Source organism: Megascapheus bottae, chromosome 6, assembly GCF_031878675.1.
Source record: "Megascapheus bottae isolate mThoBot1 chromosome 6, mThoBot2.hap1, whole genome shotgun sequence".
Taxonomy (NCBI): Eukaryota; Metazoa; Chordata; class Mammalia; order Rodentia; family Geomyidae; genus Megascapheus; species Megascapheus bottae.
In genome coordinates, this window is record NC_143514.1 from 6,070,522 (window position 1) to 6,214,700 (window position 144,179).

At 38.1% G+C, this 144,179-nt stretch overlaps 2 protein-coding genes across 3 annotated transcripts in view; one reads left to right on the forward strand and one right to left on the reverse strand.

The window, feature by feature from the left end:
• Positions 1–22,662: 22,662 nt before the first annotated feature.
• On the reverse strand, positions 22,663–103,795 carry Hfm1 (helicase for meiosis 1). Its single transcript, XM_090334176.1, has 38 exons — positions 103,763–103,795; positions 98,806–98,918; positions 96,112–96,421; positions 94,851–95,101; positions 94,335–94,382; positions 91,015–91,085; positions 90,347–90,479; positions 89,125–89,276; positions 82,754–82,831; positions 82,395–82,553; positions 81,576–81,776; positions 81,405–81,493; positions 69,258–69,301; positions 68,931–69,032; positions 68,430–68,575; positions 67,039–67,133; positions 66,045–66,178; positions 62,364–62,411; positions 59,909–59,989; positions 59,481–59,572; positions 57,586–57,692; positions 57,450–57,497; positions 54,996–55,093; positions 54,775–54,906; positions 51,318–51,403; positions 50,266–50,349; positions 49,990–50,147; positions 49,365–49,468; positions 48,414–48,560; positions 39,095–39,175; positions 38,763–38,878; positions 36,694–36,773; positions 33,164–33,267; positions 29,603–29,848; positions 27,988–28,078; positions 23,976–24,087; positions 23,740–23,888; positions 22,663–22,768 (listed from the first exon to the last, which is right to left on the reverse strand). Exons 1-38 carry the CDS (start codon positions 103,783–103,785, stop codon positions 22,699–22,701), a joined length of 4,383 nt encoding a protein of 1,460 aa, XP_090190302.1. The 5' UTR covers positions 103,786–103,795; the 3' UTR covers positions 22,663–22,698.
• Positions 103,796–131,264: 27,469 nt separating this feature from the next.
• The window catches only part of Cdc7 (cell division cycle 7), a 19,382-nt gene continuing 6,467 nt past the window's right edge, over positions 131,265–144,179 (forward strand). Inside the window, exons 1-9 of one of the 2 annotated variants that reach the window (XM_090334177.1) lie at positions 131,265–131,447; positions 134,163–134,246; positions 135,656–135,791; positions 137,798–137,891; positions 137,983–138,125; positions 139,064–139,304; positions 140,922–141,017; positions 141,778–141,956; positions 142,875–142,957. In XM_090334177.1, coding sequence (XP_090190303.1) covers positions 131,333–131,447; positions 134,163–134,246; positions 135,656–135,791; positions 137,798–137,891; positions 137,983–138,125; positions 139,064–139,304; positions 140,922–141,017; positions 141,778–141,956; positions 142,875–142,957 — 1,171 coding nt within the window. In that variant the 5' untranslated portion in view covers positions 131,265–131,332. The remainder of the gene's footprint in view (positions 131,448–134,162; positions 134,247–135,655; positions 135,792–137,797; positions 137,892–137,982; positions 138,126–139,063; positions 139,305–140,921; positions 141,018–141,777; positions 141,957–142,874; positions 142,958–144,179) is intronic. The other variant, XM_090334178.1, reaches the window with a different exon arrangement.

A 144,179-nucleotide genomic window follows, 5' to 3' on the forward strand; every position in this document is an offset into this window, starting at 1 on the left:
CCAAGGCTAGCAGTGGACGAAGCCCAGGTGTCTAGCTGGCCTGCCATCCCCCACTATGTCCAGCACCATTTTTCCAGAGGTTAATTGGAGATGAGAGTCTCAGGTCCTTAGTGGGGCATAGTGGCTCACATCTGTAATCTGAGGATCAAGGTTCAAAGCCAGTGTTGGCACAAAAGGACCTGAGACTCTTATCTCTAATTAACCTCTAGAAAATGGGAAGTGGGGCTTGGCTCAAGGGTAGGGTGCTAGTCTTGAGCTGAAGAGCTCAGGGACAATGCCCAGGCAGAGTTGAAGCCCTGGGAGCCACACATACAAAAAAAAACAAAAAACTATCGCTAGAAAACATTTAGTAATTATTCATAGAAGACTATAAAACATTACTAATTAAAGTTTAATTAATTATGGCAGAAAGTGGATCAATAGAAAAAAAAGGGTTGTTCCTCCCCTAATTCCACAATTAGCTTAATAATTTAGCGGGGCGCAGTGGCTCCCATCTCTAATCCTAGCTACTCAGGAGGCTGAGATCTGAGGATCATGGTTCAAAGCCAGACCAGGCACAAAAATCCTCGAGGAGATTCTTACCTCCAATTAACCACCAGAAAACCGGAAGTTTCCTGTGACTCCAAGGGAGCAGATAAAATTATAATAATAATAATAATAATTCAGGGAAGTAGCTTTGTTTTTTTTGCTGCCAGTTGGGGGACAGGGATTCTGCTCAACCCTTTCTGCACCTGAGTGTAAGCCTCTTGGTGACCCTACCCTAGAGCTGGCAATGAGGCTGGTTTTAGCGCCACCTGCTGGCAGGCTGCTGCTGCTGCTGGTACTCATGAGTCCTGGTCCGGCAGCCCCAGGAGGGAATTTGAAGCTGCATTTGGAATGGATTTCTTACTGTATCAGTTTGGGGTGAATCATGCATTAATTAGATCCTAAAGTCCAGAGGAAGAACTATACAGAAATTTCAAAGTAGCATAAAGAGCCAGGAAAAACTATTTATTTATTTGTTTGTTTGTTTGTTTATTGTCAGTCATGGGGCTTGAACTCTGGGCCACGGCGCTGTCCCTGAGCTCTTCAGCTCAAGGCTACGCCCTACCCCTGGAGCCACAACACCACTTCCAGAGCAAACCATTATTAAAACCTTTAACTAATAGGTACAGGCAAGGGAGGTTTTCAGGGGGACTTTTAAGGGGTTATTAAATCCCACTCCTCAGGGGTGTTGAGAGGGGTTTGTAGCTTAGGATGCACCTCAACATAGAACAGTGGAGCTGTCTGTTCAGGAATAGAGTGACACTAGACAAGGTCTGATTTCTGCCTACATTTAAAAGGGAAGATAAGGCTGGTTGGCTGTGTGTGTGTGTGTGTGTGTGTGTGTGATCGTGGATCTTGACCTCTGGACATGGACCACTGTCCCTGAGCTTCTTTGGTCAAGGCTAATACTCAACCACGTTGAGACACAGCTCCACTTGCAGTTTTCTGGTGGTTAATTGGAGATAAGACTCTCACAGACTGGCTTTGGACCTGGATCCTCAGATTTTAGCCTCCTGAGAGCTAGGATTACAGGCACGAGCCACACACCCAGTGCACACTGGATTAGTCTCTGCATTTTCCCTCTTCATTTATCTGCCCCCTTCCCATTGACCCCTTCACCCTTTTGAATACCTGTTTTCACATGTTTTATTTTGCTGGACTTTGATTTTGGCTTTTTAAGGAATTGTATTTTTTGAGCTTTCCCTTGAACCCACTGTATTTCACTCAATACTTTTTTTTTTTTTTTTGGTCAGAGAAAAGAGAGGAACCAACTGCCGACATTTGTACTTTCGTGTCGATGGAAAAACTTTCAAGATCTGACTGTTCCAAGTTTGTGGGTGAAGGTGTGTGTGTGTGTGTGTGTGTGTGTGTGTGTGTGTGTGTGTGTGTGTGTGTTTCAGCCAGCATGCAGTTCAGTTAGGCTCGCTCTCAGATCCAAGTGAGAGACACAATTCTAGAGAATATAGAGTTTAGCTGGCGCTGGGGCCTGACCCAAGTCTGCATAGAAGATGCGTCAGGCCTGATAGCGGTTTCCTCTTCCTACCCAAGATGCGATGCTTCGCCTGTTAGGTGACTGGACCTCAGGAGAATTAAGTTCCGTCCCTCCTGTGTGCACCAGGGGTTCTTCACCCCCATTCCAGTGCCACCCACACAGGAAGTACTTACTAGATGTGTGTGGGTTATTGGTGAGTGTCTTAGTCCCCATGTGTGACTCTTACAAAATACCACAGACTTGGTCATTTATAGACAATAGATCTTTGTTTCTCGTGATTCTGAAGACTGGTAAGACCAACATCAAGGCACCGGCAAGTTTCACATTTTCTTCCAAGATAGCACCTGGCTACACATCCTCCACAGGAGAGGGCGCTGTGTCTTCCAGTGGCAAAGGGCCAGAAGGCATCGCTCCGCTCCTTCAGCCTTGAGCCCACGTACAAAGGCATCAATCCCATTCTGGAATGCTCTGGCATGGAGACGGCCTGTGCTCTTCCTCCCTAATAGCGCTGCACTCGGGAGTTGTTTTGGGGAAACCCAGCCATGGCAACAGCAGGCAGAGGAAAATGTCACCTGATAGATGCCTCTTAGGGCAGCCTGGTGCCCAGAGGCTAGTACTTCAAATCCAAGCTATTCAGGAGGATCCAAGGTCAATGTTAGGCCATAAAGACATCTGAGTGTCTCTTATCTCCAGGTAACCAGCAAAAAGCCAGAAAGGAGCCTGGCACCAGTGGCTCACATCTGTAACCTTAGCTACTCGGAGGCTGCGATCTGAGGATCATGATTCAAAGCCAGTCCTGGAAGGAAAATCCCCATGAGACTTCTCTCTCCAGACCACTAGAAAACCAGAAGTGGAGTTGGAGCTCAAAGGGCTAGAGCACTAGCCTTGAGCAAAAATGCTCAGGGACAGTGCCCAGGCCCTAAGTTCAAGCCCCACGATAGACTGACAAAAAAAGAAAAAAGCTTACATGCATTAGACACTGATGGTTTTCTCTAGCACCCATTCCCCAAATGGCCTCCCTCACTGTGTTTCCACACCCACTATCCCTCCACGTGATGTGTGAGAACAAACCTGGGCCTTTTTCTCTCAGCCCCTCCATACCCTGCTAGCACAGAGAACTGAGCACAGCAGGCTCATCCTAAAGGGAGGGATCACCCGCTGTCCCTAAGGGTCCTTTGTCTTCTTCCTCTTTCCCAGGATATCCCTCATTGTCTTCAAACGTCATCTTCAACCTTTCCTTCTTGGGTCTAGAAAAGTTTTCTGGGATGCCATAACTTATAAGGCCAGCCACACCGCGTCTCAATTAACTACCAGTGATTGGCTATGGAAGGCACGGCGGGGGTGGGGGGAGGGAAAGGGAGGGTAATCTCAATTAGGTAAGTAGGTAATTAGGTAGGTAGAAATAGTGATGCAATTGCTTCCTTCTCAAGCCAGCAGTGGAAAATGGAGAACAATTTAATCAGTCTCACAACTCAAAAGCAAATAAGCCTCACTCCAGTTCCACACCTGCCTTCTCGGGCAGACAGAGTAAAGAAATGAGGAGAAGACAGGAAGGAGAAAGAAGCTACTGTTGTTATTTGTGCTTGCTAGGCAATGGGAGGTGGGAAAGAATTAGAGGTGCAAGAAAGTCTGTCTCTTATTTTACCTTGGTTAAGAATGAAGTGGGAGGGCCAGGAACATGGCCTAGTGGTAGAGTGCTCACTTTGCATGCATGAAGCCCTGGGTTCAATTCCTTGGTACCATGTACACAGAAAAAGCCAGACGTGGTGCTGTGGCTCAAGAGGCAGAGCGCTAGCCTTGAGCAAAAAGTGTCCAAGGGCAGTGCCCAGGCTCTGAGTTCAAGTCCCAGGACTGGCAAAAAAGAAAGAAGGAAAGAAAGGAAGGAAGGAGAAATGAAAAAATAAATTAGAAGAATGATGTAGGAGATCATTACTTGACTCTAGCAGGCGGCTTTGCTCTGGTATGATTCCCTGGGCTCCTGCTCCTGAGTACTCACGAGACCCAGGGCGAGCAGTACCTGGGGATGGTGAGATGTGTGGATTCTCCAGCCTACCCCATGCTGGGGGAACCAGAACCTCTGGGAGCAGGGCCTTGGAATCTGTGCTTGAACAAGCCCTCTATCTGATGATGCGTGTTTGAGGATCATGGGACTATGAATCCCCAGGTTTTCTTGAAGCTTACAGTGGTGAAGCTGTATAGCTTATATGCCTGTAAATATGGTAGAATATGTTCACTTGTCATCTCAGGATGGACATGCAGACAGAGTCAGCCCAACAATGTCCAGCAAAGGAAACAGTCAGCTGATATGTCAGCAGGGCCCCAAGAGGCTGTGGACTACACAGTGGTGGCGCACAGAAGTAAAGATGGACAAAGGGGAGGGACATGGCCCATGGAAGTCTCTGTGCCTGATTCTGTGAGTTCTGGCTTCATGTCACCAAGCTGTAGGGAGGCATTTCTTCTGCATCTTGTGAGTCAGGCCAGGAGGTGGTAAATGGCAGAGATGAAATGCATCCTCGGTGGTAACTCCTAAGCTCGTTCTTCCTCTCTGTGCTGGGAGGATTTTCAGAGACTCACAGGTGGGTGTGCAGCTGACCCACAGGGCGGGAGGAAGACATGGACACCTGAGTCCACAGCCAGGAGCCGCAGGCATCTGCACGGCCTGTGCATGTATATGTGTACATTCACATCTACACACAAACCAGAAAGGGGCATCAAGGGCAACCTCGGTTCATCTGCACTCACACACACGCACACACACACGTGCACATGCACACACACGTGCACACGTACATGCACACAAACACACACCCATGTACACGCATACACACAGGAAACCAGAAAGGGGTGTCAAGGGCAACCCTGGTTCATCTGGACTCACATACATGTGCACACGTATACACACACAGACACATGCACAAAACACATACAAACACACACACGTGCACATGCATACACGGAGGAAACAAAAAAGGGGTGTCAAGGACAACCCCGGTTCATCTGCACTCACACACGCACACACACACGTGCACATGCATACATACATACACGCAAACACACATATACACATATCCATACACACATACGCACAAATACAACACACCTTACACATACAAACACACACATATACATGCACAAACATATACACACACTCACACATATACACATGTGTACACAAACATATTTACACAGATACACACACGCACACAGACATGCACATATACAAATACACACAAGCACATATACATACACACATGTACACACAAACACCTACACACATGCGCACATGCATACACACAAACACATATAGACATGAACATACTGCATACATATAGACACAAACACACAGAATACACAAATACACATGTACATCCACATGTACACATACGCACAAATATGCACATGCATATATATACAAACACATGCACATAATACACAAAAACAAATACATGCATGCACACAATACATATATACACATACATACACACCAACACATATATGCACATGCATATGCATATGCACATATACACACAAACACAAATATTCAAAGCTTCCTCAGCCTCAAAAGGCATGGAAGGACACAATTGTAACAGAAAGGCGAACACAGTGATTACAGAGGTTTAAAATAAAAATACTGTTTAGTTCCCTAATGGTTTTATATGTATGTGTGTGTGTGTGTGTGTAATATACATACATTATCTATAATTGTTATGTGATTTTTGATGGTGTTAGAGAAACAGTGCCCTACCCCTAAGCGCACAGTGACTTTGGCGTTTAGTTCTGGTCAGGCAGATAGCAGAGCCTTTCTTTGCATTTCTGCCCAGGAGAAACACCACATATTCCTCTCGCCATGTGGGACTGTGGTGCCCTCTAGGAGCTTAATCAAAGCCAAGCACATGCCAGCATCTTTTTCTTGGTGCCAGTGTTGCTTTAAGGAGCACCTTTAGTACCAAGGCCAAAGTTACCCTCTAGCAAATAAATAAAAATAAACAATCCAATGCTTCTTCCTCAGAAACAGGAAACAGCCTACACTACTGTAGAGAAGGTAAGGCGGTGGTAGGCAGCAAGCCGAGTGTTAGTATTAAGTGGTATTATCACTAAGAATTTGGGCTTCCTGCCTGTGTTTTGAGCCAGTCTGTTAGTCCTACCGGCAGAGTGGGGTGGTGGGATTCCATCAGAAACACCAGAATCACCGGGTGCCGTGACTCACGCCTGTAATCTTAGCTAGTCAGGAGCTGAGATCTGAGGACTGCATTTCGAAGCCAGCCTGGGCAGGAACGTCTGTGAGATTCTTACCTCCAATTAACCACTAAAAAGCCAGAAGCAGAGCTGTAGCTCAAGTGGTAGAGTGCTAGCTTTGAGCGAAAAAACTCAGGGACAGCACCCAGGCCTTGAGTTCAAGTCTCAGGACTGGGACCAAAAATCAAACAAAAAAGTACCACCAGCTAAGGGAGCAGCATGGCTGCTCTCAAAAGAAAGGCAACCGAGTCATTCTTCCTTTGAAGTCTACTGTGTAACGTGGAGGATTATTTTCTTCCCTCTTTCCTTCCCCAAACAGAACAGGAGAATTATTTCCTAATAAAACCTCTACTGGGCAAGCCAGTATTGATGGAGCATCATTTTTAATATGCAGCGGCCTGCAGTCTGACAGATATGGGCAAGTGGGTGCCCGTGTTTTAAAAAGCTGAATGTGGCTGACAATAATATCACTATCTCCTGATGTCTATTACAGTTGGCGCAAGGTTAGACAAATACACTCCCGCGAGCACAACGCGGCAACTTTCCAAAATGTATGTCAGCAGTGTATTTACAGCCAAATCCAGAAGGAGCCTGCACTTCTTACGGCGTTCCCATTAATGAGACAAATGCCAGCATCCACGAGCTATTTTTTCTTTTCCTGCTTATCAAATCTTTCAAAAATTGATAACTAGTCTTTATAGATTGTGTATTACTTTAGGGGACCCCCTTGGGATAAACTTATCACCCGGAAACCATTTTACATGGACGATTTGACTTTCATGTGGAGTGTCATAATGCACCCTAGATGGAAATCTAAAATAAAGTATCTGGACTCCAACCTTCCTCTTGGTGGAATTTATGATTCCCTCAGTACAATAATTTTGAAAATTGTATCCCTTAAGCTGCAAGACTTGATATATTATTAACTGCTTGAATTGAAGAAGCTTTCCAATAAGCTATGCGCTGTCTAGAGGCATGGATTAATTTCTCTGGAACTACAAGCTTATCTCAAACTGTTTCTCAGAAATCTAAACTGCCAGCTTCATCTTCCCGCTCGGACAGAGCCCAGTGCCTATGTCATCTGGCGCTCTGGCATGTGCAGCTGTTAGCAAAGCTCTTTCAGGGGCCGCTGGTGATGGACCCACTGGAGAAATGGTTGTGTGTCTCAGGCACACCCCAGAGACAGGCACCCTATTAACTACCAAAAACATGGAAATGGTAAAGTGCCAGCCTGGAGCACAAAAGCTCGAGGCCAAGGCCCAGGCCCTCAGTGGAAGCTCCAGGACTGGTTATCTGACTAACCCAAGGCAGAAAGTCCTAGAAATCCTGCAGCAGGACTCAGCCTCACACAGGCTTTCCTTCTTACCATGGCAAGGCGGAGCTAGAAACACAAGAATCTACACTTGTCTTTGGAATGGCATCCTGCTTACAACTTAGGCGTTGGCAGCCATCTTGATACAGGGCTGGTTTCCAGAAACGCAGCAGGCCCAATGTGGTAATGCTTGAGCCCCCTGGAGACTGTGACTCACTGCAGGAGATTTGACAAAGTGCAGATTGTACCGATGGAAAAGCCTGGTTTTGTGGCTGTCTGACCTGTCACTAAGACACAGGATTAAGCAGACCTTCAATAGTAATCTGTCAAATGACAGGACGAAACCATGTATGTACTTTTCTCAGAGTTTCCGGTATCCTAGGTATGTTACCAAAACACTTTACCTTTGTGCTTCCTGATGTTTGATTACCTCCTAGGGGAATTTGACCTTTTGTTCATTTACCCATATTCCCTTAAGATAGCCTCAGGCCTATGTGAATTTATAAATTTGGAAAATAGAGGAGACATCTTGGACTTAAGGATGTTAGACTTGTGCCTGGAGCTGTGGGTGAGATAAGGGCCATAGGCATTTCTTCACCTGGTACCCTGGAATATGCTGATCAGAACCCAGCAGGCCAAGGGCTTCTCTGCAATGGAAAGCAATATCTTCTCCAGCCCCAGGCAGGAGAAGGAAGAGGCACTAATTATGATTAGTCTCCACACAGAGCATAGGAAAAGTCCCAGCGCATACAGGACAGAAATTTTGCCAACTGTGAGAAGACTTTACGTGAAACTACCCATCCCCAATTATAAAGACAAAAATCAGTTTTTCTAAATGACTAAAGCCAAAAGCCAAATTTTATCAACCATATTAGAAGGCAGAGAAGAAGGGCTGGACAATTACAGTGGAAAACATGGAGTGGGGTCTGCCGGCTGGTTAACCCACACAAGTATGTGAGGTTTGTGTGTTTTTTTTTTTTTGGTTATTGTTTTTGCTTTTTGGTTTTTTTTTTTTTTTTGGTGGGTCATGGGGCTTGAACTCAGCCTGAATGCTGTCCCTGAGCTCTTCAGCTCAAGGCTACCTCCCTACCCTTGAGCCAAGCCCCACTTCCCATTTCCTAGGGGATAATTGGAGATAAGAGTCTCAGGTTCTTTTGTGCCCAGACTGGCTTTGAACCTTGATCCTCAGATCTCAACCTCCTGGGTAGCTAGGATTACAGGTGTAAGCCACTGTGCCCGGTGAGCTTTGTGGTTTTTATGAAGTTTACAATTGGCTATGATTCTTTTCTTGGTGCCAGTCTTGGCACAAAACGTTTGAACTCAGGGCTTGAGCACTGAGCTTTTTTGCTCAAGGCTAGCATTTTATTGCTTGAACTAGAGATCCATTTCTGGCTTTTTGGTAGTTAATTGGAGATAAGATTCTCGTGAACTTTCCTACTCAAGCTGGCTTAAAACTTTGATCTTCAGATCTCTGTCTCCTGAGTAGCTAGGATCACAGGTGTCAGTCATCAACATCTAGCTGTTGTGATTTTTTTTTAATTTACAAAATTGGTTGTGATTTTTTGCTCAGCTTAAATATTCACTTTTGAATAAATTATATATATATATTATGCATGTGTGTGTGTAGCACAGAGCTTCTCCCCAAATTTTTGGATTTTAGGCCTTTCAAAACACTTGTTTCACTCTTTTAAATAGGCATTTCTCTGTATATAATTTGATCAGTTATAGAGCCAAATTTATTTTGGAGTTGGAGTGTAAATAGCTCCATTAAACTTAAGTCACCCCATGTCTCTCTATGAATCACCTACACAGACTATCAGATTCCTCAGCAAATGAGCACAGAGTTCATCTTTCCAAGCTGGCATAGAGTTCTCTAAACTTACCTATGAAACATAAATTAAGTTTCTAAGTATTTTCCTTGCCAGCTATTTAATTCTCAGATGTCTTTAACTCCCCCACCTCTGACTTTTGCCTGCCCTGGAGCCTGAACTCAGGCCTAGACACTGTCCCTGAGCCTCTCTGTGCTTAAGGCTAGCGCTCTACCATTTGAGCCACAGAGCCATTTCCAGCATTTTCTGAGTAGTTAACATTGGAGATAAGAGTCTTCCCCCTAGGCTACCTTTGATCCATGATCCTTGGATCTCAGCCTTCTGAGTAGCCAGGATTATAAGCGTGAGCTACGAGTGTTGTGCTAATTATCAAGGACTTTTTATCTAGTAAATGTTAGAGCATAGGATTTAAAAATCATGCTGGGAATGAGTTACTTGATTTACTAACTAATTCAATAAACAGGTCCCAACATGGTGCCATATGCCTGTAATCCTACTTACTTATAAAGTGGAGGACTGAGGTTCTGAGGCTAGCCTGGGCAAAGTTGGTTCGCAAAAACAAACTAAAAGCTAGAGTAGGGACAGGAGTGTGGCCTAATGGTAGAGTGCTTGCACAAAGCCCTGGGCTCAATTCCTCAGTACCAGAGAAAGGCGGAAGTGGTACTGTGGCTCAAGTGGTAGAGCACTAACCTTGAGAAAGCCTGAGGACAGTGCCCAGGCCCTGAGTTCAAGCCCCAGGACTGGCTAAATAAATAAAAGCTAAAGTACTGGGGGGTGGTTGGTTCAAGTAGTAGCATGCTTGCCTTGCAAGCATGAAGTCCTGTGGTCAGTCCTCAGCATTAAAAATAATTTAATCATCAAATGTTCAATCAATATCAATGGAGTCTACCTGCCAGAGGAAGGCAAGATGGTGATTTTCTAGGAGATAATGTGAAGTTATCATGGAAGTAATCAGTTACAGAAATGTCTGAGGGAGCTCCCCCTCTGCTTCTCCTAAGCAGCATAGAAGACTGAGCCTGAATCAACATGGATTCCAGGAGCTGCCTTTCACCAGCCAGAATCCTTGAGTCTGGAGCCACGTAGTCCAGAACCAGTTGGACAGGTCAGATTTGTGGCCATTTCTGGATAACAATATTTCCTTCTAATTTTTGAGCTAGGCCCTAGGCCACTGTATAGCTTCTTTGTGTGTGTATGTGTGCACCAGTGTCAGTATTGGAGCTTGGACACTGGGTACATAAAACTTGAGGACTTCACCTTGATGGGCTGGTGGTCCACATTCACATGACATTAAAGCCACTCGGGCAGTTTTCCAAGCAGAGGGGTTGTTTACCACCCCAAGGCCAAGCCTCATCCAGGGCAAATTCCTCTCTTGCTGGTAGTTCATCCACATCCTTTCCCATCAATTAGACACAGATGGAGCTCTAGCGCCCACCCTTGGCCTCCCATCAGCCATCAGGACAGCTTGAAATCTTTAGCTATCTGCTTCTGCTTCCCCTTCAATCATAGCACCAAATTTTAATTACAGTTAATGAGTACTTTTTGCACACTTCCTAATCATTACCATGAGGTAACTCACCAATAAATATTGGTTGAAATATAAGCTCTAGATACTGGAGATAAAGCCACATGGGTATCCTTGCCCCCATGTCCCTCTTTTTTTTTTTTTTTTTTTGGTCAGTCCTGGGGCTTGAACTCATGGTCTGAGCACTGTCCTTGGGCTTTCTCAAGGCTAAAACTCTACCACTTAAGCCACAGCACATCTTCTGGCTTTTTCTACTTATGCGGTACTGAGGAATCAAACCTGGGTCTTTGAACATGCTAAGCAAGCACTCTACCACTAGGCCAAACTCCTGGCAGCTCTTGTCCCATGCAACAGTTGAGGAACATAAGATTTAGAGGCACTAGGTGGTGAGTCCAAGTGGGTCTGGGGACAGGCAAAGCCCATAGTTTGAAGGGCATCACAGCTTGATTCGCCTCATCCTGCCGCTGCTGCAGGTGGGTGCACCAGAACTGTCAGGTTCAGTGGGGATGTCTGAAAACCAGTTCAGTTCTTTAGGACATAAGATTACCAACTAACAAAATCAGAATTATCATGGAAAATAAATCTAAAAGCTCATTTAGAATAAGACAGAAATAAAAACTCACAATAACTCAGAATATACTTTCCACTATTAGCCATTGTGGTGGGGCTTAAACTCCCAGCAGGAGTCTCTTTGTGCTTAAGGCTAGCACTCTACCACTTCAGCCACAGCACTAATTCCAGTTTTTGAGTAGTTAATTGGAGCTAAGTCTCATGGGGACTCTTCTGCCCCGGCTGGCATCCAATCAGCTTGGAATTGCAGTGCTCAGAGCTCAGCTTCATGAGTAGGTAGGCATGAGCCACAGGTGCCTGGCTGTCAATTTTTTAAAGGTCAGGAGTCCTATACACACACAAAATGCAGTGGCAAAATACTGAGGCTTTGTTGAGTGAACTCATATAAGTAGAACGGGAGTCCATCCAAGCCCAGTCCTTTTCCTTCTCCTCAGTCTCTGAAGCTCAGATCAAATGAAGGTGATGTTAAATGGTCTGTTGCACCTGACTTATTAGTGTGTCTAACCCCTCCCATATTCCTGAACAGAAAGGACTGTAGAAACAAACTAATTGCTTAGAGCCAGTCACCTGGACGGCCTAGAATAAGGAAGTATAATTTTATGATTACTGGGTTGATTACAAACATTTAAGGTTTTAAAATGTGGGGAATAAGTAAAACACAACATGACACAAATCCGGAAAACAATTTGACTATTTGTTTCAAAAATGTAAATGTGGTCCAGTGGTACTACATGACACCTGTAATCCTAGCTATTCAGCTGACATCTGGAGTAACCAGGTTCAAGGTCAGCCCAGGCAGAAACGTTTGCTAAACTCCATCTCCAAAATGAACCAGAAAAAAAGCAGGACTGAAGGTGTGTCTCAAGTGGGAGAGCAGTCTATCAAGCATGAAGCCCAGAGTTCAAACTCCAGTCATGCCATTAAAAATGCTTATCATAATACTGATTACTTGACATGGGTCTTGTGAACAAAATGTCTGGCTGGCATAAAACTGGAAATTAAGTTTACATGAATGTACCACACGAAAAGTGATTATACATATAGATACATTAATATATTATTAGTAAAGACTAAAAGCAGGTTACAATCCTACTTTAAAGTGTGTGTGTGTGTGTGTCTGGATGATACATGCTGAAATATGTTAAACCTAGTTATTATCAAGTCATGGGAAGTAGGATGATTTTAAGTTTTTCATGTAGTTCTGAAAGTTCTTCTTTTATTCTTATTTCCCAGTTAAACCACTCAAACTTTCCTGCCAGCATCCCCCAAATGCATACACATTTATAATCACTCTAACAGATCTTATAAATACCTTTTCATTTGTATATCCTTCTACTATGATGGTTAATTTTAGATGTCATTTTTTCCTCCCTTGAGAACCCTCATATACCTACAATTTATTATGTTTTGTTTTGTTATGTTTTGTCGGATGTGAAGCTTGAACTCTGGGCCTGGGCCCTGTCCCTGAGCTCTTAAGCTCAAGGTTAGTGCTGTACAACTTGAACCACAATTCCACTTCTGGTTTTCTGGTGTTTAATTGGAGATAAGAGTCTCATGGACTTTCATGCCCAGGCTGGCTTTGAACTGTGATCCTCAGACCTCAGTCTCCTGAGTAGATAGGATTACAGGTGTGAGCCACTGGCAACTGGCTTCTACAATGTATTTTTGTTCCTTATACAGGTGTTTCAAAATTAATATCACATTCTGTTCATATATAGATTATATACATATAGATTACCTGGTATGATTTTTATATGGCTATGGTACTAGGTGTATATCTAGTTTGTATAGATCTATTGTCTTTTAAAATTATTTTTGTTCTCTTATTCAAGATTAGTGATCTACCATTCAAGCCACAGCTCCACTTCTGGTTTTTGAGTAGTTTATTGGAAATAAGAGTCTCATGAACTTTCCTGCTTAGCCTTGCTTCAAGCTGCAATCCTCAAATCTCAGCCTCCTGAATAGCTACAAGAACAGGCATGGGCTATCAGCAACTGGCTTGAAGTTTTAATATCATAAACACTGCATACTATGTAAGCATGTGCTGCTTTTGTCATCAGAAAATTCAATAAAGGTGAATCTATTATGTAGAAACAAGAGAAAAATACCTTGTGCAAATAAGAGCATACATAAAGTTGTAAATTATTGTACATAATTGTCATAGAAATTATCTAAATATTACTTTATTATTTTTGTTATACTGCAGATGCTATTTTACTAAGAATCTAGAATTAATAAGGTGTTTTTTTGCATGGGACTATTTTTTAAATTTATAATTGCTACGATTTGAATCTAAAGTCTGGAAGGTGTGATTGCCATAAGATAGGCTTCTGGATTCTGACCAAATCAATGAATTGACTATCATGTGATAGCATTATTGGGAGGTGGTAGAAGACAGAGGTAGAGCTGAGTGAGAGGAACTAAGTCACCAGGTATGTACATGGCTTTGAGGTCTGTGTCATATCTTTCTGCCTCCAGTCTGCCACGAGGTGAATCTCCGTGTATTTTCCAGTTCTTTTGTTTCTAGTCTAGATCTGAGCTTTTGAAACTTAAAAAAAGAAAATCAACACAATGAAACTTCCGTACTTTATTTTGTATTTCTGATCTGCGTGTGCATCCCTTAAGATTATCTTTTCCAGGTCAACGACCATTCAGAGACCTAATGTTCTGGAAGTGAAGTCCTATTTCAATTACATCCTCTTGGTGAGGGCATCTTGATACTGCCTGTCCTTTCTGTGTTAGGGGCTCCTCTGCTGCCAGTAGAAAGCAGCCTAAATAGGAAAGAGAAGATCCAAGAATCACAGTTCCAAGCCAACCAGAGCAGGAAAGTTCATGAAACTCGTATCTCCAATTAACCACCAGAAAGCTTGAAAATAGAGCTGTGGCTCAAGTGGTAGCAATGAATGAAAAAGCTAAAAGACAGCACCCATTTCTGAGGTCAAGCCTACTATTTGTTAAGAAACTATGGGAAATAATCTAATATTTTCAGGGGCTTAGTTTTCTCTTAACTAAATGGATTATTTATTTATTTATTTAGAATACATTTTAATTTTCTTTGGGTGACTGTACAAAAAAGTTGACAACCAATAGAGCAGTTTATGAATACCTTCTTATCAATGTCACCCTCTTTTAATATTCTCACTCACCATAAAATGCCTTGTTAAATGGCAAATAATTCAATATAACTAAATTGGTTTTGAATTACAGTTTCTTTCATTGTACCATTCAGGAAGTGGTGCTGTGGTTCAATGTGGTAGAGCAAGAGCCTTGAGCTGAAGAGCTCAGGGACAGTACCCAGGCTCAGAGTTCAAGCCCCACTACCGACTAAAAAATAATGAAACCAAAACCAAAAACCGAAAAACAACAACAACAAAAATACATGGGGGCCAGGAGTTTGGCCTAGCAGTAGAGTGCTTGCCTAGCATGCACAAAGTCCTGGGTTGGATTTCTTGGTTACCACATATACAGAAAAAGCCAGAAGTGGTGCTGTGGCTCAAGTGGTAGAGGTCTAGCCTTGAGAAAGCCCAAGGATAGTGCTCAGGCCCTGAGTTCAAGCCCTAAGACTGGTAAAAAAAAAAAAAGAAGAAAAAAGAAAAAATTTTAGAAATGTACCAATAACAACAGAAAGCACAGAAACAACTGTTAGAAGTAAATTCATTGTAAATAAGTCATTTAAAAATTGTGCTAAAATTAGTTTGAAAAGAGTTACTGAGCTGAAGGTATGGTTCCATGGTAGAGCACTTTCACTGACTTGATTCTACCCCCTACCATAGAAATGTGAATATTTTAAATTTCCAGCTATAAAAAGTTAAAATTTCAAGCAGGGTGCAGTGACTCACACCTGTGATACTAACTAATCAGGAGGCTGAGATCTTAGAATTGCAGTTCAAAGCCAGCTCAGGCACTGAAGTTCCAGAGACTCTTATCTCCAATTAACCACTAGAAAATGGGAAGTGGGGCTGTGGCTCCAAGGGTTGGGCAGTAGCTGCCTGGAGCTGAAGAGCTCAGGGACAGTGTCCAGGCCCGGAGTTCAAGCCCCACAACCGACCACCACCGCCACCAACAACAACAAAGGTTAAAATGTTCAGGTGGGGGGCTGCGAGTTTGACCTAGTGGTTAAAGTGCTTGTCTAGCATGCATGGAGACACAGGTTCGATTCCTCTGTACCACATACATAGAAAAAAGATGGAAGTGGTGCTGAGGCTCAAGTGGTAGAGCTCTAGCCTTGAGAAAGTCCAAGGACAGTGCTCAGGCCCTGAGCTCAAGCCCAGGACTGGTAAAAAAAAATGTTCAGGTGGCTCACTATAGAAACTAAGAAACAACAAAGAAAATCTGCTAGGGAGTGGGGGTTCATGAGTGTAATCTTAGCTACTCAGGAGGCTGAGATACAAGGATCTCAGGGTTGGCCTTCCTGCTAGCCCAGACGGGAAAGTGGTTCCTGAGATTTTTATTAACCACTAACATGCTGAAAGTGGATATGTGGCTCAAGTGGTGAGTGCTAGCCTTGAGCAGAAAAGCTTAGAGAGAACATGCATGCCAAGTTCAAGTCCCAGGACTATTGCACACACAAAACCAAACAATGACTCTACTGTATGCTGTATGTATGAAAGGTTTAGTTTATAAAGAACTGAAGCCATCTACTATCATAAAGAAGTTACTTCAAGTAAATGCTTGCACATAATGAGGTAGAACTTGCACTGTCAATTTGACACTCACTTTTATTATTAGGAAATGAATATGTTATCTACCTCAAATTGATCTGATTGTAAGAAACAATTGAAATAGTTGACTAAACTACATTCACAATCTCCTCTACTGGAGATTCTGAATTAGTAGATCTGAGGTGAGGTCCAGGTATTTGGGTTTTAAATATACTATTCATTTGATTTTTATAATGAAGCAAGTTTTGGGTAAAAGTATTCTACTGCCTAAGGTCAGGTTTCACCCAAGCTATCCATGTTTGGCTTTAGGGAACATTTCAAACCCTTATAGTCATCTATTCATTACTACCCAAATGGAAACACTCTCTCTTTGCTCTTTACTCAGACTACTTTCTGTGCCTACAATATCATTTTCTCACATAATTTTCTCATAAAATCAAATTCATCTTTTAAGGTTCAGCTCTTTTTTTCTGTCAGTTATAGGGCTTGAACTCAAGGGCTGGGCACTGTCCTTTAGCTTTTTCATTCAACGCTAGTGCTTTAGAGAGCACAGGGCTACCCAGCTTTTCTGGTGGTCAGTTGGCCATAAGAGTCTCATAGACTTTCCTGCCTAGGCTGGCTTTGAACAGTCGTCCTCAGATTTCAGCCTCCTGAGTAGCTAGAGTAACAGGTGTGTACCACAAGTACACAGCTTAGCTCAAATTTTAACTTCTCCATAAAGACTTTGCTGATTCCATGGCCAGAATTATATTCTAACATCTTCCCAAAACTCTCAAAAAAAATCACCCCAACCCCCAATCAAAAAGCCTCTATTACAATGATTCTCCAAGTGTGTTCCCTGGATGAGCAGAATCAGCCTCTTTGGGGAGTTTGAAATGCCAACATGCAGGAACACTCCAAACCTATTGTAAGAAGCTCCAGTGTGGTGTCCAAACAATCCATTTTTAAGCAAACCCTCTGGGTGAGTGTGATGTGCCCTAAAATTTGAGAACCACTTCTCCAAAGCATTCCATACAATGATCCATCACCTATTGTGAGAATAAGGTTCCAGGGACTCCCATCCCCATGATAGGTGAAAATCTGCAAAGTAGCAGCATTGTATTTGTTTTATTATTTATATACATTTGAAGGCTTTATAAACCCTTCCCACTCTTCCTTAAATCCTTCCCACTCTCTTATTAACCTTTCCCACACTCTTATAAACACCTCACAGGCTCTTAAACACGTTCGACACTCCTAAACCCATGTAATTCCAACAACAGAAAATGCTATGTGGGTGCTCACCAGGGCGGTGGACACCGACTTGAAGATGAAGATCAGGAATTAGGGAACCGTGAAGAGCGGATGGCGACGGAGGTGATGAGGACGAGGTGAGTGGACCGCGCTGCCGTGAAGAGCATGGCAGCGCATCCCCACTTCATCATCTCCACCCGGGGCGGCAGCTTCTACGTCTGCTGAAGGTGTAGACATGACTGACCTCTTCTTCCGAGTGGGGAGCATGGCATGGGAGTTGCTGGCGCTCCTTCCTCTTGGGAATGAGGAGGTTTTGATCCACCGAGACGCCACGCTCGGTTGTGTGTATGAAGTTCCATGGACAAAGCATCTGGGGTCCCCTTCTGCAGTCGCTCGCTGAGGTTCTTTGGCTATTCTGACCGTGGTTGCAAGACGATCGAGTGTTAGGCCCATCCTCCCCAATGCTCGTTCGTCTTGTTCCTCACCCCCCTCTTCACTGGCTGACTTCTCTCACCCGTGTTAAAAACCCTTCCTCCACGGTGGATTTGAGCTGTCGCTCACGCACTGCAGAGGCAGCTTCTCCGTGCTCTCCTGAGTACAAAGCATCTTTGAAAGGTGTCAAACCAGCCCGTGCTGGCACCGAGAGGGGTTGGTCTGGTGGGAGAAGCCCTCGATGGCCCTGCCTCTGGGTCGTCATCCTCGGCACCATGGCAACCCTCTCCTAAAGGGGCTGGGCCTTCCTTCCGATGGTGCTGGTATCCAGAGAGACAGACCTTCTCCTTCCCGCCGTCATTTACCCCCAGGGCCACGCAGACTCCATCCTCACAGCGGCCTCATTGCAGGAGGCGACCGCCCTCTTTGCCGTCTAGTGACAAGTCCTCGTTGCCACAGACCTAATATTTGTCGCGTCTTTCTTCGTGAGGTGAACAGTAGATTGTGGATCCCTCATGGTGGCCTGCAGCCACACAGCGTTTGCCCTCCTTGAGCATGTGGAGGAATTCTGCCTTTTCCTCTGGCAACAGGGTTCACTGCCAGAAGCCTGAGAAGGCTCAGAACGTTTGAGTGGCATCATTGTGCTTGAAGTAAATTCCATTTTTTAAATGAAATTTTCACAAAAACACCACCACAGAGCAACACTACACATAGTGATCAGACGTCAATGTGACGTGGACAAGGAGAGATGTTGAATGTGTAGCCCAGTGTTGCAGGGCAAACAGACCAATGCTGTGGTCACTGAGCCAATCAGCACCCAGGGTACACAGCACAGTGCTGCGGTTGCCGCCTTCCAGTCCATCAGCCAATAGTGTGCCGTGTACAATCTCACCACTGAGCCAATCAGCACCCCGGGTACACAGCACAGTGCTGCGGTTGGCTGCCTTCCAGTCCATCGGCCAATAGTGTGCCGTGTACAATCTCTGCTGGACAGACTTATGCAATCATTAGAGGAGTACTGCATGTCCATTGTGCACAGGTGGCATTCATTCACGGATGAAACACATACAGTATCTTATTGTGGTTTAATTTTGTTTCAATATGTTTCAATTAACATTTTATATTGTTTTAAAATTTTAGGCAAAAATAATTAAAACCATAAATATTACATACTCATATATACCACAAAATCTTGTGATAAAGAAACCTCTGATATATATATATATATATGCATATATATATATGCCCATGATACAGTGAAGTCACAATAAATGAACCACAGTATAGCAAGGGATGACTGCATTTTATTGCACTGGCTTATTACATTTTTATCAAACTTCACTTTATTGTGCCTTGCAAATTTATATTTTTATATATTGAAGGTTTGTGTCAACACTACATGGAGAAAACACAGTGGCTATGTTTTTCTAACAATTCAGAAGATTGTTAATTTTTTTTTTAGTTAAAGCCAGGTGCTGGTGGCTCACAGCTGTAATCCTAGCTACTCAGGAGGCTGAGATCTGAGGATCACATTCAAAGTCATCCTAGGCAGGAAATTCTATGAGACTCCTATCTGTAATTAAATACCAAAAAGCTGGAAATGTTGTGGCTCAAGTGGTAGAATACTAACCTTGAGCAGAAAGCTCAGAAACATTGTCTAAGTCCTGAGTTCAAGGCCCAGGACTGGCACACACACTATTTTTTTCATATATTTTTTATTGTAATTAATAGAAGGGTTATATTATATTCGCCAGATAGAAGGTGCATTACTCCACAAACATTGATACACTTTCTCATGGCTTGGTCCCCATTTCCCTCCCCCCCACCCCCACCACTCATCTTGTTTTCCCCCTTCCCTATCCAATTTCAAATAACCAAATACGCATATATCCAATATATCAGATAACAAAGTGAAATACTGTAACAATATGAGATAACCAAGAGACAGCAAAAGAGATGAGAGATAACATAGTACATTAAGGACAACAATCACTCATTATATGGTTTTTGTTTCTATATCCTAGAGGTCCTTTCATTTAGCGTCATACTGTATGGCCTTTTGTATCTAGGTTTTGCTCTACTGCAAATCTCAGCTAGGAGAGCCCAAGGTTTCTACTGATTATGACAAATGAGGGAAACCATTGAGCCTATGTTCCTTTGAGTCTGGCTTACTTCACTTAATAAGATTTTTTCTAAGTCTTTCCATTTCCTTACAAATGGGGCGATGTCGTTCTTTCTGACAGCAGCATACAATTCCATTGCACACACACTATTTTTAAAGATTTTTTAAAGTATGCATATTGAGTATGATGTTATTGCATAAATGGTAGGCTACAGCACACCATGAACAAAGGAAATAAGAGCTCCTATGACTTGCTTTATTGAGATAACAACTTAAGTGTAGTGATCCATAAGTAATGTTAAAATGTCTCTGAAATATGACTAGACTTAGTATATATCTTAACACTCTACCAAAGTATAAAAAGTGTTCTCATTTTCCACACCTATAAGTTCTCCACACAGAACTTTTCATTTTGATCACAATATTTCAGGTTTAATTAAATTCCTATTTCTTTTGCTTCAAAGTCTCTCTATATAAAATAAACACTTTAAGCACATTGATTTTTCATTTTACTTTTATGCTGGTCTCAGAGTTTAAACTCAGAGCTTGAGTGCTGAGATCACAAAGATCTCAGCTTCCTTAGTAGCCAGGATTGCAGGTACAAGCCACTGGCTCCCCAGCTTCAAATTTTCATCTTAATGGGGTTTAATAACATACATGGATTGGAAACACACCAATTTTAAAGAAAACTAAGACAAATAACTGGTTGCCATTATTTTTCAACACAAGACAAAAACCACTCTTAGTTTATCCTAAATATTTTGAAATTAGTTTTTTTTTATCATAGTGATGTATAGAGGGGTTACAATTACATTCATACGGTAGTGGGTACAATACTTCTTGAACATTGTTACTCCTTCCTATGTTTTCTCCTATGTTCCATCCCCCTCAAGTTGTAGAGTTCATTTCTAACATATTGTCTTGTGAATATTGCTGTTACACTGATTCATCCTTTGTCCTTTGATTCACCATCCCCGATTTCAAATAAGCAAATAAATGCATATACAATGCACCAGGCACCAAAGTCAGATACAGCAATAACAGAGGATAAACCATAAGGGAAAGAAAAAAGAAACAAAGTAAGAAATATCCTCACATAGAACATTAAAATGGTACTGGGTTTGAACTCAGGACTTCGTGCTTGCTAACTAGGTATTCTCCTTGAGCCATCTCTCCACCTCTTTTCTCCCTGGTTATATTTGAGTTAGTGTCTCACTATCTTACTTGGGCCAGCCTGAAGCATTCTTCCTATGGTTGAGATAAGAAGCATGAACCACCATATCCAGGTATTAGTTGACATGGGGTCTTGTGAACAATATGTCTGGCTGGCATAAAACTGTGATCTTTTCAATCCCAGCATCTTGGGTATGTAAGATTAGAGATGTGAGCCACTATACCCCATGATTTTGATCTACATTAATACACATGGCTCACAAATATTTACTAACTGTAGCAATAATAATCTCACCTGAAAATATCTGTCTTCCTCTTTACTTATCTTCTAAGGCTAAAAAAACTCTAAAATTTCTTAAAGGGCTTCAACTTCATATGGTATCTAAATAGTAAATTAGAAATAAGCTTTTCTTAGAATGCATATATAATATTGAGACTTAATTTATTTGAAAATAGTATGTCTATTAAAGTAAAAGCTTTTTTTTCTTTTCTAGTTCCGGGGCTTGAACTCAGGGCCTGGGAACTATCCTTGGGCTTTCTCAAGGATAGAGCTCTATCACTGAGACACAGCACCACTTCTGGCTTTTTCTGTGTATGTGGTACTGAGGAATCGAATCCAGGGCTTCATTTATACTAGGCAAGCACTATCACTAGGCTACACTCCTGGGCCCAGCACAACAGGTTTTTATTTTATTCCATTGGAAACAAGCTAAAATATAGTAACAATCTATATTAACACTTCATTTATTATTGCTCAAAAATAAGATAATGAGGTTCAAACATCACTAGATTCTTAAAACCTAAAGCAGCCAATAAGATAAAATACACGAGTACAGCACCATGTAACGAACAATCTACATAGCAAATAGATTCCCTGGCAGCATTATTTTGCTTCCACAGAATGCTTTCTTTTCTTTTTCAATTGCAGAGTGCCACTCCTGGCTTTTTCTATTTATGTAGCACCGACAAATTGAACCCAAGACTCTGTGCAGGCTAGGCAAGTACTCTATTACTAAGCCACATTCCCAGCCTGTGAATACTTTCTTAAAATAAAAATGACATCTCAATTGAGGTCCTGTCATAATCAAAGAATTAAACAATTATTTCTTTTTTATATTTATTTATTTATCTATTTATTTATTTATTTTTTTTTTACCAGTTTTAGAGCCTGAACTCAGGGCCTGGGCACTGTTATTGAGCATCCTCAAGGCTAGCACTCTACAACTTGAGCCACAGCACACTTCCAACTTTTTCTGTGTGTGTGGTACCAAGAAATCGAACCCAGGACTTTGTGCATGCTAGATGAACACTCTACAACTAGACCACACGCCCAGCCCTAAACAATTATTTCTAAGTGTAAATCTCAGTGTAAGCTCATTAGAACAAAGCCACTTTTCAAGAAAAATAAAAAAGCAGTTTTCAAAAAGTTACAATTGAATGAGAAAATAAATCAGTCCCTCTAATATGCTAGAAAAAAAGTCAAGAAAACTTATCAAGAAAGTCTTAGCAATTGATTGTCTAAAAAATGAAAAGCATACTTTGAGGTTAGGGGGTCTCTAAATTTTGTTTTATTAAGAAGATTTTGTTGTTTTTACAAAATGCCATCAAATATTCCCAGAAAATTCTTCATTTCTCCAGCTGCATCATCAGGATGGTAATAACTGAGTGGGAAAAATCAATTATAAAATTGACCTTTTGTAAAACCATTTATTTTAGAATACAGAATAAACAATGTAATATGAATACAACATAGATTAACCTGAAGATTGTTCTGAGGTTTATATATCAAATGAACCTTAGCCTTTATAACCCTTGTCTGTGAGTATAAAATATCAGACTTTGGAAATTGCAGAAGAGCCAAGTTTCCTAGGTATATCTTTAAATATACTGCAAAATAATGTAACTAATAAAAAGCATGAACAAGTCTTGAATCTTAGACTCTTCAAGGAGAGAAGCTGCAGCTTCCCTTCCAAAAATCATTAGTTGTAGAGGAACTGATTAGACTTATCCTAACTTTGCCACTGGCCCTCTTGATTTGTAAAATAATTGGATGGGTGATACAATTTTTTTCTTTTTTTTGCCAGTCCTAGGTCATGAATTCAGGGCCTGACCACTGTCCTTGGGCTTTCTCTAGGCTAGAGCTCTACCACTTGAGCCACAGTACCACTTCTGGCTTTTTCTATGTAGATGGTACCAGGAAATCAAATCCAGGGCTTTGTGCATGCTAGGCAAACTACCACTAGGCCACACGACCAGCATGTAAAATACAACTTTACATCTTGAAAAATTAGCTTGTCTCATTTGTGTTTCTGAAATGATACTACACTTAAATGAGGAATATACTACATTTCAATCAGTGAAAACAAATTTATCAATTCAATATATATGTTTTATAATTAATAGCATCAAACATATGGGTTTTCAAGAATTAAGATACTTGAAGTTGTAAAATATCACAACTCAACTCAAACTTAAAACCTGAAAAATTCAATGTTTTTTTTAATAAAGAAAAGATTTATCCTCAAAAACTAAAAGGCTCTGATCTTTAATATGAACTGAGAAAGAAATGCTGAATTTTCCCATAAAAGGGTTTTATTGGTATAATCTTGAAATATATTTAAAGAGTTCTAACCTGAAATCTGTGCCCTGTTTAGATTCACTATTTTGAATTACGAAGTCGACTTTCTTAACTGTAGAAGACTTTGGTATTTCTTTGGGCTGAGTAAAGCAAAACCTCTCAAACACTGGTGACAGATCTTGTTTTCTTTCTTGCAGGGGAACCTGTATTGGGTATGAAAAATAACAGTCATTGGAAGTTTAAGTATTCAGACAAAACTCAAAACAAAACATGGAGGTACTTCTACTTACAATATTTGCATTTCCACCTTGTTCTGGTAATTGTGTCCTGGAGGATGGACCCAACTCAGACATAGTATGATTCAATAAATAAGTATCTGGCTTCTCAAATGATGAAACAAAACTAAAAATTAAAATGTAGCAAACAAGGAAAGGATTACAGATTATTTGTAAAACAAGGAAAGGATTTACAGGGGCCAGAAGTTTGGCCTACTGGTAGAGTGCTTGCCTAGCATGCACAAAGACGGGGGGGGGGGTTCAATTCCTCAGTACCAAATACACAGAGAAAAAGCCGCAAGTGGTGCTGTAGCACAAGTGGTAGAGCTCTAACCTTGAGGAAGCCCAAGGACAGTGCTCAGACCTTGAGTTCAAGCCCCAGGACTGGCAATGGATAATGGATAGCTAGGCATAAGACTCAATTTGTGTGTGTGTGTTTGTGAGTTTTAGGGCTTGAACTCAGGGCCTGGGCCCTATCCCTGTGCTCTTTTGCACAAGGTTAGTATTCTACCACTTTAAGCCACAGCTCAAAATTATTTGTAAAACATGGCAAACAAGAAAAAAAACCTTGTTATATTAATAGTGTATATTTGGGGAATGTGATCAAAGTTTATCATGCTTATAAAAATTGATGATTTGTATCAGTTTATCATACTTATTAAAAAATTGGTCTATATCTTACACTCATGGGAAACTTAATACATTTCTTTTTCAAGACCAATTTACTCACTCCAACTTAGATAAGAGTACCAATTTTTAAGGGAGTATAAAATAATTATACAATAATTCTTTTTAAAACTGAATCTTAGCCAGCCTGGCTCACTGCCTGTAATCCTAGCTACTTAGGAGGCTGAGATAGAATCAAGGTTCAAAGCCAGACTGGGCACAAAAGGACTTGAGACGCTTATCTCCAATTAACCTCTAGAAAACGGGAAGTGGGGCTTGGCTCAAGGGGTAGGGTGGTAGCCTTGAGCTGAAGAGCTCAGGGACAGTGCCCAGGCCCAGGGGTAGCATGGTGGCCTTGAGCTGAAGAGCTCTGGGATAGGGGCCAGGCTGAGTTCAAGCCCCATGTCCCACAAAAACTAAAAAACAAAATAAAAACAAAAAACTCATGAATCTTGCTGGGTGCTAGTTACTGAATCCTAACTATTCAGAAGGATGAGATCTGAGAATTGTTCAAAGCCTGGGCGAAAGTGTGTGAGACTCTTATTTCCAATTAACCATCAGAAAATCAGAAGTAGAGCTGTGGCTCAAAGTAATAAAGCACAAGCCTTGAGTAAAAGCTTTCAGACAGTTCCCAGGCCCTGAGTTAAAGCCCTACAGCTGACACACACACACACACACACAAATTGAGTCTTAGGCTTACCCAGAAATCTGTAAATTCTGTTTATAGTTCTGCTTGCTTAACTTTTAGCCTTCTTTCTTTATTCTGGTTTCACTATGGATGAACATCTCTATCTTCTTTGTTTTTTTTTTTTTTTTTTGCCAGTCCTGGGCTTGAGCTCAGGGCCTGAGCACTGTCCTTGGACTTTCTCAAGGCTAGAGCTCTACCACTTGAGCCTCAGCACCACTTCCGGCTTTTTTCTATGTATGTGGCACCGAGGAATCGAACCGGGTCTTCATGCATGCTAGGCAAGCACTTTAACCACTAGGCCAAACTCCCGGCCCTTCTTTGTTTGTTTTAAACTCTTTTTTGTCTTTTCTTTTTTGGTACTGGGGATCAAACCCAGGATGTTGCACTTGCTAGGCAAGTGCTTTGCTACTGAGCTACATCCCGGCCCTATTTATCTTTTTATGTACAACCACATACCATAACCTTCTGCATTGAGTTCATTCACTAAAACACATTTATTATATATTGTTATGTGCCACAATGAATACAAATGGCAAATGTCCAGAAATTAACTGTGTAGCAGAGGGCCAGACAACATACACAAATATATAAATGCACACAACTCATTGTTTAGTGTGAGTGATGTCCTGACCACTGTGCTGACTTGAAAGAGATGACATGATTACTTACTAGTGATGCTGAATGGTGATTCAAGGATCCAGCAGTAGGCAAACTGAGAAACACTTAAATTAAGTCCCCTTAGTTCTGGAATTCTCTGAAATCTATAATTTTGTGATGATGATACAGCAAAATGACTTATAACAGCAAAATCCCAAAATTTCCCACAATTTAATCATTGTTTTTAAAGCCCATAAAGAATTTTTTTGCCAGTCCAGGGCTTGAACTCAGGGCCTGAGCATTGTCCTTGGGCTTTCTCAAGGTTAACACTCTATCATTTGAGCCACAGCACCACTTCTGGCTTTTTCTGTGTATGTGGAACTAAAAAATTGAATCTAGGGCTTCATGCATGTTAGGCAAGCACTCTATCAGTAGGCTAAAACAAATAATTCTAAAGTAAAATACTGGGCCCTGAGTAAAAAAGTTGTCAGTGTTTCTTGTGTTTGAAAAAGTATAACTTTTCCCACAATTTCCCCCCTCCCACTTGATTTTTAATGAAACCCAGCATTTGCATCATTGCAGATCCTTTAAATCAAACGTTTCTAAAATGATGGTTATCCCTTACAAGTCCATCTCCTGTACACCCAGACAAAATCCCCATTTACACATTTGACATTAATTGTTCACTCTACCTTAGTTATTATAACATACTAATTATCAAATTGAATCTACCTTATGTCTGAAATGTCTTGAAAATCCCACCGTACCCTCTTTGCTTCTATCACATGAACCCTGGGTTATGCTTCATGATAGTCTGCCTGCTTCATTGGCCATGGCCTCTGGTGGTCCCACTCTCTACAGTTTAGTTCATATCTGTGGCTAGAATTTTTTTTTCAGTCCTGGGCTTGAGCTCAGGGCCTGATCACTGTCCTTGGACTTTCTCAAGGCTAGAGCTCTACCACTTGAGCCTCAGCACCACTTCTGGCTTTTTTCTATGTATGTGGTACCAAGGAATTGAACCCAGGCCTTTGTGCACGCTAGGCAAGTACTCTACCACTAGGCCAAACTCCCGGCCCCTGCTGCTAGAATTTTTAAATTGTTTCCATATTTAAATTGTTGTTCCTTTGTGCCAGTATTGGGGATGAAACTCAGTCTGGTATTCTTGTTCAGCTTTCTCATTGGTACTCTACCATTTGAGTCATGCTTCCAGTCTGGCTTTTTTGCTGGTAATTGGAGAAGTCTCATAGATTTCTCTGCCACCAAACCTCAATAATCAGATTTCAGCCTCTTGAGTGGCTTAAGGGTATGAACATCTCTTCACTGCCTGTCATGAAAGTGAAAAAATCTGGAAGCCCCTAGGCCATATCCAGTCTATAAATTTTATTATTCTTGTTTTTGGCATTGTTGCCACTTCTAATAGCAGTGTTGCACCATACAACACATTCTTTGGATTACTATCAAAATTTTAAAATTATGAGATGTCACATAAAAATCCTAGTTTTTCTTGAAAGTTTCCCAGTATCAGTATCAACATCATAAAACTTACTTTTTCTTCATTGCAACAACTAGTTGGAGTTGAGTGGTGATTGTTCCTTTTGGACTGAGTACTCTGTAGGTAGCCTACCCACCAAATCATGAAGGCATTTGAATTTGTGACCCTTGACTTACAGACCTTTGTCTAATCATGATATTCAAAGTTCCTTCACAATCAGTCTATGGCAATCTCATTCTTAATAGTACAGCAACACATATTATAACTTACTGACCCTTGAGCATGACATGTCCGTTATACATGGAATTCCTGTTCACTTCTTTTCTGCTTTTCTAAAAATATAGGAAAATTCCTGAGTTCCTAAAGAGCATGATTCAGAAGGTGGAATCCAGGAATGTGCATTTTTAATATTCATCTGCTGATGATTCTGATTGTAGGTGGCTTAAAAGAAACATACCTAACATCTATGATTAACAGGGGTTAAATTATCTAGTACCTTATGGCTTTCCTGATATCTAATAATTCAGCCTCCCACTCTAGGTCAGAACGTTGAAAGAATTATAAACCAAAGTTCTAAAACTTGCCTGTTGGACATTGTCTTTTGGAATCTTCCATTTGACTTTTGGAAGGGTAGCTTACTTCCCCTGGCACTTGAACTTGGAGTTTCTTCAAAGCCTAAAAGACCAAGGAACAGCTGAATGAAGCTTATTTGTTTGTTTGTTTGTTTGTTGGCCCCATGCCCTTGAGCTTTCTCAAGGCTAGCACTCTACCACTTGAGTCACAGCACCACTTCCAGCTTTTTTTGTGTATTTGATACCAAGGAATCGAACCCAGAGCTCTTTGCATGCTAGGCAAGCACTCTACCACTAGGCCATTCTCCTGCATGCTTAAAAAAGAACAAAAAACAAATAAAATCTACTAGAGATTTCTCTCATAGATATGATGCGGTTTTAAAAAATATTTATTTTTATTTTCATATAAAATAATTCAAATGTTAGAGAAATAAAACTATAAAATTATGATTGAAGGTCCTCAAATCATCACTATTTACTTTTTTTTTTTGGTAATGGGACTTGAACTCTGGGCCTGGCACTGTCCCTGAGCTCTTCAGCTCAAAGCTACGGCCCTACCCCTTGAGCCACAGTGCCACTTCCTACTTACTTTTTAATTCAGATAGACAAACTGAAGTGCATTCAATATTCTAAAGGGTCTGCATAAAATTACTTAAAGTAAATCAGTTCATTGAAATTGATTTGCCAGTGACCAGTATTCACTGCTTGCTACCTTTTAGTTCACAATGCCATTCAGTCTTGAGGCAGGGATTGGACATTCTCCATGATACAGGAAACTGTGCCTGATGACCTAGGTCATAGACATTTTACCAGCCCTATTTTGTAAAAGGTGTAATAATTTTCTTGGAAAAGTATTAACATTTTTAGGTAATTCTTAGTACTCTGGACAAGAGTAATTCAACTTCTAACTTAGAAAGATTTTTTTAAATTAAAAAATCTGAGATAGGATATATTAAGAAGTAACAAAACCTCAGTGATGGAAGTATGAGTCCCCATGAGAAAGCTGACAGACTGACAGTCTGGGGGAAGAGTATCGCCACGTATTATCTTGTCAAGTACTTAGCAAGATTTTCAATTTTGAATTTTATTGAAATGGGGTGAATTTTTCTCTAACTCAAAGAACTAAGTCTTAGGATTTTTCAGTCACATCTGATTTAAATGCAGCTTCCAATATCAAAGAAATTAATCCTCTCTTATTTGGTCATATCTGAAAAGTCAATACTTTACTAAAAGTTATTTTATTTTCTTTGGAAGTAGGTTAATACATTCAAAACCATTTTTGCCCTTCACAAATATTAGATACCATATGTAGTGTTAGAATAGAGAGCACTGCAGTTTGTTTTATGAGGGAAAATTTAATGAGCAATCCGAATTTGAATACAGTTCTTAACAAGAGAGGAACAAAAGAACAGAAAAAGCTCAATTGCTGTAACATTATCCATAAAATAACATTGACTTCTATGTACAGGGGGAAAATCATGATGGATCACTTTTTCTGTTTTGCTAGAAACTACAACTTTAACAAACTAAATCTAATTAAGACAAAGATATTTAGTCCTAGGAACCAAATTGAAAAAAATAAAAATATTTTCTAATAAAATTTCTTTAAGTTAAAATACAATTTTACCTGATGTTTTTGTCTTCTTAGTATCAGTTAAGAAGCTACTGACTTCGATTAAGTTTTCATCATCAAAATCTTCCCAAACTTCACTTCCCAATTCAAAGTTCACATTCAAAACTTCTGAAAATGGAGATTTGTTTGTATCTACATCTTTCAAATTTTGGTTTCCAGATATATTTAGATTTTTGTTCAGTATTCTTGAGTGAGGGGCTTTCTCATTCGAAGTTCCAGAATAGTTCCATCCAGAAAATTCTGTTATGTGTTTATGTAAAAGAGTACAAGAACTTTAAAAATCACAAGAATCATTGTTTGGGTATGTGTGTGAAACACATCTTTCAAGTCACTAAGCAGAGTTCGTGAGCAACAGTTTTCAAAACACTGTGTCAGGCATTGTTAAACAGTATTGACAGTTGCATTAAATCTAATTTTTAGTAGATTTTAATGTTAACTAATTTTCCTTTTAATTTCAACATTAAAACAACTATAAAAACCTCATTATATAGTTTTCTTATCCCACAGATAACAAGCACAAGTAATAGTAAATATAATAAAGTATGGTAGATTAGAAAGTAATTTTTAACAAGTTCCTAATTTAAATGTACATAATTAAAAAAAGAGGAAACACAGCTGGGAATAAAGGAGATATAGTTTAGGTGCTAATATGTTCATTTTTAGTTAGACATATCTTGAAAGATAATGCATTTGTGTCTTCAAAGATAGATGCATTTGTAATTAGAGGTACAGATTCGAAAACCTTCCAAGTATATTTAGTGATTGAAGACTTGGGCTTACATGAAATTGTCTAGGAGAAGTTATTTTGAAGTAAAAAGAATAAAGAAGCAAAAAGAAAACAGTCTATTTGTCAAATCAACAAGAAAAGCTCAAGAAGTCTGAGAACGACTAAAGCAAAAGAAAGTAAGAAGCCTCAAATAGAGAGGTCAAAAAGCGAAAGTTGGAGAGAGTTAAATGAGTCAAGAGATCATTAAGTGGCAGTTTCAAAGTACTGATGGAGAGATAATTCACAACTGATTGAACAAACAGTGCCCAGGTAGTAAGAAAGTGAGCATGGTGAGTGTAAAATTGCTCTTCTGGAACTTTCTGTTTTGGTGAGAAAACAGCAAAGAGAGAGCACAGAATCCTGGTATTGGTTCATCTGTAGTAGAAGCATCTCCCTTTTCCTTTAAAGTAACCTGCTTCCACTACTCCATACGATCTTGTTAAGTCTTTGTTTATGGTTCCCTGTCTTTTCTAGGACCATAGGGACAAAAATGCCCAGTCTATAAAGATTGATCAGGGATGAACATATGATCCAAATGAAACCAGTTAGGATGAATTCAGGTCTGCAAATCAACAAGAAGACTATCTTTTTCTATTGAGGCTGTTAAACTAGGAAGACAATATTTACAATTATCTGCCACATTTAACAAATAAAGCCAATTAGCAACAGGCATAGTTAAGAAATGAGGGAAAGCTAGGGGTATGATATAAATTGAATGCCAAGAATAAAGGCAGAGTCCTCCCTGAACTTTTCAGTTTACATGAGATAACTGGTTATCCTTTGTAGTAAGAAAAAAAACGTTATGACTAGCTAGAAGGACACATGCAGCTGAAGAAGGAAAAGACAGAGGAAAGGATGAAGATAGAGGAAAGAGGAGAGGGACACTGGTCCCCAAAGGTCCCAGTGAGGGTAGGATCAAATGCAATTAAGATGATAGTTGAGTCTCAGCTACTTGGGAGGTGGAGGCAGGAAGATCACAAGTTAAAGACATGCCCAGGCAAAGTTAGCAAGACTATTTCAATAATAAAACAGAAGTAAAAAGTAGAAAACCCACAAAAATATAACTAGAAGTAGCTGGTCACGGTGGCTGACTCCTGTAATCCTAGCTACTCAGGAGGCTGATCTGAGGATCGCGGTGAGGATCACGGTTCATAGCCAGTCCAGACACTAAAGACTGTGAGACTCTTGTCTTCAATTAACCACTAGAAAACGGAAGTGGGCCTGTGGCTCCAGGGGTAGGGCAGTAGCCTACCAAGAAAAATATATGTATATATAACTAGAAGTGAATAGAATGAAAAATAAACTAAACAGAAGGGTGGGAGCAGAGCAGCAGTTTAAGGAGAGTATAAATTAAAGAATATAGTTGGAAGAAAATAAAAAATAAGAAGGCTGAAACATTTAAGCCTTCTATTCATTTCATAATAATTCAGGCTTAGAATAAGTAGGACAAATGCTCCTGATACAGGATAGGCAGATAAAAAGGAAATAACAATAACACAAGGGAGCCGCAAACAGTTATAGTACCATACCTATGTACCTTTTGTCAGCCTGTTCCTTCACTGTTCTATAATTCACTGTGATAAAGATAACTTCTTGACATAGAAACCAACAGTTCCCAAGGCAACCCAAAAGGGACTCTAGAGATTAGCCAGAGGCCTCATCATCCCATTACAATTGTGGTTTCAAGTCCTTGGCTCAAGGGCACCTTATTAGGTAAACCATTCTCATTCTTCAAAATATGCTCTCATTTCTTGGCAAATTCCATAATTAGCACAATCACTAGTGCAACCACTAAGCTGTAATTCATAAAACTGACAAAGACTCAGAGCTAGACACACTTGACTGCTCGGCCAAACTGCCTATCCTCAGTTTCCCTTGAGGGAGATATACTATCACTTTATGAACATTTCTGCTTTAACAAAACCTAGCTTTCACTTAAGTAAATGTATGCTGCTAAATACTATTCTGTCTGCCTCCCAAATCTTTAATCTTTTACTCTTCAATTTACAATAGGGAAAATTTTTATGTCTCTTATTGGGCCAAATGATATCACAGTACTTTAAAAACTGGCAGATAGTTCAGCTCTTGCCTCCCTCCCTTTATTGAGTGACTGATTTATTTTGGTGCTAGGGGTTGAACCTAGGGCTTTAAACATATGAGGTAAGCCACTCTGTCACTGAACTGCATCCACAGCCCTCTAAGATCCTAAATGGTTACCAAAAGATCCATAAAGTGAGAGTGTCAAAGAATGGATGGAAACAGAAGTCAGTGACAAAGACAAGATTTTTTTTTCAGAAAATCCTCAAATTATTATTTCATATCATTTTTATGTATATTCACATTGAACAAACAACTCACTGATTATGACTATTTCTCATTCATTTTCCCAGAGTAGTGAGTAATAGGATGTTTTAGGGAAATAATGCTAATAATATGAGTTATGATGAACATTAAAAGATGCATACTCTTTTACTACCCATTACCTACATTATATTTTCACCATATTATATGAATTATAAGATACAATTTTAAGAACTAAAGAGATATTTTTTAAACTTTTGTATTATTTTTAAATATAGCCAACACTGTGTAGGAAAGATGCCTTTTTTGACATAGAGCAAGATCATCTGAAATGACAAACCTCCAAATATGAAAATAATCCCATTAATCTAAGGAAAAAATTGCTAAGTTAATCATCATAATATTTATAAATGTTTTTTAGATACTACTTGACAATACAAAGTAGTGCCAAATTCATTCCTTCTCAAATCAATATAACAATAATTTACCTTTGCCTTGACATTCAACTGGTTCCTGTTGAGCTTTTCCACAGATTTCATGCTGATCCTTCTGCTCAATTACAGGCCATGTAGGTAAGCTTAAATATTCAGGCCTTTATTAAAAGAAATAAAACCATAAAAATGTTAAAGCCAGGTTCTGGTGGCTCATGCCAGCAATCCTAGCTACTTAGGAGGTTGAAAACTGAGGATCACTGTTCAAAGCCAGTCCTGCAGGAAAATCTGTGAAACTCTTACCTCCAGTTAACCACTAGAAAACTGGAAGTGGAGTTCTGGCTGAAAGTGGTATAATGCTAGTCTTGAGCAGCAGACCCAGGTCTTGGGTTCAAGCCCCAAGACAGACCAAAAAAAAAAAGCATAGATGTTAAACAAATTATGATAATGGATCTTACTTTAAAAACTTACTTATTTGCATAAATGAGGAAATTATTTTTATATCCATCACTCCTGTGATAAACTGTATCTTGCCTTGATAACCAGTGTAAAAAGGCTGTTGTTTAATGGAAGAAACCAGTACTTAGCTTTACATGTCCTGAATATTTGCTATCAAGATAGAATGTTTAAAAATATATTACTACTATTTACCTTAAAATCAGGAACAAGACAGGGATTCCCACTCTCTCCACTTCTCTTAAATATAGTGCTGGAACCCTTAGCCAGAGCAATAAGGCAAGAGAAAGACATCAAAGGGATCCACATAGAAAAAAAGAAATTAAACTATCCCTATTCACAGATGACATGATCCAATAACTGAAGGATCCAATAAATTCCACTCCCAAACTCCTAGAACTAATAAATCACTTTGGCAAAGTGGCAGATACAAACCAACCTTCCAAAGTCAGTAGGCTTTCTGTATGCCAACAGTACACAAACAGGATAAATCAAGAATATGATCCCATTGGCAATAGCCCCCAAAAGAATAAAATATTTAGGAATTAACTTAACCAAGAATGTAAAGGAATTATTTAATGAAAACTATAAAAGCCTAAAGAAAAAAATCAAAAAGGATACCAGGAAATGGAAAGACATCCCATGTTCATGGATAGGGAGAACCAACATAGAGAAAATGGCCACACTGCCAAAATTGATATATAAATTCAATGTAATCCCCATCAAAATCCCAAGGACATTCTTTACTGAAATAGAAGGTGTAATCCAAAGGTTCATAAGGAAAAACAAAAGATCTAGAATAGCCAAAGCAATTCTAGGCAAAAAGAGCAATGCAGGTGGTATTACAATATCAGACTTCAAACTCTACTATAAAGCCATAGTAATAAAAACACCTTGATATTGGCAAAAATAGACCAGAAGATCAATGGAACAGAAAAGAAAATCCAAAAATAAAACCACATACCTATAGTCAACTTATATTCGACAAAGGAGCCAGAGATACACAGTGAAATACATTGCCTCTTCAACTATTGGTGCTGGGAAAACTGGGCAGCCACATGCAGAAAAAGAAAACTTGATCCCAGCTTGTCGCCATGTACAAATATTAACTCAAAATGGATCGAAGACCTCAATATCAAACCTGAAACCCTGAAACTGCTACACATCAGAGTAGGAGGGACACTGGAACTCACAGGCACAGGCAAAAACTTCTTGAACAGTTTCCAGGGTCACAGCAGATTGAAGAGAGACTCAACAAATGGGACTACCTAAAAATAAAAAGTTTCTGCACAGAAAAAGACATAGCTACTAAAATAGAAAGCCAACCAACTGGGAAAAGATATTTACCAATTATACATTAATTCCTATGAGGAACTCAAGAAACTAATTCCCCCCCAAAACCCAACAAACCAATCACTAAATGGACAAGGGAACTAAAGAGAGACCTATCAAAAGAGATTAAAATGGCAAAGAAACATATGAGAAAAATGCTCATCCTCCATGGTCATAAAGGAAATGCAAATAAAAACAACCCTAACATACCACCTTACCCCAATTAGAACGACCAATATTCTGAACTCAGACAATGACAAATGCTGACAGGGATGTGGAGAAAGAGGAACACTACTGCACTGCTAGTGGGAATGTAAACTAGTACAACCACTCTGGAAGGCAATTTGGAAGTTTCTCAAAAAACTAAAAATAGACCTTCCCTGTGACCCAGCCATACCACTCCTATGCATCTACCCTGAGCATATATAACCCAGAAGATGATAAGGACACTTGCGCAACCATGTTCATTTCTGCACTGTTCACAATAGCCAAGTGATGGAAACAACCCAGATGCCTCACTACAGATGAATGGATACAAAAAGTGTGGTACATATATACAATGGAATTCTACATAGCCACCAGACAAGATAAAATAATGGCATTCACTGGTAAGTGGATGAAACTAGAGCAAATCATATTGAGTGAAATAAGTCAAGACCAAAAGAACAAAAGGCGCATGGTCTCCTTGATATGTGGATATTAGATTCAAACAGTACAAGAGTGATGACTCAATATTCAAGTACTCAAGGTCACTGACATGATCTTGGAGATATAAATACCTATGTAGACATAAAAATCTGTGATGAGTACTCAAGGTTATTGACATGATCTTGGAGATATAAATACCTACATAGACATAAAAATCCATGATGGGATATATACTCTATAGACATAATGTTACATAGCTCAATATGTATCTATGACATACAAACTCTCAGCTTAATTTTAATTATGTTCTAAATTATGTTCCCTTCTTGAATACTTGTTTAACATGACATTTGAAATATGATGTAAAAATCTGTTAAAATCTTTTAATAAAAATATATATTACTATTTCTGTTTTTAGTTAAGATTAAAACTGAGCCCCTTAGAAGTAATGCTGGCATTTAGTATTCTGATTAGTAATTTCTTACTCTGTACTAGTTAATTAATTAACTGTCCTTCATGTATTGCAACACACTTACCTGGATGATTCTAGGAATCATGACATGAGAAAAGAACAATATACTGTCACCAAGGTCTTCTGCTTACTAACTAGAAATAAGAGGTTCATTTCATTTATCAATAAAATGAGATGAAGATGCTTTGTGAACAAAGTGGCTGTTAAAGTAAAAAAGAGATAATATACAAAAATAAAACTCGCAAATTATGAATTATTTTATAAATCTAATAAATATGGAATGAGTACTTGCATAAAGTTTGTACTTTGCATATCAACATGGTGTCCCTTTCTAAAACCTGATGTATTTCTGACACCTAGTTTAGAAGGCAGTGAATCTGACATGATGACACAGAATAAATAGTTTCCTAGGAAAAACATGGTTCAGTGAATGTTCAAATATTCTATAACTGTAGAGTTCTAAACAAATGTATGGAACAAAAGATGATTCAACTTTTGTGTGTATATGTGTATATATGTCCATGTAAATAACATAGTTGCTTCACCATGGAACTCAATGATTAGCATGATTTTCTGTGAGTAGCCAAATGACCACCTTCTCCTGAAAAAGGGGTTATATAAAGGAACGAATAATTTAAAATGAGTATTTTAAACTTAGATATTAACATTCGATTTGTACCTTGATCTATTGGGTATGGAAGGTTTTGGAGTAAAACCAAACTCTTTAAGATCCACACTTTGAGATTTATTCATCTGTAGCTATTAATGAAAAAAATGACAAGTTTATTTTTAATTTCAAATTAATCAAATTAATCATTTCAAATTAACTTTAACAACTTAGCCAAACAGCAACATTCCTGCTGGTACAGGCCCAGAAATCAATGAAATTAGGGGAAATTCAGGATAGTTTTCAACTCAAATTTTCCTCTCAAGCCTTTCTCAGGTTTTGGCAATCTTCATAGTTCTTTACAAGGCCTTATTTTCTCACTCCGTACATTCTAATGAAAGATCTATTTAGTCCCATGGCTTCAATGGTCATCTATATATGACTATCAAATTCATATTTCTAGGGGCCGGGAGTTTGGCCTAGTGCTTGCCTAGCATGCACGAAGACCTGGGTTTGATTCCTCGGTACCACATACATAGAAAAAAGCTGGAAGGGGTGCTGTGGCTCAAGTGGGAGAGCATTAGCCTTGAGAAAAGTCCAAGGACAGTGTTCAGGCCCTGAGTTCAAGCCCCATGACTGGAAAAAAAATTCATATTTCTAACTCATCACTCTGTCTTACATCCAACTGCCTGAAGGATGTTTTTTACGTATAAATCTTGGTTTCTGAGTCCTCTTAGTTTTTTAGTGTGGGGTATTGAACTTGGGTACTCTTGCATGCAAGGCAGGTGCTCTTTCACTATGCTACATCCTCAGCCTTAAATTCATTATGTCCTAAGTTGAATTTATTCTTTCTCATTCTTCAAATTTGTTTTTCTTTTGGTGTTCCTGCCATATACATGCCCAGCTTTTCTTCCTGTTGTTCAAGCCAGAAATCTGGGCATACTTTTTTGACTGTTCCTCCTACCTCACTCCCTATAAAACTAAAATAACAAAGATGTTTGATCATATTACCTCTGAACAATCTCTTAAACATACTATCTCTATTGCTACTGCCATTGTGCTAGATAACACCTATCAATTATTGAAAAAATTAAAAACGAGTTAATGAGTCCTTATGCTTCTATTTTTTTAACCTCTATGCTCTTCTCCACCTTGCAGCCAGAGTGATCTTTATAAAATATAATTCTGGTCATGTCACTCAATACTTCGAGCAAAAATTTATATCCCTAAAATAGCAAAAAGGTCTGCATGACCAAGCGCCTACTTGTGTCACATGATTTTTCCCTCTCCTCTTCTTTCTGCCTCCCTCCTCCCCTAATACATATTTTGCATCTTGCCTGGAATATTATATCACTCTCACTACTGTTGTGGTACTCTATCCCTATGGCGCCTGACTTATCCTTTGGGTTTCAATCACATCTATTAAGAATCCTTTCCTGCTCCATAAAACGTGTATGGAGTACACATCTTATTTAACTTAACTCTTATACTTCTGTCATAGAAGTATAAATAAGGCTTATTTTATTGAGTCCTTCATTCAACTATTAATTCTTTTTTATCATTATATCTTAACAACTTGCAATATCCTTGTTGCTCAGTGAATATGGAATGAGAAAAGGAGAACAGAAAGAAAAAGAAGGGAAGGAAGAAAAATTTATGTTCATAAAAATTAATCGCTCAGACGCAGTGGTAATCATTACAAACCTCATGTCCCTTCCCATTTCTCAACATTCCATTTAAGGCATGTGACAGAATCTTTATTCTTCTGAGAACCCTCGAAAAGGATTTTTTAGGATGTGATAGTTTAGGCTCAATATAAATTTGCTACTGACTAGCTTATTATCAACCAGTGGAAACTCATTCCTTTATTGCTGAAAGGAAGGCTTGTGCTCAAAACCCATCTAGATGCGAGAATCCAAATCAACTTCACAATTTCCATCTCAGTTCAGGACAGATGAAGGAAAGAAGGGCAAAAAATGAAGTAGATTGGTGAAATGGCTAAGGTTGTAGAGTACTTGCTTAGTACAGGGTTCAAACCCCAGTACAATATACTGCAAATATCTACCTAACTGATACACAGAACAAGTGATATTTACTTTCATTTAAAGGTAAAACCAAAGAAAAATGATACTAAAATTAACCTTGAGACGTTTACATGGAGGAAGAGGTGAAATAGCATTCCTGTTCCTTAAATCAGATAAATATGAAGAAATTGATGACTCTTTAACTTCTGACTTCTGTGCAACTCCAATTTTACCTATAAAATTTTAGATTGTTTAACTTTAGTCATTATTCAGTATAAAGCCAATCTGATTTCAATTTTAATCTTTACTTTTTGCATTTTTCCCCCTAAGGAAGAAAATTATTGAAGAGTTGTAAGTTGGATAATATAATATCATAATAACTAGGGAAACTGGAAGGCCAAGGACATTCAATTTTAATGTGGGAAAGACCATTGTTCTAGAGAACTCACAGCAGTCATGTCCACACGTATGTTTATTTTTGCAGTGATGATTGCATTCTCTGTTGCCAGGCTTTTTGCAGGGAGTCATTCCTAAATTAAATAGGAAACACAAACCAATGTGATATTAAATCTATTTTTTGAACTAATATGTCATTTTTCCTAATCTGTTTCCTCTCATGTAGGACAATAGGATTATGATATTTATACTTCCCCAAATGTTAACTATATACAATTTTAAAATACTACTCTTTTCATTTTTACAAGTATATATTAATTGTATAAAGGAGTTTCATTGTATGATAGTTCCTTTATTTATTGAATTTTAAATGGACTGTTTTTATGCTGGTCCTGGGCCTTGAACTCAGGACCTGGGCACTATCCCTGGGTTTGTTGTTGGTGGTTTTTTTTTTGTTTTTGTTTTTGTTTTTTGGGGTTTATTTTGGCCAGTCCTGACGCTTGAACTCAGGGCCTCAACAGCATCCTTGGGCTTTCCTCAAGGTTAGAGCTCTACCACTTGAACCACAACAAGCTGTTTCTATGGATGTGGTACTGAGGAACTGAATCCAGGTCTTCATGCATGCTAGGCAAGCACTCTATTACTAGGCCAAACTCCCAGCCCCTGTTGGGTTTTTTGTTTTTGTTTAGGTTTGCTCAAGCTAGCAGTCTACATTTGAGTCACAGCTCTACTTTTAGCTTTTTGGTGCTTAATTAGGGATAAGAGTCTCATGGACTTTGCTACCCAGGTTGGTTTTGAATCTGATCCTCAGATCTTAGACTCATGAGTAGCAAAGATTAAAGGGATGAGTAACCAGCACCTGGCTTATGTAGCCCTTTTCTTGATCTTACTTCCAACTAACAAAATTGAGCTATTGTGATCCTCTGCTAGGAGAATCCTAGATGTGCACTAATTATTACAAATGATTCCCTGAAGTTCTGTTGCTTTCGTTTTAGTTTAGCCATATCCACCATAAGTATCCTAAAAGTTCATTCAATATTTTAGACATAAAGATAAATACAAGAAAATACCCCATCCACTTGTCCCCCAAAGATGCCTCCTTTTTCAAGCCCTCTGATCCTCCTCCTAATGCAATGGGACCATCTCATAGCTGTCATCCTGAAAATTTCTTTGTTTAGCTCCTTAGCTGAGTCCCCTGAACCTACTTCTTTCCTCATTGGCTATCTCATTTTACTGAAGCAACTACCTGAAAACAAGCCCAGAGTTCAAGCCCCATGACCGACCACCACCACCACCACCAACAACGAAAGTTAAAATGTTCAGGTGGATCACTACAGAAACTAAGAAACAACAAAGAAAATCTGCTAGGGAGTGGGGGTTCACACCTGTCATCTTAGCTACTCACGAGGCTGAGATATAAGGATCTCAGGGTTGGCCTTCCTGCTAGCCCAGACAGGAAATTGGTTCCTGAGATTCTTATTAACCACTAACATGCTGAAAGCGGATATGTGGCTCAAGTGGTGAGTGCTAGCCTTGAGCAGAAAAGCTGAGAGAGAACATGCATGCCAAGTTCAAGTCCCAGGACTATTGCACACACAAAAATTCAAACAATGACTCTACTGTATGTTGTATGTATGAAAGGTTTTAGTTTATAAAAAGCCATGTTGTATGTATGAAAGGTTTTAGTTTATAAAAAGCCATCTACTATCATAAAGAAGTTACTTCAAGTAAATGCTTGCACATAATGAGGTATAACTTGCATTGTCAATTTGACACTCACTTTTATTATTAGGAAATGAATATATTATCTATGTACACAGCTGAACAGGTGTCCTTATCATATCTTGGGTTATGATGTTCAGGACAGATGCCCAGGAGTGGTATGGCGGGATTGCAGGGAAGGTCAATTTTCAGTTCTTTAAAAAACCTCCACACCGCTTTCCTGAGTGGCTGAATTTGTTTACATTCCCACCAGCATCCACAACCCTTCCAGCATCTGTCATTGTCTGAGTTCAGAATCTTGGCCATTCTTGTTGGGGTAAGGTGGTATCTAGGGTTATTTTTATTTGCATTTCTTTTATGACCATGGATGACGAACATTTTCTCATATGCTTTTCTGCCATTTTAACCTCTTCTTTTGATAAGTCTCTCTTTAGTTCCCTTGCCCATTTAGTGAATTGTTTGTTGGGTTTGGGGGGAATTAGTTTCTTGAGTTCCCTGTAGATACTGGATATTAAGCATTTGTCAGATGTATTGTTGGTAAATATTTTTTCCCAGTTGGTTGGCTGTCTCTCTACTTTAGTGGCTATGCTTTTATCTGTGCAGAAACTTTTTATTTTTAGGTAGTCCCACTTGTTGAGTCTCTCTCCAATCTTCTGTGACCCTGGGAACTCTGTTCAAGAAGTTTTTGCCTGTGCCTATGAGTTCCAGTGTCTTTCCTACTCTATTGTGTAGCAGTTTCAAGGTTTCCAGTCTGACATTGAGGTCTTTGATCCATTTTGAGTTAATGCTTGTGCGTGGCGAAAGGCTAGGGTCAATTTTTAGCTTTCTGCATGTGGCTGCCCAGTTTTGCCAGCACCAATAATTGAATAGGCTGTGTTTGTTCCATTGCATATCTTTGGCTCCTTTGTTGAATACAAGTTGACTACAGATCTGTGGTTCTATTTCTAGATCTTCTATTCTGTCCACTGATCTTCTGGTCTGTTTTTGTGCCAATACCATGCTGTTTTTGTTATTATGGCTCTATAGTAGAGTTTGAATCTGGTATTGTAATATCACCTGCATTGCTCTTTTTGCCTAGAATCACTTTGGCTATTCTAGGTCTTTTCTTGAACCTTTGGATTGTATCTTCTATTTCAGTAAAGAATGTCTTTGGGATTTTGATGGGGATTGCATTGAATTTGTATATCAATTTTGGCAGTATGGCCATTTTCACTATATTGGTTCTCCCTACCCATGAGCATGAGATTTCTTTCCATTTCCTGGTGTCCTCTTTAATTTCTTTTATTAGGCTTTTATAGTTTTCATTAAATAATTCCTTTACATTCTTGGTTAAGTTAATTCCTAAGTTTTTTATTCTTTTGGGGGCTATTGCAAATGGGATCATTTTCTTGATTTGGTCTTCTGGTTGTGTATTGTTGGCGTACAAGAAGGCTACTGACTTTTTTATTTTTTGGCCAGTCCAGGGCTTGAGCTCAGGGCCTGAACACTGTCCTTGGGCTTTCCTTAAGGCTAGTGTTCTACCCTGAGCCACCGCACCACTTCTGGCTTTTTCTATGTATGTGGTACCAAGGAATCAAACCTGGGTCTTTGTGCATGCTAGACAGGCACTCTACCAGTAGGCCAAACTCCCGGCCCAAGGCTACTGACTTGCAGGTTAATTTTGTATCCTGCCACTTTGCTAAAGTGGTTTATTAATTCGAAGAGTTTGGGAGTGGAGCTTGTTGGGTCACTTAAGTAGAGGATCATGTCATCTGAGAATAGGGATAGTTTAATTTCTTCTTTCCCTATGTGGATCCCTTTGATGTCCTTTTCTTGCCTTATTGCTCTGGCTAAGGGCTCCAGCACTATATTGAAGAGAAGTGGAGAGAGTGGACATCCCTGTCTAGTTCCTGATTTTAAGGTAAATGGTTCCAGTCTTTCACCATTTAGTATAATACTGGCTGTAGGTTTGTCATATAGATGACTTTAAATATTTTAAGGAATGTACCTCTTATTCCTATTTTTTCTAGTGCTTTCAACATGAATGGATGTTGTATTTTGTCAAATGCCTTCTCCGCATCCAGAGAAATTATCATATGATTCTTATCCTTAGCTCTACTGATATGATGTATTACATTGATTGATTTGCGAATGTTAAACCAGCCTTGCATCTGTGGGGTGAAGCCTCCTTGATCGTAGTGTGTAATTTTTAAAATTTGTTTCTGGATTCTGTGGGCTAGTATTTTACTGAGGAGCTTTGCATCTGTGTCCATTAGAGAGATAGATTTGTAATTTTCTTTTTTTGTTGGGTCTTTCCCTGGTTTGGGGATGAGTGTAATATTAGCTTCATAAAATGAGTTTGGTATTGCTCCTTCTGTTTCTATTTCTCGGAAAAGTTTCAAGAGTAAAGCTGTTACTACGTCTTTAAACATATTGTAGAATTCTGCAGTAAAACCATCTGGACCTGGGCTCTTTTTGGTTGGCATTTCCCTGATTGCTTCTGCAATTTCATTGTATGAAATTGGTTTGTTCAATTTGTTTACCTCATCATTTTTCAATGTAGATAGCCTATATTTATTTAAGAAGTCATCCATTTCTTCTAGATTTTCTTGTTTTTTTTTTTTTGAATATATGCCCTGGTAGTAGCACTTATTCATAATGGACTGCATTTCTTGGATATTGGTTGTGATTGTTCCCGTGGGGTCTCTAATCTTGTTTATTTGAGTCTCCTCTCTCCTTTTTTTGATTAATCTTGCTAGGGGTCTGTCAATTTTGTTGACTCTTTCAAAGAACCAACTTTTTGATTTATTAATTTTATGTACAGTGGATCTTATTTCAATCTCTGATATTTCTGATTTTATTTTTGTTATTTCTGTCATTCTCATTGTTTTAGAATTAACTTCTTGTTGCTCCTCTAGGTGCTTCAGTTTCTTCTTTAGGTTATTTACATGCTCTTCTTCTGTGTTTTTAATATGGGCTCCTAGTGTGATAGATTTGCCCCTCAGAACTGCCTTTGCTGTGTCCCATAAGTTCCTTTGTGAGGTATCTTGATTGTCATTACATTCAAGAAAGTTTTGAATTTGTTCTTTGATCTGATCTGTCACCCAGGAGTTATTCAGAAGTGTGTTGTTCAGCTTCCAAGTGTTTTATGTTTTTTAACTTTTACTGTGTTGTTCAGAACTAGCCTGACTCCACTCAGATAGAATGCATGGGATTATATCAGTCCTCTTGTATCTGCTTAAGTTTTCTATATGAACTATTACATGATCTATTTTGGAGTATGTTCCATGTGCTGCTGAGAAAAATGTCTAAAGTTTCGCCTTTGGATGGAAGACTGTGTGTATATCTGTTAAGTCCAGCTGGGCTATGGTGTCATTTAAGTTGATGATGTCTTTGCTTATGTTTTGTTGAGCCGACCTCAAAATACCCTTTTTTAATTTGTTCTTTTTAGAACACTTGAGAGTCAGATATTAGGCTCTTTGATTTCCCCCTCTTTCTCTTATATCTTCGGTTCCCTCTACTTTTTGCCTTTAGACTGTACTTTTATTAAAATGGCCCTGACGTAGAGGTTCTCTTGTTTGTTTCTGATTGCAGATTTTACTTTCCTGTCTTTGCTCTTGTTCTTTGAAAGAACACGGTATTAAGTTCTATTTTATGAGAGAAATTTAATCTTTACAGTAGTTTCTATAAAATTATTTAATGTTTTCTATTAAATTTTGTTACATTCTTGCATTATCCTGTCTTCAAATATATGGGCATTTTCGATTGTTTGCCAATGAGGTACTTTTATTATATCTCAGTTTTAGTGAGAAAACTAATTCTTACAGATGTTAAGTACATGCTCTGAACTATCTGATTAGTAAATAGTAAATTAAAAATTCTAATTCTTATAGGATAATCCTAGATAATGCTCTTTCAAACATTCTGTTTCTCTAGTTATACTAACTTGTTTGGTTTTTCCCTAGAAGATTAACTTAATTTATTTAGAAAAGAAATCTATTATTTGGGGAATAGGAAGACCAAGAAGGAAATGCTTTCAATATGTCCCTTTTTTTCCACAGTTAACTCTGTCTTAGTCTAAGCCTTCTAAAAAGATATATTTTTAAACACTGCTCCAAGATGGTAGATGATGACTACATATACACATTTTCTTCCACTGGTGAAAACTAACAGATCAGGAAATCTGTTTGCAAAAATTTTAAGGCAGAATTGGCAAGTTGTTCAGAAATGACAACGGCATACTATTTTGTTTTTGTTGAAAACAGTACTTAGAATGTGTCTGCTCTCCACATGTTAGAATGATTGAATTTGTCTTACAAACTAATACAAACCTTATTAAGACTTTGTTAATTATAAAATAAACATCTCAGAATCCAACCAAGCCTGAATCATTAAATATATTTTATCATACTCATACTTCATATTATCATAATCTAAAATGCACATGGTTTCATAACTTTGCCATATATATTTATATGTTCTAAAGCACTCAGTTCCAATATTTCAAGTAAAGCAAATTTGTTAATGATCTCAACTAGAATTGTACTGAACTATATTATCTGAACCAAATACAAGACAGTCTTGAAAGTAATGATTTTCATAATTACATTGATTGGAAAGTGACAATAGAAACCAAACTTTAAATGTCTGAGTTTTGACCTCTTACTAGGTCAGTGCTGTATGCTGCTCTACCCTCTTGCAATGCAGGCAGTGGCTGTGAGCCACAGCTCCATCTGCCCCGTGACTGTGTGAGTTAACAACTAGACAGTATGGGTGCTGAGTTGCTAACCTATGGTGCTGAGTAGATTTAGTATAGTAAACACATTTTCTGCTTACAGTATTTTCAAATGGATGAGTTTATCAAGATATGAACTCACAAGACAAGAAGTATTGGTATCAGTTTGTGTAACTTAATAGCATGGTCTGACAAGAGATCAAAACAACTTTAATTTGTATTGTTTAGTTTAAAAAAACGCTCAAATTTTGTGGCTCATTCCTAGTAGGGTAAATCATTGGACTCCTCAACAGTTCATGCATGTTATGTTTAAAGATCTACTCATCTATCTTTGGGGACCTGTGAATTTTCTGAAAGGAATTAAGTTATACAATCTGATGTATATAAATTTTTTTATGTGTGAGTCATGGGGCTTGATCTCAACCTGAGCTTTGTCCCTGAGCTCTTCAGCTCAAGGCTACCACCCTACTTTTGAGCCAAGCCCTGCTTCCCATTTTCTAGGAGATAACTGGAGATAAGAGTCTCAGGTCCTTTTGTGCCCCGGCTAACTTTGAACCTTGTTCCTCCTGAGTAGCTAGGATTACAGGTGTAAGCCACCGCGCCAGCTCTAAATTCTTAAGATTTAGAATATTCATGCAGGTATTTATGTACAAATGTGTGTATTATAATAAAATATTACCTGTCTGATAAGACACATCCTCGGTCTACTTTCTACTAAATATGTGGAGAACCTCTGCCCTTATAAAAAACCCATGCTAAGTAGAAAGTATAGTAGACATCCAAGCTTTCACAGCAGCTTCAATAACAGAAACAATTCAAGCTATTTTACACAAAGACCTGATATTGGGCAGAAAAAAATATGTGAATACATGTATCTCACAGAATCTAAAGCACTAATGCAGCTACTCTTTCCTGTAGATTAGAAGAAGTGGAAAGCCATCAAGATCTCAATCCTGACATGCTTAACTCTGCTTCACTCTACCTCTACTTTCCTTTTCTATTTTCTTCATAGTCCATCTGTCTGTGATTCTGTTTATAATAAAAGAGGACCATCTGAAATTACAGTTCTGAGTTCATACGGTCCTACTGCAGTTCTAGCCCCAAATTGTCTTGGCTTGAACTCAGGGCCTCCTACTTGCTAGGAATATATTCTACTGCTGAACTATGATTCCAATCCCTTTTTGAACTTGTTGTTTTGAAACAGAATCTTACCTTTTTCCTGAATCATGAATCGTGATTAACTGTTTTAAGATCTGAGACTTAGCATAAATGATATATGCATGCCACAAATACAAGCTTCTTCAGGTGAAATAGAGTCTCATAAATTTTGCCTGTGCTGTCCTAGAACTAAGATTCTTCTGATTTCAGCCTTCCAAAGTATCTTGGATTACAGGCATGAGACACAAATGCCAACTGCAAATTATTTTTCTTTTTTTTTATTTTCCAAGACTAGAACTTTAACTCAGTACCTGATATTTTTCACTAATTGACTAGTACTCTACCAAGGGAACCATGTCTTCAGTTCCTTAAATTCATTTTCTTGCTTGCTTGCTTGCTTGCTCTTGTGTCCTCCCCCACCCCGCCCCCCTCACCAGCCCTAGGGCTTGGACAATTTCAAGGCTAGTGCTCTACCATGAGAGCCACAGCACCACTTCCTGCTTTTTCTGTGAATGTGGTACTAAGGAGTTGAACCCACGGCTTCGTGCATGCTAGGCAAGCACTCTACCACTAGGAAACACTCCTGGCCCCTAAATTCATCCTCCCTTCCTTCCTTTCTTTCTTTTTGCCACTCTTGGGGCTTGAACTCAGGGCCTAGACACTGTACTTGAGCACTTTTTGGTTCAAGACTAGTGCTCTGTCACTTGAGCCACAGCAACACTTCCGGCTTTTCTGTGTATGTGGCACCATGGAATCGAACACAGGGATTCATGTATGCATAGAAAAAGAATTGCTCTACCATAGAATATGTACATGTTGATCTTTATAAATACTACTAAGCTTTATAAGTACTATTACTTCCAAAGTAGCTGTATCAATTTACAATCTTACTAAAATTAATAATTGTGATTATATAATATCTATCAATAGTTGTTATTCTGGTTGCATAGTTATATTTCATTATAGGTTAAATTTTACTGCTTCACTGTCTAACATATACAGAAAATGTTGATATGATACTTGAGATTTGCTTTATTTTTTTTTTTATAATTTTATTTTATTTATTTATTTTTTGCCAGTCCTGGGCTTGAGCTCAGGGCCTGAGCACTGTCCTTGGATTTTCTCAAGGCTAGAGCTCTACCACTTGAGCCTCAGCACCACTTCCGGCTTTTTTTCTATATGTGGTACTGAGGAATCGAACCCGAGTCTTCATGCATGCTAGGCAAGCACTTTAACCACTAGGCCAAACTCCCGGCCCCCGAGATTTGCTTTAAAAGATGAATGGGGGAAATGGAAGCAAAGTTTGAGTAAAATAACTTTATCCATGAATTGATCACTGTTTATGTTAGTCAATCAGTATCTAACTGTTCATTATATACCTCTGTATGTCTTTAAAATTCCCTACCTGATAACAGCTATTAGAATGAAGTAGATATGGAGAAGGGAAAATGTATATAAAATAATTAACTACTTTCTTATATAAATACCTTTTCAAATAGAGAAATATTAACTATAAGAAACTTTCTACCATGTACCAACATACTATTAATGTGTGAAACTTAAATATCTAATTTCAGACTATCCATAATTGAGTGAAGCAATATTTATAGCAATACTCTTCCATGGCCTTATTAATATTTTAATATAAAACATGAATTATAGAAATTAATAGAGATATTGTCTATGGCCATACCACTCTGAACGCGCCTGATCTCGGAAGCTAAGCAGGGTTGGGCCTGGTTAGTATTTGGATAGGAGAAATTAGTAGAGATATTTACCTTTATAAGATCCAGTTACAGCAGATCTATCTGGATGTTCAGAATGGGAAATATCTGCTTCTGATTTTCTCTGCATAATTCCTTGACTTCCAAAGCTCTTGGGTCCTAAGTAAAAGACTGTAAACTTCTGCTGAATATCAAGTCCAACTAGAAAGCAAAAAAGTATATAAATGCTCAAGATAAAAAATGTCATATATGAAGCCATATATGAGGGCTTTCCTTTTCTTTTTCCTTCCTTCTTTTCTTCCTTCCTTCCTTCTTTCCTTCCTTCCTTCCTTCCTTCCTTCCCTCCCTCCCTCCCTTCCTCCTCTCCCTTCCTCCCTCCTTCCCTTTTTCTCTCTCTCTCTTTCATTTTGTGTCAGTCCTAGGGCTTGAATTCAGGGCCTAGGTACTATTCCTGAGATTTTTTGCTCAAGGTTAGTGCTCAAGCCACAGCTTTATTTCCAGCTTTTTGCTGGTTAATTGGAAATAAAGAGTCCCAGAGACTTTCCTGTCTGGGCTGGGTTCAAACCATGATGCTCAGATCTCAGCCTCTTGAGTAGATAGCATTACAGGCATAAGCCACCAGCTCTTGGCCATTTCTTTCTTTTTATATCTCTTATATTATTTGAACTCTAGGGATAAAATTCCAGGAAATAAAAACATTCTTAAAAGCAGAAAAATGTTTAATAAAAGTGAATATATTGATTTTCATAAATTTTTCTATAACAATTGCAATTTAACCATATTGAAAATGTCTATAACTGAACAAGTCTAATTTAAACTATGTTATCCTGATCCATGTTCTATTTTCCACATCTAAATAGATGATGTTTCCCTTAAAGTCTGTTTATATTATCTAAATGCATGATTTTATATAATGCAATTTTATTGTTTCATCTGTATTCACATAAAGGAAATAATTTTAAAAACTATATATCTTTGCAGATATAGTGTCATTACTTAACTTACCAAAATCAGAGCTAATTAGATTTATGCTAAGATCTTCAGATATGAGAGCTCTCTTCACATCAATTTTCTTAACCCAGTTTCCAGATTTTAGCAAAACAGAATCCCTGAAAAATACAAACAATGATGTAGACACTAAGATATTAATTTTTAAGAGTTGATTACTCCTGATTAGTTTTCTCTAGTAGTAAAGTGGGTACTAAAAACTATTTCCCCTAAATTCTGAGGGAAAATGGAATACTAACAGAGTGATCTTCGTACTTTTTAATTTTAATCTACAAATGTACATATCTGCACATCGGGTTTACAACTTAACATGTCCATTTATATGTTCAGTGTATCTTCATCAGTCTCCCATCATTTTTTTTCCTAGCCCATGTATCTTCTACAGGTGATAAAAAGTTTTCTACTTTCTATTTCACATATACTGCACTGAATGCTATGACTATATACATTCCCTGCAATGAAGCTATTTTGACCATAATTTTCTTAACCATAGTTGACTACAGTTGCATTGATGTGGCTGGCTTAGAATATATATCTACTACATATTAACGTGACTAATAGTTAATTTTAGCTATATGTGAATATAAATACATACATATAACACATGACCTTAATTACTTACATAATTTTGTGCTTAAAAATGACCTTATTGTCTGAGTCACCTATGATTAAGGTGGTATAGTGAGAATCTGGTGCTGTTCGTTTAGTTTGTAGCTGTTCAAAGTTTCTTAATGTAAGGGTCACTAATATTTCCGCCATGGTATTACTGTATCTTGCAATCTTCAAAAAAGGATAGGCATAAAAAGTGTTTTAAAAAATAAGCTTACTTTTCATACCAATTATAAGTAGCTTTATTCTTAAGAAATAATACAAATATTTAAAAACAAAAAATTTTTACCTGTTCTACTTCAAGTTCATACTTTGGTAGATACATCACAGCTTCTTTTATTTGAGTACCAAAAGGGGGATGTCTACTTAAAATCTGAAATGGGAAAAAAGTTAAAATCATTGTTTTCTCATTACATATTTACAACTCTTTCAGTAATTGTTTTCTGTCACTCATGGGACTCGAACTCATGGCCTGGCACTGTCCTTGAGCTCTTTTGCTCAAGGCTTGCACTCTACCACTTTGAGCCACAGCTCCACTTCTGGTTTTCTAATGGTTGAGAGATAAGCGTCTCATATACTACCCTCCCCCTGCTGGCTTTGAACCACAATCCTCAGATCTCAGCCTCCTGAGTAGCTAGTATACAGTACAAGCCACCAGTACCCAGCTCAACAATATACATACATATACACACACACACACACACACACACACACACACACACACACACATATGCTTATATATATGTGTGCGTGTATATATATACATATATGTACATATACGTGTGTATATATATATTTTTGGTTTTGTTTTGTTTTTTGTTTGTCATGGGGCTTGGACTCTGGGCCTGGGCGCTGTCCCTGAGCTTTTCAGCTCAAAACTACCGCTTGAGCCACAGCCCCACTTCTGATTTTCTAGTGGTTAACTGGAAGTAAGAGTCCCGCAGTCTTTAGTGCCCACCCAGACTGGCTTTGAACCTTGATCCTCAGATCTCAGCCTCCTGAGTAGCTAGAATTACAGGCATGAGCCACCGTATCCAGCTTTATATATAGTTTAATTAATAAAGTTTTGTTTGTTCATTTGTTTTGATGGTACTAGGGTTTGAACTGGTGATTTCCCGTTGCCAGATATGCACTCTATCACCTGAGCCACATCTCTAGTTCTAGAATCAATAGTTTTAATAACTCTAAGATAGTATTTAATAATTAAATACTCTAAATTTTGGTGACTTAAAATATTTACGACTACAGAAAAGATTTTTTTAAGTAAATAAAGATATAAAGTTTGGTCTTAGAATTTAAATTGGGCTTAGATAACATTAGGAATAAATGAATACTAATTACCAGTTCAAGTTCTCTTGCATCTGTTGATTCTATTTTTTTAAAGGAAGTCAAACCTGCATTTACCATGGCATTTGACAATGTTATACCTGTGAAAAATTAATAGGGTAACAATTTTAAAATAATCCACTTTATATGAAATCTATACTTAAATACAACTACATTAATGAAAACTTTAGGATACTAAAGATTACAATCCAGTGATAGAGTGCTCAGTCCCAGCACCACAAAAATGAATAAAACAAAAGCTTTAAAAGGATTCAGTAAAACTGTTAAAGTATTCTTGGCATGTCTCCCAAAGATCTATACTAGAGACTTGGTCCTTGGAGTGTCAACTGTTGAGTTGGTAGAAGTTCAGGAAATAAGCCTGCTAGAAAATAATTAGGACTTCTAACTTCCTAAGAGGTATGATAGAATGGGTTGGAGTTGGTAAGAATGAGTTAGCTTTATCCTTTACTTCTTTTCTTTGCTGTGTGACTGTGATCTCTTCTGTAAGTGTTCCTGCCTTTGATTGCATTATGATTCAACCCTTAGTTTTATTAAACATAAGGTATAACACACCTATTCTTATTTCCTAACTAGTCTTAGGAATCTCTCTTAGTCATTTTTAAAATACTGCTTCTAGTATTCTTTACTCTTCAATGTTAATTTCCATACAGCAAACTGTAGCAAATATACTATAACTGTGTTGATATAAAGATCATATTAAGTGAAGTAAGCCAGGGTCAAAGGAACTTAGGCTCAATGGTTTCCCTCATTTGTCATAATCAGTAGTAACCTTGGGCTCTCCTAGCAGAGATTTGCACTAAAGCAAAACCTTGATACAAAAGGCCATATAGTAGGACGCTAAATGAAAGGATCTCTAGCATATAGAAACATAAGCCATATAATGAATGATTGTTCTTCTTAAGGTACTATGTTATCTCTCAGCTCTTTTGCTGTCCCTTGGTTATCTCATATTGTTACACTATCTCACTTTGTTATCTGATATATCAGATATATTTGTATTTGGTTATTTGAAATTGGATAGGGAAGGGGGGAAAACAAGATGAGCGGTGGGGGTCAGGGGGAGGGAAATGGGGACCAAGACATGTGAAAGGGTATCAATGTATGGGAATTAATGCACCATCTATCTGGCAAATATCATGTAACCCTTCTATTAATTACAATAAAATATATAAAAAATAAAATCATACAAATATGTGAAAAAAAGTAAATAAAAATTAAAAGTAACATTGAAAAAAAGATTTAAGAATAGGCATATGACTTGAAAAAAAAAGATTTAAGAATAGGCATATGACTTCAAAGTTATAGCTCTCTGAGTATTTCTGTCTTAAAAATACAATTCTGTGTCTGCACTTAATCCAGATAATTTTTCTTTGCTGCCTAGGGCTTTCCATACTTTTCCACTGCATTTAAAATGATGCTTCAACTTCTTTACTGTGGATGAATTTCCTATAGCTAACCCTCCCATTTAATTTCTCGCTATTCTCCACTTGCTGAATATTTTCTGTTCACATAAGTTTTTCTTTTGTTCCATAAATATTTCAGATTTTTTTCTTTGAACCTTCATTGTTTCCTTATGCTTTCAGACACTGGAATTTTAAAAATGACTCACCCTTATGAATAAATTTCACCAGTCATTAAACAAGATATAGTTTTTTTTTCATTTTTTTCTATTTTGTACTGGTCTTGGGGCTTCAATTCAGGGAATGGGGGCTCTCCCTTATCATAGTTTGTTGAAGGCTGATGCTCTTTCAACTTGAGCTACAGCTGGACTTGCAGCATTATAGGAAAAACAGGATATTTTCAGAAGAGATTTAATTCTAAAACATTATCTCTTTGTATAAAGCACATATAATACTGACAAAGGTGTAATACCGCTATTTTTAAAACTTAGGAATTTGTCTTGCATTTATTTATTTACTTATCTAGTACTTGGACTTGACCTCAAGGTCTGGTATTTTCACTGAGCTTGTTTGCTCAAAGCTACTTAGTACTTGAGCCATACCTCCAGCCAAGTTTTTACTGATTAATTTGAGATACAGTCTCATAGACTTTTCTGCCCATAATGACTTTTTAAAAAATCCTCAACCTCCTGACTTTCTAGGATTATAGGCATGAGTTACCAATGCCTGGGTATCCTACCCATTCTTAAGACAAAGCTTCAATATTCAAATGAATATTTTTAATTTTCCAGTATTCAAATGAATATATTTTATGTTCATTTCTGCTTTTCCTCAAGACTTTTCCTGGAAGTTTTTGAAAGTTCATATTTACTGTTAAAGTCAATTAGTTCATGTTCCATAAGAATGTAGATTTACTTTTTGTTTAGACTTGTTTATTATCAATATTTTTTTTCAGAGAAACATTTGCTTTTTTATGTTCAGCTGTACTGAGTTTGTGTCATAAGCAGGTTAGGATTTCACAATCTGGAGAGGACAGAATAGAACAGGTGTCCACATTGAACAATATCCTTGCTTTTTCAAGAATAATAAAACTTACTGCTGGGCACAGTGGCTCACACCTGTCATCCTAGCTACTCAGGAGGCTGAGATCTGAGGAGAACCGTTCAAAGGCAGCCGGAGCACTAAGGATGGAGAGACACTTATCTCCAGTTAATCACTAGAAAAGGGCAAGTGGGGCTGTGGCTCAGGGGTTGGGTGGTAGCCTTGAGCTGAAGACCTCAGGGACAGCACCCAGGCCCAGAGTTCAAGCCCATGACTCACCAAAAAAAAAAAGAATAATAAGCCTTACTAATAATTTATTTAACCTATTTTCAAATTATTCTATAAGATGCTCTTTTCCAAGTGTTGAATGAAAGCTCCTTTGTCAGGGTAGAACACACTTGTCATTGTAAAATGAACGTGGTATTTGACTTCTCACAGCTTCAGTAGAAGTTGGGCCTCCCTTTTAGAATCCTAGCAATTTAAGGAGTAAGTTCAGGAAATCAAAGGTAAAAACTGGATAATTCCAGAACTTTGAGCCTGATTCCAGTTTTTATAAATGGCATCTTTAATCTTTTGTCGACAGACTGATAATGAAAATCCATTGCTGAAAATGGAGAAAGTTAAAATATACATAAGTAATATAACTTTCTGTAAATAATTCTAAATGGCCAGGGCTCCTAATTTTGTATTTTGTCACCGAAAACAAAGCAAAATATGAGTCAGAGAAGTAAGAGACTTGGTTAGCTAATAATCCGAACAAAAGCTCACTACCAGTATGAGAATAAAAGTTTTAAAAAGAGTACTAGATGATACTGTTCATGAACTATTTAGTTGATTTCAAGTGTAATCATTTAAGTAAGAGCAAATACAAATCAGACTTTCAAAAGTATTTTGGTTTATAAATGTATGTTTTTTACAGTTCTAAATTCATCATAGATTGACTTTCTCAACGGTGAAATACAAAATATGTTGCAGATAATGACAAAGTGCTTGCTGCATTCAGTACTTACCAATTTTTTCCAGCTGTTTGGATACATACAGAGAGTTTTCCCAAAGTTTACACCTAAAACATTTAGCTAAAATCAGACTATTCAATAGCACAGCAAAACTCTTTTCTTGAGCAGCTACAAAATCTGACAGCCCTGAAAAAAAAAGTTTCCGGGGTTAAATCTGGTATGCTAATTTACTGGGGAAAAAAAAAACATTGAAAATCCACTGTCCTGAAACATACATCTTGCAATTCGGGAGCCATTTCTGAAAATCTTCGAGGTATCTTGTGTCAAAGCAAAATCTTGTATAGGAATGCATCCTAGTTGAGCCTGAATAAGACTGAGGAAAAAAATAAATTTCATTGTTTCTTTTGAAAAGTTGTACACAATATGTAACATTATTGAATTATTAACATTATTAAATTATATGTCTAAATTTGTATTGTCAGTGACTTCCTTTTCCAAATCTCTAAAAGGTCAATGTTTTTCTCTCCCTCTTTTGATGTCTACTTAAAGAAGGAACAGATCTGAAATTCAGCAAAACAGGAATGTATACATATGGAAGTGGTTTAGGGATCATCACCTACCAAAGACTACATGTAAATTTTGAATTAAGAAATGGTAACTCCACATACACACATATTCTCTTCTTGGCAATACTCAAATAAGATGCAAAAAGGAAGGAGATTATGGTGATAATTTAAATTATGGTATGTATAAAACCAGCAACTCCACTCCTTGGCATTTACTCAAATGTTCAGAAGCAAGGCCATACTAAAGCTACTAGCAAAATGATGTTCATTGCAACATTATTTACCATAGCTAAGATATGAAGTCAACCTGGATGCCCTTCAGTAGAGGAAAGGATCAAGAAGATGTGGTACTTATACACAATGGAATTCTGTGCTGCCATCAGAAAGAATGACATCACCCCATTCATAAGGAAATGGAAAGACTTTGAAAAAAATCATAGTAAGTGAAGTATGACAGACCCAAAGGAACATAGGCTCCATGGTTTTTCTCACTTGTAATAATCAGTACACATTAGGATTTTCCCAACAGAGGACCACAATAGCTCAAAAGCTGTGTACATAGGTCATACAGGATGAGACTAAATGAAGTGAACTCTAGGTTAATGAACAAGAGGTTTATCTTTGTGATTGCTGTTCTTAATGTACTATGTAAAGTTATTTCTTTTCTCTCTCTTTTTTTCCACTTATGGTTACTCTCATGAGGTTACTGTATCTGAATTTGTATACTGGTATACTGTATACATACTTATTGGTTTATTTTTGAAATAGGGAAGGGAAGGGGAAAACAAGATAATTGGGAAGGGGTGGGGGGAAGGAAAGAGGGACAAAAATATGAGGAGTATCAAGTTTCGAGAAATAATGTATCCACCACCTGATGAATGTAACTGTAACTTCTCTATACATTATCCAGACAATAAAATACAATAAAAACAACTATAACCCATCAATTTTTAAATTTGACAGCCCTAACCAACAGAATGTATTATCCAATTTTTGGCAGAGTATAGCAAAGCATTAAAATTTCAAATAAAATGTTTTTTTTGTTTTGTTTTGTTTTGTCATTTGTGGGGCTTGGACTCTGGGCCTGGGCGCTGTCCCTGAGCTCTTCAGCTCTAGGCTACCATCCTACCCCTGGGCTTGGGTGTTGTCCCTGAGCTCTTTGGCTCAAGACTACCTCCCTACCCACCTTGAGCCACAACACCACTTTTGATTTTCTAATAGTTACTTGGAGATAAAGAGTCTCACAGATTTTAGTGCCCAGCCTGATTCTGAACTGCTATCCTCAGATCTCACCTTTCTGAGTAGCTAGGATTACAGGTGTGAGCCCTGATGCCCAGCTTAAATAAAATGTTCATAGGGAAATAACTTGATTTGTGTCAGCCTGGGCACAAAAGGACCAGAAACTCTTATTTCCAATTAACCTCTAGAAAATGAGAAGTGGGGCTTGGCTAAAGGGTAGGGTGGTGGCTTGGGCTAAAGAACTCAGGGACAATGCCCAGGCCCAGGGGTAGGGTAGTAGCCTTGAGCTGAAGAGCTCAGGGACACTGCCCAGGCAGAGTTCAAGCCCCATTATCCACACACAAAAAATTAGTTATTATTTAAGTAGTTAAACAAATGGCTTTCAATTCAACATAATTTATGAGAATAATGCATTTATGAGAATAATACATCTTGATTGATGTCACAATTTCCATTGTTCTTCATCTCTATAACTCCAGTTTGAAAATTAATTTCACATTTACAATCTGCCTCCTTATTTTAATGGAAATATTCCTTTTTTTTGCCAGTCCTTGGGCTTTCTCAAGGTTAGAGCTCTACCATTTGAACCACAGTACCACTTCCGGCCTTTTCTATGGATGTGGTACCAAGGAATGGGACCCTAGTCTTCATGCATGCTAGACAAGCACTGTACTACTAGGCCAAATTTCCAGCCAATATTCTATTCTTGCATTACATAAAATAATTTAAAACATGCTTTAAAGCTGAAAAAGAAATCAAGTGTCATGGTGCACACCTGTAATATGGGGGTAGACTGCCAGTTTGAGGCCAGCCTTGTCTGCATGACATCCCATATCAAAAAAAAAATACAACTACTAGAAGTAAATCTTCCTAATATGAACTAAGAACAGGTAAGCAATACACTAAGATATTAGTAATTATTACCAATTTACTTTCATTTCTCTTGTTTTAATTCTTCCTTCCATTGGAAATCTATAAATAAAACCAAACAGAAAAACTTTTATGACTTGTTTTAAGTAAAACATAATAAAGTTACTTTAAATATATGTAATTTCTGTACCTGATAGTTATCCGATTTGGACTTTTGTTCAAAGTATTCAGCGCTTTCTTTTCATTTATCCTTAATTGTACATCTAGAAATTCATTACAGCTGGCTATCATTGTGACCTATAGGATTTAAGGATTTGTCCACTTAATAAAGTTCATTTTTAACTTCTTTTCTTGAATCTTCTTTCTTTTTTGCCAGTCCTGGGCCTTGAACTCAGGGCCTGTGGACTATGGAACTTTTTACTTAAGACTAGTGCTCTGCCACTTGAGCCACAGTACCACTCTGGCTTTTTCTGTGTATGTGATACTGAGGAATCAAACCCAGGGCTTTGTGCATGCTAGGCAAGCACTCTACCACTAGGCCACGCTCCCAGCACTTGTATCTTATTTCTTTATTTTACTTACTCTTCATGCTGCTTGGGGACATTATGGTTTTATTAATAATTCATTTGTATATTGTGCTTAAGTGATGTAAACAGACATTAGAATTATACCACTTAAATCTGCAAGATTAGAAAGACAGAATTTATAATATTCAGCCCAGTGCCTAATGCATAGTTATAAGCACTAAATAAATACTATTCTTTTCCTCCTCCTTTATGCCCTTCTATATTTTAGCACTTAAATTCCAATTATTTAGTAATAGAAAATAATGCTTCATGTAATAAATTTGGATTTTATAGACTAGCTCTGTGAGATGCTTTGTCTCCCATACCTGTAAAATAGAACTAACACTTATTCTAGTTTTCTTGTTAAACTAAAGATCAGATTAGTCATAGTACTGGATATTTTTTATTCTTGTTTTCTTCTTAATGAATATTTGCATGAAAATATAAACCTCTTACCTTCCATAAAATTTTGTTCATGTAATTCCTTAATAACTAACATTCTCTTATGCAGTCTTTAGTATATATAATAATCTTATCATGCTAATCAACATGAAAACTTAAAATTATATTCATTTAAATTTGTGAATCAAAATTTTATTTTACTAGTATCTTATTTCACATTTATGTTTCTAGCAAAGGGAGGAAAAAAATCAATGTAGACAGCAGGCATTAAGAAAGAATAAGCCTGTAGCCAGGTACTGATGGCTCATGCCTGTGATCCTAGTAACTCAGGAGGCTGAAACCTGAGGATCACGGTTCAAAGCCAGTCCAGGAAATGAGTCTGTGAGACTTTTATCTCCAGTTAAGGACTAGATAATCAGAAGTAGCACTGTGCCTTAAAGTGGTAGACATTAGCCTTGAGCACAAACGATCAGGGACACTGCCCAGGACCCTCATTCAATCCCTACAATAGAAGGGAAGGGAAGGAAGGGCACGGGAGAGGAAGGAGGGGAGGGGAGGGGAGGAAGAATCTGCCCACGATGTGGCTACTATAGGTGTAAAATTGTCCCTATTGTTGACATTTTAGCATAACTTATTATTCTCATCTCTATATCATTTGTTTTTTCTTGAAAATCATTGATACTATTTTATTTCAACTGTAATTGCTAGGCTGGCAATTTAGGAGAAAATTACCATAACTCTAGATTGCAATTCATTGTCCTTTATTTATACCAGGCTTTTCTAATATATAATGACACATTGTCCTAGAATCTCTTTCACATATCTGTTACTATCAAGTTAATTAGCATTATCAGCTAAGTTGTAAGATAGTTAGTATACCTATTTTGAGTATGTGTATAAATTTTCTCAGCTCTGATAAAAAAATGTGACCGAAAACCAAATATATTCTAAGACATATTTAATATCTTATGACAGAGATACACTGAGGGAGATATAGTTAGAAATGCTCTCCTTTTGGCTTGTTCAATAATAAATGATATGAAGTATACACAGTAGTTTCCTCTCCAATAGTTTTGTACTATATCATTACCCTATTTTCTAGTGAAATTTAACTTACCAGATCTGATAAAGTTTCTTTTCCACTGATTGTGCCAAATTTCTTCACTGTTTCAAATGTAATATAATACCAAGCCATCAATCTTCCTGACTCTGGAAGAAAAAATGGAAAAATAAACATTATCTATATTAGCTTTAAATCATTTTAACAATATTTTCTGAATATCTACTTTTGGTTGAGAATGAAGATTATAATTTAATTGTTTTTTCTCTTTTTTATTGTATTTTATTGTTAGGTAATGCAAAGAGGGATTACAGTTACATTCGTTAGGTAGTGGGTGCATTTCTTCTCAAATATTGCTACCCCTTCTCAAGTTTTTGTCTCCTACAATTTAGTTTTACTATGATTTAAATTTGAGTAGAACAATTTATAAATGTTATGGTAGGTCAACAATAATTAAACTTACCAATAATCATAAAAAGCATTACCTGTTGGTTTGAAATTAACATCTCCATCCATCTTTATCAAGTCCAGGGCTGATAAGTCATTAAGATTTTTTAAACATAATTCTGTTCCATAATAAAAAAAAACATTGTTAGTAAAATGAGGAAGACAAAATAGAATTTATCATTAAAATACTATAGAAATGTTTCTAATAATGACAGTATAAATAAAAACACTTAGTAAGCAATAAAATAAGATTTACCACATAGAATATTTGAAATGATAAATAGGTATTACCTAGTTAAATCTTGAAATAATACAATTGCGTACATAAAAAGTTTATTTCTATATATAGGTTGGGAAACTGAAAAGTAAGGTTAAGTAATTTTCTCCAGGTCAAAAGAATTGCTGTTCTATTTGTCTTTCTACTTAAAATTTTTGACAAAAAATATTTATGTTTAAAGCATACAAAATTTGTTACAAAAACCCTCTCTTTCTCCTCCTTTCTGTTTGTACTTTATTGGGCAACACATAAACCTGTTTTAGCTGAGGATTTCAGTATTTACTTCCATCTATCTGAACATATTCACCATGTCTACCTAGAATAGGAAGCACTATTACTCCATGTTCACTAATTGGCATGGATTAGTAGACCACTAACAAGTGTATCCTGGTAATTATTTTCAATCTACCCATGGTATGGACTAGAAAAACTAAGAGTTCAGAGCAGAGTAAGGAGTATAACTTATTCAATCCTAAATAGGGTAGTAGCGCGCTCTCTCTCTCTCTCTCTCTCTCTCTCTCTCTCTCTCTCTCTCTCTCTCTCTCTCTCTCTCTCTCTCTCTCTCACACACACACACACACACACACACACGCACACCCTTAGAAGTATTTTCTTTGGAAATAATTTAGTTTGAGCAACATTACTTTGAAGGTTTGGCAGTTTAATGTGTTTGCTAATTAAAGCTCTTATAGTCTTTCTAATTTTCTTAGACTTTTTTGTGTGTATGTGCTGAGGAAGGAATGATTCACAATAGACCAAGAACAATCTGAACAATCTGGCCTTGCTACGTTTCAGTTTATTATATTTATGTACAACTATCTACCTCTTTCATCATACTTAGCATAAAATCACACATTAAATAGTAAACTTCTATTGAGAAAAAAGTAACTCTTTGGATCTCTGGATCTCCATTTCTGAAGGTGTCAATGGCATGTAAAACTTTGATTAAACAAATATATTATGCTTTTTTCTTGCCAATCTATCTTCTCTTGTAGGTATATCAGCCATGAACATTGCAGAGACTGAGGAAAAGATACTAATTTTTTTCCCTACAGTACCAAAACTTTTTCAGTTATATAATGCACTTAGATATTGTTCATAAGCAAAACTTGTGTATGAAAATAAGGCAGTCATGAACAATGAGTCTCTCAATTTAACAAAAGATAAAATATTAAAGCAACATAGTAAGATATCTCTTGGATTATCTGATTTCATGTATGTATTTAGTCATTATTATTAAAATTTGCTTCAATTTAAAAAATCAATTAGGAAATTAGTCAATTGTGGATAGTTTACAGGTATTTTTCAACAGAGCACATTATGAATATATGACTGCTCATCATTGTTTCAACAATGAATTTACTCTTTTAAGGGAGACAGTTTACTACTCTGAAGCTTTATTTGCCATATGTGATTATCAAAGTGGAGAAAAAAAAACTGAAGTTGAGGTCAGGTGCCAGTGGCTCATGCCTGTAATCCTAGCTACTCAGAAGCCTGAGATCTGAGGATCATGGTTCAAAGCCAGCCCTAGGCACAAAAATCCGTGAGACTAATCTCCAATTAACCACCAGAAAACTGGAAGTGGAAGTGGCACTGTGACTCAAGGGGTAGGGTGCTAGCCTTGAGCTGAAATGCTCAGGGACAGTACCCAAGTCCAAAGTTCAGGCCCCATAACCTACAAAAAAAATTGAAGTTGACCAAATATTTTTTAATGAATTCAATAGTTTTCTTTTGCTGAAAGATAGTCTCAATACAATGAAGAGATAGAATATCTAACTCTAATAGGTGCCTAATATTTTTACATTTTTAAAACACAAGCATAAACACAAAATGATTAATTGAATAACAGAACTAGGATCTGATAGGAAAGTGTCATTGGCATAAATTGGGATAAGAAATGCATCATCAATGTAAGCTTATATTTTCAATGAAAATTAAACTACAAAATAAAAAGAATGTTATTTATAAGCAGCATTTTCAAACACTATGGTCATTGTACAAATAAAACAAATAAACCAAGTTAACATATTATACAATATATTAATCTATTCGATAATAGATTAATCTATATGCAAATACTAAGCTTTATTTGTGTGGGAAATAAATAGTTCATATTTTTAAGAAGAAGTTTACTATTTAAAAATAATTTATGAAAGAATATCCTTACTTTCATAAAAATTTACAGAGTATGCATTTTGGGGAAGAATTCATCTAACCTTGTAATTTTGCTTCAATCCCTTCTTTATTCAATCCAGATTTAAAACCTGTATAAATCATAAAAATTTATTTAAAAAAATAGATTGTAATTAGAGATTCCCTCATTGAACACTTGTTTGTTAAACTTGTCATTTAAAATATGATGTAAACATAAGCCATATAATGAATGATTGTTGTTCTTAAGGTACTATGTTATCTCTCATCACTTTTGCTGTCCCTTGGTTATCTCATATTGTTACACTATCTCACTTTGTTACCTGATATATTTGTGTTTGTATTTGGTTATCTGAAATGTGATAGGGAATGGGGGAAAACAAGATGAGGGGTGGGGGTGGGGGGGAGGGAAATGGGGACCAAGACATGTGAAAGGATATCAATGTATGGGAATTAATGCACCATCTATCTGGCAAATATCATGTAACCCTTCTATTAATTACAATAAAAATATATGGAGAAAAAAATAAAATAGATTGAAATCATCTTTATAGGTTCAGTTTATATTATCACTAAGAGAAGAATATTAAATCTCATATTGGAAAAGTTGTTTAATGAACTGATGCAAAGTTTAACTATAAATTAAAACTATTATTTTACAATCTTTTCAATCTAATTGGCTATCTTTTGCTTCTTTTATTGTGTTAAAGTGAACAGAAATACTATATTTTAACAAGAACTGTGTGAAATAAATCACTATTATCACTAATAAATCGCTATAAATCACCAAATGACTATTTTTTTATGTGAGTTATGGGGCTTGAACTCAGCCAGGGCACTGTCCAAGCTCTTCAGCTCAAGGCTCCCGACCTACCCTTGAACCAAGCCGCTCTTCCCTTCTCTGGAGGTTAATTGGAGATAAGAGTCTCAGGTCCTTCTGTGCCAGGCTGGCTTTGAACCTTGATCCTCAGATCTTAGCCTCCTGAGAAGCTAGGATTACAAGATGTGGGCCACTGCTCCTGGTTAAGTGACTATTTTCTAATGGATTTTCATTATAAAAAGGATGCTTCATGACAAATCAAAGTAAATTTGGACAAAAGGGACTACATTAAACTGCAGATCTTCTGTATGGCAAAGGACACAGCCAGCAAGATAAATAGAAAGCCTATTAAGTGGGAAAAGATCTACCTTTGCCATACAACAGACAAGGGGCTTATATCTAAAAAATACCTATAGCTCAAGAAATTAAAGCTCTCAAAAGCAAATTCTCAACCATCAACAACTAAAAGGTTGGCTAAAGAATTAGAGACTTCTCTGAAGAGTAAATTAAAATGGCCAATAGTCACATGAAGAAATGCTCGAAAGCTGGGCACAGTGGCTCACGCCTGTAACCCTAGCTACTCAAGAGGCTGAGATCTGAAGATCATGGTTCAAAGTCAGCCCAGGCACTAAAGACTAAGAGACTCATATCTCCAATTAACCACTAGAAAATTGGGAAGTAGGGCTGTGACTCAAGGGGTAGGGTGGTAGCCTTGGTCTGAAGAGCTCAGTGACAGTACCCAGGCCCAGAGTCCAACCCCCACGACTGACAAAACAAAAACAAAAGCAAGTAGGTAAAAGATTTGAGTAGGTACTAGGGAGAAAAACATAAAAAAGGGTATCAATGTTCAAGAAGTAATGTACCACCCCCAGTTCATGCGCTGGAGTCAACAATGTTGAGGGGTGGGACATCTAAGAAGTGACTATGCCCCAGGGACTCTGCCATCCCAATGGATTCATGAATATGGAAAGAATGGAATTCATTATCTGAAGAGTATGTTATTGAATAAAAAGGATAAGTTTGGCTCAAAAAAAAAAGAAGTAATGTAACCACTACCTGATGAATATAACTTTAACCCTTCTATATGTTACCCCCAAAATAAAATACAAAAAAATAGATGATTAAATTGTATATTCACACTGGAAACAGCACAGTAATCAGAACAAATTACTATGAATACACCCACTTATAATGGAATAGTCTCATGAATATTATATTGAACGAACAGAACTAGAGGAAAAGGGGTAAATATTATAAGCAAGTGTTTGCATTTATCTCAAGTTCAAGAATAAATAAAGTATATATATTGTAATGGAAGCTTAATAAAATTCATTTTGAAGCAAGTGAAGACTGACAGGAAATTGACATGATGGAACCTGTAGCAAATGTTCTGTATCTTGATCTAGGTGTAGTTATGCATATATGTATACATAGGTGTAAAACTCCATTGATCCTCCTCCTCCTCCTCTTCTTTTGGCTAAGACCTTACATAGCTTGAATGAAAGGGATGAACTACCATTCTCAGCTTATTAACAGAGGTGAGATTTCACTAACTTTTTCCTGTGGCTGTCCTGAAATGATAATGATCTTTCCTATCTCTGCCTCTTGAGTAAATGGAATTACAGGTGTGAGCCAATGTATTCAGCTTTCTACCTCTTCAAGAAGTGAATTTATTTCCTCTCCTCTTACATGGTCAGTACTTAGTGACTCTACTCTTGAAAACAAAATAAAGCACAACGATGAGGTATGACTTCAGTCACAAGGCATAAAGAAGAAATGCATCTCTCTGGCCTAGTCACTCTCCGTCATAGGCACTAGGGCTTGAATTCAAGGTCTCCCAATTGTTAAGCAAGTGTTCTACCATTTAAGCCATTATTTCCAGTCCTTTTGCCTCAGCCACCTTTCAGATAAAGTCTGGTCCAGGACCAGGCTCAGAATGAGATCCTCCTACCTATGCTTTCTGTATAGCTAAGATGGATTAGTGGCCTGTGCTATCATGGCTTGTTTTGTTTCCTTTTATGTGCAAAAAGAGAGGATAATTACACTAAGGAAAGCCTGCTAATAGGCATACACAGAGGAAGGAAAAGGGGAAAGATGAGAAATGAACGTGTGTGTCTGGGAGTTAAAAATATATATATTGTGATAATTACTGACTTTTGAACTAAGTAAATATAGATTGTTAAATGATAGATATTCCTGGAGGTATTCTTTTTAGATTGTGGAGACAGGCTCACAATCTAGTCTAGGCTGGCCTTCTGAGATACTCCAGCCTCTATATGTCAAGTGCTGGGGTTACAGATGAGTGCTACCAGACCCTGGCTGAGAGATCATTTTTTAAAAAGGCTTGTATCATCCTTGGAGATCTGAAAGTTTTGAACTTGTGTGCATTAGAATGGTATTGTAATGAGTCAGATTCTGATAGTCAGCAATCCTAATTATTGTAAGCTTTTAACTTGTACTATGGGAAACAATGTAGGTACAATGCAAATAGATGTGCCTTAGCTTGAGAGCTAGAGTGAAAGGCTACAAAAATAGAAGTGAATTTTATTTTTTATAAAATAAAAATTGACCAGACACAAATTCATAATAAGAAGCAGTTGAACATTAAGTATGGAAAAGGTTGAAAATATAAAAATAAACATTTTAATCGATTTTAGGCATTTTTCTTATTTTTACTAGTTAAAGCTTTCCTTTGTGGTACTATTTTTAATGGTATGAATTGTAAAGTTCATTAAAAAGATTATAATAGAACACATAAAGTTTTCTCTTTTATCTAGTTTTGCCTCTAAAAATATTTGGGACTGTTATTACTTTTTGTTTCTGTTACCTATTAGTTTCTATAATCTATTCTGTGAACTATTAATATAAATAAAGACTCGGTGACTTGGAAAAAAGTCATTACTTTTCCAGGACAATGTTAACAAACCATAATGAGATGGGTTTTTCAAGGCTCTGATATAAAGCAAGGTTGATCGTATCCATTCCAAAGCAATGTTCACATCTGTGATGGTATGCAATACTATCTCTGCATTTAAATGTTCAATAAGATGTCTGTGTAAGCTAGGAAGAAAAAACTCTGTATTAGTAACATGAATTTGAAAACACATCTTCTAACTTTAATAATATTCAATATGTTCACTGCTAATTTAACAATTCATGAAAGAAAACAGTTTCCAAAAGTGTAAAAGAAAATCTGAAAAAGTCAATTCAAATTCTACAGAGTACTCTTTATGACTAAAGAAGGTACACTATCACTTAAAAAAAAGCAGGAGGGTGGGTGAGCAAATGGAATGACTATTTTCAATGTACGTTGTATAAAAATTGAACTATGTAAGTTGAGAGTGGGGATGGGAAGGGGGAAAATGCAAGAGAATGCTGAAAGGGGTGACAATGATCAAGACATATTGTACTCATAACCTGACTTATAGAATTGTGTTCTTTTTGTACAACTATTTAATAAACTGAAAGTGTGTGTATGAAGAGTTGAATTATATCCTATTTTCCTCCAAAGAAAATGTATCAAACACTGAATACTGAATGTCTTTCTCTCAAATTGTCTTTTGCTCTCTCATTATACAACAAAATTTAAAGATTATATTCACTTACTATAAATTTGTAATTATAAATTTGCATGATTTTATATTTATACATTTTAATGTAATAATAACTAGTAAGATCTTATTACAATTTAGGCCTATTAAACAAAGGACAAAAAACACCATTGAATAAAACTACTTTATTGCTATTTTTAAAAAAAGAACTGTTAAGTATCTTTAAATTACACAGACTTTTGTTCAGCTGTTGAAAAATTTTAAGAAAATTGCCTAAGAAAACTGCCAAACAAGTTTCCTTTTAGTATTTAAAAGAAAAAAGACAAGGTGCATTAGCAATATTATCGTTTTAGACATTTTCTGTATTACCTGCTTTCTATAGTGTCACTACAAGCTAACATTTGAATGTATTTGTCTCTGGTACTTAACCGAGTCATGATAACTGCAGTAGCTGTAGTATCAAACTGAAAACAAAAATCATATAGAGAAATTTAGTACAGATTACAGCATATCACTGACATCAGCCCTTTTCAATAACTCAAGAACTTCCATTTATATTAAACAGTCGTCTTGCCTTAAATAATTGGCCTCAAAAGGCCTAAACACTATTTCTGAATTTGAATGTTAATTAAGAATATAGTTTAAAAATCTTCCAAGAATATAGTGCAAATATAATTTTTTCCCATTTAATATAATTTTGGTAATATTGAAGTAAAAATACACCTCAATAACTGGGTACAAGATTTGGTTAGTCTGTATATAATCTTATTTATCCTCATAAATTTGTTTAACTTTTTTTTTTGGTGCCAATCTTGAGACTTGATCTCAGAACCTAGGTGCCATTCCTAAGATACTTTTGCTTGAGGCTGGTGCTCTGCCTCTTGAGTCACAGCTCTACTTTTTTGGTGGCTTTGCATTGATAAGAGTCTTACAGACTTTCCTGCCTGTGCTGGCTTTGAATCAGGATCCTAAGATCTCAGCCTCCTGGGTAGTTAGGATCAGGTATGAGCCACAGGCATCCAACTAACAAAATATTTTCACACTTTGAAAACATATTCTTGGCTGGGAATTTGGCCTAGTGGTAGACTGCTTGCCTAGAATACACGAAGACCTGTGTTCAATTCCTCAGTACCACATACATAGAAAAACCCGGAAATGGTGCTGTGGTTCAAGTGGTTGAGCTCTAGCCTTGAGAAAGCCCAAGGACAGTGTTCAGGCCCTGAGTTCAAGCCAGGACTGGCAAAAGAAAAAAAAAAAGAAAAAGAAAATACATTCTTTCTGAATGTTCCTTGAATGTCTATATAAATGACTTCTTCATTCAAGCATTTGTCAGCACTGGGTGTATTTTAAAATGTATACAGCTAACATTAGGATTTCGAGTAGGGCCCTGGAATCTACATGTTCCATAATGCCCATGACAGAAAATGGGTCAGAAATTGACAGAAACAGGACAGAAAATCAGTCCCACTTAAAATAATAATAGCTTCTCCATCAGAGAAAAAAAGGCAAACCTCAAAATAAAAAAGATCTTTAACAGCATACTTATTAATGAACAATCCCTTCAAATTTAGAGTTTAGGCTTGGAAGAATGGGATATGTCCTTGTTAGTGAGGCTTATTTTACTTCTATTCCTCCATCCAAGATTTTCATTTTAACTGCATAAGTTTCTACTGTATCTAGTGAAATGTTAATAAAATATACAAAGGTGTTTTTCTCTGTCTTTAAAATAAGTTATAAAATGTAAGGTTTTTGTCACTTACCTGAGGTCGGCCAGCTCTACCAATCATCTGTAGAATATCTGTTTCACTATACTCTTCAAACATTCCTCCAGCATAATGCATTGTAGATTTTATAATTACCAGGTGAGCAGGCAGATTTACTCCCATAGCTAACGTACTGGTGGTAACTATATCCAATTAAGGAATAATTTTAAGACTTACATAATTCTATTGCTCCAGAAAAACATTTTCCTATAAAAGACATACTGGTAGAAATGCAATGAAAGACTCTTACGAAACTTAGAAAATGAATGGAAAAAGGGCATTATAATCCCAAATAAAATATATCCTAATACCAAGACATCAAGATATCTTACTTTTCAAACTGCATTATTTTTAGTAATACAAAAGCAAATATTGCCAAACCATAGTCACATAATTTTAGGCTCATGAAAAAAATCAGAAAGCATAATGCTTAAGATTTTCTTCTTAAAAATAACTTTCCACAATATTCTTAATATTCATAAAATACATGTGACTTACAAAGAACTCGTAGATCTCCAGTAACAAATGCTCCTTCAATTACTTTTCTATCTGACAACTCCATACCAGCATGATGATAAGCAATACCATATATCAAAATATCTGTGACAGAAATATATAACATAGTAATTACTTTAATATTTTATCACTATTTGAATCCTTTTATTTATATCTACACACAAAATTATGTCTAGGCTAGGAGCCTGACTTAACAGTAAATTGTTTGCCTGGCATGCCTAAGGCCTTAGGTGCAATCCAAAGAACCACCAAAGAAAGGGTGTGTGTGTGTGTGTGTGTGTGTGTGTGTGTGTGTAGACATAAGCTTACCTTTCAGTTTTGAATCTCTTATAGAATATGCATACTTCTGTAGCCTGTTTTAAAAGATCATTTAGTTAGTTCCAGTAACATTCAAAAGGTGAAAGTTTATTATTATAAAATTCACAAATACAATATCATTACTTGAAAACTATTTTTCAATAAAGAACATATAACTTTCATATTTGAAAGTTACTAAGTTATTAACTGTGACATTAAAGCTCATTTCTAAATCAAGAATCTAGAAAAATTACTTTTACACAAAAAATGTTTATTATGTTCATGGGGTTAGAATTAGGGTCTAGCCACACAATTCATGTAAGGTATTTATAAGAAGTAACAAGTTTTAAAATTCTGTTATTGTAAGTAATCCAATTAAAATAAATAAAAAATAAGTTGTTTAAATTATGCTCTGAGATATGACATATAATAAAAAGTAGACTAAATTAAAGAGAAGTTAGGAAAGTCTTCTGATAATGTGCAAAGGAATTTTGAGTACTTTAAACAATTTTGGGGTTTGATAGGCTTAGTTATTTATTAATTATAACTGAAAATACTCTAATTGGAGTTTTTCCATTTTCTTTCTTTTTTTTTCCTTTTTGCCAGTCCTGGGAAAAGTCAAGGCCTGGGCACCTTTCCTTGGACACTTTTTGCTCAAAGCTAGTGCTCTGCCACTTGAACCACACAAGCACTTCCACTTTTTTCTGTGTATGTGGTACTGAGGAATCAAACCCAAATGCAGGGCTTCATGCATGCAAGGCGAGCACTCTACCACTAGGCTATGCTCCTGGCTGTTTTTCGACTTTCTTGTTGCAAATATGACATCACATGCATTTCTATAGTATTCATAATTTTAAAGAATTCACAAGAAAATAAGACATGAAGAAAGAATATGCTACTATTAAGCATAAACTGGGTGTTACACATAGGTATTTTAGAAATGTCTTTAAATATCCAAGTCATATGATATAGTTGATACCTATTTACTGAGATTTGATTAAGAAATTGAAGCTCATGAGCTGGGATATCTCAATGAGACAGTGCTTGTCTATAATGCTTAAGGTCTTGTTTGATACCAATTACTGTAAAAAAACAAAGTGAGAGAGTGAGAAAAATGGGAGAAACTGAATGAAGCTGAAAAAAATTACTGTAAAAAAACCTACAGTACTGAGCCAGGTGCAGTGGCTCATGCCTGTAATTCTAGCTACTCAGAAGGCTGAGGTCTGAGAATGGTGGTTCAAAGCCAGCCTGGGCACTAAAGAATGTGAGTAATTAGCAAACTGGGAAATGAAGAAGTAACTTAAGATAGTGTATGTACTTCCATTCAGAAAATGATTATCTAAAACAAAGTACTTTGTGTGAAATGAACTGGAAAACTGGAGTGCAAATTGTTTTGTTTTACTTGTCTTTGCTTTACTTTGTTTTGTCCATCCTGGGGCTTGAGCTCAGGGCCTGGGCAATGTCTGTTATCCTCTTTGTGCTCAAGGTTTGCACTCTACCACTTGAGTTACAGCAGTGTCGGGGTTTTTAGTCCTCAGTCCCTCCTGACCCGCAGGAAGGATAGAAAGAACATGCCCTGACCAGGATGAGCCAAGAAAGGAGAGGGCCGACTGACCGCCTGCACCAAGCCCTCTTGGGTCAGGGAGACCTGTCAAGGCAGAAGCTCGTTTATTGAGGAAGTACATTCAGCTAGTATAGGATTCAGGAGCCTATCGGCACAAAGGTAGGCAGGGTAGAGGAGGTCCACGTGTTTACTCTCATTACAGAGTGATAAAGCAGTAACAAATTTGTACCCAATGGTAATCAAGTCTCAGCAGAAAGTGATTCACAATACCAACGATATAGCTCAAAGTTAGGCATGACGTCATACAACAGCTCATTTACTCAGTGATGCAGATTCATGAGCCAGCCTGATCCTGTACTCAGCTCCCAACACAGCACCACTTTCAGCTTTTTTTTTTTGAGGGTCATGTGGCTTGAACTTGGCCTGGGTGCCATTCCTGAGCTCTTCAGCCAAGGCTACCACCCTACCCCTAGGCCTGGGCATTGTCCCTGTGGCTCTTCAGCTCAAGGCTACCACCCTACCTCTACTTAAAAGAGCTGAAGCAAAGCCTGGCAAGGTGGCTCACACCTGTAATCCTAGCTACTCAGGAGGCTGAGATCTGAGGATCAAGGTTCAAAGCCAGCCTGAACATAAAAGGGCCCCAGACTCTTATCTCCATTTAACCCCTACCACATAGCAGGTAGAAAAAGTCTATGCCAGCGTTGTTAGCATTAGTTTCATTTTCTCTCTTTCTGTCTATCTCTTAAACCTTACCTACATTTTACTTGCAAAGTTTTTCTTGGCTTTTCTTCCTCAGTCACTTATTCCTTAAGCTTGTTTTATTAATGTATATGATAAAAAAGTATCAATCTACTTTTTTGTCCAAAAATTTTTTGGTAAGGTTTTAACCAAATATATCATGTAAAAAGCTTTCAAAAAAAGTGAGAGTAAGAAAATGTCTAGAATGTGGACTGAGAAACTATATTTATAATTCATTATTTGACTTAGATGGCTAGTGATTTAGCATGTTGGTGACTAGAAAGTCAAAGAATGTCTAAAACTAAAATAGTATCCTCTAGGCTTGGTACCTGTCTTTTGTTACAAGTGATCAGAAGTAGAAAAGGGAGACTGGTAATCTGGTATTTACATATTCATCTACACAAAACTAGTCAGAAAAATCAGTTTCTGCTCATATCCATATATAATTATTCGATCTAATTTTGGCTTGAGCTCTACCACTAACCATATTATTGATCCTCAAAAGTGTTTATTAATAAGCTAATATTCATTTAGTAATAACCATGTGCTATCATGGTGTTGTGATCTCAGAAGGCTGAGCGATCACTGAAAGTTGATTCTCCCTTTTCCTCAAGGTAAAACTAATGAGTAGAAAAAAGATGAAGAAAAGAATATTTATTACCACTATTTTAAGTGCTACAAATATGACAGGATGAAAATAGGGTGCTTATTAAAAAAGGGTAATTACTAAGACAGAAATTGATATTGAGAGGGGCTAGGACTTTTAAGAGGTATGGCCTAGTGGGACCTGAGACACACATGGGAGCACCACCTTTAGAAATGCAAATCTCAAATACCTATTCTTATCTTGAGCATCAGAATTCTCATTTTTGTATTCAAGGCACTATTAATCTCTTACCTAGTCTGTATCATTTCATCTATTGACTCTTTTCCTACTTTTTCTCTAAATAAGAGTGATTGTTAAATTGCAAAACTGAATATGTCAGTTTCCTGCCAAAGACACTATAGAGGTTGTTATTTGGATAAAAATCCAAAGCTGTTAAGTGTGGTTTATAGTATCCTGTACAACTTGGCACTTTGCTCATTTTTCAGATTCATCATAACCATACTTCATTCCAGGAAAAAAAAAAGAAACCCTTACACAGTTAAGGTTAGATTTTTAATCTAACTTCTAGTCTTCCTCCAAGCCATACCTCTTAAATACCAAGACACTGTGGACTACGAGGGTTATCTTGTTTAGACATGAAGAATGAACAGGCCTTGATAATGGATTGGCCATGGGGAAGAAGTTAGAGAGGGGAAGATATGTTTCTGCCTTGAACAACCAGCAAGATGATGTATAATTAAGATGGAAACACAGGAGAAGGAGGTGGCTTGGGAAAAAGAACCAAGATTCTATTTTGAATACAGTTTGAGATGCCCATAAGATATACAATTGGATGGGAGACAGATAGATTATAGGTCTGGAGCTCAGAAAGGAAATCTCGGCTGGACGTATGAATCTGGAAATTCACATAGACAATTATTATTTAAGCCTGTAAGTCAGTAGATAGAATTTCATCCTCCTGCACACAACAGAACATATAAATTTGTCAGATAAATAGAAAAGGTGAAGAGTATTGAGAATGAGAAGGCTGTAAAATAGAAAAAAATGGTAAAAAGATGAGCACAGAAGAACAGAGTTCAGTGGGTTTCAGTAAGGTGGAAGTGGTCAAATGTAATGAGAGACTCAGGGAAGATCAATTAGCAAAAGTCAACTTTGTGAAAGATTATATCACAGACTGCATGAAAACTAGATATAAAAAATGAAGACGGAGCTGGGTGTTGGTGGCTCATTCCTGTGATCCTAGCTACCTATTCAGGAAGCTGAAATGTGAGATCAAAGGTGGCTTGGGTGAGAAAATCTGTCACTAATCTCCAATTAACCAGCAAAAAGCCTGAAATGGAGCTATGGCTTGAGTGGTAGAGCTCTACCTCAAGAGAAGAAAAGCTTAAGGACAGTGCTCATCCTCTGAGTTCATCAGTACCATCCTCCCCATCAAATAAAGACAGGTAACTGGGCACTAGTAATGCCCAATCTCTCTGTAATCTTAGCTATTCAGGAAGCTGAGATATGAGACTGAAGTTTGGCCAGCCTGGTCAGAAAAGTCCAAAAGCTTCCAGCTCCAAAATAACCAGCAAAAAGCCAGGCTGGAGGCATGGCTCAAGTGGTAGGGCTCCACCAGAACAAGCAAGCCAAGTAAGCTGGAGTCCCTAAGTTCAAAAGTCCAGTACCATCAAAACCAAAAGAGACACAGAAGAAGGAAGGAAGGAAGGAAAGAAGGAAGGAAGGAAGGAAGGAAGGAAGGAAGGAAGGAAGGAAGGAAAGAAGGAAAGAAAGAAGGAAAGAAAGAAGGGAAGAAAGAAAAAAGATTACAATATGGGTAACTTTTATCTCTCAAGAAATTTGATTATAAACTATAGTTAGACTAACAGCTTCATTAAGATTCACTTTTTCACTTAATTCTCAAAATTACTATTACAAATGTAACTAAAGAGTGACACCAAGATGTACAGAGGCATTACAGTGACAGAAATAAGGAAATGAGTACAGTTCTTGTCGAACATTGTTGCCCCCTCCCTAGTTTTTGTTCTGGTTTCCCTCTGCCCGACTCCCAAGGGGAAAAAAAAAAAGTGATACCAGGTAAGTCTTAGAATCACGGAGATCTCCTTCAGAGAGGTAAAAGTCAGGCAGCCTGCTTAAGAAGGCAGTTTTGAGTCCACACCAGTGGCTGTGCTGGCAGTAGTGGCAGCAGAGGCTGTGCCCATGGCAGTATTGTGGCATTGGTGGCAGCAGTGGAGGCAGCTGCCACTCTCCAGAGTAGCTGTGCCAAAATAAAGGCATCATAGCCTGAGCTCTCAGCACTTCATTTACCTACAGCACAGACCAAGTGACTTGGAGCAGAAAACTAAGGGGAAGTGTAAGTACCTCATTGAAGGCATTCTCACTCCTCACAGAATGGCACTGGGAAGTTAGCCCCTACCCCACCAGCTGATAGCAGTGCCGTAGTGGTTACTGGCAAAGATCCTGCCGGGCCAATTAGAAGGTAAGTGGAGACTGAGAAGTGGTGTCTGCAGCACCATCTCTCAAAATGACAAATGGATCTGACCAGTGCAAGCTTAGCCAAGCAATTGGTTCCCTGCCCTGGAGGGAGCAATTCCTCCCTGGGTGGGGTGGCTTTCCACTCCCAGTAAACAAAGCCAGAGGTAGCCCCATCCTTTGGCCACTCTCAGCTGAACTGGCAAAAAACAATAGTGGCTCCAGGCTGGATGGATAGAATACAACTCCATTCACATTCAAGCTATGGAAAACAGCCAACCTTCTCCTACAGGACACATAAAGCTCATGGCCTTAGGTGGGCAGTCATAAAGACCCCAAGTCTGTAAGGCAGAACTTTTTCTGCCCACTCAAACAAACTGATTGAAAAAATCAACTAAGACAAAGGAAAATGAATCATCACAGGAGATACGAGACTTCATAAAGAGCCTGGATCTCGAATTCAGTGGAAACATGTTTTCTCTCAAAAAACTGAAAGAATATTTTATTCTAATCACAAATTTTAAAATTTTACTTTTTTTCATTTTTACTTGTTCCTTTTTTTTGCCATTTCGTCTCCATCTTTTTTTTCCCGCTTGTTTTAAATTGTACATCTGATCATAGCGACAGCAATTAGAGGACATCCTCCTTCATAGTTGTTTGAAAATATACTTTATTGCCTCAGTCCCACTTTTTAATCTTACAGTTCTAAATCTTAGTATTTCTTAAGTACTCATAATTGTGAGGGTTTTTATTATTGATCTCTTTTATATCTTTTCTCTTTTATACTTTTTATTATTTTTATGTTTAATTTTAAAATAATTTGTTTATTCATTCATTTCCCTTTCTCTCACTTTAGGTGACAGTTTATCTTCACTATATTCCTTTCCTTCCCTCATTACTCTTCTCTGACTTCCCCCTCTTGTCTTTCATAATACCTTTCTATCTCTAGTCCCTTGCTTCTTCTTGGATTTCCATAGTTGGTGGATCTACAGTTGATTGTTGTTGTCCCAGTTTCACCATTAAGTATAATGCTAACTGTGGGTTTGTCATACACAGCCTATATTATACAGAGGAATGTTCCATGGATTCCTAGTTTCTTCAGAGCTTTTAGCATAAAAGGGGTGTTGGATCTTGTCAAACGCCTTGCTCCTGTTGATGTGATGCCTTATATTAATTGACTTGCATATACTGAACCAAATTTGCATCCCTGTGATGAATCCTGTTTGATCATAGTGTATAATTTTTTTGATGAGTTGCTGCGACGGTTGATCAGTATTTTATTGAGCAGTTTTGCGTAAATATTCATCAAGGAAATTGGTCTATAGTTCTTTGATGAGTCTGTCTGGTTTGGGGATGAGGGTTATGGTGGCTTTGTAGTTTGGCAAAGGGCTTAAAGGGCTTTCATTTTCAATTTCACTGAAGAGCTTGAGGAGTATTGGTATGAGCTCTGCTTTGAAAGGCCTTATAGAATTCAGCTGTGAATCCATCTGGCCCTGGGCTTTTCTTGGATGGGAGGTCTCTTATTGCCATTTCTATTTCAGTACTTGAAATAGGTCTGTTTAGTTGGTTTAGGTCTTCTTGGTTCAGTGTGGGTATGTTAAAATTGGCTAGAAATTCACCCATCTCTTCTAGATTCTCCAATTTGTTGACATAAAGGTTGTGATGTTCTGGATCTTGGTAATTTCTGTGGTGATACTTCCATTCTCATCCATGACTTTGTTTATTTGAGTGTGCTCCCTTCCTTTTTGGTAAGATTTGCTAATTTTGTTAATTTTTGTTAAATTTTGTTAATTTTTTCAAAGAACCAACTCCTTGTTTTGTTGATTCTTTCTATAGTTTTTTGGACTCCAATTCATTTAATTTTGCTTTGATTTTAATAATTTGCTTCCTTCTACTGGGATTGGGTTGTTTTGTTGCTCTTTTTTCCAAGAGTTTAAGGTGTGCCATTAAATTGTTGGTTTGCGATTTTTCCAATTTGTTAATGTTGGCACTCAGAGCTATAAATTTTCCTCTGAGAACTGCCTTTGCTGTGTCCCAAAGGAGCTAGTATTTTGTGTGCTCCTTTTTGTTAAATTGCATAAACTGTTGAATTTCTGTTCTGATCTCCTCAATCACCCATTTGTGATTCAACAATGTGTTGTTCAATCTCCATGAGTTTTCCTTGGTGGAGACTGGTATTCAGTTCCAATTTGATGCCCTTGTGGTCTGAGAATCTGCAGGGAATCATTTCAGTGTTTCTGAATCTGCACAGGTTTGTTTTATGCCCTAAAATGTGGTCTGTTTTGGAAAATGTTCCATTTGCTACTGAAAAAAATGTATATTCTGATGTTACTGGGTGGAATAATCTGCAGATGTCTGTTAGATCTAGTTGGTCTGTACAATTGTTCAATTCTGAGGTTTCTGTCGAATTTTTGCCTGGTTGATCTGTCCACAGGTGAGCGTGGTGTGTTAAAGTCACCAACAATCACTGTGTTTGGATCTATGTGTGGTTTTAATGGAAGTAAAATTTGCTTGATGAAGTTCGGTGCTCCAGGATTAGGAGTGTAAATATTTAGGATGGTTATATCCTCCTGGAGGAGAGATCCCTTTATTAGTATATAATAACCTTCTTAGTCTTTTCTCACTAATTTTAATTTGAAGTCTATTTTATCTGATATGAGGATGACAACTCCAGCCTGTTTATGGGGACCAGTAGCTTGACAGATTGTATTCCAATCTCTCACTTTCAAAATATGCTTGTTTGCTTTTTTTTGTTGGCAAGATGTGTCTCTTGGATACAGCAGAATGGTGGATCCTCTTTTTTCTTTTCTCTCTTTTTTTTTGCCAGTGGTTTATTGGAAATAAGAGTTTCATGGACTTCTTTGCCTGAGCTGGCTTTGAACCACCACCGTCCTCAGATCTCAGCCTCCTGAGTAGCTAGGATTACAGGCATGAGCCACTGTTGCCCTGTTCTCAGATTCTTTTTTTTTTTTTCCAGTCCCGGGCTTGAGCTCAGGGCCTGAGCACTGTCCTTGGACTTTCTCAAGGCTAGAGCTCTAATACTTGAGTCTCAGAACCACTTCCGACTTTTTTCTAAGTATGTGGTACCAAGGAATCGAACCCGGGTCTTCGTGCATGCTAGGCAAACACTTTAACCACTAGGCCAAACTCCGGGCCCTCAGATTCTTATTTATACTCTTTTGGGTAATCTTTTTGAATACACTGCCAAGAAGTTGAGAAAGACTAAATGTTTATTTTTTTATTTATTTTTTGCCAGTCCCCAGGCTTGAACTAAGTTCCTGGGCATGGATTTTGGAATTTTTCAAGGCTGGCACTCTACCCCTGGAGCTACAGCACCACTTCCGGCTTTTAGCATGTATGTGTTACCAAGAAATCAAACCCAGGGCTTTTGGGATCTAGGCAAAACTCTACCACTAGTCCACACACCCTACTCTTGTTTATTCATATGAAGAAAAAATTCCTGTGGTATTTGTTTTGGCAGTGATGGATCATATCCAACGCCTCTAGTCAAGCATTCTACCAAACAGCTGTACTCCAATCTAGAACTTGTTTTAGTACTATCTTAAATTCTTGTAGATGAGAAAGAACTTCTGAGGTAAAAGTGGTCCTATAATTTTGGCTCATTCTTCTGTCAAGTTTAACCCTCTCATTTTACATTTGAGGAAATGAATTCAGAGAATTCATGTTATGCTTTAGCACATAATAAGATTCAAACCATACTTCTAATCCTGCTGGTTTGGTATCAAGTTGACAGTAGAATAACCTAGGGGCATTATAAACATAGATGTGCAAGGGATCTACTCTTAAAGTTTTCATTTTTGTTAGGTTTGAGGTGGCCCTATATGTATACCAAGATTACAAAAATGACAAAAATGATGCTAAACAATGTATCTTAGGTATTTTGTCCCCTTAAATTTTTAATACTGGTTAAATTTTCCCAGTGAAAAACTGTTAAGATGTGGAAGCATTTTATTATCCTTGTTTTTTCTTTCTCATTTCCTTTTTCTGTTTGTTTAAAATTAATATGCTTTCTAAGGAAAAATTTTAGGTTTATAGATGTGAATAGAAAATACAGAGAACTTATATCATTTTCTTCCCTTGAGATTAAGCAACTTGTTTATAACCATGATGGTAACCTCTTTGGAAGAGCTGCAGTGTTTTTTTGTTGTTGTTTTTGTTTTTTAAAGATTTTATTAACATTGATTTTTTTACATCATATTTTAAATGTCAAGTTTAACAAATAAATATTCAAGAACGGGATCTCTATATGCAATTATTGCCACATAAATGTAAGAACAAAATTAAAATTAAGCTGAGAGTTTATATGTCACAGATACATATCAATCTATATAACATTATGTCTATAGAGTGTATAGCCCATCATACATTTTTATGTCTATATAGTTATATTTATATCTCCAAGATCAGGTCAGTGACATTGAGTACAGAGTATTTAGTCATCACTCTTGTACTATTTGGATCTAATATCCACATAGGAGACCATGCGCCTTTTCTTCCTTTGGTCTTGACTTATCTCACTCAACATGATTCACTCTAGTTTCATCCACTTACCAGTGAATGCTATTATTTTATCTTGTCTGGTGGCCTTGTCTGGTGGTTACGCAGAATTCCATTTATATATGTACCACATTTTTTGTATCCATTCATCTGTAGTGGGACATCTGGGTTGTTTCCATCACTTGGCTATTGTGAACAGTGCAAAGATGAACATGGTTGCGCAGGTGTCCTTATCATATCCTGGGTTATGATGTTCAGGATAGATGCCCAGGAGTGGTATGGCTGGGTTGCAGGGAAGGCCTATTTTTAGTTTTTAAAGAAACCTCCATACTGCCTTCCAGAGTGGTTGTACTAGTTTACATTCCCACTAGCAGTACAGTAGTGTCCCTCTTTCTCCACATCCCTGTCAGCATTTGTCATTGTCTGAGTTCAGAATATTGGCCATTCTAATTGGGGAAAGGTGGTATCTTAGGGTTGTTTTTACTTGCATTTTCTTTATGACCATGGATAATGAGGATTTTAGATAATCATATTTGTCGAGTCTCTCTCCAATCTGCTGTAACCCTGGGATTCTTTTGCCTGTGCCTAGGAGTTTCAGTGTCTCTCCTACTCTGTCATGCAGCAGTTTCAGGATTTCAGGTCTGATATTGAGGTCTTTGATCCATTTTGAGTTAATGTTTGTGCATAGCAACAGGCTAGGATAAATTTTTAGTTTTCTGCATGTGGCTGCCCTGTTTCCCCAGCACCAACAGTTGAAAAGGCTGTGTTTATTCCATACAACAGACAAAGGCCCAATATCTAAAATATACCTACAGATCAAAAAATTGAATTTCTCCAAAACAAATTCTCAAAGAAATAACCATCCCATTAAAAGTTGGCCAAAGAGTTAAAGAGAGTCTTCTCTGAAGAAGAAACAAAAATTGCCTATAGACACATGAAGAAATGCTCGACATCTCTGGCCATAATAGAAATGCAAATCAAAACAACTTTGAGATACGACTCACTCCAGTTACAATGGCCATTATCAAGAAATCCAATAACAACAGATGCTGGTGGGCTGTGGTCAGGAGGGATCACTATTACACTGGTGGTGGGATTCTTATGCCTGTGCCTAGGAGTTTCAGTGTCTCTCCTACTCTGTCATGTCCAGAAACAATCGGATATTAAACTTACTAGTGCGATGATGTTCATTGCAGCATTATTTACCATGACTCTGATATGGAACCAACCCAGATGTCCCTCAGTAGATTAATGGATCAAGCAGATGTGGTATTTGTACACAATGGAATTCTATGCTGCTATCAGAAAGAATGACATCATCCCATTTGTAAGGAAATAAAAAGACTTTCAAAAAATTATATTAAGTTGGGTGTAATGGCTTGTGCCTATAATCCTAGATACTCAGGAGGCTGAGATCTGAGGATCAAGGTCAAAGTCAGCCCTGGAACAAAAGGATCTGAGACTCTTATCTCCAATTAACCTCTAGAAAATGGGGAGTGAGGCTTGGCTCAGGGGTAGGGCAGTTGCCTTAAGCTGAAGAGCTCAGGGATAGTGCCCAGGCCGAATGCAAGCTCCATGACCCACCCCGCAAAATCATATTAAATGAATCCAGACTCAAAGGAACATAGGCTCAATGGTTTCCCTCATTTGTAATAATTAGTACTCATCTAGGACTCTCTTAGCAGATGATCACAATAGCTCAAAATCTATGCACATAAGGTCACATAGAATGAGACTAAATGAAATGAACATGGAATGAAATGGACATGGAAACAAGAGGTTTATCTTTGTGATTGTTGTTCTTAGTGTACTGGGTTATTTTTCTCCTTTATTCCTCTAAAGGTTAATCTCATGTAGTTATTGTATCTGAATTTGTTACCTAGTATGTTGTATATACATTTATTCGTTTATTTGAAATAGGGAAGAGAAGGGGGAAAAACAAGATGTTTGGGAGGTGGTGGGGGGAGGGAAATGTGGACAAAACAATGAGAAGGGGTATCAATGGTCCAGAAGTAGTGCACCCACTACCTGACAAATGTAACTATATCCCACCTATACATTACCTTGACAATAAAATAAAATAAATTACTATCACAAATGGGAAAGAGAGATATCAAATAACTTGATATCATCTATCTGTCTGCCTATCTGCCTACCAGCCTACCTACCTGCCTGCCTGCCCATCTGGATAAACCCATTTTTTCCATCTCATTGAGATAATCCCTTAAGATTCTTGTTTTCCACGGGGGAAAATACGTACCTTTGTTTCTGCTCCATAGTGATAATAAATTTTGTATCTTTCACAAGAACAGATGCAGCCTGTTGCACACCTTTCCTTGTTGCACAAAACTAAAAGTTAATTAATAATCAATGTATTAATCATTTCAAAACTGAGCATCATACTAAAAAATAAGCAACCAAACATTCATACCACAAGTGTGGGTTTCTGATCCGAGTATGCTCTTATGATACTGGAAATTTTGTAGTTTAGAGTTAAATCAAACTTAAATTCTGTTTGGTTACTACTGCAGGGAAAACCCAGGACCACTTTCCGAAGTTTCACAGGTCTATGGCTCTCATCCATTTTTAGACATACAGCAGGTCTTTCACCATCTGAAAGCCATTCCGCAATCTTAAGAAAAGAGAAATAGAAGCAATAAATTTTTTTCTATTGGGGCTGTGAATGTGGCCTAATGTACTTGCCTAGCATGCATGAAGCCTTGGGTTTGATTCCTCAGTACCACATACACAGAAAAATCTGGAAGTGATGCTGTGGCTCAAGTGGTAGCGTGCTAGCTTTGAGAAAGCCCAAGGACAGTGCCCAGGCCCTGAGGTCAAGCCTCAGGAATGGAAAAAAAAATTCCATTAAGTTTATCAAAGAATTATTTCTGTAGGTAAAAATACCATAATTATTAATCACTTTAGAATTTAAGTATTTTATGAAGTAGTTATTTTTTAATAGTCCAATGTGTTGGTATATTGGTAAGTGCTACAAAACAGTTTTTCAAGACCATACCCACTTTTTTCTGTGATAAACTTCCAATTAAGCATTATTGTTTTAGTTTATTTTCCTTAATAAGAGTCAAAAGCAAAATAAAAATTCTATGATGATGCCACAGAAATCAAACTCATAACATTTTTGCTACTTTGCAAAACTATACCTGAAAATGATAAAAAAGAATTAAAAATCAAAATGATTAAACATCTCATAAGTCATAACAAACCTGATAAGACTAAAATTCTAACTTACATCCTCAGCATTTGGAATTGTTGCAGATACAGCCACAAATCTCATTGGAATAATAGTGCTGGTATTTTGCAAAGGCTGAGATATAGACTTTACAGTTTTCATTCTGCTAACTACAACTTCAAGAGTTGGACCACGATTCTCATCTTTTACAACATGTACCTAAGAAATCAATAAAAAATAATTAGCTATAACTCAAAATCAATTCAATTAATTAAAATCTATAATAATATTAACATTTTTCTGCAGTAATTTCCACATTAAGGAGTTAAAACATATTGTTTGATTGAAAATGTACTGTTTCCTTTAATCCTATTTAATCATTTTATGCAATCTCTCAAAGCAAATAATATGCTCAATACCTCGTCAATGAGAAACAGTCGAACCAGTTGGACCAAAGAGTTGTCTCTCCATTTCCTAGTCATGCTATCCCATTTTTCCTACAGAAAAAAAAGTGCAAGTAGTTTAATGTGATGAGGGTGGAGTGAGGGACAAGGAAAGAGAAAGCATAGAAAGGTTAATATGACTAACTGTAATATATTCATATGTAAATTACCATGTTGAAACTCCTTTGTATAATTAATATGTGCTTAAATGACACAAATAACAGGAAAGGAAAATAGGCTATGTTGGGTGCTAGTGGCAGGGAGAGAAAAGTGTGAAAAGAGTAAATATAATCAAAGGGTTTGATATACATGGATGAAAATAGAACAATAAAACATTAAAATTGCTTAAATAAGGGGACAAAAGGAGGGAAGAAGAGAGATGGAGTAGGCAATTTTGATCAAAGTTTAGTGTACATATGTATAAAAATGTCACAATGAAGTTCTCTTGGTACAACTTATATAAATCAAAAAATATGTTTTAAAAGTCATCAATAAAAATTAAACAGTACATATTACAAATGGACAAATGGTGGGCAATGTTGTGGTGGACACCAGGAAAATATTCTGAAACTGATTTAATAGTTAAAACATTTAAAGCTTTCAACAGTGATTTCAAGTACTTTGTTTGTTTTAAAAAAAGGAGGTCCGTTCTATTTCCAAAGTTTAATCAAAATTTTAAAGTTAATCTAACTGCATATTTTTTAATTCTATAAAGACATTCCCTTAATGGACAACAATGTAGAATGTATTTTTTTTTTTTTTGCCAGTCCTGGGCTTGAGCTCAGGGGCTAAGCACTGTCCTTGGACTTTCTCAAGGCCAGAGCTCTACCACTTGAGCCTCAGCACCACTTCTGGCTTTTTTTTTCTATGTATGTGGTATCAAGGAATCGAACCCGGGTCTTCATGCATGCTAGGCAAGCACTCTACCACTAGGCCAAACTCCCCATCCAGATCAATATATATATATATATTTTTTTTTTGCCAGTCCTGGGCTTGAGCTCAGGGCCTGAGCACTGTCCTTGGACATTCTCAAGGCCAGAGCTCTACCACTTGAGCCTCAGCACCACTTCCAGCTTTTTTTTTTTCTATGTATGTGGTACCTAGGAATCGAACCCGGGTCTTCACACATGCTAGGCAAGCACTCCACCACTAGGCCAAACTCCCGGCCCTAGAATGTATTTTTTTATTTTCTCATGCATTTTTATTGTTTCTGTAAAGATGGTAAGTTAATTTGTATGTATTCTTTTAAGTCTATTACAAATGAAGCTGTTCAGTATGGACCTTTTCACTGTGGGCATACAGAAAAGCAACCGATTCTTGTAGGTTGATTTTATACCCTGCTACTTTGCCAAAGTTTAGGATCAGCTCTAGTGATTAGGGCAGGGTGTCTATAGTGTTTATTTTGTTTTTATTTTTTTATTAAAGAACTTATTAATATTGATTTTTACATCATATTTCAAATGATGTGTTTAACAGGTATTCAAGAAGGGAATCTCTATATAAAATCACAGGCTCTTAATTTCTAGAACATAATCAAAATTAGGCTAAGGGTTTTTATATCATAGATATGTATTACATGTTATTTACATGCTCTTCTTCTTACATATTACATGTTATTTACATGCTCTTCTTCTGTCTTTTTAATATGGGCTCCTAGTGTGATAAATTTGTCTCTTAGAACTGCCTTTGCTGTGTCCTGTAAGTTCCTTTGTGAAGTCTCTTGATTGTCATTACATTCAAGAAAGTTTTGAATTTCTTCTTTGATCTGATCTGTCACCCAGGAGTTATTCAGAAGTGTGTTGTTCAGTTTCCAAGTGTTTGAATGTTTTTTTGCCTTTTACTGCATTGTTCCAGAACTAGTCTGATTCCACTGTGATCAGATAGAATGCATGGGATTATATCAGTCCCTTTGGATTTGCTTAAGTTTTCTGTATGATCTATTTTGGAGTGTGCTCCATGTGCTCCTGAGAAAAATATATAAGGTTTCGCCGTTAGATGGAAGACTCTGTGTATATCTGTTAAGCCCACCTCTGGGCTATTGTGTCCTTTATGTCGATGGTGTCTTTGCTTAATTTTTGTTGAGTTGACCTGTCATTTGGTGAGACTAGCATGTTGAAGTCTCCCACTATGATTGTGTTTGGGTCTATCTTGTTCTGTAATTCTAAGAGTTTGCTTGATGAATTTGGGTGCTCCTGTTTTGGAGGAGTAAATGTTTATAACTGTAATATTGTGCATATGTATTGTGCCCTTTACTAATATGTTGTGGCTACCTTTAGCTTTATGTATTGATTTTACTGAGAAATTAATTTTGTTGGAGATCAAGATTGCAACTCCTGCTTTTATGTTTGCAGGGTGCATTGGAGTGGAAAATTCGTTTTCATCCTTTCACCTGGAGCTTGTTTCTGTCTTTGGCAGTGAGGTGGGACTCTTGGAGGCAACATATGGATGGGTGGTGTTTCTTAATCCTGTCTGCTGCTCTGTGTCTTTTGATTGGATTGTTCAGCCGTTCACATTTGGGGAAATTATGGAAAAGTGATCAGTGTCCTTTGTCATTATTTAATTTTACTTCTGAGTTTCTTTTTTTTCCCTTTTGTGGTTAGTGATTTATAGGTAATTGCTTCTTGATGGGGGTTCTAGCTGTTCTGCAATTTGTTCTTGATTATTTAATATTTTTTGTAATGCTGGTTTGGTGTGCATGTATTCATATAGCTTCTCTTTGGAATGAAATATTCTTGTTTCACCCTCAAATGTAAAAGCTAGTTTTGCTAGATAAATCAGTCTGGGTTGGCTGTTGTTGGTCTTCAGGGTATAAATGATGTTTTTCCAGGCTTTTCTTGCATTTAGGGTTTGGGTGGAGAGGTCTGCAATTATTCTATTTTTTTTTCCCATTGTAGTACAGCTCTTTGTTTTTGCAGCATTTAAGATCAGCTCCTTGGTATTCGGGTCTAGTGTTTTTACTATGATGTATCTAGACGAGTTCCTTCTAGGATCTAGCCTATTTGGAGTCCTGAAACCTTCAATAATGTGAGTATTTTCTCTTTTGAGGTTGGGGAAGTTCTCTGCTATGATTTGGTGAATAAGGGTTGCATTCCTTTATGAAGGAACTCTGCCCCTTCACCGATCCCTGTTATATGAAGATTAGGTTTCTTAGCTGCATCTGCCAGGTCCTGGAGTTCTTGCTGGTGAATTCTGACTGATCTTTCCAGGCTGACGATTCTGTGTTCCAGATCTTGTGTTTTATCTTCTATTCCTGATGTTCGGTTCTCCATCTCAGTCAATTTGCTGCTTAATGGCTCCATTTTTGCTTGAATTGTGGACACTGAGCTGATCATGTCTGCTGAGAGGATAGTAATCTTTTCTTCCATTTTTCTTTTGAATTCGAAGAGCTTCTTGGTAATTTCCTGCTTTTGTTTTTGGAATTCTGCTTTAATTTCATTAGTCATACCCAAAATCATCTCCTTGAATAGAGTCATATTTCGTGTCTCTTCAGGTGTCATTTCTTCAGATGGTGACATCTATTGTCCCTTCACTCTTGTTTCCTTTTGGGCTTTGTGTGGGACTTTGATTATTTATATACATCGTAATTTGTCTTTGTGCTTTCCAAGGCATGGAGGACTGTTGTAGGTTTGCTCTGTAGTCGGTAGGTGGTGGTCTTTACTTGGTTTGGGACTAGTGGTTCTGGGAATCTGTGTATACCTGTGGTTCTCTGCCAAATTGGTTTCGCTGCTGACTAGGTCAGAGTTTGCAGCTTTTGCAGGTGTTCGGCCTGTTCCCAGAGGCTGTGTACTGCTACACAGCTAGCTCTCAGCCCAACAACTGGCCCCACAGTGGGCCATAGGATGGAGTTGTGCACTTCGGTTTCAGCTAACCCGGCGGATGGCTAGTTTTCCTGCCCTGTTCCCGGCGGCAGATCCCAGCTGAAGGCCTGGGATTTGGGGGTTTTTTAGTGCTCTTAGCTACACTAGCCTGACTGGTTTCCACCCCGTTCCCAGGGGCAGGGCCCAGCCGAGGACACGGGCTCTGAGGGCAGAGCCTTACCTTTCTGGCTGTCAGAGGTAGAGCTTGGCCCCTGCTGGTCTGCCCTTCAGTTCCCTGCTGTGTTTCAGCACCTTTGGCAGAGTCTTTCTGTGATTCCATACGGAGCCCCTTGGTGCTGTCTTGCTGGAGACTCCCAGCAGGGGGGCGCCCCACTCAGGGCTCAGGTTTGGGTCAGTCAGGTGCTGGCTAACAGACTTCCACATGCTGTTAGAAGGCAGGGTCTCAGCGCCCCTTAGTCTCCAGTTTCAGTGGCCTGGGAGAAGAGGCTGTTGGGCAGGTAGGAGCAGGGATACCTCCACTCCCTTGGTGTGGGGTGCTGGGTCTTAGCGCCTGTCCGCCTGTCAGTCTCCAGTCAATGGCCTGGGGGAGGGGGCTTCTGGGGAAAGGAACAGGATTCTGAATTCCTTGTCCACTGCACTTGCCAGTCTTTCTTGGGTGGGATAGAGGGGTCTGGGTTAAGTTCTGTAGCTCGCCACCAGCTCTGCACTTACTCCTCAGCGTTTGGCTCTGATCTGCTCCGTGGTGTTGGAGGGTCATTCACCTCTCCTCTGGTCTCTGCCATCTGTGCTGTCCGTGCCCTGTCTGTGTGGGTTCCTATGTCTGGATTCTGCCACTTGCTGGCGCTTCTGGAGTTTGGGGCTTCCCAGGCCTGGCTTAGAGCTGGCGGCAAGGGGGTGGGGGAGGCGCCCTCATGTTTTGGATTCTATGGGAACCTTGGATATAAGCTTTATGTGGATTTCTTTTCCGGTTTGTGTACTTCTCCATTGCTTCTTGGAATTTGTAGTTGTAGGTTTCTTAAAGATAGTTGGCTCATGGGATTCCCCGATTCTCTCTTTTTGTGGGAGAGAGCTAGGCTGGGTCCCTATTGTCACAGCGCTATCTTCTGAAGTTCCCTCTATAGTGTTTTTTAAATATAGTACCATGTCATCTGCAAAAAAGGGTAGTTTTACTTCTTCTTTCTATATTTGGATCTCCTTTGTATTTTCCTCTTGCTTTATTGCTCTTGATAGAAATTCTAATACTATATAGTATGCCTCATCTTTTAGAGGAAATGGCTTTAGATTTTTACCATTAAGTATAATGCTGCATGTAGATTTTTTATATAGACTATTATATAATGAAGAATATTCTATGCATCACTAGCTTCTGCAGCACTTTTATCATAAATGGGTGTTGGATATTGTCAAAACCCTTTTTCTGCATGTGTATCATATAGTTCTTGTGTTTGCTTCTATTGGTGTGTTATATTGAACTGACTTACATATGTTGATTTATTTTGCATTCCAGGGATGAATCCTCTTTGATCATAATATGTGATATCTGAGTTAGTTGTTAAATTCAGTTGGCCAGTATCGTAAGAACTTTTGCACCAATGTTCATCAAAAAGATGGACCCACATATTTCTTTTTTTTGCTAGGTCCCTGTCTGGTTTGGGGATGAGTTCTGGCTTCAGAGTATCAGTTCCATAGTTCTTTCCATTTCTACCTCATTGAAGAGTTTGAGAGGTATTTGTGTGAGTTCTCTACATTGAATTTGGCTTTAAATCATTGGATCCTGGGTTTTTCTTGGATAGGAGGTATTTTATTTCCATTTCAATTTCATTACTTGTTATGGGTCTATTTAAATGGTTTAAACCTACTTGATTCAATTTGTGCATATTTATGTTATCTAAGACTGGTACCATTTCTCCCAGATTCTCCAATTTGCTGGCATAAAGGCTTGTAGATAATCCCCTATAATATTCTTGGATTGACTTTGTTTCTGTTGTGATGACAGTTAAATTCTATCAAGGCCTTCCCTTGATAGACCACAGTGTCCTAGTAGAATGTATTTTTGTTGATCAAAATAATCTAAGTAGTAATATGATTACAAATTAAAACAACAAATAGAATATTCTTTGTCTATTTTTCATATTTGTTATTTGTATTCTACCTATTTATTTGTTGGCATTCTTTTGGCACCTAAATATCATTATTTTTATGTTAATCTCTTTACAATACAAATACTTATACATTTCATTTGTATTTTCATTTTTTTATTTTGATGTGACGAAGTAAATATTTTCTTTGTTAGTTATGGGGCTTGAACTCAGGACCTGGGTGCTGTCCCCGAGCTCTTTTGCTCAAGGCTAGCACTCTACCACTTTGAGTCATAGCACCTCTTCTGGTTTTCTGGTGGTGAATTTCATGCCCAGGATAGCTTTGAACCTCAATCCTCAGATCTCGGCCTCCTGAGCAGCTAGGATTACAGGCGTGAAGTCAATATTTTCTATTAAACCTGTTAAATGAAATAGTATAAATAATGCTTACTGGAGTTGTCATAATAATATTGGCATGCTGAATCTCAAATAAATCATCCATTACTGTATCTCCAGTGAGTTCTTTACAATTCAATCCTAGTGGTCCAAATTTTTCTTTCCAGTCATCAAAACGTTGACTACATAGGGCTTTTATTGGTGCCACTGTAAAAATATAATTATTTTGGATGTGAATGCAATTCGAAAATTATTGTCACAAACTTTAGTTAATAAAAGTTAGGGTAAAAATATTAATCTAAGGCTAGTACTGGTAAGTTAAAACATTACTAGATAGGTATTGGTATATTTAAGGATTTAAATTTAATTATCAAATGAAAAAAGCCTAAAAATAGAAATAAAGTGGCTGCTCAGGTAAGCATAACTAATTATAGAGAGAGATTAAGCAAATTATTTTCATTTGTTAAGCCCCTTTGTATCTATCAAAATTGTATTGATTGTAGATAGTCTTGCCTAGTACCACTATACAAAGGGAAGAATTAGCTAGTTGCCGGTGGCTCATGTCTGCAATCCTAGCTACTCAGGAGACTGAGATCTGAGGATTGTGGTTCAAAGCCAGCTTGGGCAGGAAAAGTCCATGAGATTCTTTTTTTTTTTTCCCATGAGATTCTTATCTTCAGTTAACCACCAGAAAACCAGAAATGGTCCTTTGGTCCAGTAGTAGAGCGATAGCTTTGAGTTAAAGAGCTCAGAGACAGGCCAGGAGTTTGGCCTAGTGGTTAAAGTGCTTGCCTAGCATGCGTGAAGACCCGGGTTTGATTCCTCGGTACCACATACATAGAAAAAAGCTGGAAGTGGTGCTGAGGCTCAAGTGGTAGAGCTCTAGCCTTGAGAAAGTCCAAGGACAGTGCTCAGGCCCTGAGCTCAAGCACAGGACTGGCAAAAAAAAAAAAAAAAAAAAAAAAAAAAGAGCTCAGAGACAGTGCCCAGGCCCAGAGTTCAAGCCTCATAATTGACCAAAAATAAATAAATAAATAAATAAATATAAAGGGAAGACTTGATTAAAGGCTTGAGTATAGCTCAGTGGTATAGGGTCTAGCATGTGCAAGACTCTTGAGTTCAATCTCCAGCATCACAAATAAATATAATTATAAAAAATTTCCTTAAAAATGTAAAGGAAATCAAATAGAAATGCCTATGGCCTGAATTTAATGTACTTTCTCCTATCTGCTCCAATGTTTTGTTATCATAATGAATCATTATTCTTATATACTTACTGTACACAATTTTAATGTGTAGCCATGGTAATGATGTTTCCATTAGCAATCTTGTGATAGCTAATTCAAATACTACAGTTTTTCCAGAACCAGTTGGGGCACAAATCACAAAATTTCTGTCTGTGTAAAGAAGCTAAAAAATAGAATTTATTTGACTGTATAAGATAAAGAATTTTTCACATGTATTTTTAAATTTTTATTGTTGGGGTAACATACAGAGGGGTTACAGTTAGTACTCACTCAGGTAGTACTCACACATTGATACACTTTTTCATGTTTTTGTCCCCATTTCCCTCCCCACACCCCCTTTCTTCACATGTATTTTAAATTGTTAGAATGTTTTAAGAAGACAAATGAATAATTATTCATTTTATCTCTACAATTACTAAAACTGCAATCTTTCCAATCACAAAACAATTATACCATGTTGTTTTACTAATCAAAGTAATGTGCTAAATGTAGCATAAGTTTCTTTCTATTTCAGAGAACTTCTTAAGAGGTAGTCCAGAGAAGTTCTTATACATCTAATAAACACAAACTAATCCACCTATAAAAATTATGTTTCATTTAACATTTCCTTAACTCATAAAATGGGTATGACAGTAACTAGCTCTCTCTTTAGAGAGCACACAACTTAAGAGAAGATTAAATAATTTCAAGATACTTACATCATCAAAGGCTTTGGACTGTATATAATTGAAGTAAGGGAATCCTTTGAAAATACTTCTAAATTTTGCTGCTTAGAACAAATTAAGGAGCAAATATTTCAGAATAAAAAATATTATTTTGGGGACTGGGAGTTTTGCCTAGTGGCACGAAGACCCAGGTTCAATTCCTCAGTACCACATACATAGAAAAAAGCTGGAAGTGGTGCTAAGGCTCAAGTGGTAGAGCTCTAGCCTTGAGAAAGCCCAAGGACAGTGCTCAGGCCCCTGAGTTCAAGCCCCAGGACAGGCAAAATTTTAAAAATAAAAAAATAGAAAAAATATTACTTTGGAGTATTGGGAGGGAAAAAAACTGGAAGAAAACAAGGGAAGAAGTGACACTGTTCAAAAAGAAATGTACTTATTAACTAACCTATATAACTGTAACCCCTCTGTATATCACCTTTACAATAAAAATTAATAAATCTTATTTTCAACCTTAAAATTCTGTTAAATGGACACTGAGCCTGCCAGTATTTAATGATGAGGTTTTCAATGTTAAATCTAGAACATTAAATCAAATAGCCTGCCCAAGGGGAATAGCATAAAGCAGTAATCTGGAAATATAAAAAGAAGCATAGTTCTAATAGCTATCTATGCCTCACTGTATTTCTATTTCCTCCACCACCATATTTAACTTTAAATAACATTTATATGATCTCTTGTTTCTCCAAAGAAACCTTCTAAGTTCTTTTTAGAATTTTGAATGTGAGTAGTCTGGGATGATTTCCTTTATTTCCTAAGGTGTTAGACAGAATAGGAAACTGATATACTGTTAAAATATTTCAGATCTGTCCCCTTCTCCACTCTCACCCAATCATCTTGTTCCCCCATCCCTTCCCTATTTCAAATAAACTGTATACAATGTACCAGGTAACAAATCAGACACAGTAACAACATGAGATTAACAATAAGGGCAAAGAGAGAAGGGAGGAGGGGAGGGAAATAACAACATATTTCAAACATCTAAGTACTCAGTTGATATTGGTTTACATTTACTAAATGAAGCCATTGATTTATAAATCTTTATTTTTAGTTGTACAGCATGTCAGAATACTTGTGGCAAAACAAAACAAATTTTAAGTTTATTACTTCATCAGGCTTTGAAGGATTCTTATTTTTTTCTCTTTTCCTATAAACTATTTATAACAAGCCTAGAAATGGACTACTGTGCTAGTTTTTCTCTCATTAGATAGTCCCATATTGTTTATATTCAAAAATTGAGTCTTTTATTCAAAGCAGATACAGAATCATTTTCCCAGATCATTATAAACTTCAATCATTTATGAAATAATTTATCACCACTCTTCACAATTGAAATCAATTTTTACCTTTCATAGAGTACATTCTCATCAATATCACTGCTAGAAGAAAATCTCTACAGAACTAAAAATAACACTCTGGAAGAATCAGCCAATCAAACTCTGTCTTGCTGGGCACAGTGGCTCATGCCTGTAATCCTAGCTACTCAGGAGGTTGAGATCCAAGGATCATAGATCAAAGCCAGCCTGGGCACTAAAGACTATGAAACTCTGATCTCCAATTACCCACTAGAAAACCAGAAGTGGGGTCTCAGCTCAAGGGGTAGGGCCATAGCCTTGAGCTGAAGGGCTCAGGGACAGTAGTGCCCAGGCCCAGAGTTCAAGCCCCGTGACCCACAAAAAAAATTACAGCACATCAGTAAGTTTGACAACATATTAAATTTTTGGCCAGAATTATCAATAGTCATCAGTGTAGGAAGCAATCTTAACTAACAAAGACATTTAAAGAACAGAACCACTTTAGCTATTCTTATATAACCTCAAAATCTTTAAAATGCTTGAAAAGGTAGTACGATGTTATGAAAGAGTTCCAGCACCAGGCAAGAAGAATCTCCCATCATATACCTAGACATTCTCTAACTATTGAATCTGTTTCCCATTTCCAATCTATGTACATCACCAGAGTAATACAAGTTTAGCAGCCTGAGATATCAAGAACTAAAGATTGATGGCTATATTAGAAATTACTACTTATAAGTAAGACACTCTTTATTATATCCCCTCCTTCTGTTTTAACTATATTCAGTTATATGCATTCCTTATAACTTTTCATGACTGGTCAAATAAGTTTTTCCATATATCTTTTGACCATACTTCATTATCTTAAATTACTGCATAGTACCTAGGATTAAACTACTGGTGCCTAGATGTCCACAGCTTGACTGCCCAGTAACAAACTTACTTTCTGCTTTTGCAACTAGATCATAAATTTTTGGATTCTAGAGCATTTCCCAACTTTGAGTCACTAATTATACATAACTAGAGCACAGTTTTAATGAGGTAAGTCTTATATATTCTTTTTATAGATTACCACTTTATTAGAACAAGGGCATGGGGCTGGGAGTTTGGCCTAGTGGTATAGTGCTTGCCTAGCATGCACAAAGACATGGGTTCGATTCCTCAGTATCACCTACATAGAAAAAAAGCCAGAAGTGATGCTGTCCTCAAGAGCAGAGCTCTAGCCCAAGGACAGTGCTCAGGCCCTGAGGTCAAGCCTCTAGACTAAGGAAAAAGAAAACACAGTGTTACAACTAGGAACTGGTAGTTCATGCCTATAATCCTAGCTACTCAACATGCTGAGACTTGAGGATTATAGTTCAAAACCAGCCTGGGCAAAAAAAAAAAAGTCTGTGAGACCGCATTGTAAATTAACCAGCAACACCTCAAGTGGAATTGTTATTCAAGTGCCAGCAGTGAGTAAAAAAGCCAAGTGAGAGCTCAAAGCCCTGAGATGAGGACACTGTAATTGGCTTACAAACAAAACAAAACAAAATCTCAAGGGCACAGTGGCATGAGTTTGTAATCCCAGCTACCTGGGAAATTGTAAAAAGAGGACTACTTAAACTCATGGATTAAGACCAGCCTGGCTAATGTAGTCAGATTCTGTTTCAGGAAAACAATAACAGCAACAACAACAACAAAACCACAGTTAAACTTAAAACAAACTAACAGAAACAAGACCACACCTGGTGGTACATATATGTTAGTCCAGCACTTGGGTTATGGGAGGGCTAAGAAAGGAAAACAAACAAGTAACAAACACTTCACAAACTGGCAGTTGGGCTGCAGGCCACTTGAAGTAGCACTATCATGCACCAGTATCTTTTACATTTACTCAAAAGACTTGTTTTCCCTTTTTAGTTGTCAATCAATATAAAAACAGGAACACAATGAAGCGAAAGTATTTTAAAAATATTATTTCATAAGCATAAACCATATATTATAAAATAATTTAAAGGATACGGATTTCTGCAACAGCCTTCAAAGAACTTAAGCCATTTTTGGTCATACCTTAAAAAATTGTACATATAAAAACTCACATGGATTTTTAAAACCTTTTTGATAATAAAACTTGTATAACTTTTTATCAATGATACACAGTTGATACACAGATACAGTTGATAACATGGTTAAAAATATTAGAACACAGGGCCAGGAGTTTAGCCTAGTGGTAGAGTGCTTGCCTAGCATGCACTAAGACCCGGGTTCAATTCCTCAGTACTAAATACATAGAAAAAAAAAGCCAGAAGTGGCGCTGAGGCTCAAGTGGTAGATATCTAGCCTTGAGAAATCCCAAGGACAGTGCTCAGACTCTGAGCTCAAGCCCAGGACTAGCAAATATATATATATATAAAAATAACACAATAAAGAAATGCAGAAATTACACATAGATTATGTGCTTAAATTTACTATATTTTGTATTCTCTATGCTAAGAAATGCAGATTGTGGTTTTTTTTATAAAAATTGAAAGGAATTACCTTGATTATCATGAGGTTGGGATGCAATGGAAAAAGATGATAATTTCAACATCTCTTCTCCAATTTCAGAAGCAGAAAAAGCATCATCTGCTGCAGAACACTTAGGCTTATGGCTATTATTTCCATAGTTCCATGATTTTCCCTTGTTCATTTCTCTTTGGACAAATTTCTTTGAGCTAATGTCAGAGTGCAAGTATGTACTGTCACTGGCACAAGTACTTTCATGCACATTTTCACATATTTTAAATAATCTGCAAAATAAAACACACTACTATCACAGCATGTCTTCTATTATTTTTTTTTTTTTGTATGTGTGTGTGTGTGTGTCAAGGTGCTTGAACTCTTGGTCTGGATGCTGTCCCTGAGCAATTCAGCTCAAGGCTACCACCCTGCCCCTGGGCCTGGTTGTTGTCCCTGAGCTCTTTAGCTTAAGGCTACTGCCCTACTCCTTGAGCCACAGCCCTACTTCCTGTTTTCTAGTGATTAATTGGAGATAAGAGTCACCCAGTCTTTAGTGCCAGGGCTGACTTTGAACCACAATCCTCAGAGCTCAGCCTCCTGAGTAGCTAGGATTACAGGCTTGAGTCACTGCTCCTGGCTTACTATTATTTTTAACGATAGTTCTCATGAGCAACAGAACACCAGAACTTATTCCTATCTAACTGAAACTTCATATTTATTGACTAACATTTGTGCTTCACCTTTCACTCCTACTTTCAATCTCCTAGAGCCACAATTCTATTTTCTACATCAACAGTTTTGATTATTCATATGAATGAGATCCTAAGTTATTTGTCTGTATGTGCCTGGCTTAGTTTTCCTAATGTCTTCCAGATTTACCCACATTGATAAAATGACAGAATGGTCTGTTACCTTAAAAAATGTTTTTATGTATACCCTACAGTGGGATTACATCTTGATAAAGTTATAATAAACTGAAATTCTAAGCTGAAGAAAGTGGCTATAGCTTAGCAATGCAGTACACTATGGAGTATCAGTTGTTTATCCAGTAGGTACAGGGCTAATAGGGCGCTAAGACACTGCTTCTGGGATCACTAGCATGTAAGGTATTTAACTATTTATTTTTATTTACTATTTGTGTCTGCCCACTAAAAGATAAACATCCAGCCTTAACAATAGCTAGCATATAACTGCCTCCACTGGTACTGTTTGCTCATTTACAGTCTATTATATTTAATACTTTGAATGTATGCATACATATTATTTTATTAATTGAAGATTTTTTAGTTCACTTATTTACCTTTTTCGAAATGCTGATGTGCCTTCTCCTTTATCTTCTGCAATACTGACTGATTCCATTTCACCAAGAACATTTTTTTCAAATGGTGCAATTTCAATGCCCATATCACTTTTATATTTCTGAGATGAACCATAGGTCAGTTTGCCAGCAATTTGTGGAAAGGTGCTGTTACCCATTCCTCCTAAATTTAGATTATCTTGTTCATATTTATTAAAGGAAAACTGCATGTTTTGTCTTGGTGAAATATAATTTGCATAGTCATTAGTAATCTTTAAATTTGATGTTAACCTTTGTGGTCTGTTTTCTTGACCTAGAAAAAAAGTTAATTATTATTAATGGTTTTTATGAAAGCACATTTTCAAGACAATAATGGAAAAATTGCTAAAATTTTTCTGAAGAGTTTACTAGGTAAATATGAAAATTGAAAATAAATTTTAGTACAAGCTTATAATACTATATACAGGCTGTTGAAGAAATCTCAAAAATGAAGGGTTTGGCCAGGTGCAGTAGGTATAATTCTAGCTACTCAAGAGGCTGAGATCTGAGGATCAAAGTTCAAAGCCAGCCTGGGTACTAAAGACTGAGAGATCTTATCTCCAATTAATCTCTAGAAAAGGGAAAGTGGGGTTGTAGCTCAAGGGGGGTACTACGGTGGTAGCCTTGAGCTGAAGAGCTCAGGCACAATGCCCAGGCCCAGGAGTAGGGCAGTAGCCTTGATCTGAAGAGCTCAGGACAGCACCCAGGCCCAGAGTTCAAGCCCCATGACCCCACAAAAAAGAAAATGAAGGATCTGTTTCTGTTTATTTTTCCTTGTATCCAGGGATTGAACTGAGAGCCTAGAGTTTATTCTGCTTCTTGCTCCCAGCTCATACTTTGTCCCCTGAGCTCACCTCCAACACAGCTTTTTGCTGGTTAACTGGAGGTAGAATCCCTCAGATTTCTCCGCTCTAGCTGGCACTGAACCACAATCCTCCAGATCTCAGCCTCCTGAGTAGTAGGAGTATAGGGAAGAAGCACCAGTACTCAGCCTTAAGTCAGAATTATTAAAATCAAATTTACAATTTATAGAGTATCTAACATTAAAACAGGTTTAATTCATGACCTGAAAATAACTATAATTTTTCTATTTAGTTTAGCATTTACAAATGATAGTTTATAAGCAATTATGCAGATTCAATACTTCATATAATTTTCATTGACAATACTGGGAATTAACTCCCTAGGAAGATGCTTTGCCACCTGAAAAACAACCCCAGCCTTTGTTTAGTTTGTGTGTATGTTTGTATATTTGTGTGTGTGTGTGTATAAGAGAGAGAGAGAGAGAGAGAGAGAGAGAGAGAGAGAGGGGGAGGGAGGGAGAGGGAGAATATATGCCAGTCCTTGGGCATGGCACTGTTCCTGGTCTTTGTTGCCCAAAGCAAGTGCTCTACCACTTCAACCACAGTTTCACTTCTGAATTTTTGGTGGTTAACTGGAGATAAGAGTCTCATAGACTTTCCTGCCGAGGTTGGCTTTGAACCGCCATCCTCAGATTTCAGCCTCCTAAGTACCGAGGATTACGGGCATGAGCAGCCAGAACCTGGCTAATTTTGTAATCTTGATCCTAATATCCAGATAAAGAAATATGACAGAATTTTAAAGTGACAGAATGTTAAAGCTTTCTTTACAGAGATTTTCAAGAATCTCTAGGAGGCCTATTGGCAATCTAGAAGTCTGTTTTGTTTACTCTTTATTAATTCTAAAAGTGATTCACATGTTTTATTACTACTTAAATTCCTCTATCTATCTATCTAGTATATATGCTATGTATTATTTGCTATATTCAAGTGTACATTTCTTTGCCAGTCCTGGGCTTGAACTCAGGGCCTGAGCAATATTCTTGGGCTTTCTCAAGGCTAGAGTTCTACCACTTGAGCCACTTCCAGCTTTTTTCTATGTATGTGATACCTAGGAACAGAACCTAAGTCTTTGTGCATGCTAGGCAAGCACTCTACCACTAGGCAAAACTCCCAGCCCCATATCATTTATTTATTTATTTTTTAATGTGTTACCAAGGAATCAAACCCAGGGCCTAATGTGTGCTACACAAGCATTCTACCACTAAGCCATTCCACCACTAGCCCCAAGAGTATATTTTTATATAAAACAAGAAATGTAATAAGAGAAAAGAAAATGTATATTACATAATTCAATACATGCTGTTGGGACACATATTTTGTTTTTTCTGCAAGGCCTGAGGACTGATCTCAAATGCTCTACTCTACTCACATACTCTACTAATGAGCTACATCTCCAGCCTAAGCCTTGCTTTTGAGTTCTATAAAAATGTCAAACTACATACAATCTTTTACATCTTCTCATTTTTAGTTAATATACTTTAGTGACCTGGTTCCCAGCTGATCTTGCCATTAATAGAAAATATGACAAAAGTAAACAACAGTGACAGGAGTTTTAATAGTAAGAAGAAAAAATATTCACAGAGTAACAGGCCAAACGTGCGTGATGGTACATTATGTACTAGATGAATGTGAGTAGTCTCCATTTTAAGATCTGAAGGGAATTATTTTGAGTAAAAGAAGGCTCTTCCATTTTATTTCACTAAAATAAAGAAATTAACATTTTAATGTGTCATTAGATTTTGCAATATTGACATGAACTGCCTGAGTGGCTTCACAAACAAATGTAGTAATTTACCTAATAGTTTATGACTTTCTATTTCTTCTTCTAATTCCTGGATATCTGGAATATCTGTAATCAATGGAGCAGGAGGAAGAAACCAATCCATTGGTTTTTCATTGTCAGGAAAGCTAAATAAAGTATAAAATATAAATATATGTTAGTGAAAATATAATATCAGTAACTTCATTAAACATTACTCAAACTCTTAAACATTCTGTAAACTTTCTGTCATAAAGAGTAGCAAATTAGCCTGGTGCTGGTGGCTCATGCCTGTAATCCTAGCTATTCAGAGGCTGAGATCTGAGGATCACGGTTCAAAGCCAGCCTAGGCACTAAAGTCAGTGAGACTCACCTCCAATCAACCACTAGAAAACTGGAAGTGATGCTGTGACTCAAGTGGTAGAGCGGTAGCCTTGAACTGAAGAGCTCAGGGACAGTGCCCAGACCCAGAGTTCAAGCCCCACAAATGAACACCCCCCCCAAAAAAAGAGTAGCAAATAATTCTCAAACTTTCGCATTTTAACTATTATATATAATACATTATCTAAGACACACCTCACTCATAACCATGGGTCATGAATGTGCACTGGTACATTACTAATATTCTAGATTATTCCTGTAATATTATTAAAAATTAATATCCCAACTTAAAGAGTCTTCATCCAGAACCTCTACAAACTAGTTGAAGAAACAGATGATTTGAAGTATAAGAATCAGCTGAAACTGACAATCTCTTTGTAAGTCTTAGTAATTGGTATAATCATTAGCACTCTCTTGGCTCCTCTTTATCTTTCAGCTGGGATCTTATAACTGATATTGCTGTAATGTTTCTTTTCCACTGAAAGGATTTATACCTTCTTTAGAACAAATAAACAGGACCAAGAGTGTGGAATAGTGGTAGAATCCTTGCCTAACATGCATGAAACTCTAGGTTTGAATCCTCTTTACCACATACACAGTAAAAGCCAGAAGTGGCTCTGTGGCTCAAGTGGCAGAGTGCTTAACCTTGAGCAAAGTGACCAAGAATGGTACCCAGGCTCTGAGTTCAAGCCCCAGGACTGGCCCCCCAAAAATATGTTAGGCAACAGGAAATAAAATTGAGAAAAGAATCATACATTCTGGCCTATGTTTACATAGAATTTATAATATATTTAGTGTTTATTTTAGCATATTTTCATTTATTCAGTAATTTTTAGTGTATTCATTTCATTTTCTTTCCATCTTCATTTAGGCTGTTAAGCTCTTTGACATAAGAGACTTGGTCTTTTACTTTGTTGCCTCTCACAGCCCCTAGCTATGGCCCTATTTACCCAACTGAAAATCTACAGTATGTTATCTGATTAACTTCCCTCCCTGATGATCTTAATGACAGTTTTAATTATTCTAACATTTTAAGTGCATGCCAAATGTAACTGCTTATTGTTTACCTGCTATAGTTTGGATAATTGTCCCTTACAGGCCTATGTTGTTAAAGGACTGGTCCCAGCCTATGGCGTTACTGAAAATGGTAGAATCTTTAAGAGATGGGACCTAGCAGGAAGAAGTTCCAGTCATTAAAGGGGACATTAAGACCACCATTCCTTCCTGTCTCTTTGTCTGCAAGCTGTCTTGAGGTGAGGGTTTCCTGTACCATATGATCCCACCATGATGTACTGCCTCATCACAGGCCCAAAAGCAACAGGCCAACAGACCATGGACAAACTGACACCCCAAACTGTAAGCCAATAAAACTTTTCCTCTTTATCAATTGTATACCCAGGTATTTTATCACAATTATCAAAAGATGACGAACACAATAGAGAATAGATCATACATTTTATGCTCTCTCATTTTCATTCAAGGCTATTTCCTTTACTCTGCTTTTATCTGTGCCCTGCCTTAGCCACAGTGCTCCTATAAAAGTTCTACTATATTATTCATTCATTAATCCATTATACAATTATTTAGTGAATACCACATATCAGGTGCTTTTCTAAGAACTAGACTTTATATTCATTCAAAAGCGAGTTCAAATCTTACCTTTTGCTAGAAATATCTATAGATTCTTAAAATATTTTGATTTTTTTCTCTCTTCTTACATACTGAGCCTGAAGAATATCTCATGGTTCTTACTGTGTTGTTTTTGCGTATGTAGATAATTGATGGATAGAATGATGTAAATACATAGACCTGATAACCCCCTTAGATAATTAACAACTAAGGGCTTTGTTTGTATTTCTAATTGTATGAGCAGAATAGTGTTTTTGTTTTTTTGCCAGTCCTGGGACTTGTGCTGAGATATAAAAAGAATAAAACAAACTTTAAACTAAAAAAAATCTAGTTGAGATTGAAAATATGTTTGAAAAAATTATTAATAAATGATGTGACTACATAATTTATCAGGCTGAAATGCTTTTGAAAGTAAGAGTATATTCAACAGGGGCCATGGGAGTTAATGAAGATTGGCTCAGGCAAATCATAGAACATCTGGTCATCATCCTAAAAATACAAAATCAAAAATATGTGTAAAGCAAGTGGTAAGTATATGTTCAAGCAATGAAGTCCCAAAATTAGAGCCGTGGCTCACACTTACTCAGGATTATCTGTAAAGCTATTCAGGAGGCTGAGATCTGGGGATCGCAGTTTAAAGCCAGCCCAGGCACTGAGACTCTTATCTCCAATTAACCACTAGAAAACTGGAAGTGGTGCTATGGTAGAGCTCTAACCTTGAGAAAGCCCAAAGACAGTGACCAGGCACTGAGTTCAAGCCCCAGGATTGGCCAAAAAATATATATATACATATATATATATATATATACACACACTAAATTTTGAATTAAGAGTTAGATTCATATGTGTTTCCATTTTAGGTTATTTACAAAGATGTTTAAGCATGTGGTCTAATTACATAGCAAAACACAATAGATAATGTCACCCCAAGTATCTTTATTTTATATTTTAAGAGTCTACCCGCTGGGAATTTAGCCTAGTGGTAGAGTGCTTGCCTAGCATGCACAAAGACCCTGGTTCGATTCCTTGGTACCACATACATAGAAAAAAGCCAGAAATGGTGCTGTGGCTCAAGTGGTAGAGCTCTAGCCTTAAGAAAGCCCAAGCTCAAGCACAGGACTGGCACCCCCACACACAAAAAGAGTCTATCCAACTTTGTGATTACCGAATTTTCTGGCTGTAGAGAAAACCCACAATTTCTTTAACTGTTAATCATTCAACGTTTTTCATATTCTCTATAGCCCTTATTTGTTTTATAAAATACTCAGACATATGACTTATTCCTTAAGTTTTCACTCTAAAATACACTTAACAGGGTGGGGGGGTCTCACGCCCATAATCTTAGCTACCCAGGAAGCTGAGATCTGAGAATTGAGGTTCAATGCCAGCCAGGGAACTAAAGATCGTGAGACTTTTACCTCCACTTAATTACTAGAAAAGGAGAAGTGGGGCTGTGGTTCCAGTGATAGGGCAATAGCTCAGGGGCAGCGCCCAGGCTTAGAGTTAATCCCCATGACCCACACACACACACACAAAAATACACTTAATTTTTCTGCCAGGTGCCCGTGGGTCAAACCTGTAATCCTAGCTACTCAGGAAGCTGAGATTTGAGGACTGCCATTCAAAGACAGCCCAGTCAGGAAAGCCTGTGAGACTCTTACCTAAAATTAACCACCAGAAAACTAGAACTGGTACTGTGGCTCAAAGTGGTAGAGTGTTAGCCTTCAGCTAAAGAACAGCTCAGGAACTGCGCCCAGGCACAGAGTTCAAGCTCCACGACAATGAAAAAAGAAAAACCCACTTAATTGTTTTTAATTTTATGCCCAGAGTGTTCGAAGCCCATAATCCTAGCTACGTCAGGAGGCTGAGTCCTGGAACATCAGAGTTCTAAGCCAGCCAGAGCAGAAATGGCTGGGAGACTCCATCTCCAAATAATCTACAAAAAATCTGGTTGGAAGCATGACCCAAGTGATAGAATGTCTAGTCAATAACCTCAAGTCCCTGAGTTCAAATTCCAATAACAAAAAAGTGCTAATATAGGATAACATTAAATATAGTAATGTTATATATGTTATAATTATATAATTGTCATTAATTAACAATTCAATTTATATATCAATATTGCTATGCAAATAATTGTATTACACGCTATATACATTACATATACTGCGTATGATATATGACATCACATATAACATGGCACGTGTTATAAATACATATATATATATATATATATATATATATATATAGTCATTTGCTAGAAATCTTTTTTTCTTTTTGCTAGTCCTGGTCCTTGAACTCATGGCCTGGGTGTTCTGTCTCTGATCCTCTTTGTATTCAAGGCTAGCATTCTACCACTTGAGCCACAGCACCACCTCTGGCTTTTGCTGAGTAGTTTATTATAGATTAGAGTCTCATACTTTGCCGCCAGGCTCAAATCTCCTCCTCCTGAGGAGCTAGGATTACAGGCGTGAGCCACGGGCACAGGGCTCATTTGCTAGAAAACCTTTAAGACTAAAAAGTTCATTCACTAAAATTCATTCACTAAAAATTCAAGACAACCTGGGGTGGATAACTTCTAAGAGTCTATCCGGGGGCCCGGGCACAAACAGCGCATGCGCGGAGCCTCCTCGCCCCCACGTTGGCCGAGAAGGAGCAGGAAGGCTAAAATAAAGATGGCCGCGCGCACGAGGCGGGCCGCCTGCCTATGGCCGCTGGGCTGCCCTCCCGCCTGGCGGGGCCCCAGGGTGAGACCGCACCTGCACCCCAACACCCACGCGGAGCCCCCCGTGGGACTGCGGCGGAAGAAGCCCCACACAGCTGGGCGGCGGCGCGCGGGCCGCGGTGAGGCGGCCGGCCTAGAGGAGGCCTCATGGTCTTCTTGGCTGAGGCGCAGCGCGGCCTGGAGCCGTTAGTGGGGTGCTCACCTCACCTGGTCTGCGCGCTGCCCACCCCGCAGATGGCACCCCGGGGTGTACCTCACCTGCCCGCAGGTCCCCGCCTCATGGGTCCCCGCCGCCGCCTGCCCTTCAGCACGTGCCTGCTGGGTTCTCACCTCCCCTGCCAGCCCGAGATGGAGCGCCGAGCAGCTCAACCTCCAGAAGCCCCCAGTCTCACCTAGCCGAGCTCCAAGCAACCGATCGGGAGGCCTCTAAGCCTGGCTACCTCAGTGGGTACCAATAGCATCTCATTGTGGTTTAGTCCTGGATTTCCCTCATCTCTCATGGTATTGAACTGGTTTTCGCGCATTTGAGGACATTCCAGAATCCTCTTTGTATTTTCTCCCACTTAGTACGTTTTCTTTTAGCATTGGTTATAGTATATTTTGATATGGAAATGCCAGTATATTTTGATGCGTAAATGATAGTATATTTTGATGCGTAAACGTTCTTAAATTTGATGAAGCTAAATGTATGTTTGCTTACTTATTGTCAGTACTGGGTCTTGAACTCAGAACCTTGGTGTTGTCCCTAAGCTTTCTTGCTCCAGGCTAGGGCTCTACCCCTTGAGCCACTCCTTTATTTCTGACTTTGGGTTTGTTGTTATTGTTGTTGTTTGTTTGTTTGTCTTCGTGGGGCTTGAACTCTGGACCTGGGCGCTGTTCCTGAGTTCCTCAGCTCAAGCCTGGCGCTCTACCACATAGAGCTAAAGCGCCACTCCTGGTTTTCTGGTGGTTAATTGGAGATAACAGTCTCAGGGACTTTCGTGCCTGGGCTGGCATTGCACTTCAATCCTCAGATCTCAGCCCCCTGAGTGAGCCAGTGGCATTCAGCTTCACTTTTGGATTTTTGCTGGTTAATTAAACAGAAGACTCTCACAGACTTTTCTGCCTCTGGCTGGCATTGAATGGTGATCCTCAGCTCACAGCCTCCTTGAATAGCTAGGATTATAGGGCTGAGCCACCAACATAGCTGTTTATTCATTTGACGCCTTGCTTCTGATGACAGTCCATGAAGTCCTTGACAAATCCAGTATTAAAAAGCTTCTCTTTTCAGACTTTTTTTTTAATATAGGTTTAGCTCTTTTGTTTAGGTTTTTAAACTATTTGGTTCATCCTGGACCAACAAGGTATAGCCTTGTGGGTTAGGGTTTAGGGCAGACCTCCTTTCAAATAGAAATCAAGGGGAGCTTGTAGTTTCCAGAAAGATTAGGAGGGCTTAAGAGACAAATCATAGGTGCCCATAGGTGGCACAGGAACAAGGTAGGTGTTAACTAATGCAATTGATGCTGTGAGTCTAGTTCATGTATTCAACATCACCAAAAATGTCCCTGCTTTTTAGCTTCCTTTGAAAAGCTAATGAGTCAAGAAGAATTCATATAAAAATCCAGTGGTTTTTGACGATAGAGAAGGAGGAAGCAAAAAATGATTGATTCTTCAGGATTTTGTTTGTGAATAATAGCCAGAAATAGGCCATGTTGCTAATTTTGGGGGTTTGGTTTGAAAAAAAAAAAAAGGGACCAGGTGAAAGTGGCTCAAGCTGCTAATCCTAACTACTCAGGACATGAAATCTGAGGATTGCAGTTCAAAGCCAGCTCCCAGCAGTAAAGTTTGTGAGACTCATCTTCAGTTAATCCCCCCCGCCACCCCCCCAAAAGCCAGAAGTGGATCTGTGGCTCAAGTGGTAGAGCACCAGCCTTGAGCAAAAAAGCTCAGACAATCCCAGTGCCTGAGTCAAGCTCCAGAACAGGCACAAAAAATAAAGAAAAAAAGAAAAAAATAGGCAAGAGAAGAAGAATTGGAGAAGAATTGGGAAATTATAGCAGAAATAACCTAGAAAATAAAGGTATGCTGCTAGAGTGGTATTCTTGGAAGGAATGAGAAGTTAGGGGATTTGTACAGACACCTGCAGAGTAGAAGATATCAAATTATCAATGAATACTAGGAACTTTGTTTACCTATTTGGTATATTTCTTCATGAACAGTACACTTTAAACGTCATTCCAGATAAAACATGACAGAATAAACTCTAAAAGGAAGTCCTGCCAAACCAGAAATGCTGATATCCACTCGTTCCATCCACACAACACAGGAACAAGTGAGAAGCCAATAGAAAACTTTCATTCCTTCACACCTCCATTTTTATTTATAAACTATATTATGGACTATTTCATTTTTTCTCTACCACCAAAGTAAATGTGCTTTTTACAAGTTAGCAGAAAACTTTCCAAAATCAGCAAATATGTTACATAGATATGAATGTTTTACCTCTAAGATGTTATTTTGCCTGAACTCTTGTACGCATGCCCCCAAGACCTTTCTATCTATTGCTCTTGGGCAAACATTGACACTGGTTTTTGTTACTTAGTGACTAGAAAAAATGTATTTTAAAAAAATCGCTGAACATGCTGTCAGAAAGAATGACATCGCCCCATTTGTAAGGAAATGGAAAGACAGAAAAAAACCATATTAAGTGAAGTAAGCCAGACTCAAAGGAACTTAGGCTCAATGATTTCCCTCATTTGTCATAATCAGTAGAAACCTTGGGCTCTTCTAGCAGAGATTTACAATAGAGCAAAACCTAGATACATAAGGCCATATAGTATGAAGCTAAATGAAAGGACCTCCAGGATATAGAAACAAAAGCCATACAATGAGTGATTGTTGTTCATAATATACTGTTATCTCTCATCTCTTTTGCTGTCCCTTGCTTATCTCACATTGTTATAGTATTTCACCTTGTTATCTGATATATTGTGATATGAGTTTTTGGTTATTTGAAATTGGATAGGAAAAGGGGGAAAACAAGATGAGGGGCGGGGTGGGGGAAGGGAAATGAGGACCAAGACATGAGAAAGGGTATCAATGTTTGTGAAGTAATGCACCTTCTATCTGGTGAATATAATGTAACCCTTCTATTAATTACAATATAAATATATGGAAAAATCGCTGAACAAATTCTTATTTTGCATGTAACATTTGCTGTTTTCTGGACTAAAGTGTTAAAAAAGGAATTTTTTCTTTCGACCTTACCCACAGGTAGCATTTTTTGAACACATTCATGTTGGGAAAATAACTCACATAAAAAATACATATAGCATAATATCCTCTAAACAGCTCTGAAATTTTTTAATGTTTTAATTTCTTCAGTGTAATATCTGAGCTGACATATGCTTTGAATTTTTCCTATTGCAAAGATTTCATCATAAGTCACAAATCTGCATGGTCTAAAGCACATGATTAGATCACTTCTTGGCCTTTTGACCAAGAACAAATATAATAACCATTCTTATCAGCTTGGAAGATCTCTAACTCAGAATTAACAGGATTGATCTGCTTGCAAATGGAAAAACTACAAGTATTTCTCCAGATACAAATACAATACAAAGATAAACTTTTCAAATTTCAGAAACCATTTTTACAGTATCAGTCACTTATAAATAGCATCTCATCATTGACTTGTATTTCTTAATCCAAGTTTCTCACAAATGACTTATCTAAAATCTCATTTCTGAATTCTAAAAGTGAATAAAATATTAGGACAAAAATAATTCCAACTCCATTATATTCAGAAATCTACAGTGGTTTGATTATTTGATTAGAAAAAGATACCTGGGCACTAGAGAATTCAAGCCTGTAAATCCTAGCTTCTCAAGAGGCTGAGATCTGAGGATCACTATTCAAAACCAGCCTTGGCAGAAAAGTCCATGAAACTCTCACCTCCAAGTAACCACTAAAAAGCTAGAAGTGGAGTGTAGCTCAAGAGGGAGAATGCCACCCATGAGCCAAAAAGTCTGAGTGTGAAGCCCTGAGTTGATGCCCTAGTATCAGTACACACACACACATACACACAATTAGGGAAAAAATATATAGTCATATAGTCACTGATAGAAACAGATAATTCAAATTGTCCCATATCCAGTTCCCTGTTCTCTCTTTAAAAAAATCACCTCCTCTCTTGCCCTTGAACAAAAATTAACTCACAACACTTCGAGCATTCTATTTGATTTTGGATGATTTATTGTGGAAGAAATGTTGATAAAATAATGTATTCTTTAAGATGGGAAAAGAGAACAATAAAGAAACCAGAACTTAAAGATTAGCTAAAGAAACAGATCAGAACAACAAAGAAGTGCAGTATACTGCATGAAGAAAAGACTCAGAGGAAATAACTGTTTCTTTTCAAAATTTCAAGGGACTCATACAATGGAATTAATACTTCTTGTTCATACTTTTATATATTTGGTTTTAGAAGGCAGAGCCAGATCCTGAATTAAAGCTGTTACTGAATGAGAAATAGATTTAAGAAGGAATATGAAAAAGACCTCTATTTTTAATCAGATTTACTGATAAATAATTTATGTACCATGAACTGCATCCATTTAAAATATACAATATGACAGTCGTATAGATCTGAGGCATCACCACCTTAAGAAAAAAATACTATAGAACATTTCCAGGACCCCCCAAATTCCTCCTTTCTTCTAAAGTCAACTATTCCATCTGCCCTTGGCCTTAGGCAATCTGCTTTTTATCACTGTACTGTAGTCTGCATTTTATATAAATGGACTCATATATTATGTACTCTTCTGTATCTGGTTTCTTTCATTTGACCTAATGATTTTCAGATCCTAATATCAGTATTTTGTTTCCTTTGTTAAATGTTGTTCTATGTAGTTGAATACTATTGCTGAATAATAGTCCTTGTAGTGATATGTACATTTTGGTTGCCCCTTCATTGGTTAATGGACATTTGGGTTTGTTTTTCAATTGGGTTTGTTTTTCAAGTTAGCTTTTATTTGTTTTGTTTTGTTTGTGACAATATTGGCATCTAAACTTGGGCCCATGAACTTGCTAACTGAATGTTCTACCACTTGACCCATGCCACCTGTCCTCCAGTTTAGGTTAGTTTCAATAAAGCTGTCATGAACAGGGGCCGGGAGTTTGGCCTAGTGGTAGAGTGCTTGCCTAGCATGCACGAAGACCCAGGTTCAATTCCTCGGTACCCCACATACATAGCAAAAAGCTGGAAGTGGTGCTGAGGCTCAAGTGGTAAGAGTGCTGGCCTTGAAAGTCCAAGGACAGGCTCAGGCCCTGTGCTCAAGCCCAGGACTGGCAAAAAAAAAAAAAAAAAAAAAAAAAAAAAAGCTGTCATGAACATCTGGGGAATCAGATTTTATGAAGACTCTCTTATGTGCCACAGCTATGTGGTTCCCATTTTAGGGTTCTGATACTATTCATATTCATTTTCCTGGCTAGCAAACACATGCTTCTTTTTGGAATAATGCGTGGCCAATATTTAGAACCCTTCATTTTGGTAAACATCAGTTCAAATTAGGTATTATTTTCCTCCCTCATGTAAGTGGTCAGCAGTCAGATATTATTTATTTTCTTCTTCCTAATTACAGATACAGGACTTCCCTCCCCTGCCCATATGAGAAGCATTGCTCAAAGAGTAAAAATAGCTTTTTGGATAAAAAGTTATTTATTTAAGGCTCTTAGTTCTGGTTTTACAGGAACAAAAATGATCTGTACATCTTGCCTGCTTTTAGCATAAAGTTATAAAGCAATCCCTCTGTTTCTTACCCACATTGTAAAAGTAGTGGATGATGCGCATAAAGTTAACATCTAAGTCATATTATGTATTCTACCACTCATGCTCAGCTACCATTGATAACTTGGGCTTTTGAAGACTGACTTATGAAGAGTCTATTACTTCTGGTCATACCTGGTACCACAGTATTGCATTAAGATTCAAGACGTGATAGCAGCAATGGAGTGAAGAATTCAGTGCCTTTCAAAAAGTGGCCTAATTCCTCGTTAGTAGCAATTAATTTAATATCAAATGCATAGTTGACTTTATAATTTTTAGCCCCCAATTAATATGAAGTTGTACCATCATTAAGAAAGAAATATAAATGTAATTTCCATGTCACAGTAATATGTTGGATAGTTCCAATCAGCTACACATACTTCATAATGTGTTTGAATTCTTATCATTATTTAGCAAAATTGTTAATCCTGGGATACTGCTTTTCCAGTTGATTCAATCTGGAATTAAAAAATGATTAAATGCACATCTTTATGGCTGAAATTCTTGTCCCTCTCTCTCTCTCTCTCTCTCTCTCTCTCTCCCCCTCTCTCCCTCTCTCCCTCCCTCCCTCCCTCCCTCCCTCTCTCCCTCTCCCTCTCCCTCTCCCTCTCCCTCTCCCTCTCCCTCTCCTTGTCTCTCTTCCTGTCCCTCTCCCTCTCTCCCCTCTCTCCCCTCTCTCTCTTCCTTTCTTGCTATTTTTTTTTCAAATTTAGCCATAGTACACTATGATGTTCACTAGTCATAGAAGCACAAGGGTGAAGAGGAATAAAGCAGGGTTCAAGTTTTCTGTGATTCTATAACCCTTTAATCTTAATGTTCTTAGAATAGAAGAAGAGCAGAATCTACTAAAACAGCTTCAGGGAACAGGTACTTCAGGTGTACTAAAACACAGTCCCTGAGAAAATTCGACTTCAGCAACAGCCACAGAGTCCTTTCTAAAGTATTGCCTCATCTTTAATATTTTAAACCTAATGCCTTAAGTGATGTACCAATTGTTTTCCTTTCTCTCAATATTTCTTGCTTTGATGGATAGCTTTGTGTCCCAGGGTTTCAATACATAGTCTGCTGGGCATGGCAAAACATTTCATATTTGCCTGCTGAGATTTCTGTACACTTCTGTCAAGCTCTTGGATTTAGGATTTCTCTCAATGTGCTTCTTTGTTTTATCTTAGGATTTAAAATAATTTCAGTAGAAATTAATGTCTGTATATTAGTGCTCAGGTCTGAGGAAATAATAAATTTGATGAGTATGAAAAAAAGCAAAAATATGTTTAAAGTATTATAAAGAGAAGCAATATCCTTATTTATTAATGGATATTTTTAATGCTTTATGGACCCCAAAGATATTATGAAGTCTTTTTCTCTTATACCATAAAACCTCTTCTTATTTTGTTTTTTGTTTTTTTTTGTTTTTTTTTTAACAAAATCTTTAAAGGAATAATGAGTACCTTTCTTGTCTCATACAATCTAGGAAAGCATTCTGTGTTTGAGCCATGCGGCCAGTCCTTTTGTTTGTTTGTTTGTTTGTTGGTGACCAAGTCTTGATAACTTTGCTGGTGATGGCTTTGAATTGGATTTCTTCCTGCCTTTACTATCTAGAAGAATCATCATTTTTTGCCTCAAAAATTTTTCTATGCTACTGCTTCCTCCTCCTCCTCTCCTTTTATTTCTTTATTTCTTTTATTTTATATTTTTGTGGGTTATGGGGCTTGAACTCTGGGCCTGAGTGCTGTCCCCAAGCATTCAGCTCAAGGCTACTACCCTACTCCTAAGCCACAGTCCTACTTCCCATTTTCTAATGATTAATTGGAGATCAGTCTCACATTCTTTAGTGCCCAGGCTGGCTTTGAACTGCGATCCTCAGATCTCAGCCTCCTAAGTAGCTAGGATTACAAGCATGAGCCATTGTACCTGGCATTTTATTTATTTTTTTAATGTCAGTCTTGGGGCTTGAACTCAGGGCCTAGGCACTATCCCTGAGTTTTTTGGTTCAAGGTTAATGCTCTACCCCCTTGAGTCACATCTCCACTTCTGTTTTTTTGATGATTAATTGAAGATAAGAGTCTCATGGATTGTCCTTCCCTAGGCTGGCTTTTAACTGAGATCCTCAAATTTCAGCCTTCTGGGCAACTAGCCTCTGGTGCCTGGCTCTGAGTTGTTATTTTTGAGATAGGGCTCTGTTTCACGGAAGATGGCAAGCCTGAATGGTTACATGTCTGCTTTAGGCATAGGAAAACTGTTCAGGCATAGGAAAACTGTTGAGCATCTTTTATATGGGCTGGTCTTGTTCCTCCTAATCTCAGCCTTCCAATAAGCTAGGATTGTAAGTGTGAGCCATGGGCTGTCTTTCTCAGCTTTTATATAAAGAGAATTATATAGATTCTTTAGCCTGGTATTCAAGATTCCTCAAAGTTGGGTTTTAAAATACTTTCTAAAAGTTGTCTCTTACAGTTACCTTATAAAATAAAGGCTCTAATATATTGTTTTCCCAAATGATTGGCAAAGAATGATGAGCATATTATGTGACTGCCCTGTAATGGATCAAATAAAACTGTTGTCTTTATGCTAAATGGCACAGTGAATTTTTGTCTATATAAACTTGATTCATATGACTATAAATGATATTCACTATATGCCTATATGGGCTGTGTGAGAAATTACACTGAACTTGCTCTGACCTTACAGCATATCTTAGTTTTGGTTTATAGACCAAAATTCTGGCAACTGTATATTTCCCGTTTGCTTTATTTCCTAAAAATAGAGAATAGACAGGGAAAGTATTCTAATTATTTGCATGTTCTAGTTATTTGTAGTCCAAGAAAAACAAGTTCACTGTATTCTTCCTAGAGATCAAAACTTGACCTATATTGTGAAGCCATCTGCAATATTTTGCTTCAAGGATTTTTTTTTTGTTCTCTGGACAATATTGTTGCTTTTCCTTTCTATCACTCTTAGTCAAGTAAAATGAGACAAGACATGTTTTGTATAGCATAAGAGCATTCACTTTGAGTTAAATTCTTCTGGGAAGCCATCATGAATTATAAATACTGAAAAAAGGTCTAAGATGCATACTTTTTGTCAGTGTATGAAGATACTCTGTCGCCAAGTATTTTACTACTAAACAGAAGGCTTTAGTCAACTACAGCACCATGGATTAGGGTATTATTAATAAATACTGGTTTAAAAATGACTGAAAGTGGAAATTAAGAATATTACAAATATCTAATCAAGGACAGTTACATTAAATGTACAAATAAATCAATTAACTTTAGAATTTATTTTTGCCAGTCCTGGGCCTTGAACTCAGGGCCTGAGCACTGTCCTTGGAATTTTTTTTCTCAAGGCTAGAACCCCACCATTTGAGCCACAACACCATTTCTGGCCTTTTTTTTTTTTTTTTTCCTATGTATGTGGTATAGAGGAATCAAACCCGGGTCTTCGTGCTTGCTAAGCAAGCACTCTACCACTAGGTCAAACTCCTGCCCAGGATTTTCAATGTTTATATTATCCTATAGAAATCTGAAAGCTTATTTACTTTGTACTGGGTTTTGGAACATCATATCATGGCATATTTATTTTTAAGTAGTTTTATTCAATTTTATAGCTACCATGTATATAAAGAGTAGTGAGGTAAGGACATTTTGCCTTAACCCAAGTTATCTAAAACTGATGTAAAAATTTTTTGGAGGAAGTTATCCCAAGCTGGCTTTGAAGTCATGAAGGACTGTATATTAATACCTTATTTTAGAATTCACCATTTTAGTATTCATGCTCCTTTAGAATTCATTCTTTAGATGCCCTTTATATTTCAGAAAACAATTTCTATTATATGGGGAGGCTCATTGGTAAAATGTATGATTTTAGCAATGAAACAACACAGAAAATGAAACAAACAATAAAAGTAAGTATGTTGAATACAGCTGTGCATAATTATGAGGCTTACATATTAAAGAATATGAAGTCCAAAGAGTTGTTTAAATTGTGATGAGTGTACAGGTGAGGGGATGAGGATTTTTTTTTTTTTTTTTTTTTGCCAATCCTGGGATTGAGCTCAGGGCCTGAGCACTGTCCTTGGACCTTCTTAAGGCTAGAGCTCTACCACTTGTGCCTCAGTACCAATTCCAGCTTTTTCTATGTATGTGGTACCAAGGAATCAAACCCAGGCTTTCATGCATGCCATACAAGCACTGTCCCACTAGGCCAAACTCTCAGCCAGGGATGAGTACTTAAAGAGAGTCCTTTCTCTCTCCTCTACCTGCTCCTTCCCAAGAGGAGAAAATTGCTACTATATCCCTGCTTGTGAAAGGGCCTAGATTTTTCTCCTATGCCTGCTCCTTCACGCATTTGACATCTCTGGGAATTTTTCAAAGTTAATTTGTTCCCACCGGGACTGGAAGAGGAATGACATGCATTTATATTCTTGTTTGCCTCTTTAATCCAAGAACTATGCCTCTAGAATAGCAGTGGGAGTTGAGTTTGTGCCTGAGTACAACACACAGTCCTTGCACTTTATTAGGGTTTCATCTTGCAGCCTGAAGTTGTCAACTGTCATTTTAAGGGTGTGCTTAATATTTTTTAGTTTTGAACTTTAACCCATGTTTTAATCGGGACAGAACAGATGAAGATACTCACTTTTAAGCAACGATACCAGCATTCCTTTGGTGTCTGTGTTTCTAGTCATACTTTGGGCAGCAGATATTCCTGGAATGGGCTAGTATTTCTAGATTTAATTATTTTAAACCATTATTGATGGCTCTTGGAAATAAAGACCAAATGTGCGTATCGAAGTGAAATTTCTACAGCTGAATAAAAAACAAGTTTTAAAAAGACATATTTTAATATTGTGACCCAGTTCTTTTCCCCCAGTGTTTAATAACACATATTTTCCTTAAACACACACACACACACACACACACACACACACCCATCTGTAAGACCAAGCCTTTAGCCCCTCAGCCCACGTTCCATTGCTATGTTGCATCTTACTGCTCCCTGTAGAGTCACCAAAGAACTTTAGATTTCTAAGTAGGAAGATAGATATATATTTGCCAGTCTTGGGGCTTGAACTCAGGGCCTGAGCACTATCCTTGAGCATTCTCAAGGCTAACATTCTACCACTTGAACCACAGCACCACTTCAGGCCTTTTCTGTGTATGTGGTACCAAGGAATTGAACCCAAGGCTTCATGCATCCTAGGCAAGTACCCTACCACTAGGCCACCCTACTGGCCCCTATTTTTTACTCTTTTGATATTAGTCCTATTAAGTTCTGTATCCTCTTATTTGTACAGTAAATTTATATAAGTTTAGCTCAAATGAATTGGCCCCATAATGGAAGGCATGCAAAACGAGCCAGAATATTTTTCTTCAAGCTTCCTTGAAGTTTCTAACAGGATTAACTGCTGCCAGCAAACCAGGAGTATTGTCTGGTCCAGGTGAAAGCTTATAAATCCAAGACATTTTACTGCAGTGCCATAGCTATTTTATACTTAGAATGTATGTCACAAGTCAGTAAGTCTCCATGCACTTTAAAATAGTCTTAGGTCTTGGCTTCCATCCTTCCATCTTAGCAGACTGCTGGTTTTGTATCAACTTTTTTTTTAAAAGCAGTTCTTTCCTGTGTTAGTTTCTCCTGTATACAGCAATTTAATGTTGGTAAGTATGGCTGTACCCATCAATAACTGCAGCTGGGGAAAAGTGCAAGTATTTGAATGAGAAAATGTAATTTTAAGACTCCATTGAGATTAAACCTTTCAACCAAACACTTGCATACAGATGCATACATTCCCATGTAGAAATATTAGTAAAATGTAAGCACAAGAAAATATGTCTCTTCCAAAGGCCAATAATTCTACAATAAACAAATTGGATGAGGAGCTGGGAGTTTAGCCTAGTGGTCTAGTGCGTGCCTAGCATGCATGAAGACCCGGGTTCGATTCCTTGGTACCACATGCATAGAGAAAAGCCAAAAGTGGTGCTGAGGCGCAAGTGCTAGAGCTCTAGCCTTGAGAAAGTCCAAGGTCAGTGTTCAGACCCTGAGCTCAAGCCCAGGACTGGCAAAAAAACAAAAACAAACAAATTGGATGAAAGTAAAGGTGATAAATATCTCAAGCAATGAGCTCAAAGATCATTGATAAGAATTATTAGTGAAATTGAAGAGATGTATAAGTACATGATTAAAATCAAAGAAGATACAAGTAAGCTGCTGAGTAAACACAAAGAAAATTACAATCCCTGACCCTAACTCCACACAGCTCCCTCCACAGACACTGTGACACAGTCTTCCTTAGTCTAATCTCACTTGGCTTTCATGTTCCCAGCAAGTATTCCTGACCTTAAACCTTTGAATATAATAAAGGAGACAATAAAATTAAGAAAGAGGAATACAGTACAGATATAGAAAGCTTGGCATTAGTAACTCATGCCTGAAATTCTAGCTACTCAGAAGGCTGAGATCTGAGGATCATAGTTTGAAGCCTGTCCAGGAAGAAAGTCCATGATTTTCTTATCCCCAGTTAGCCAGGCAAAAACCAGAAGTAGAGATATGGCTCAAGTGATAGAACACTAGCTTTGAGCATAAAAGCTCAGGGACGGCACCCAGCCCTGAGTTCAAGCCCTATAACCCCAGAGAGAGAGAGAGAGAGAGAGAGAGAGAGAGAGAGAGAGAGAGAGAGAGAGAGAGAGAGAGAGAGAGAGAGAGAGAGAGAGGGAGGGAGGGAGGGAGGGAGGGAGGGAGGGAGGGAGGGAGGGAGGGAGGGAGGGAGAGAGAGGGAGAGAGGGAGAGGGAGAGGGAGAGAGAGAGAGAGAGAGAGAGAGAGAGAGAGAGAGAGAGAGAGAGAGAGAGAGAGAGAGAGAGAGAGAGAGGAGAGAAGAGAGAAAAAGGGAGAGGGAGAGATTCTGAAAAAAACTCCAAATGAAGTTCTGGACATGAATTAAAAAACTCAGATGCTCAGTGCAGTCTTGCTAAGAGAATGGAACAGGTTCAAAATAGAATATCAGAGATTGAAGATAAACTAAAGATCCACTGGATAAAGACAAAGGGAAAATATAGATGTGAATCTATTGGATATCCAGTTATTCAAATCTTAAAGCAACTGGGAGTTGCTTCTACCTTATCCCTGAGATTCCTTCCAACAATACACTTCTTTTTTTTTGCCAGTCCTGGGGCTTGAAGTTGTACAAGCAACCAACCAGTCATTACAGACCATCTTTTCCAAAACACTGAACCAAAGAAAGATGGTGACATCTGAACAATCCCCCACTAATGATGGTTGTCACTGCCAGCCAGCCTCCTCAATAATAATACCAGCTGCGTACTCTGTGCAAACCCTGGCACTAATGCTTCCCATCTCCCTCCACAGACATAGTGACACACCGAGTCCTCCTTAGTCTAATTTTGCTTGGCTTTCATGCTCTCAGCACATATTCCAGACCTTAGGACAGTTATTACTATATAGATATCCTGGATTTTTTTTTATCAGTCTTTGCAGGCTGATTAATGGGAATCTGTAATGATAAATAGATCTGTGTTGTGTTGATAGAATCCAGTTTCTAAATCTAAAGGCTGAGAGCCAGAACACAAGCTGAGGTAAATTTACCAAGTTAATCCATCTTAGGGAGTCTCTTGAAAGGTGGCCAATGGATTTCTCCTGGAATAACCCATGTGCTTTTCATTTGAAATCTCTCTGAGATCTCCTTGGGAAGATGCCAAAAGCCTGTGAAGCAATAGTTTTGTTTTCAAAGTTGTCTGCTTTAATATAAGATATGTACACACTTCCTGCACAGTAATGGGGATTATTAGCAAAACCATGTTGGAATCTGGGATAGCAAAGGATATTCAGAGCACCTGGACCTGGGGTTCCACTGCACTGGTAGATATAATGATTGCAGAGGTCATCAAGGTAGCGCCATTTCTCCAGGTAACAACCTAAATACAAATGACTGTTCATCTAACACATTATAAGAAATACTGGGTGAAATTTGTGACACGTTATCTCTGAGGAGACTTGGCTAAAATATGGTTGCTTTGGACACAAACAACACGTGTTCTGTCCAGTACCCTGAGTTAGGATCATGGTAGTTGCTGCCATAAAGGACTGGCCAACCCCTCTAGGTAGCAAGAATGTTAAAGCTCCAAAGACTTGTCTTGTGGATCATCTAGAAAAGGTTACCAAGTGCTTCAGGGACCTCCAAGAGCCATGAGGCCAGAATAAATAGAGGACTTCAAGGAAGATGGAGCTTTGCTAAGTGCACACATTAAATAAGACAAAGAATTGGAAGAGGCAGATCTTGAAGGCAGAAATCAGCTTTGGCTTGCAAATTAAGCTCTGGTAGGGAAAAATTCCAAAAGAAAAGTTGATGCTAAGGCCAGGCATCTACCTAGTGGTAGAGTGCTTGCCCAGCATGCACTAAGACTCAGGTTCAATTCCTTGGTACCACATACATAGAAAAAAAGCTGGAGGTGGTGCTGAGGCTCAAGTGGTAGAGCTCTAGCCTTGAGAAAGTCCAAGGATAGTGCTCAGGCCCTGAGCTCAAGCCCAGAACTGCCAAAAAAAGAAAAAGAAAAGTTGATGCCAGATTTGAGTGGGCCTTGAAAGTCAGGAGAAAGAGTTTGATCTTGATTTGTTAGGGAAGATGTTGCTTATCAAACACCCACTTGGTACGTAGAGACTGAATATCAAGAAGACTAACGAAGTGGCCATTGTAATAAGTAGAGCTGAGGGTGTCACTCAATTGTTTGCTAAAAAGAAAGAGACATTCTGAAAGGAAAATAGTGTGTGTGTTGGGGGAGCAAATCCAATCAACATTTAAAACCAAATTTCGTGCAAAAGAAACAATATAGGGCCCAAAAGAAACTGTGAGCCTCTGGATGGAACTCATGAATACGACTGGATTTTGTTTTATCACTCAAGCTTTGACTCAACTTTCTAGCATGTTTTACGGTGCCCTATATCAGCTGCAGATATTTTTGTTTTCAAAAGGACAACCGTTTTTGCACTCCTAAAAATTGTTGATGCACAAGGAAAGGGAATTATCCTGGAGTTTTTTCTTTTGTGTGAGTGCTCATCCTGGGGCTTGAACTCAGGGCCTGGGCACTATCCCTGAACTTCTGTGCTCGAGGCTAATACTCTACCACTTGAGCCACAACTCCACTTCCGGCTCTTTTTTGTTTTTGTTTTTTGTTTTGTTTTGTTTTGTTTTGCTGTACTGGCTTCCAATCTTAATCCTCAGATCTCAGCGTCCTGAGTAGCTAAGCAATCAGCCACTTGTGCCCAGCTCCTCTTTTTATCCTCCCTATATAATCAGTCACTAAACCAACCTTGTGTCTGCCCTTTGGGCCCACCACCGCATCCTCTCATCACTACATTTGGGTTCTTTCTAACACATAACCCATTTCCAATCCTGCCCATCTCCAAAACATTCCCCTGTTTCTGTCAGTGTGCTGTCATCCTTGAAAAACATATCCGCTCTTTAAAAAACATTCCGTGATAGTCTGCAGAATGTTTAGAAGACAGTCCAATCTCTTTATCTTAACATATGGTCATTATGATTTGGTCAGATGTAGCAGGCAGCTGTATTTGGCCTGACCCCAGGATAATTCAATCATTTAATCATTCTCCCATCAAAACCTTGCATTTTAGGGATCTCCTGAAAAAGTAACAAAAATTATCTGGTGATATTTTGAGCGTGGATTCCCAGTGGCAATGCCAGTGCCCACTCTCCATTATTGTCATTTACCTCAGCTCCTTCAATCCCTGGCCTTGTCTATATAACTTGTAGAAGCATTTTTGTTTATGACCAGCAGATATCCTAATTCCCCAGTACTTCTTCCCACACACCCTTAATTTGCTGAAGGACTGATAACACATGTTGTCACTAGAGGTAGAGCCTCAAGACTGTGTGACTTTGTGAGTGACTGTTAGTTCCTCTGTGTAGGCCATTCTATCTTTACCCTAACCCATCTGTGCCTCACTCTCTCACCAATTTTCCTCAGCAGACTCCATTCAAGCACTCCTTCTCTAGTTTTCCTTAATTCCTAGACCCATTTTTTTGTCCCTTTCTTACCCTTTCCCTCAGTATGTCCAACACTGATTTCATGTTGTAATGTTCCTTATGTCCAGGTAATAATAGCAAGGCCCTATTACAGATCCAGTTATTCAAGCCCTACTGTAACTTGAATACCTAGATTCTTACTTCTACCTGATCCCTGAGATATGATCTACTTCTTAGATAGGATTGGTCATTGCCATCATCAAGAAGAGAGAATGTCCTTGTCTGGAGATACCAGCAGTAGCCCTGGAATTATTTTACTCACGGGTAATGGAGAATTTGAAAAATGATGAGACAAACGATTGGACAATAATTTGAGATTCTCTTTTCCATTCTAAATTAAATGAGCTTCCTTGCCTATTCTGTGCAGGTGGTTTATGAAGCCATAACACAAGATGTAGAAACTAAGGAGAAATACAAAAATAGTATACTTTTATATATTTATACTGAAGTTATAATTTTATAGTTGATTTGTGTAGTCTTGAGTTAAAAACAAAGACTCTGCTTGACCTCAAACTTTTGGGTGATTTCATTACATGAGGAGAAATCTTGGTAATTAAAACTTTTTGCTTCTAGGTTAATTTCATATATAAACATTTGAAACAGGATTATCTAAACTAGAAATAGGCTGACCTTGCAACATATTTTTCTAAGCCCATACTGGTTTGAGAGAAAAACACAGTAACTAAATGGCACAGGAGGAAATGAGGCATACATCAGTAATATCCTAGGTAAATCAGCATGGTGCCCCTTATAAACTAGCTAGAAACAAATTCTTTCTCCCATCACAGCTTTTATGGACAATTCCAATTTCCAGCCCTGAGCTAACTCTGTGGTAGTAAGGTAGGGTTGGAGGTATGATCCAGATGATATACTGCCAGCCATGAACAAGGAAAGTGAGTGAGAGCTCTGGTACTGTACACAAAAAAATTAGTAGCAGCTTACTGAATCACATCCATGGTACTACGGTGATATTGAAGAAGCAGCTAGCCCCTATTCAGAGGCTACCTTTTTCTTGTCTTTAAGAGATTTCTTTACCAGTAATATTAGCCCTACTCATCAGATAGCATCAATAAATCAAATAACAATCAAAATTACATATATCAACCAGGAGAAAAATGAAAGACCTTCAAAGACTAAAGAAGAAAGGGAATGTAAGTTATCACCCGATGGTACTATATGAAATATTATCTATGAAGTATTAAAGGATTATTTTTCTTTCATACTTTCCCATTTCTTTTAGCACTTTCCCTTCTTTGTAGCCTCAGGGAGAGGGATACTTACAGAGATTGATTTTAAAAGAGGTTTTTCCTAGCTTTACTGCTGCAAACTCTAGGTAGGTCCTAAAGGGACTTAAACAGACTCGGCATTAAAAAAATTATAAAGGAAAATAAGTAAAGAAAGAAGCAAAGGAACCTGGCTTTAGGCCCAGATGGTGAAGAAAAAGAGAATTAAAGGGAAGTAATGAGAGTTTAGATGCCTGGAGTACTTGAAAAATGGGGATCTCATCACTGAGGTGGGGGTCAGACCTGGGGACAGCTGCAGAAACTCAGTGTATGAGACTCAAGGAAAGAAATAATGTCTTGCAGGTGGCAAAGTCCTAGTGTAGAATGGGCACCTTGGATACCACGGGGTCAAATGTGATGCTGAAACTATTCCATGACTTCTTCGGGCCCAACAGCACAGAAGGGAGGCACAACATTCCCAGAGTTTGGATGTGATCCCCACCCCCACCTCCCAGGGTTCACGTGCTGGATGCTGGGTCCTGATTGTGCCAGTGTTGAGAAGTGGAACCTTTAAGAAGTGGTCCCTAGTAGATGATAATTAAGTCATCTCTCTTGGAAGAGATTTTTATTTGTTTTATTTTGCCAGTTTGGGGGCTTGAACTCTGGGCCTGGGTGTTGTCCCCGAGCTTCCTCATGGAGTTTCCTGCCCAGGCTAGCTTTGAACTGTGATCCTCAGATCTTTCTCCTGAGTAGCTGGGATTATAGGCGTGAACCACCCACCCCTGGCTAGATTAATGTATGCTTATGGGAGCATACTTAGCTCCTAAGTGAGTCCACTTTGCTCTTGGAAGAATGGAGTTTATAAGGTAAAGCTACCCGTGGCACTTGGCCTCCTCTTAGTGCAGTTATTTCCCTCTCTACCTCTTCTCCATGCCATGTCACCTGGAGGCACTCACCAGAAGTTGGACAAGTAGCATGACCCAATCTTAATTTCAACCTCCAACACGAAACAAATCTCCTTTCTTTATAAAGTATCCAGCTTCAGGCATTGCATCACAGCAGGAAATGGTCTGAAATAAACTCTACCATCCTTATAAAATTTCCACTGCATAGCATATCAAGGAAAGCCCTGGAGGAACAGTAAAACAGCTCATTTACTGTACATATGAGAAAAGGGACTAAATCTAAAAGGGCTTTGGCATGAATCTGAAGGTGACTAGTTCTGAAGGATGTCAAAAAGGAGCTAAAATGCAGCTCCAACCTTCACCCTAGGGCATTATCCCTAATTTAACCTAATTTAGCATAATTAATGATGCATTGTGATCAATGCCATTCCTTCCAGCATTTCCTCCATCTCACCCAACCCCACTCATCCTCTATAGTTACCTGGTTCCATTTTTCCCGTGTGTGTGTGTGTGTGTGTGTGTGTGTGTGTGTGTGTGTGTGTATGTATACATATGAGTATACACTACCATCTCTCTCTCCGTTTGCTTCCATTGGTGAGTGTGTGTGTGTGTATATGTGTGTGTATGTGTATATATGTATGTATATATGTATACATATATGTATACACTACCATTTCTCTCTCCATTTGCTTCCATTAGGGTGTGTGTGTGTGTGCTGATCTAAGGGCCTGGATGCTAATGCTCACCACTTAAGCCACAGCCACTTCTAGCCTTTTGGTGACTAATTGAGGATAAGAGTCTCTTGGACTTTCCTACATGGGTTGGCTTCTAACTGTGATCCTCAGATCTCAGCCTCCTGAGTGGCTAGGATTATAGGTGTGCGTTAATGGTGCTGCACTGTATTGTTTTAAAAGATACTTAATATCTGGAAGTAATCAAATCCTTCCAACTCCACCTGCTTGACACCTTTCCCTTCCTGCAGTTCCCACTGCCACTGTGTCAGCCCAGATCCTTAGCATTTCTCTTCTGCAGCAGTCTATTAGTAACAACAAGATAACACATTGGTTTCACTAGGTACTGTATGTTGATTATTATTATATCTGTCCATAGGGAGGAATTGGGGTCAGGAGTTTAAATTCTGGATCTGAAATTAAGTAGTCACCTTATATAATTGTCAAATATAATACCTCTAGATCTACTTGATGCAACAATGACATCGGACACCTGTTAAATTCCAAGCACACTGGCATATGCTTAGCAATTCATTTCTCCCAGCAATACTACAAGTCTGTTAGTCTCCTAGTTTTAAAGATAAAGAAAACTAAAGCTTAAAGAGTACATGTAGAACTAAACATGATAATGACATCTTGAAAGATAGTTGGAAAATGAAGGCTAGAATAAATAAATGCAAAAGTCCTGAACATCACAGCAACTCAATAACTGAGGATCCTTACAATAATGGAACAGATAGTGTCTCATAACTGGATGTCAGTCCTGCTGTGGACACACCACAGCTGTTCATAATCTTAAATGAAATGACTCATCTTCTTTGCTAAGGCCATTCTTTCCTTTCTTCCATATCCATTCGGATCCTGAGCCTAAATCCTCGGTTCCCACAAGGGCTACATGTAAAATTTCCAGAAATCATTTCACAAAATGAGACACAGCTCCCCTTTGGGGACTTCTGACCTCACTTTAGGGAATACATTCTTAAATATTTTTCCCAGTGTTTTAAAAAGAATTTCCTTCCTGGCCTTAAAGAACTAAATGCTGCCCGCATTGTGTCATTTGTAGAGTTGATAGGTTACAGCCCGCAGGGCTATGGAAGACTGGGAAAGAACAGATGGTTGGACTCAGATGAACCAAGACTGACTCCCTAAACTCAGTTGCATGTCTAGCCTCTCTCAGCTGTCACCTGAAAGCCTCATGCTCTCTAATGTTGATGGAGTACCAGAAAACATTGCTCTCCTCTGAGGGGTGGGGATTCCCTTGTAGCGTGCCAGGCTCCGGTCTTCAACAACTTCACATTGCACTGTGCCTCTGGGAACTTACATGACTCTTTGGATATGTGGGTAAGAAAGAGCCAAGGAGAATGGAAAGAAAGAAAAATCAGGAGGGGAATCTCAGATAAGATAATACTCATAAAATAGGGACAGACTTTAAGATCTGAGTACTAGAGAAAAATATGGTAAGAGAACTTTTTTTACTTATAAAAAATTTATTTCAGGAAAAATGAAAAAGCTTACAGATGTAGTGGGAATGTTTTATACAATTGATACTCTAAAAGCATTACTTAAAGGCTTTAGACCTTAAATCTCATTATTTTGAGTAAAAATATAATTGTGTGGTATGAGATTTAACATATATGCAGTGAAAGGAAAATTTTAAGTTCTATTTTTGTCTAAATGTCCTCGCTCCAAATTGCTTTCATGTCCATTTAGTAATATTTCAGTTATATGTGAGGAAGTGAAGATGTGTTTCTACACAAATGTACCAATCACATATACTGTCTAATCTTTACTTTTATTATTAAACAAAATATCCTAGTAAGACATGAGGACCTGCTTTATGCTCTTATCAATCCTGTCCAACCAAAACTATCAGGAATGAGCCGGGAAGCAAACTTGATTTATTGCTTTATTGTAATGATGTAAACAGATAACATTGGGTGTCCCAGTAACCAAATATTAGAAAAAGAGTTCATATAGGAATGGGGGTCTGTTAGATGATGTGGAAGACGGCTTGAGCAAACAGGGCTCTGATCTGGATCTTAGCAGGTAGCAGAGATAATTATGTGGGTATCTCTCAATAAATCTTACTGTAAGAAAGAAGAATGAATTCTAGCTAAAGGTGTGGTTTGTCAAGAAGTTCAAGCAGTCACTCATATTATTCAAGATCAAGGAATGTTTGAGTGCTTTCATGAATTGGACAAAGTTCATGTTTTGATGTGAATCTGACAAATGCAGAGAGGTCTTGCTTTTGTCTCCATCCATTCAAGTCATGGAGTGGCAATGTCTGACATTGCTGTTATACTCAAAAGCAGAAAGCCCAGATCTAGCCAATGGTACCAGCCAACTCTCAGGCGTCCTTTTTATGTAGTTTACAGAATCCCCCAAATGATGTTTTAGTCCTCATTTAACTACCTTCTTTTGAACATATGCGTGAAATCCAGATTTTTCACAATTACCAAACAAATCTGCAAATTTAGGCTTCAAATTCTTTAAACAACAAAAAGAGATTTACTGGCTCTTTTTGGGTGTATGTGGGTCATGGGGCTTGAACTGGCCTGGGCACTGTCCCTCAGCTCTTCAACTCAAGGCTACTTCCCTATTCTTGAGCCAAGCCCCACTTCCCATTTTCTAGAGGTTAATTGGAGATAAGAGACTCAGGTCCTTTTGTGCCAGGGCTGGCTTTGAACTTTAATCCTCAGATCTCAGCCTACTGAGTAGCTACGATTACAGGCATGAGCCACCACAACTGGCTAGAGATTTATTGGCTTTTATCACACATATTTCAAGAAAATAAAAGTGTGATTCAGAAATCAGAAAAGAAAATTTGTAAAGAAGGTATATGATAAAAACATTCAAACTATGTTTAAAAAGAAAACTTCCAAAACTCTACAAGAAATCACAACAATCCATTTATTTATCTATTTATTTGCAAGTCCTAGCCTCAAACTCAGGGCCTGGGTGCTGTTCCTAAGCCTCTTTGTGCTCAAGTCTAACCCTCTACCACTTGAGCCACAGGGTCACTTCTGGCCTTACAGCCTAACCAGGCTGGCTTTGAACCACAGTCCTCAGATCTTGGCCTCCTAGGTAGCTAGTATTATAGATGTGAGCCACTAACACCTGGTTAACAATCCCATTTATTTATTTATTTATTTATTTTCTTGTTTGTTTATTTATTTTTGCCATTCCTGGGGCTTGAACTCAGGGCCTGGGCAATGTCCTTGGATTTTCTCAAGGCCAGTGCTCTACCACTTGAGCCAAAGCACCATTTCCGGCGTTTTCTGTGTATGTGGTACTGAGGAATCAAACCCAGAGCTTCATGCATGCTAGACAAGCGCTTTACCCCTAAGCCCACTAAAAACATTCCTGGCCTCCATTTGTACTTTTTTTTTTTTTTTGCCAGTCCTGGAGCATGAACTCAGGGCCTGATCACTGTCCTTGGGCTTTCTCAAGGCTAGCGCTCTGCCACGTGAGCCACAGCATCATTTCCAGATTTTTTATATGTATATGGTACTGAGGAACCAGGGTTTTCATGCATGCTAGACAAGTACTCTACCACTAGGCCAAACTTCCAGTCCTCCATTTGTACTTTTTAAAAAGTTTTACTTTATTGTTGAGGCGATGTATAGAGAGGTTACAGTTACATTCATCAAGTAGTGGGTACATTACTTCTTGAACACCATTTGTACTTTTTTGAAAATAATTAATTTCCCTGCTATGTAGAGAATGTAGGTTATGTGTTGTTTCGGTGTAATTTTCCAACCTCTTTACAATACTCATCTATACCTATTGCTTTGGCCATGGGCTGCAACTAGTTCCATGTAGAACTCAACTAATTTTGTGTAGAAAGCAATCTGGCTGCTTTTTCCTGGGAACCACTGGGACCCCACTGTGTAGAACACACACAGGAAACCTCTCAACATTCTGGTATGAGGAAGAAAGAGTAGACTGACTTCTAGGACTAGAAGCCAATGAATATATGCTTGGCATAAGGGAAAGCAGTTGATTTTTGAGGGTTAATTTTATACCCTGCTACTTTGCCAAAGTTTCGAATCAGCTCAAGCAACTTGGGAGTGGAGTCTATAGGGTTCTTTAAATACAGAATCATGTCATCTGCAAAGAGGGAGAGTTTCACTTCCTCTTTCCCTATTTATGTTTGCTTCTTGCCTTATTGCTCTGGCTAGGAATTCTAATACCTCTATTAAAGGGAAGTGGAGAGAGTGGGCTTCCTTGTCTCATTCCTGATTTTAGAGGAAATGGCTTTAGCTTTTCACCATTGAAGTATAATGCTAACTGGAGGTTTGTCATACACAGTTACACAGCCTTTATTATATTGAGGAAAGAAGGAAGGAAGGAAAGGAAGGAAAAAAGAAAGGAAGGAAGGAAGGAAGTTAGTTTTTCAGTACTGGTAATATGACATCTTTTTAATTTATGTACAACTGATATTTGAACTCAGGGCCTCAAGCTTGCTAGAAAACTACTCTTCCACTTTCATCATACTGACAGTTCTTTATGCTTTGGATGATTTTTCTGATACGGTCTCATTTTCCCTCTTCTGGGCCAGTCTGGGACCAAACTCCTACTTAGGACTCCCATATAACTGAGATTACAAGCATGTGCCCAGCCTACAAGAAAATTATGATAGCTTTATCATTTTGGCTGATTTGTTCAAGCAAAATTTGAGGTTTAAGGAAACGTAATGTTTCATTTTTGATATGCATGGTGACCATTTAGGGGGAAACTGTAGTGGAAACGTAGTGGAAGAAATGCTTTGGCCAGGGGGATGGCTCCAAAGGACTTGTAAAGCTAATGTGTTCTGACAAGTTCCAGATGTCCTTCAGGCAACTGGAAATACTAAGACACTGGTGCCCAGCATAAGTTTCACAGATATTATCTCTGCTGTATAGAAGATGAGTGCATAGACATCACTGTTCTAGGATCCGAAAATAGAATGTACCTTGGTTTTGTAAATTTTCTTTTAAAATCTGATACTTGAGATGTTATGCTTTGCACTTCATATGTGAGAAGGCATCAAGTGTTCGCATTCTTTTTTCTTTTTATTTATTTACTTTTTATTGTAATTAATAGAAGGGTTATAGTATATTCGCATTACTGCTTTGTGCATTACTTCACATGTTTCTGTTCCCATTTCCCTTCCCCTACTCCCTCCCCTCATCTTGTTCCCCCCTCTCCTTTTCTATTTTAAATAAACAAATAAATGTATATACAATATACCAGATAACAAACTAAGATACTGTAACAAGATGAGAATAACCATGGGACAACAAAAGAGAAGATAAATAACATAGTACATTAAGAACAACACTCACACATTATATAGCTCTTGTTTCCATATCCTGGAGGTCCTTTCATTTAGCCTCATCCTATTTGGCCTTTTGTATCTAGGTTTTGAGCTATTGTAATCCTCTGCTAGGAGAGTCTTAGGTCTGTAGTAATTATTACTATGTTCCTTTGGGTCTGGCTTACTTCACTTAATATGATTTTTTCCAAGTCTTTCCATTTCCTTACAAAGGGGGTGATGTTGTTCTTTCTGACTGCAGCATAGAATTCCATTGTGTATAAATACCACATCTTGTTGATCCAGTCATCTACTGAGGAGCATCTGGGTTGGTTCCATATCTTTGCTATGGTAAATAGAGCTGCAATAAACATCGTTGTGCTAGTGTCTTTAGTATGTCCTTGTTTCTAGATGATGGGGTAAATGCCAAGTAGTGGAATTGCTGGGTCATAGGGGAGCACTATGTTTAGTCTTTTGAGGCACTGCCACACTGCTTTCCGTAGTGGTTGAATGAGTTTACACTCCCACCAACAGTGTAGTAGTGATCCCTCCTGGCCACATTCCCACCAGCATCTGTTGTTATTCTTGATAATGGCCATTCTAACTGAAGTGAGGTGGAATCTCAGAGTTGTTTGCATTCTTTTTTTTCTTTTTTCTTTTGCCAGTCCTGGGCTTAAGCTCAGGGCCTGAGCACTGTCCTTGGATTTTTCTCAAGGCTAGAGCTCTACCACTTGAGTCTCGGCACCACTTCTGTTTTTTTCTAAGTATGTGGTACCAAGGAATGGAACCCGGGTCTTCTTGCATGCTAGGCAAGCACTCTACCACTAGGCCAACTCCCGGCCCTTGTTTGCATTCTTAAAGTTGGTTTCCTTCATTCTTCACACTGTCAAGTTCTTCTTGTTGACTATGAGGGAGGGCTTTTACCCTCCCTCCGTCTCTCCCTCCCTCCCTCCCTCCCTCCCTCCTTTCCTCCCCCCTTCCTTCCTTCCTCCCTCCCTCTTTCCCTCGATCACTTCCTTCCTCCCTCTCTTCCTTCCTTCCTTCCTCTTTCTCCTATCTCCCTTTCCTCTTTCCTATGTTCCTTTCATCTTTTGGATCTTCTCCTTTCTATTTCTTTTCCTTTCTTTCCTTTGTGTGTGCTGTCCCGGAGCTGAAACTCGGGCATAGTGCTCTCACTTAGCTTTACCTGCTCAGGACTGACTACACTTCAGTCACAGCTCCATTTCTAGGTTTTGGAGATAAGAGTCACACATGTTTCCCTGCCCACTAGCTTCAAACTGTGATCAGAATTCAATCTCCTGACAAAGTAGGATTTACAGGTGTGAGCCATCATCTGGCCAGGTCTATATTTTTAACTCTCAGGAAAACTAGAAGGCAAGGAGTCCTCTTTAGTTCCCTAGAATATATTCTTTGGGAATTACAGTTCCCTTTCTAGAGGGATGAGCAGAAGGGGATATTTTGAGGGAATAACTCCAGTCTTAAAATAAGTACAATTTCAGCTTTGTTAAGAACTGACATCATTTGTAGCTCCAGTTTTAAGATGGATGTGGTATTCTGATTTTTTCAGGTAGTTGAGGACAAAAGAATGTATTAGAATTATTAGTAATGACCAAGAATTTGAATTGTTAAGAAGGATTAGAAGCCAAGTGCCAGTGGCTCAGGCCTGTAATCCTATTAAAGAGGCTGAAATCTGAGGGTTTCAGTTCAAAGCCAGTTGGGGCAGGAAAGTTGGTGAAACTCTTTATCTCCGATCAAGTACCAAAAAGCTGGTAGTAGTGTTGTGGCTCAAGTGCTACAGTGCTAGCATTGAGTGGAAAAAGCTCAGGGACATCATACAGGCCGAGTTGCCCTACAACTGGCAAAAAGGAAGGTAGGAGGGAAAGAAGGGAGGGAGAGGGAGAGAGAGGGAGAAGGAGAGAGAGGGAGAGGAAAAGGGAGGGAGGGAGGGAGAGAGACAGAGAGAGACAGAGAGGGACAGAGACACACACACAGAGAGAGAGAGAGAGAGAGAGAGAGAGAGAGAGAGAGAGAGAGAGAGAGAATATGAAATATGAATGTGATGGGTACAAGTGGCTCACACCGGTAGTAGCTACTCAGGAACTTAAATCTGGAGAATCAGAATCAGGCCAGCCCAAGCAAATATGTTCAGGAGACTGTATCTGAATAGAAAAAGTTAGGCAGGAGTCTGAAGAGTAAAACAGCACTATCATAATGTTTTTTTTTAATTCCTATTTCTTCTACTTTCTTTTCTGTCTTTACAGCAAGTATTAGAGTATGATCTTAGGGAATGGGGAAGAAAATACTATGAATTAAATGAGCATGAAAAAGAGCCAGTGTCCTGCAGTAGTGTTCCGGGACTGTCCGGATCCTGTCAGTCAGCCAGGGATGCTGAGCTTGGTGTCTGGGCACCTGAGAGTTTCTGCATTTCTTTGGGACAGAAACTCCCACATGGTGCAAGTGGATCCTAAAGGAGGGAGTGTTACAGCCTGGAAAGTAGGTTAAGTAAAATAACTGGTATTTGCCGGAGAAGTGGATTTGAAGTCAGCATAATTTGACCTTTTCACATCCAAACAGGTCATTTTTTTAAAGGAATTTATTAACATTGATTTTTCCATCATATTTCAGATGACAAGTTTAACCAACAAGTGTTCAAGAAGGGAATTTATAAATACAATCAATGGGACTTAACTTAATCCAAATTAGGCTAAGGGTTTGTATGTCATAGAAACGTATCAATTTATGAAATAAAACATTAAGTCTATAGTCATAGGTTTTTATGTCTATATAGTTACAAACAGGCCATTTTTGCTTGCAACTCCTGGTACTACTGCAAACTGGCCCTTCCAAACGCATTAGAACCACACTGCGCATGCGTTCTCTAGCCAGCCGGCAGCGCCAGTCTTCCCAGCGCGCTTGCGCTCTCCAAAGGGCGAGAGTGGGAGGTACTGCGCAGGCGCAGCTGGCCGGCTTGCTCAGGGCGGGAGTTCCTGGGGGCGGCTGCCCGGCGTCTGGGGGAGCAGCCATGAGCGTACTCCCCTACACCGTGAGTTCCTGACCGTTTTTTCCTGGCTCGGGGTTGTGAGGGACTGGGAAGGAATTCCAGGGTAGAATGGTTCGTTTTGCACGCAGCGCGGCTCTTCCCTTCTCCCTTTGCTCCTCTTCAGAGTCCCAAACGCTTGGCGGGAAAGCCTCGCGCGTGCGCAGTGTGCCTCCGCCCGGCCGGGGCTCTGGGAGGAAGGGGCAGCGCTCCCGGTTCTGCGGGCTCACGGGGCCGGTGCTCGCCGTCCGCCTGCCCTCCGGGGGAGGATGCGGTGCTCCCGGTCCACGCCTGCGGGCCGGCGCCTCTTCCGGCTCACTGGGGCGGGAGACGAGCCTCCTGGCTTTGCTTTCAGAGCACAAACGAACTCCTCCCCCGAGCCTGCCCTCGGGCCGAGCCCCGGGGTTCCACCCCCCCCCCACCTGCCCGCCCGCCCTCCCCGGAGCTGCTGCCCCGGCCGCCGCGGGACACCTCTGCCGTGGCTGCTCCCCCACTGCCAGGTCTCCCCTCCGGCCCTCTCCAGGCCTTTCTAGGTAGTGGGAGTTAAGCAAATGGAATTCCTTAGGAATGGCCTCAGTTTCCCCTCCCCTGGAGATCTGGACGTCCCAGTGCGGTTCTTGTATTTAACCGCTCGTCCTCGGAGAGAGCCAGGGCGCCGCGGGGTGTTTGGTTCTGTCGTTCTGACGCTGTCTCTTCTGCTGTTAGGTCTTCACAGCTGTCCGGCCCCTCTGAAGGCCCCCGCTCCTCGGCTAACGTTTGGCATGCAGGTGCTTCTGTGATGGAGGAGTTGTTGGGGATTCGGATGGACGAGCCCATGGCTTTGTCTCCCCAGCCTGACCCGATTCAGGCTGAGGACCCTTTAAAAAAACACGACCAGAGTTATAAACTTGCAGGTATGTGTTTGATTCCCGAGCTGTCCAGTTCTTTCGGGGCACAGACAGCCCGTCTGTATTTTCTCTTGAGCTGTGTGTTTATATAGGAGCATGTTTACAAAAGCAGGAAGATTCCTAAAATCTCGTGTTAGGACTCGATGGCATTTCAGGAGAGTTGTAATCCAGTGTTCACACTTTACATAGGGAGTTGCCAGGGTCTCATATTAAGACTGACTGGAAATGCACAAGTTTGTTGATGTTCAAAAAAAGGAATTCCTCTTTCTAGGCCTGTTGTGATCTCTCCTCACCGCACTGCACTTGGTTTTAGAAATATAGGTTGGAGGGATCATCTATTTAAAAGCAGAATTGACTGGCAAAAAAAAAAAAAAAAAGAGAAAAGAATCGGTAAAATATATGTAGCAGTGATAAAGCACCATAGCTCCACCTGCTACTCCAGAAGTGTTTGAAGACCTTGCACACTCGTGTGTACCTTCATTCCTGCTTCTAGCACAGTCTTGTGTGTTAGATCCAGTTTATTGTATTCTTTTTCCCCAGAGAGTACCCAAAGCTGCTTTTCCATTTTTGCCCTAAGAAAATCTAGTGATAATCCAAAAGATCCTTTGGCTTTTTATTTATGCAGTGAATTTTATATGAATACAAGACTTTAATCAAGCACTATAAAGGAGAAGAAATATCTGAAAAGAGAATGTTTGTGAATGGGCTTTGAAACTGTCTGAAAGCATTTCTTGTGCAAAGTAGCATTATAACAAATCTGATACTTGGATACTACATTAAGATCTGAAGATACTACATTAAAATTCTCATGTAGTTTATTTTGTATCTGTTTGTTAGCTTTATTACTACCTCCACAATTTTTAGCCCAGTATATTTTCATGAAGAGCTCATGGAGTGTTTGGAACACATTTTAAAAACTTCTTGTTTTGTTTGTGTTTTTGTTTGTTTGAACTTAAGACCTCATGCTTACTTGGCTTGCTTGTGTGGCTATTCTTTGACTCACACCTCCAGTCCTACTTTTTTGGGGGAGATGGAGCCTCAGGCTCTTTTGTCCAGGCTGGCTTTAAACCTCAGTCCTCTGCATCTTAGCTTCTTGAGAAGCTAGAATTACAAGCATGAACTATTTAGTATTATTAACAATTATTAATATATGTTAGGTATGCAAGGGAGAGGGAGAATTTCATTATGCCATTTCTACACATGGTATAAGCCTGAAAGCTTTAGTAGAATATATTCAGTAAATATAACTTGTTTTAGTGTTTGAACTTGGCCTTACTGTTAGTCTTGCTTGCTCAGCTGGTGCTCTTTACCATGTGAACCATGCATCCCATCCTGCTGTTTCTGGTTAATTGGTGATGAAGTCACCAGGTCTTTTCTGCCCATGCTAAAGACAGATTCTCCAGATTTGAGCCTCCTGATTAGCTAGGATTACAGACATGAACTAATAATATGTTTTAAAAGCTAATTATGGAAAGTTAGAGGTATGACTGAAGTGGGAAAGCACCACCCTTGAAAGGAAAAAGCTAAGTATAGTGCAAAGCCCTGAGTTCAAGCTGCAGTAACCAGCATCAAAACAAACAGAACAATCCCACAAACAAAGACAACAGGATAAATCTAAGCACTTCTCTGAGGGATATACTGTGAATATTAAATAAATAAAAATTAACTTTTTCAGGGAGGAATTGTATTAAGGTTTGAACTCCAGATCATGGGATTATCTGGCAAGTGATCCACTATTCCAGATATTTCCCTGGTCCTTTTCTGCTTTTATTTTTTTAGGTAGTTTTGCTGACTTTTCCATTTATGCTAGCCTCAAACCACAGTCCTCCCATCTTAACTTTTAGCATAACTGGGAATCTAAACATATGTGACCACACTCAGCCCTATACATAAAACTTTTCTAAGCCTATAAGGAAGTATTCAGGAACATTTTATGTGTCATTGTGGAACTATCTAGTGATTGCAGCTTATGCTTTCTTTTTGTTGTTGCTTTTTTTTCATTTATTTTATTTTGTCTTTGTACTCTCTTGCTCGGTCTGACCTCGTAACCTTGGGCTCAGATGTTCTTGCCTCAGCCTCCTCAGTAGCTAGGACTACAGGCATATACTGCTATGCCTAGCTTAAGTTCTATTGAAATTTAATGTTTTCATTCTTAAAGGCCAACTAGATCGGTATGTAGTTTCAGTGAAATTCAGTAGAAATTTGGTCTATGCAATTCTGAGATTTTGTATTTTTCTAGTTAAGTGATAGCCATTGGATGGGCTTTTGATTATTCATATAATACTAAGATTTTTTTAAAAACTTTTTTTTTTTTTTTGCCAGTCCTGGGTTTTGAGCTCAGGGCCTGAGCACTGTCCTTGGACTTTCTCAAGGCTAGAGCTCTACCACTTGAGCCTCAGCACCACTTCCGGCTTTTTTCTATGCATGTGGTACCGAGGAATCGAACCCGGGTCTTCATGAATGCTAGGCAAGCACTTTAACCACTAGGCCAAATTCCCGGCCCCATTTTAAAACGTTTTTTATGTTCATAGGGTAGATCTAATTATTTAAACTTTAGAAACTGTAGCCAGGTGTGCACACCTGTAATCCCAGCATTGAGGAGTGAAGTGGCAGGAAGGTTGAGACTTCATGGCTTCATAGTATGACCCTGTCTCAAAAGAAAGGAAACTGTAAAATATCTCTCATTGATTGTAACTATTGTAATTCTTATTTCTTTCATAGGAGTTCAGAAAGATATTGAGAAGCTTTATGAAGCTGTTCCACAGCTCAGAAGTGTGTTCAAAATTAAGGACAAAATTGGAGAAGGTAATTTTGGGGTATATATTATTACCTTTACAAGGCTGTTGGGTTTTTTTTTTGTTTGTTTTGATTTCTGTCATGGGGCTTGAAATCTGGGCCTGGGCGCTGTCCCTGAGCTCTTCAGCTCAAGGCTACTGCCCTACCCCTGGACTCACAGTGCCACTTCCAGTTTTCTAGTGGTTAATTGGAGATAAGTCTCATGGACTTTAGTACCTGGGCTGGCTTTGAACTGCGATCCTCAGATCCCAGCCTCCTGAGTAGGTAGGATTATAGGCGTGAGCCACCGTGCCCAGCAAGGTTTTTCTTTTTTTAATAAAAAATTTGTTTTTCTTGTATAATTTTGATTTTTGTGATTATCTCTTAATAATACACCACTTTTTTAAAATAATTTTTTTGTTGTGATTAATAGAAGGGTTACATTATACTCAACAGATAGAAGGTGCATAACTTCACAAACATTGATACCCTTTCTCATGACATGGTCCCCATTTCCCTCCCACCCTCCCCCCCGCTTATCTTGATTCCCCCCTTCCCTATCTAATTTCAAATGACCAATTAAGCACATATAAAATATATCAGATAACAAGGTGAAATATTGTAACAATATGAGATAACCAAGGGATGGCAAAAGAGATGAGAGATAACATAGTACATTAAGGACAACAGTCACTCATTATATGGCTTTTGTTTCCTTATCCTGGAGGTCCTTACATTTAGTGTCGTACTATTTGGCCTAATGTCTCTAGATTTTGTTCCATTGTAAATCTCTGCTAGGAGAGCCCAAGGTTTCTACTGATTATGACAAATGAGGGAGACTATTGGGCCTATGTTCCTTTAAGTCTGGCTTACTTCACTTAATATGATTTTTTTCTAAGTCTTTCCATTTCCTTACAAACGGGGCGATGTCATTCTTTCTGACAGCAGCATAGAATTCCATTGTGTATAAATACCACATCTTGTTGATCCACTCATCAACTGAGGGGAATGTGGGTTGGTTCCATAACTTTGCTATGGTAAATAGTGCTGCAGTGAACATCGTTGTGCTAGTGGATTTAGTATGCCCTTGTTTCTGGACAGTTGGGTAAATGCCAAGTAGTGGAATTGCTGGGTCATAGGGGAGCTCTATGTTTAGTCTTTTGAGGAACTGCCATACTGCTTTCCATAGTGAATACACCACTTTTTAAACAATATTTTGACCATAATACTATTTGACTGCTAATTATAACAGCTTTTCTTTTTCTCCCTGGGAAAAAGTACAAGCCATGAGCATTTTATGGTTAAATGAGCAGTCCTTTTTTTATCTGTTATGTCACTAAAACAGTTTGCCAATCAATTTAAAATGTTATTTTTTTAACTATTATTTCATTAACTTTTAAAAAAGCTGTATAATGAAAATCTCATCAATTGTCTCACAGGCACTTTCAGCTCCGTTTATTTGGCCACAGCCCAGTCACAAGAAGGAACTGAAGAAGAGATTGCTCTGAAACACTTAATTCCCACAAGTCATCCTGTCAGAATTGCAGCTGAACTACAATGTCTGACAGTAGCTGGGTAGGTCATTTATATACATATTACTTGAATTAACTATCACAGTATGTTAAACTAGGTGTTTCACGGGAATAATGAGATTGCGTGTGAATTGTCTGCAGTTTGTCGGACTTTGCCTCATCTTACAACTGATCGGGTTGATTTCTGTGGATTCTGGGGTTGTGGGAGGATCCACTATAGGCCCAGCTTGATTTCTTCTTCTTTTTTGTAACGTTTACCGAGACATAAGGATTAGATTCCATGGTGTCCACTGTTTTCAGTGTGAGGAACTCATACTTCACATTGCCACATTTGCAGCCTTGTCTCATATTTTATTGAGAACCATAGAACCATTTGGTGAATCTGTCTCCTTGGTTTCTCTCTGGTAGGTGGATCCTGTCAGCATATAGATATATTTTATCCCTCCACTAAACTTTAAACTCAACCAAGACTGTAGGTACCATTTGACACAATTGACTTAAAAGAAAAAAAAAAAACTAATGGCATATCTATACCTTACAGTACAATTGCTCATTTTACATCCATAATGGCATGGAGATATGGCTTAGTTTTAGAGTACCTGCCTAGCAAGCGTGAGTTTAAACCTCAATACAGCACAGTTAGGCTTTGTCCTCTGCTCCACTGTATCCTATTTTCCTTCCTCACCTCCTATTTTATCTCTGCCTTTCTATTTAAACCACTCCAGAAATTGCCGGTTAGTTTCTCATTGCCAGTGTAAGTCTTCCCTTCATCCTTACTCTCTTTAATGTTCATTCGGATCTCTCCTTCCTTCACTAGTTCTTTTGTTGGCGTTTCCTTGGTTTGCTCTCCAGCTTTAGGACTTGTTTCCCCAGGCCCAGTCTTTTCATTTTTATACTAGGTATTGTTTCTTTCTGCATCTACTCATCTCCCCCTTGACTTCCCACTTACTTTGATGTCTCTATTAAAATTAGGAGATCTTGGCTTGGTTGTTGATACCAAAGCTGTTCTCACTCAGATTCACACACTGGAAATCACATTGCACAGTGGTAAGGAGCATAGATCTGGAACGTACTGCCTGCATTCTAAGCATGGTTCCAAGACTTAACCATTTGAATAACCATGGGGAAATGTCATGTCTCAACTTACTCATCTGTAAAAAAAAAAGGGGGGGGATAGAATAATAGTACCTTTCTCCTCATGTCCTTGTAAAGATTGAGTTTGTTAATAAGTATGAAGTACTACTTTAGAGCTTCCATACAATTAATAACTTAGAACTTCAGTGGTCAGTAAATGTCACCTTTTTGCCAGTCAGGGCCTAGGCATTGTCCTTGGACTTTCTCAAGACTAGAGTTCTACCACTTGAGCCACATTACCACTTGCAACTTATTCTATATATGTGGTACAGAGGAATCAAACCCAGGATTTCATGCAAGCACTCTACCACTAGGCCACGCTCTCAGTCCATCTTTTTTTTTTTTTTTTAATGTACTACTGTTAACGTCTGCTATAGAGAAGTCTTGTTAGTTCAGTCCTTGTTTGTCTTTTCCTTTCCTTCTTACTCTGCCACAACCTTCAGTAAGAACTGTAGTTACCAACAGGTGCTGGTGATTCACACCTGTAATCTAGCTACTTAAGAGGCTGAGATACAAGGATCCCAGTACAATTAACTGGCAGAAATATGGAAATAGAGCTGTGGTTTAAGTGGTCGAGCTCTAGCCTTAAGTTAAAAATAAAAGAGTCCAGAGACAAAATGTAGATGCTAAATTCAAGCCCTATAACTGGCCTATCCCCCGACAAAACAAAATATTATATTTCTAATTATAATAATTAAAATTTTATTATAATAACCTTATATCTGGTGCTATTTTGTTTTACGAGAGTTTTCTCTATTCTAAGTATTTCACTGTCCAATATGATTTTTAAGTCAGGTTTCTAACAATATGTATGCATAGCTAAAATTACTCTATTTCTTACAAGATATAAAGTTGTATTTTATTAGTTCATGTGATTTTTTTTCCTGTAAAGTTCATTGTGTATTGTTCCACCAGGGGGCAAGACAATGTCATGGGAGTTAAATACTGCTTTAGGAAAAATGATCACGTAGTGATTGCAATGCCATATCTAGAACATGAGTCCTTTTTGGTAAGATTTTTAGTATTTCTTGAAAGTTTTATTAGCTAACTGCTTCATTGGAAACAATGTTATAACCTCATTCCTTACTGGATTTTTTTAGGACATTTTGAATTCACTTTCCTTTCAAGAAGTTCAGGAATATATGTTTAACCTGTTAAAAGCTCTGAATCGCATTCACCAGTTTGGTATTGTTCATCGAGATGTGAAGCCAAGCAATTTTTTATATAATAGACATCTGAAAAAGTAAGTCTGGGGATTCTAGAAGTTTTTTATTCTTCCATCTCTTAGATGGAGAATATATTGCAGCGCTATACACAGATGATTTCCAATTAAAATTTTGTTACTGAGGAAAGAAAATGCAATGAGGAATTGTATTAGTAAAACAATGTACATCCTTACGTAGATCACACACCATAATATAACTGATACAGCACTAAGCTAAAATCAATTTAGAATCTGTCCTTTTTGATCTTGCAAGTGTTTCTTATCTCTGGCTTCATTTTTTTTTTTTTTTGTGCGAGTAAAGGCATTTGGACAAGCAATTTTCTGTTTATATTTTTATGTTGATTTTATATATTTCACACACACACATACATGCACAGAAGTGTTACAAATGGAAAATAATATTTAATTTAATCATACAAATAGATCACATTGACTATATTAAGAATTACAGTTCTTTTCTTGGACTTTTATACTTTTGACTTTTTAACTTCCTTCACCTTGTTTAATTAGAAGTTAATCTGCTGTTCTTCCATCTCTGCCACTATTGAACACAAGGATTTTGCGTTATTATACATTCCTCTTCTGCCTTCTTGTCAGCACAAGCCATGAGAGGGGAAAAAAACAAACAAAAAGGCATGTTTGATTAGTTGCTTAAGAAATACATATTTCCTTTATTTTCAGTCTTAGCTTTTAAGTCCTTACTTTGGAAAATTTATTTTGATTTTTTTTCATATATTTTTTATTGTAATTAATAGAAGGGTTACATGATATTTGCCAGATAGAAGGTGCATTAATTCACATACATTGATACCCTTTCATATGTCTTGGTCCCCACTTCCCCCCCACCCCCATATTTTGATTTTTTTAAAGGAACAATATGAACTGTTATTAACTATTTCCATGTTACTAACTTTTATTGTTGCAGGGAAGTAAAAGTACTTAACTTTATTTCTTAGGTATGCTTTGGTAGACTTCGGCTTGGCCCAAGGAACCAGTGATACAAAAATAGACCTCCTCAAATGTGTTCAGTCTGAAGCACAGCATGAACTAAATAAATGTCGTGGGATCACTGGAAACAAGATTTCATTGGGTGGTTCAGCACCTAAGGGTCTGGATCCACAGGCTACCACAAAACCTTCTGCCAAAAGACCCTGTGGAAATGAACAAATTCAGACTAAGCAAGGAAAAGATGGAAAGGTTCTACCCTTTATTTATTTTTTAATTCTGGCACTGTTTTAAAAAGAAACTCTTTCATCTAACAGGAGATAAAAATTCTTAGAACTGGATGTTTGTGGCTCATGCCTGTAATCCTAGCTGCCCAGGAGTCTGATATCTGAGGACTGCAGTTCAAAGCCAGCCAGGGCAGGAAAATTATGACTGTTGTCTTCAGTTTATTAGTGTAAAGTCAGAAATGGAGCTGTGCCTTGGATTGCGCCAAAAAGCTCAGAGATAGTATACCCAACCCCTGAGTTTAAGCCCTAGGACCTGTGAGCTTCCCCCCGCAAACCCCCCCCCCCAAAAAAAAAGTTGGGATAGTATTTGCATTTAAAAAGATTTCCTTTTTTTTGTTGTTACATTTGTTGTGTATATTCAGTTGATTAGATTTCCACAAAATTGTACTATTTTTTGTTTACTATTTCTTTTTGTTGTTGTTGGTCATGTGGCTTGAACTGAAGGCCTGGGCATTGTCCCTGAGCTCTTTAGCTCAAAGCTAGCACTCTGCACTTAGAGCCACAGCACCACTTCCTGTTTTCTGGTGGTTAATTGGAGATAAGATTCTCATGGGTTTTCCTACCCTGGCTGTCTTCAAACTATGATCTTCAGATCTCAGCCTGCCGAGTAGCTGGGATTACAGGCATGGGTCATCAGTGCCAAGCTTTTTACTGGTTTTTTTTGTTTGTTTTTGCTAGGCCTGGGCCTTGAACTCAGGGCCTGGGCACTGTCCTTGAGCTTTCTCAAGCCTAGAGCTCTATCACTTGAGCCACAGCACCATTTCTGGCTTTTATTCTATGTATGTGGTATTGAGGAATCAAACCCCGGTCTTCATGCATGCTAGGCAAGCACTCTACCACTAAGCTAAACTCCCAGCCTGCTTTTTACTTTTTAAAAAGTGAAATTTAGCCGGGTACCAATGGCTCACTCCTATAATCCTAGCTACTCAGGAGACTGAGATATGAGAATTTCAGTTCATTGCCAGCCTTGGCACTAAAGTTTGTGAGACTCTTATCTCTGATTAACCACCAGAAAACTGGAAGTGACACTGTAGCTCAAGGGTAGAGCACTGGCCTTGAGCTGAAGAGCTCAGGGATATCACCCAAGCCCAGAGTTCAAGCCCTATGACTGACAGACAGATAGACACACACACACACAGTAGAATTTTTTACTTTACCAATTTGTAGTATCTCTCATGTGGTAAAAAATTACATTATAAGGATTAAAATGGAATAGACTATATATTTCCTGTATTTTATGAAGTTCAGATTGATTATCCTTTTTAAAAGCAAACATTAGCTGTATGGGAAAATTTCTCTGCTATCTTCAGTTAGCAGCACAGCAAAACATAATGTCTGTGCAGGTGGTTTTAGAATTTCATATAAATATATTTGTGGACGATAGTAACCTCATATGGCTGCTAAGTATTCTATCTAGACTATTTTTCTTTTCACAGAAGTGTTTTGGTGACTGAGAATGTCTTGGATGCAACTGTTTTTTGTTTCATTTCACTTTTAACTCTTTCCAAACCGTCAGAGTACAGCTGGCAGAAAGTGTATACAGATATAATCCTTACTTCCCTTGTTTTTGTTGGTATTATAGGAAGGATCTGTAGGCCTTTCTGTCCAGCGCTCTGTGTTTGGAGAAAGAAATTTCAATATTCACAGCTCCATTTCACATGAGAGCCCCGCAATGAAAGTAAGTAATGTAGCTTTCTAGTGCAATGGCCAGTCGGTCGTACCCAGAAGGGAATTTAGGAATGACTAGCTTAGCATCATTAAGTCCTACGTTTGGCTTTGCTAAGAGTTATTACTGCTTTGAGCATTTAGACAATGTTTTTGTTTCCTCCAGTGTTTGTTTTTAATTTTTTCCTGAATTTCTCTGGTAGAATTTTTTTAGATTATTTTTGATTAGCTATTGCTGTTCTTGCCCTGTGGAAATATAGATATTGCTAGAATTAATATCATTATTCAAGTGTGAGCTCCCAAAACCCCAACAGTTCTGACACATGGTTGATGGTATGAAGATGTTTGTTATGTTAACAGATCTGCCTTTACTGTTAAACTGACTTACAATATCATACAACAGCCAGTAGCTTGAATAACAAGTTAAAAGTCTGACTTTAGCCAGTGGAACTGTGTTGTTTATGGGTCTGAAATGGAGTTAGACACATAACTTACATTTTTACATAACTTACAATTTTACAATCTTATCAGGAACAGTTTTAAATAAAGTTTAAATCAAATATTTACCAAAACTAGTTAGTAAATTTTAATGGGTTACTTGACAGAAAAAAACCCCAAAGACCTCAAACATTTTAGTGGGCACCTCTTTTTATTTACATTCCAAAGCACATGCAGCACTTTGAAAAGTTACTCTTCTGCTGTTCCTTTTTGCCATACGAGCATTTGAAGGCATCACATTAAAAATCATAAAAATAGACTTTTTCTTTTTATAGCTTATAAAACACTCCAAGACTGTGGATGTACTATCAAGAAAGTTAGCACCAAAAAAGAAGTCCAGTTCTACAAAAGTGATGACTGGTGGTGTGATAAAGAAAACTACCAGTTCTGGCACGGCCCACCCAACTTGTGACTGCTACGCCACAGATAGAGTCTGCAGTGTTTGCCTCTCAAGGTAATGAACGTGTCTCAGTGCTTTGTAAAGTCACCAGCATGCGTTGATTTTGGTGGGCAGTTGATTGAGTGAATGGACGGGAGCATAGATTGTGAACTGTACAGATGCTGATACTTTTAGTAATACCTCAAGGAGCACATGATAGCTGTTGTCACCCATTGTTTGTTTAACACGCATGTATGTGGCTTGTTGGAAAACACATTTGCTTTCATGTGCAGATAATATGAGGGTAAGCAGAGAACAGCATCTTGAGAAGCCTACAACGCAAACATTTTGCTTGGTGATATATAATCGGTTCTGTTTCCTTTTCTTTTTTCTTTCTATGTAGAATCAATAACCAGAATATTACAAGTCCCTCCCTTTACCCCTGTCTTTGCCCCATTAACTTTTCCCTTTGCTTCAAGATGTGGCTTTGGTCAAACATTTTCTAATTAACTCAAATATATCAGTGAATAAAGGCATTAATAATTCATCACCCTCCAAACAAATTAATTTTTACACTGTCATCTTGTGGTTTTCTTTTAAAAGCATTAAAAGAAGCGATCTTAAGTAGCTGTTCAAAGTGACTTCATTTCAGTATGTCAGTTTATAAGTACAGTGCATCTTCTTTATCAGTGTCACCCACCTTCGTCATTCTCCCTCTATTTTTTTTTTTTTTTTTGTATTTTGGCTTTTATCATCTACTATCTCTTTTTGTACTTGGAAATTGCCTTAAAACCTTTCTGGAACTAAAATGGGAGGAAAATTATTCGAAGTGAAAATCTAGGATGTTCATCAAATTAGGTTATCAATTGCTCTATCATTTTTTTTTGCTGTAAAAGCAAAACAATGTGCACTAAATTGGTAAGAATTTCATTTGGGGGCCTTAAGTAATTCAGCTTTAATATAACTAGACAAATCTTGTTTTCTTATCATAAGACGTCAGCAGATTGCCCCTCGGGCAGGTACACCAGGATTCAGAGCACCAGAGGTCTTGACCAAGTGCCCTAATCAAACGACAGGTATGTCACACTAGAAATCTAGCACACTACTCAGATGGATTATCCCAGGTTTATCCCATTTAGTGATCTGATGTTTTGAATTTTGAATCTGATGACTGATGTTTGAATTCTTTTAATTAACTAAAATTAAGTTCTGGCCATGTGGTATCCCCAGTTTTAAGATAGTGCTATTTAAACAGTGCTATTTAAACAATGTATTTTGCTTATCCTATTTACAAGGCGAATTTACCTGAAATTCTGTTGTCATGACAGGGGAAAATACCTGTAATAGTTTTGCTAACTTTAAAATAGTTGCACTTTATTTGTTTACTTAATACCTCAAACATTTTCTGTAGTGTAAATATTGTACTTGATATAATTTTTTTGTGTGTATGTATGCCAAGCATGTTAGTACATGAGTGTAATTCCAGCTATTTAGGAAATAAAGATGTGATTGTCAGTTCAATGGTTAGTAAGAACCTTCACGAACACAAAGGGAGTAGGGGTCTAATTCAAGTGCTAGAGCACTTGTCTAACATTTGCAAAGTCCTGGGTTCAATCTCTATGTGTGTGTGTGTGTGTGTGTACGTGTGTACATGTACACATGTACATATACAGAAAACTTTTGAAGTATACTGTTAACCGGTTTTAAGGAACATGACTTCTGTGATGTAAAAGGTTATTACAGAGGTGGACCCACCCCTATAGACATCTTGTTGAATGACAGATGGGTCCTGTTATTCACTTGGATTATGGGCTTTGAAGAAATGCATTCATTCAATAGATGTCTGTTTTGTGTTTGCCAATGAGGAAGCATCTGCTCACTTTATAGTTAAGTTACATTTTCAAATAATTGTAAAGTCACCTGTTGAATATGATAAACTGGTACTTAGTATCTGTGTATCTGTATATATATTAGTATATATATATATGTGTATCTATCTATATATGTTAGTATATATAAATATATATATATATATTAACCCAAAGCAATTATGAAAGGATGTTTCTGAAAGAGCTGATCTCTGAGATAGGACTAAATCACAGTTGAAGATTAGTACTGATTACGAACTGAGGACGAAGAAAGCATAGTCTAGCCATAGAGGAAACCGAAAGTTTAGTGTTGCTAGAATACAAGATGGAATTTGTGGGACGTTTAGAAATTAACCTAGAAAGAGGTACACAAGGCCAGGTCAGATTTCTCAAACTGTGTCTATAGAAAGAAAGGAAAGAAAGCTCCTCA

Coding starts and splice junctions, on each gene's coding strand:
- Hfm1 (XM_090334176.1), bottom strand. CDS start 103,785: ATGAGGCGGGGACCTGCGGGCAG. Junction 62,412..66,044: donor GAAAAACCCATCTCATTATG/GTTTGTTAACAT, acceptor TGATTTATACAG/GTTTTAAATCTGGATTGAAT. Junction 29,849..33,163: donor AGTTGAATGTCAAGGCAAAG/GTAAATTATTGT, acceptor AACACATAACAG/AATTTTCTGGATGGAACTAT.